This window comes from Scomber scombrus, chromosome 7 (assembly GCF_963691925.1).
Source record: "Scomber scombrus chromosome 7, fScoSco1.1, whole genome shotgun sequence".
NCBI classification, from domain to species: Eukaryota; Metazoa; Chordata; class Actinopteri; order Scombriformes; family Scombridae; genus Scomber; species Scomber scombrus.
In genome coordinates, this window is record NC_084976.1 from 4,622,055 (window position 1) to 4,766,233 (window position 144,179).

The following is a 144,179-nucleotide window of genomic DNA, read 5'->3' on the forward strand; positions in this document are numbered from 1 at the left end:
CAGATTTTAAACTACAAATGAAACACAAAAGCTGGTATCCTTTAAATAGAAGAAAACGAGTGAAGAACAGACCAACTGAATCTGCGAGTGTTTCAATTTTACTATCAAGCAACCCCTGAAAAATAACAAGTGATGCAATGATGAATGATTAAACATTTAAGAAACTGACACAGATAAACATATAATATAGACAGGAAGATCACTCAACATTCATTTGCAGTAAAAATGAGGATCAATGTTTAGACGTACACAGTGCAGTGACACTGTTCAAGTCTTTATTCTCTCTTTGTTGATTCTTCTCGAGAGGGTTGCCTCTGTTCTGCATAGAGGTGAACCTCATTACAGTCTCCAAACATCTCTTTTTGTTCAGAAAGCCGCCCCTTTGCTTCAGCAGATACTTGATGAATTATCAAGCCCTGGAGCTCCTCCCTGAGCAACACAGCTCTTTCATCTCAGAACTATCTCTCTCCTCTTTTCTTTTTGTTAGGATGGGTTTTAACAGAACCTCTCTATCTGACTACTTGCATCCAAGAGACATAGATCTAATAGTCTCAGATTCCCCAAACTGCTGGAGGATTTCAGCTTTGTTTCACGGGCCAATCTGTTAGATCTGTTGGCTCTTTGCACACTGGTTGTTTCAGTGCATCCCAGTGATAGAAGAGAATAGAACAGAAATGTATTTAAAATGTTAATATATTAGTAAAGTCACGTGATAATAGTCATTAGAAGGGGCGGCTGTAGCTCAGGAGGTCGCCACTAATCGGAAGATTGGCAGTTTGATTCCCGGCTCCTCCAGTCTGCATGTCGATGTGTCCTTGGGCAAGATACATAACCCCAAGTTGCTCCCGATGGGTGAACCAACAGTGTATGAATGTGTGAGTAAATGTGACATGTAGTGTAAAAGCACTTTGAGTGGTCAAAGAGACAAGAGAAGCGCTCTATAAATACAGTCTATTTACCATTTAGAAGAGAATAATAAACATCAGGCCTGCAGCAACCTATGTTAACAAATTATTAATAAAGGGGAATAAATATCATGTCTGCAATTAATTAAGGGTCAAGAGTTTCCCACTCTCTAATGGTGCTTTTCCACTACATAGTTCCAGCACGACTCGACTCGACTCGACTCAACTTGGTACGGTTCCAGAACAGAACCTTTTCCATTACAAAAAAGTACCTACTCAACGTGGGCGGGGTCGTCATAGCACGGCTCCGTGAAACTGCCGTAACTTCGTTTTATACGCGACACAAAACACATAAACAATGGAGGACATTGAGGCAGTGGTGTACTTGCTGCTGTATGAGGCTTTTTGTCACACACAAAGCAAGAAAATTGAGCCGTATGGCTGTAACGCTGTTGCCGGTATTTAAAAATACATTCTTCTGACCAATCAGTGGCCGGCAGTCTGTTGACGTCACATTTGGTATCGGCTCGGCTCGCTTGGAACCTCACCAGAGCAGGTATTAAAAAAGTACCAGGTACCAGGTACTTTCCCTAGTGGAAACGCAAAAAAAACCGAGTCGAGTCGAGTCGGGCTGGAACTGTGTAGTGGAAAAGCGCCATAATACTCCAGTGGTAAAAATGTTTTTTATTACTTAATGATCTGTAATAGTAATTGTTAATAAGTAATTATTAAAGCATTCAAGTAATATTGGTTGAAAACCATCCCAGTATGCACCGGAGGTCAAGGTTGCTCTTAAAGTTGTTCTTAAAGTTGTTCTTCTTGTTCTTAAAATGGCACTCCACCATTTTACACATGCAGTTCAGTAAATTGCATAATTTCTTCTGCAGTTGAAGGACAATTTCTAAAGTTAGATTTTTTTTAAAACCTGATGATATCTGATGAAAGATTCAATTGTTGCATTGTGGGAAATGTAGGCGTTTCTGTAAGTGTTTTCTGAGCTTGCTTGTGCAGACTATAGACTATAATTCATAAAAATCTTGCTCTTTTGTTTTACTTTTGATCCCCCTTTTAAAAAACCTGCTTCTAAAAACATATCACTTGTGAGTTCCCTGACTTTGTCAAATTGAACAGAAATTGCAGATTGCCCCTTTAATACCCTCCTGTCACACTGGCTCCACTTTTGCTAATATGTGCAATATTTTCTACGAAATTCATTTATTTCATTGGCTCATGTGACCGTCTGTCATCACGTCTCCTCTTCTCTCACGCTAGCGCATCTTCAACGGTCATACTGCTCTTGTTATCATTGGTCGCTTCGACTGTCTGTCAAGTAGCGCTCTGCCTTGGGATTGGGCTTCTCCTGGAGCCGTGTCCCTCATGGCTGTACCTGTCTCACTGTGAGAGGCTGACAGCTCTTCCTGCTCCACTCGCCGTTCCCGCCCCCTTCACCCAGCTCCAAGGAAGCGAGGAGGAGCAGCAGCCCGAGCCGCATGTGTCACTTCCAGTATGCTGCTAACCCGAGCTGCTATGTGACTCTTTGGGAACATTTAGCTGCTTTAGCCGTCGGTGGGAAGAAAGGTTAGAAAGTTTGGAGCTACAAACCGGTGTTTTGGGGGGGCGCGGGGCGCATAGGGAAGTGGTTTCGGAAGTGGAGCGTGGCAGAGAAGGTTTGAGGGGGGGGGCTTTACTTTCCTGTGTGATACCAGATAGCTCGCTTTTGCTTGCCACGACGGGACTGACGTAGAATATGGCGGAGCATCACCCGGTTCCCGACAAACACAAATCCTCACTCAACTCCGGAGCGTCGTATTCGGGGAACGGGAGGAGCAGCACGGCGGTGGCAGAGAGAGGTAGCACCGCCGGCGTAGGAGGTGGAGTAGGAGGAGGAGGAGGAGGAGGTCTGTCCGGCGGCCTGTCGCAGCCGGCCGGATGGCAGTCCCTGCTGTCTTTCACCATCCTGTTCCTGGCCTGGCTGGCCGGTTTCAGCTCCAGGCTCTTCGCTGTCATTCGCTTCGAGAGCATCATCCACGAGTTTGACCCCTGGTGAGTCCCCAACACAATGAGCTGAGCCTGAGCTGAGCAGACAGGCTAACAGAGGGAACCTGAGCCCTGTGAATACACTGTGAGCAAGTTTCAGTTCAAACATGAGCTGCTTTTCATATAAAGGCTTTCAGTGAGCAGGTGCCTCAAAATCACATTGTAGCCACAAAGGAACCAAACTTGCAAGCTTTTGTTTGCTTAATGTTTTTTTTTTTAAGAATCCAAATAATGATGAGAATAATAACTGTATTTGTATAGCACCTTTCATACAATAAATGCAGCCCAAAGTGCTTTAAAACAGCAAGAAATGACATACACCAAGTGCTTCACATGAAAAGGAGCATAAAAGGAGTATGAAGTGTTGTTAAAAATAGTGGAGAGAAATAAAAATGTAATGTAAAAAAATCATCACGTCGAAGCCATTGATACCAAACTCATTATGCTGATTAAAAATAGCCCAGTTCATTCACCTTTTCAGTAGCAAGGGGGGAAGCCCTATGTGTCTACTGCAATTCATAATGAAGACAACGTTGTAACAGCTAGTGGAGGAGGGGTAGGAGGAGAAGGGGAGGGGGGAGGGGGATGGGGGGGTGTCACAGTCACAGCAGAGTAAACGAGGACAATGGTGACAGCTTCATGTGACGCGGCCGGGGCTGTGAACCCGGAAAGACGCTCGGGCTCGTGGAGGAGGTTGAATGGGGGCTGAAAAGTCACAGAGACCGACACAGATTTCACCTTCTGTTTACCTGCCCGTCACCTCTTGCACTGATTTGTTACCTCGCAGCCACACACCGGCAATCATTCTGGGGTCAGTGTGCAACTATAGCGCTTTAAAGGAGCACATCAGCACAGCTTTTCATTCACTATATACTCATTCATTCTAGGAACTTGTAGCTCTGGGGTGACATTTGCATAATTTCCCTGTGAAGTGCTTTAAACTTGTTTGTCTTTTAGATTGAAATGCAGCTCTTAAAAGTTAAACTTAACATATGCGATAATAGGAGTGTTTCCATCCAGACCTTCCCTCGAAATGCTCGTGCGAGCGCTGATGTTTCAGCGTGCAAAGTGCAAAAAGGTTTTTTCTCACACCGTCTTGACATGAGTGAAGCCAGGCAGCTGCTGACAGTTGGACAGCAAAGGTTGGCAGATTTTGCTGCAAGATAAGGCGTAAAGAGGAACCAGCCAAACAGTCACAAAGAAGAGCATGGTATCTTTTTTTTTTGTTCTCTACCTCCTCTTTCCTGTTTGTATTCACCTCCAATACACCTGATTTCCTAAAGCTTGCTGTTGAGATGTGATGCTTTCCAATTGTTTTATGTTCCAGTTCAAAACCTCTACCGGCATGCCAGAAATCACCCCAGCTTTTTTTTTTTTTTTTGTGTGTAATATTTGTACTCCAAATGACCAAGCTTGTGAGTGACCCCTTTTTCCCCCTCCCCCTCCTCTTCCGAATAATCATTAAACGTTGAAAAGCATTTTAATGATAATTCTGAGACTGGCCGGCAGCGCATGGATTAAAGTGCCAGCTTCATGTCTGTCTCCTGAATAAAAAAAAATAAAGAGGATGCTTGAAAGCTTCGGCTGTGGCGAGAGAATTCTTCAGTTTTAGCGCGTTGCCGTCTGAAAAGCCTAACATGGCACGACACAGAGTGAAATTTATTCATAAGCCGCTTCATTGTTCTATCGTTCTCCCCCCTTTTTTTTTTTGCTATCAGAGTGGCAGCATTATGTAAACTGTGTGTGTGTGTGTGTGTGTGTGTGTGTGTGTGTGTGTGTGTGTGTGTGTGTGTGTGTGTGTGTGTGTGTGTGTGTGTGTGTCAGTGGTTTCCCCGCTCCAGCAGGATGTGATCAGGTGATGCAATATGCTGAATATCAGGTAATGTTTGCCTTAAAGCAGTTGTGGGTCACATCTTGGGAGCCAATTGCGCAGCTACATTTCTTATAGATTTGTGTATCAAATATAACACATCAGCATTTTAACTGTGGTAAAAGTCTGCTAGGTTTGTGTGTGTGCATGCATGCATGCTGTAGTAAAAGGGAAGTTACTCATATTTGCCCAACTGCTGTAAATGAACAACAGGCTCCAGTTTGAATATGAAGTTTTACAGTGTAACAGATAGAAGGAAGGAGTCTGAGGTCACACTGAAGAAACTTTCAGGCTTGTCAAGCGATCAGCGTGATAAAAGGCAGCGGGACTCGCAGCCTCATCTGATCATTGTTTGATAGCGGCTCCCTCGCGTACAACCCGGCGACCTCACTGCAAGGTCGCTGTCATTCTGCGACTCCTCTTTAAAAGAAGAGAGCTAACAGTGGGATCGCCCCTCCGCAACCCTGCTTATTCTCTTCCCCCCTCTCTCTCTCTCTTTCTCTCTTACTCACACAATGTCTGATGTGTCGTTTTGATGTGGCTAGTTAATAGTCTTTTTCCTTCAGAAGCGCTTACATGGAGCTATTAGATGTGACAGCAAAGCGTCAGGCAGCCGGCCCGTACACGGTTAGCCATGCTTTCGAGTTGCGGGTTGTGTTAATCATGCACAGAACAGCATCACAAAAACCCCCCCAGCTTCATTAGTACTTATGTCTCTGTCTGATGCACTAAAGGTTGCTGGCGAGCGAGTCGGACCTCCCTCAGAGCAAGGTCTGGTCAAAAGTAGATGGCGGCCGATCCACCTGTCATCTGGCGCTCAAAGCTCCAGCACGATGAATAACGACCCAGAGGAAAGATTTGAGCGCAATTAGTGTCACTCGGGGGGTCAGCTCTCCTTTAGATAGAAATGACACGGCTGCTATCAGCGTAGACATGAAACCGTTACACTGTTCAAATAGAGGCGTTTCAATTAAAAGCTAAGCTGTCTTGGGCTGGACGCTGAACCCTTCAACATGTTATTCTGTCATATTCTGGGTCATTTACTCTTTGATCAGATAGTTCTTAGTTAGTAGTTAAATCATCAGAAGACCTTTTTACATAGAGCGCCACAAATACATGTCATGAAAAAGATGCTAAAGATTGCAGCAGATATATTAACCTCAATTGTCGCTCGAATTTAAGACACTAACCCCCCTCTAATTAGGTTCAGCACCATGAAAGGACAACATGATGACAGGAAGCCACAGTTTAAATTGCCCCGCTACAGTTTGACGTCAGCATCTCCCTACGTATAACCAGCATCAGTGATAATGACACACACACGCACACACACACGTTCACCACCTAAGTCACTTTTGGATCATTTACATAGACTTTCATTAGTTTCCTTGAGGCTTCCCCTAACCATAACCATAACCACTGCTCGCATAATTGTAACCTTAACCTTATACTGCTGACTTAAAAGTCACTGGCAACACGTCTATTGTCCCTAATTGATCTAAAGTCTGGTATTGTCCCCGAAAGTAAGCAAAGTCACACACACACACTCTCACTCTCACACAGCTCAATGTATAGCATAACTGAAACTTGAGTGTACCGACACATATACTCTCTTTCTCTAAACACATTCTGTGGAAGACGTGCTGCAGAACTGACCAATCATACCACAAATTAACCGTACTAGCGTTGTTTGTAACCAGAACCACCTCAGTCTGGTTGTCTTGGTCCGTACCAGAGTGCAATCACTTCGTTCACACCTGCCCAAATTGATCGCACCACTGAGGAGAATGAACCAGGGTTCGATTCAACTGAGCTAAGAAGGGCAGGTGTGAAGACGCTCTAAGTGGTTCTGAATTACCTCTATCTGAGTGCAGTTTTACATTCACCAAAGGCTCACACAAACTGCTGTTATTCATACAACGGTCTATACAATCTGCCGTCGCTGTTAGAATACGCTTCCTTGTAGCCGTTGCTATGTGTGATGTTGCTTGTTGTGATAGCTGATCGCTGGAGGAAACTAAGCAAATCAGCACGGGAGGAAATAGAATAAACGTAGCATTTCAGGCATGAAACGTTGTGAGAAGTAAGGGTACCTTCTGGAGCTTTTGAGCAGGAGTAAGGTTAGGAATAGGGGTGCACCGGAATGAAAATTCTTGGCCGAAACCGAAAACCGAAAATGAGGAAACCAAGGCCGAAAACCGAAACACCGAAAGAAATTATTATGCCAATTATAAGTACCATTGCATTTATGGCTATGACTGTGTACTAACTGCACTAAAATCAAGGCATTGCAATTCAAAGAATAAATCAATTACAAAAGTATGAACATATTTATTTAGCACTGACATTACAACAATACACAATATAAAATAAAATATAATAAAATTCAAAATAAAATGTTAAACTTGACCCCACTCTGTACATTAAATAATAATGTAAAGTGCATTTAAGTCAAGTGCATTTTAAAATTTTCTCTGTAGGACTACTACAACAAAGTGCATTCAGAACAAGTGCAACTGCTGAAAGATATAACAGTATTTTCTCTGTAGGCCTACAACATAACAGTGTATCAAAAGATCTCATCTGGTGCAGAGAGACGAGTCCTTTTTTCTACGCTCTGCTCTCCTTCTCCTTTGCTGGGCGCTTCTCCGTGTCCAAGCGGGTTCTCCGCATCCATCGCGGCATCCATCGCATCCATCGCGGCCAAAATTTGCATCCCTAGTTAGAATACGTTTCCTTGTAGCCGTAGCCATGTGTGATGTTGCTTGTTGTGATTGGTTGGACGTAGTTTAATCGCTGGAGGAAACTAAGCAAATCAGCATGATAAAATGTAGCATTTCAGGCATGAAACGTTGTGAGTAAGGGTACCTTCTGGAGCTTTTGACCAGGAGTAGGTTTAACAAGCTGTTTTTATGAATGACAGCCCTGCCAAAGATTTCACACTACACCTTTAATTATTATAAACATAAAGCCCTATATAAAGTTGCTGTTATATTGTATATTTTTTTAGAGACTTTTCCCATAGGACTACTTGTGTTAACACAGCATTTAGCCTCAGAAAAGGTACAACTGTACTGTATCTGCTCTAGTACTGAACATTGTCATATCATACTCAGCCTGAATGATATCATTGTTTGAGTTTGTTACTGATTTTCCTTGATATTAATATCCATGTTTGCCTGCAGAGTAAATACGACAGAGCTATGAGCTACATGCATATAGAATAATAAAAGCAAACAGAGTTAGCGTGGATTACCATCTACCCCCACTGTCTAATACGAAGATACCGTCCCCTTTGTTTTCACACGCACTAATGGAATATAACAGGAAATGACCCGATGTTTATTGAGGATGGAGTTGATGATGTGTATGCTTTTATTGCGCCCGGGCTAGAAAATGGGTTATCAGTCGTGCCACATTACAAGGCACTCAGAGAACAAGAGCAAGAGGAAGGTTTTTTTTTTTTGTGTTGTGTAATGAAGAGGTGTCAGACCTGCACTGTGCTGCTGTTGCACATCTGTCTGGAAAATATCTTTTCTTGAGAGGGGGGAAAAGGGTGTTTGAAAAATGAAAAGGGAGGCAGGCTCAGGAGGAGAAATTAAACGCGCCTGCTTGAAATGGAATAGGGAAGCAGATCCTACATTTAGCCCCATTGGATTCATTTACACTGGCTGCCTCTTCAGATCAGTCTTTTTTTTCTCTATCCTCGCTCATTTCTGCTTCATTTGAGGTCAAAATATGAAAGGTAAAGATTCCTTTGTGTTCCTTCTTTTTAATTTTCAGACGTAGTTGATAGTTAAAAGCTGTAGTCGTCACCTCCGAATATTAGGATACAAGTCAGCAGCGCACTGTGAGGCCACGTCTGGGTTTTGGCCGATGATTCACGAGAGCGAGCATAGTTCCGCTGTCTCCTGTTTTGGCGCCTTCAGCGGTGTGCTCTACACGGTCACAGGAGGTCATGACAGTTTGTGCCTCTGGTCCGCTCTGCTGACAGCCTGCACCGGTCCACCTGAAACCTGATCTTTGAGAGGCAGAGACTCCTCCAAACAGCAGCGCTCTGTTCTCACTGACTGTCTCTCCTGCTGGCTGCTAGTAACGGGCAGAAAGATGAAGAGCTATATAGCTGCCTGGCTGCCTGGCTCTATCACACACACACACACACACACACACACACACACACACACACACACACACACACACACACACACTGGCAGGCTGAAGTGCTGACAGACCTGCTGGGCAGCACTGACCTTGTGCAGGTTGGACTTTGCTTCACACAGCGTGCAGATATTTCTCCATGCTGCCAGTTTGATGCATTTTTTAGCTTTCATGGTGAGTTTTTTTGTTTTTCGCTCTGACACACATTGACCTGAGAAACATATACAACACCCTGCGATAAATCAGAGCTCTGTGACACTTACAGTGTGCAGTTGTTGACACTGGGGCCGAGCCTGTTGCTGCATTACTGCAGTAATATGATGCCTACCACAGAGCTGAGCCCATTACTGTTATCACTGCTCATACTTTCAGTCATTGTTCTCTTAAGTGTATAACAAGGAAATAATACTGCCTGCTTGGAAACATGAATATCGAAAATAATTTGATAGAATAATTTTAAATATTGCACTTTGTGGGACTATTTGAACATTTTTTACATGATTTATTAGTGACTGAAGTGCACTTCTCTATCACCTCTGTGAGTACACAATCTATTTAACCTTGACCTGTACTGATACTGTGTCAGAGAGTAGTCGACTCCACTCTATGGTATATTTGCAGCTAGAATAAGTAATGCTGTTGGATCGGATTGCATTATATTGAAAGGTGATGATATATATATAACACAATCTAATTCACCACAACAACCAGAGGCAACAAGATTTACCCCAAAACCAAACATTTGGGGATAATATATCTATTGGAAATCAGTTAGAAATACAGTTTGTTATGCATTTGCACTCTTTGCAACACTGGAACATGAGCTGTGTTTGGTGTAAACTGCAGGGTAGAATGTCACCCTGCAGCAGCAGATACAGACAACAGTTGGAGCCATTTGCTGCAGGAAATACACAGTTAAAATATGTATTATGTTATGGGATTTCATTTATATGTATGTGTATAGCTAGAGCAGGCATGTCCTAACTATTCCGTAAAGGGTCGTGTGTCTGCAGGTCTTTGTTCCAACCAATCAAGAGCACATAATTAAACCAATCAGCTGTCTGAAGACTGAGATCAGCTGATTAAATGAGCCTGGTGTGCTCCTGCTTGGTTGGAATGAAAACATGAACCTTTATGAAATAGTTTGGAATAGGGGTCATTTATACTAAACCGTAAGTGTACAACATGTTATTTCTATTGACAGTTCAGCACTAATACAAGTATCTGTTGCACAGGATCAGTGATGGCAAATTGTTTGGTATCACAGTACTAACTAACATTAAGTGTGTTGCAATACAGTGTAGCAATGAGCAGGCAGATGCTGGTTAGTGAATAACAAGAATTTAGAACTCAGCTACTCTTTACCTACAGATACAAAACACAATTTCATCAGAGCTTGTCTAGTTGAAGATTACTTCATGTTTGTACCCATTTGTACCTTTAAACTCAACGTAAGTGGACGTTGATCCCCTCTGATCCCTTCAGGGAGTTGACAGGCATATGAGCCCTCTCTTTCAACATCTCCACCTCTTTTGCATAATGAAACAACTGCCACCGTATCATATTTCAGCCGTTGTGTCACAGCACCATCATGGGTGTCGCCCCGAGCTGGCAATGTGCACCGGGGAGGCCCGAACATTTCAGAAATTGTTTGGGTTAAGCATATTTTTGAGGCTTTGAGGGCCCACTTCTGTGACAGTATTTTTCTTTTTCAGCAGGAAATCCTCCCCTCTGTGTCCGTGTGTATGTGGAAGATCCCCTTTTTATTCAGCTTACATAATAGGAATTTTGGCGTTTCATTATGCAACATGCAGGATAGGGGATGAGTCATTTTAAGCTGTCATTCAGAGGGGGAGGGTGGAATAACCTGGCAGGAGAAGAAACTTTAACTATTTGACCATACCTGAGAATTTATGACAAAGATAAAAAAAAACAGGGTTTACCCAGACCTGGACTGGCCATCTGAAGCAGTGGGACAGTTCCTATTGGCCTGCCTGATTTGTCTGCTGATTGGCCAAAGCTGTCAGACCAGTGTCAAAATACTAAATTATTAAGGTACATCAGAGCAAAGACAACCCTTCCCTTTCATTGCTTTTGACCTGATGGTAAGATCCATACCTATTGTGACCCTGATTTGTCCAACATAGGAAGCCTCCTGCATCCACACACATCATCGCCTGGCAACTTTCTAGTCAGTGCACAAAACACAGTGATGCAGGGTTTTGCCTCTGGTTTTGTGCGAGCTGATGTTATCGAATATGTCCATGCAGTCACTACGGCTTGCCAAAATCAACTGTTCTACAAGCCATCAAAGTGACATGTTACTTTGCATTGATGGTTTGTAGATTAGTTGTTTATCAGTTCTCAGCTAGATCAATTGTAGGCTTTACTGTGGATGTGCATTTTTGACCATGCTGCATGTTGGCAAACTAGCGTAGGAAAGACAAACTATATATTCATTGTATTAAAACGTGCTATATTGGGATATATGTTGTTATCAGGATATGTATCGTTATCGGGATATGTACTGTTATCGGAGTGTGTTGTTATCGGAATATGTATCAGGATATGCATCGTTATAGGAATATGTATTGGGATATGTATTGTTATCGGAATATCTATCGGGATATGTATTGTTATCGGAATATCTATCGGGATATGTATTGTTATCGGGATATGTTTTGTTATCTGAATATGTGTTAGTGAATGTATTGTTATCGGGATAGGTATCGGAATATGAATGACCTATTTCATATCGCCCAGCCATAGGCTCATAGTAAATAGTTATGAACAAGCTAAAACAAAAGCTGTTTGTATGCAGCGTTATATTAACATTTGGCTGAGATGCTGATAAACCAGCCCCTCCTCTCTGCTAGCGTCTCCTGCAGCAGTGAATAACATCAGCAGCAGAGGAGGAATGACTGACACTGACTGATGTCTGTGTTCCTCACTCAGTATTTTCATGTCAGGAATATCATTTATATTACTGACATGTTATTTTTGTTTCCGGTCAGATATTATTGATTTCATATAGTGACTTTTCTGGTGCTGCTCTAGAAACAATATTGATATTTTCACTTGTCATCATGTTCTGAATTAATTAAATGTTTTAATAAAATGATAATAAAAAAACCCAAAATTCTTTAGTAACAAATAAACGTATTGATTAAGAGTTATCATATGATAAAGATATAATTCTAACCATATTAATCCCAGCAGCTGGTTAGGCTTCACACCGACTATACGTTTCAGGCTCACAGTGTGCCATAATGTATATTTTATTCTTTTTTTTACATGTATATAAATATTGTAATAATACTCAGAAATGATGTGTAAATGCATAGTTTGTAGTCAAATAACTTCCTGTTTGTTCTGACGGCTCCAGCTGTGTTGCTGACTCAGCTGTTATTCTGCTTGTAGCTAAATATGAGGATTTCAGTCAGTTTCATTTTGTTCCACTTTGAAGATTTGGCCGTGTTGAAACTTCACTGTGTGCACTTATTTAAAAAGTAGCCTAGTCTAGTCTATTAGGTGGCCTGAATATTTGTCCCAGTCTGGCTCTGGTATATCCATTTGTTTATCCAAGTCAGAGAAAGCAGGTGCAGTTATGACAGTTCATCAGGTTACATATCTCTGTGTGTGTGTGTGTGTGTGTGTGTGTGTGTGTGTGTGTGTGTGTGTGTGTGTGTGTGTGTGTGTGTGTGTGTGTGTGTGTGTGTGTGTGTGTGTGTGTGTGTGTGTGTGTGTGTGTGTGTGTGTGTGTGTGTGTGTGTGTGTGTGTGTGTGTGTGTGTGTGTGTGAGAGAGAGTGTGAGAGAACATTGAACTATGTGTGCTGTGGTTTTGACTGCTGCTATTATCACTCTGTCCCACTTCCACTACAACTTTTTGATCTGCGACTTCCTCTACAGCTTATTCCTTTTTTCTCTGTGAAATGTGTGTGTGGGGGTTGGCGGCATGTGTACATCAACAAGTGTGTGTGACTGGCTCTTCTGTGCATCATATACACCCCAGAGCAAGATCCCTTTGTCTTAACTTACCAATACTGTATAACTGTACAAGCACACTGACAGATAGCGATGATGAAACAGCCATGCAATAAACCGTCATGTTCTTGTCGGACGTCTCTTGATCACATCTTCTTGTTTTTGTTAGTTTTTTGTTTGTCTTTCGATTTTCTTTTTTTGTTTTGTGCGCGGTCAGCCTGGTTTTTATTTGACAGCCTGTGTGCAGCTGTACTCAGTTTGCTACAGTTCAAAGTGTGTTCACTTAAACATCAGTGTGGTATAGATTCAGATCCTTTGTCAGAAGAGCTTATCTTGTAAGATAAGACAGTTAGTGGATTATTTAACTGCTTTACAGAATTTGGAATTTGGACTCTGCATTTGACATTATTTTTTATGATATTAGAAGTTAGGGATTTAACTGACAATTATTTGTATTAATGATGGATCTTTTGGTTATTGTTTTTTTAATGTATTTATTTATTTTTAATGTATTAATACTTTAAAATATGTTTTAACATTATTGTTTTTCATTTATTTAAAAGAATATGTATTAAATTATTATTACATTTTTTATTTAGTAGTATTGTAAAATATTTTTTAGATTACATTTTTTTAGCTAATAGTTTTGTTTACATTATTTATTTATTTATTTTTTATTTTTTTTTTAAATTGTATTTTACATTATTATTTATTATTATTTAAAAATAAATTAAAATTATTTGCGGCTTTATTATTTTAACAATAAAATATTTTGTTTTGTTTTTATTAAATGTATTAAATATTTTATTTTGTCTGACCAACGGTTCAAACCCTAAAGATGCTGAGTTTACAATATAAAAAAGAGAAAATACTGCAAATCCTAACATTTGGCACATCATTTGAATTAAAAAAAAATAGTTTGGGGTGTTCTGATTTCCTCTAGTCTGTCTGTTTGCTCACTGTCAATCTCTGCAGCCTAAAGGCAAAAAAACCCAACCTAATTAATGAATGATGAAAAGAAATGCTAATTGTAGCTGTCGCTGCAGTTCCAGCTCAAGAGGCTGGATTGATATGACAGTGATTTAGGAAATAACTCAATGTTAAAGGAAGGAAAAATACAGCTCACATTTACTGCAGACTTTACACAGTAGTTTTATTTGATAGGTTGAAGCTGGTGTGACTTTCATTTGTGCTCAAGATACCTTCTCTACACTTCAACAGGCCTCTACTGTACACAGCCAGTTGTTCACTGACCTCCAGCTCTATAACTGAGGGCATGTGACTGAGTGTAAGGAGTTGTAGATTTGTGACTGAGACACACAGATACACACGGACACACACAAACACACACAGAGAGAGAGAGAGAGAGCTGAATGTCGGTTTACTTGTTTTCCATTCACCCCACCACCCTGCTCTGACTCTGCTGTGTTTCTCTCCCTGTCTGCAGCTAATTGGCTTCTCTTTACTCCTCTGTGGGACTTGTCTGAGTGTGTGGAGATATGTGGGTCTGACCCCGCTGGCCTCAAACAGATTTAAGGGCGTTTTAACTCCTATGCTTTGTTGGCTTTGGTCTGAATCAGCGGATGAGTTGCTACTTTGTTGTGTTTTTCCATCGGTTTCAGTTCGGTTTCACACGCCAAAATTTCAAACGAACCAAAATGTATCAATGAAAGGCACGCGGGTGCTGTCACCCCGTTCACTGGTCAGAAACTATGCGGGGATGGTGGGTGGAGAAAGGAGGTTGTTTTTCAGAAACTGCAGATCGACTACTACAACATTTAAAAAAAAAAAAATTTTCATTCTTGCCATTTGTAAAGAAAAAAGTAAAGCTACGTATGAATCGTAGCACTCAGGGATACAAAGGTATTGTTCCACGCAGGAAGGTCGATCAGTAACATGGTCTTTTATCAGTTATAAAGTGTACTACTGTAATTACTGAAATAAGCAGCTTCTCTCTCCACGCCTCTGCGATGCTGAGAGACGCACACCAGCAGCTACTTTTCAATTGTTCACTTATTCTCTATTTTAACTAAAAGCTAAATCCAGAGCTTTATGAATGGTGCATCTGCCCTTTCTGAATATAAAAGCTATCGATGTTTTCTTTTTTTCACACTGGTGCCGCCCCGTCCCAACATGACAGATTGGCTGCTGCCTCCAGGCACCATCTGATGTGATGTATGGATAATCCAGCCGAGTCGTTCGGGCCGTATATCAACCCTAAATATGCAAGCGGCAATTTGAACACACTTCAAGGCAACGTCTAGAGAACAGTATGTTGGGTTAAGTGAAGAAGACTTGCTGCCTTCAGTTGGCTGAAGAGGAGACAGGATCATAATGTACAGTGCAGCAGCCTACAGGAGAGGGTTTAATCCAAAGAGTGCACCTTCCTGCAGTTGTGTTGGCTCACATTCATACTACAGACGAACCGTACCAGAGTTCACTTGTAACCAGACTGAGAATAGGTGACAAACTCTCCAGGTTATTGGCCCTGTGGATATAGCTTGAGAAAAACGTATGATGTTGTGTACATGTATGATGTATGATTATGACGTTTTCCAAGGTTTGATAAAGTGTCCTTTTCTCTTTAGGACTCCCACAGTTTGCAGTAACAGTGAAATTGCAGTTCTTCACATACCTCACTGTATGAGTCGGTCTATTAAAATCGTGGTGACAGTCTGCGCAGGGTTTCCCCTCGTATGTTTTAAACAGAAGTGCAGCATCACGGCTCTAATTGATGACCGCCACTGCTGAAATATCACGTTTTACAGAATAATCATGATGAACCCTAACCACACATACACGCTTTCTAGGCTTCAGGCAGCTGACTGGAGGAAGTGGTAAGCAGCCTGCAGCCCCTGTTCTGTCCTCTCCTCTGCTCTCTGTGTCCTCTCCTCTGCTCTCTGTGTCACTGTTTGACTGAACTTTAATTTATAAATATTTTAAGCTATAAAATGATGTGAAAATGCAGTTTTTAGTCAAATAATGTAATAATAAAGTTTTCATTACAATGGAAAAATGCCATAATGTTAGCGTAGCAGAGCAGTGAACTGGGGCACTGTGTGTGGAGCAAAAGACCATGTGGGATCTGTCACAAGCTGATGTCAGCTCTGGCTGAAAGAAAAAAAACTGTTGTAAGCTGAGCGTTGTAGCATTAAAAACTACTAAAAACAAGAAAAAGCATGGTAGTTCCCCTTTAAAATTTGGTATGGCCATTTTAACAAATGTGTCTTTTTGAGTAATTGCTCTGTATTTTAACATGTTAGTTTATACAGTCTGTTCTAATCACGTAATAGAGACATTCTGACTAGATGCAGCGCTTTTCTTGCAAATTCTCCCTTGAAGGAAACATCACAGACACATTTAAAATGCAGAGCGCCATATGCTGAATTTTTATGTCGGCCCATGGTACTTACACTGCTGCAGACTGCTCTTTATACTCCCCATGCTTGCGACTCCTGCTGTGATTTTGAACTAGTTTTGTGGAAGCACACTGTGAATGCTCTGAGAGGGAATTTCTTCAAATGTGGCACAGACATGTATTTGGAATCAGGGATGAACTGATTAGATGTTAGTGATCAAAGGTCACTGTGACCTCACAACATATATTTGGCCATAACTCAAGAATGTATGCCCTAATTATGACAACATTGCGCACAAATGTATAATAAGATAAAATGGTGAAGTGATGACATTTTATATAGAAAAAGGTCAGATACTATCCCACCTGGAGACTGTGGTGATTCTAGAGATCTTCTGTGCTGTTGGGTTGAATGTGAATGTGTGTGAAGCTTTCACAATTTAGAATTTGTAGTGTCTGTGTAGCAACATTCATATCTGAAGTCTACTGTCATGGCTACAACTTTGTGTTCTATCAGCATCAGCATCAAAGGAAATTAGATTGAATGCCTTTTTATTAAATTCCTTCAAAGTCTTCACTCCAAAATGATATGAGGCTGGATAGACATGGATTTAAACTGCAACTTGTCTGGTTGTCAGAGACAGCTGCAGGGTTCCCTTTGCTTGACTTCATTCCTGAAAGATTCATAATTAAATAGCAGATTTTAGATAATTATGAAAAACATCACTCTTCTCTGACATCCATTTGTCTTCTTTTTTTGTCCATTTTGGCCATGTCATCCTTTCTGCTGAAAGCACTATCACCCCTTTCCATTTTCTCCTGTTGTACACTATCATCACTCTTACACTCCTTGTTCAGTGGAGAGGGGCTGACAAGCTCGCTGACGGCTCCACACAGACAGACAGACAGGCAGCCAATCAGGCCGCACATCTGACTGATTTAAGCTCCCAGAGTATTTCCAAATGCATCAGTTTTAGGGTGAATGTGCTGGGCTTGCAGATTATCCCATTAGGTTGAAAGTCATCTGTAACCATTTCAGTCCATTTGTTATCTGTTTTGGGATCAGATGAGTGTTGTTGGTCCTTGTGTGTGTGTGTGTGCAGAAGTAGCTCGCTGTGCATAACCAGTGAGGATTTGTCATGGTTCATTTAATGAGTAAACAGATGCAGGCTGGCTGCAGGCTCCTGCTCCGGCTCACTCACTTCCACCTCATCGTGCTCTAGGAATCCCCACTCTATCTCTTCACCTGTTCCTTCAGTCAGATTTCCCCAGTAAACTTCTTAAAAGTCATGTAAATGAGACCCTGGTTACCATAATATGGGTTGGGATTAGAGGAACTTGATTTCCTTGATAGATTTTGTCAGTTTCTTGGCTATGTAAACAGGTAATGCGTGTGCATGACAAAAGACTTAAAGCAGGGAAGTATCACAGCAAAACTGAACATAAGGCACCATCTAAAAGTCTAAACAAGTCTGCTTCCACCACTGGACATTTGTACTATTATTATCATAGTTAAAGGCAACACATGGGTTACCTACACTCAGTACTGGGCCTGAACACATCCTGTGTAGACAATGATGGACATGCTGCTTACCTTTCATCCTGCTGCCCTGCTCTCATAGCAATACTTTCTCTAGCTGATGTAAACATGTGTCCAAGCCCAAAGCAGTAACCCAAAATCAAAGTATCCAGGAGAAATATAGCTGAGAAGATATGATTTCCTAAACCCTAAACTTACCCGAAATCAGGTTTATTGATCACATGAACATCTGGTTACAGGTTAAATTTGATGTGAAGTACATGTGAATACACTTATTTATGTTCAACAGGACACACGCTCATCCAAATATGAATGTACACAGTAGAAAAGTAGATAATAAATTCCAAAGTTCAAATATTTCTCTGCCTTTAGTGTTTGTGGTTACTGCAAGATGAGTCCTCACTGTGTTTGGGGGAAATCCACGCTGGTGTTTTTTTTACTTACCATCATCTTATATCTCACTATTCCACGTTAAGCATTTTCTAATGAAGCCTTGTGTTTGTTGCAGTGATCATGACAGTCAATTTTCCCAGCATCGACTCAGCAGGACTTTCCAGGGTGATAATGAAAATGTTGTTGACAGAATGCTTATAAAAAGGCAGTTAAGTCAACTGAAACATAACCCTGACAGTAAAAGCACAGTAGACACGGTGAGAAAGTGGAGAAAACCCACGGCAGTCCCCGAAGAGGTAATTTCCACCCTAGAATCCTCCGCCGTTTCCTTGATGTCCCTCCTCCCCACTGTTCTTCCGCTAAGATCCCGCATATTAAAGGAAGCGACTTCCTCCGCAAACGTCCCATCAAAGAAACGTCGTTATCCTGATTAAACGTACAAACAAAGCTAGAAATGATCATAATGGCCTCGCTTTCTTTCTTTTCCCCTCGCGGTTTATTAATCTTTTAATGTGACAACAAACAGAGTCTCTGTGGCTGTCACTGATAAATATTTATCAGGATTACTCTTTCTTTGTCCCAGTTTGATAAACCGACAAAATAAGACAAAAGGAGCTTGTTTTCCTTTGTGTTACATAACTTTAGAATTTGCTGCACAACTCTGTAATAAAATTGGAGAATTTAACTGAAAAAAGAAAAAGGTCCAGTTTCTTCACTTGACTCCCTGCTAGGCTTCACTGATATCTCCTCCTTTCTCACTTCTCTATCTTTCCCTCCTACCTTCCTCTCCCTGGATTTGGTCAATTATATTTGTGTCTTCTTAGGCATTAGGTTGCTGCTGGTTGCCAGTCAGCCCAGAGTTATTCTAGCACAAAATTCCTCTTCAATATAACCCGACCAGCCCATGCTCTCTTTTCTTTTTACTCTCTGGTTGTTGCTTCTTTCCCTTTTGTCTCTCATCATTCTGTGACATGATCTATGTTTCTTTGTGTGCTCCCTCGTGTTTTTGTTTTTCTTGTTTTTCCTGTCATGTGGCTCGACTCCCAGCGGAGCTACAGGCCCCTGCATGTTTGCCCGGCAGTGTCATGAAGTGAACATATGGGGATTTTGGTGAAGGAGATAATGGCGGTGTGGTTGCATTTTCTTTAGATAAAGAGATTAGAGGGGTCTGAATAAGGAGATTGATCTGTGTTGCTGATTGGATGCTGCTGAGTCCTGGCTGGTGACCTGGATCAGCACAGGAGAGTGAGGTGTAATATCTCAGGTCAACAAAGTAATAGTAAATTCAGCTAAATATACTGTAGGGCCAAACAGTGTATTGATATTATATCAATATCATGATATTGATACTTCTGTAAAAACACAGACTGTCATTATGGTTGGGAACAGAGTTATTTACCTTTAATTCTTCTTAAATGAGGGTTTTGTGTCTTAATGGAGAGTTTGGACGAGCATGTAATCAGGTTCTAGTGGAAGAGGTTAACTAATATATTGAGTTATAACAAAAACAAGTATTACCAGAAAAACCGACATATGGGAGAGTATTTGTGACGAAGTCAATGCTGTTAGTAAAACCACAAATATTCCACTCCAAAAATATTAACACAGGTGGAAAAACTCCGTCCTGTGTGTATTCTGTCATTGTGCCTCCGTCTCCTCCTCTCCACAGTGACAAAAGTCATCTGTGTGCAGTGCGCAGCCGGTTAATACCTGTCCTTCAAAGGTATTATTTATAGACGTTAGTGTCAGATATAATACCTTCAGGTTTGGTAAATCACAATGCGTGTGCTAAATAACATATTTACATTTTCTCCTCCCTGTATTTTGCACGCTGGGGTTAAAACGTCTCATATTACATATTCATTATGGCAAACGTACTAAATGGACAGCGCGTACCAGTTGAAAGACGCAAACCTCAGTGCGCTGCGTTAGTAGATCAAAAATCTCATATCCCAATATAAGGTCATTAATATCCCGATATAATACACTTTAATACAATAAAAAAAATAGTTGGTCCTTGGCTGTTTTTGATAGTTTTTTGCAAAGTGAGGAACATAATCGATAACGTCAGCTTGCACATTGTTAAAACAACAATTGAAACATAATTGTACACAATAGATATCATACACACCTAGGCGGGACAGCTAAACATGGCTTAGAAGTACAGGAACAGTCCCACAAAACTACGAGGTTATCCATGGTTTCTGATTGGCTGAGAGACCTGTTTGTATAATAGAGCACCTTTTTAAATAAAATCTGGTCAAAATTTTTGCCACCATTCTAAATCAGCTCAAAAGATATATTAAAATGCAGGTAACCATGGCAACAATATTTCAGCTTTATCCTTGTGTTACTGAATCATGCAGTGTTCCCCTTTTTTAAATGGGTGTAAAAGAATTCCTGCCATGACAATCGTTACAGATGTCACTCAGCTCAGTTTTTGGCTCCAGTAGACTCGCTTTTTGCACTTGAAGGTAATTCAGTTTTTTTTTTTTGTTAATCGACAGAACTCCCGATCCACCAGCAGTTTACCAGCTGCTCGTTCAAAAAGCCAAGTTAAAAAGTGATCGCTGAGCCCCTAGTCGAGGGAGAAGCTTTGTGAATTTTCCCTCTCAGCCTGAGAGCTAAATGACAAATAGGACAGTCCTGCCCTAGAAGCCAGACTCATTGAAACATATTGCCTACTTCATCATGTGGGCAGCCTCCCTACATAGATAGGCCTGTGACCTCTAATTTAAGAAACAAAGCTTCAGGCCTCTCAGTGACAAACTGCAAATGCTCTAGTTATTCTTTATGCATCCCCTCCCCTCCACCCTCTCTCTCTGTTTCTGCACAGTTAGAACCGGTGTGACCACATTGACCTACATGTTCCACTGCGTCCATAATGGAAACGTCATGCTTTTACTTTGCACTCTGATGACGGCGACCGCAAGTCATTCACACGGCAACCTTGTCTCAGTATCAATGACCGGCTCTGAATATGAGATACATACAGTGGCAGCCATTTCCGCCACTATAGCTATGTCATTTATTATTAGAAGTTGACCTCAGCCTGAATGGAGATAGAGTGGAGGAGAGACACCAAGAGAAGCTGAGTGGATGAGCCTCGGCCCTGCTTATGCTGGGAGATTTTTTATTTTTTTTTCGTCTCTGCAGAAGTTTTAAAGAGAAAGCATTTTATTCTCAGAGGAATGATCAGTGCCTTCAGCGATACAGTAAACAACCAAAACCAAGGCCAGGCCAGCCACCGCCTCTGTCTATAATCTCTAATAGCTCTAATACATTTTGTCATATAGTCTGGAGCCTGTAGGGCGAGCGTCGCGTTCACGTGGATGACTCCTGCTTCCAGCGAGCCAGCTAGATTTCACGGTCTGCATTATACAGCCCAGTACACCCAGACGGACCGCGGCATCCTCTGTATTCCTAATAAACCCGCATGATTTTTACGCCGGCGTAGCGGGGGTGGGGGGGGGGGCTGCAGTGATAGGAAAGGAAATGGAGTCAGTGGAAAATATTAAAGACCAAAGCAAAACAGTTCAGATAGTTCAAAGCTTGTCTGTTACCAGAGCAGTAAATGTGACAATCATAGTCCGAACACGTATCAGGGGTGTGTGTGTGTGTGTGTGCGTGTGTGTGTGTAAAGATATAGAAATCATCAGTGCTAAGAGTAGGGCTTTATCACTAGATTTCCTTGAAGTGAACTTTAAGGTTTCTTTAAAGTTTCCTCTCAAGTGTAAAAAAATAAAAGATTAAAGTAAACACTCAGGAAATAAAATTCAACTAAATTGAATTTTTTTTAAAGTAAGCTAACTCTGTACCCAACTTTTTTTTCCCACAGAGGCTTTTCTAGCAGCGCGACCATATCACTTGTGTAGCCATGCTGCGTACTGAGCACTTAATAACTTAGTCTGACATGCAGAGTAATGGCACCAGGCCATCAGCTAAATGGAGGTCAATTTCTTGCCGTGGCCGGTCAGCTTGTATCATCCGTCAGCCGTGGTGGCAATTCACAGTAATCAGCCATCAGCTGGAAAGTTTTATTCAGTGCCCGAGACATTGTTTTGACTCGTACATAAAGGAGAGGGAAAATGGCCAGCGAGCTCTGAGAAGTGCCAGACACTGTGGGTAATACATACAGAAATCAGCTCTCTGCTCCTGAGCTCCAGCAGTGACAGAATGAGGTGATAATGGTTAGTTTGTGTGTAAGCAGTGTGTTTCCTTAAAAGGCAATAATGAGATATCCCATGTGTTTGCATCTGTTTCTACTGTATGCATGTATTGTGTATGCAGGGTTATCAGTGTGAAGACCAGGATAAGTAGCAGTTACTACCTTTTCTTCAAATAAAGTCATCTTAGACTCCATATAACATTTTTAATTAAGGTTAAATGATAGGGCTGGGTATTGTTAAGAATCGGATAGCCGATATGATATTGCCCTATCACAGATATATCAGTATCAGCGAATTAGTTGTCCGATATGTGCCGATATTTTAAAATAAAATTTAGTCATATTATATTTATAATTGTTGTCTGCGTTTTTTCATAGCTAATTATAATTCCCAGCGGTGTTTACAGTTTCAGTGCACTGATGTCATTTTATACAATAAAGTTGATTATTAAACTGTAATATATCAATATCCATTACATATTGATTAATAACCACATTTGAGGGATATCTGAGAAAAAGTGTGTTTATGTGTATGTTCTGTACATATAACGTTATTGGCCAATATATATTGATATCAGACTTTTTTTGCTTCATTGTGTCTGTATTGGCATCAGCCCCTAAAATCCAGTATCGGTCGGGCTAGACACATGACATTTGACATATTAACTAATATGAAGATGAAGTAGAATAAGACTGGGTTAATCTCTGTCTAATAAGGAAGTCAGCTAACACATGACATATGAAATGATATCTAATAATACCAAAAAGAAAGTAAACTGTTTCAGTTTGCTGTCTGGATTTCCAGATTGACATTTAACTTAAACTAAACCATCAATAGAAAATGAGAAAAGTAAGCATTTCCTTTTTTTCCTTTTCAGAAACAAAAGCTAACATTTTGGGGTTTTCAGTAACAAAAACAAAGATGCATGCATGAAATTGATTTGTGTTTTTAATTTACCTCTCTGTGGCTTAAACTATTCAATTAACTTGTTTTGACTAGAGAGCAGTGCTTTGTCTCTAGATGGTTCTGGAGCTCACTTGGCACCTTTTGCAGCGTGACATAGTTTTCCCTGCAGATAAAGTGTCACAGTGCGGGGATAACGAGCGGGATTCCTCTTTCCACAGAAGCCTGTGAACGCTTCCTGTTGTTGTGCACAGGTTTGTCTCAGGATGTGCTGAGGGCTGATAAGTATCAGTGTTTTTCTTCTAGCTTTATTTACAGAAAGAGATCTGCTCATCTCTTCCCCTCATAGTCATAAGCTCTGACTCCTGTGCACCTGAAAAAACCTCGAGCACTCACAGAGCACATTGTGTTACTATGACAACTGACAACCGTGTGCTGTCAGTACAACATAATTGCATATCTAACTAATGCAGTGATTTCCATGTTTGCTCATTTCTCCCGTCGCTATGTGTTTGAAAACGTAATGTAAAAATGTATTTAAAGTAAACATCTGGTAGTTTCTGAGTGATTAAGTGTACGCCTGCAGTGAACGGGCTGTAAAGACAAAAATTGTAAATGGGTGTCGCGGCGCCCTCAGCCTGTCCTTCAGGCACCCTGGAATGCTGTGGCACCCACTTAGGGAAGCACTGTTGTAGAGTAGCTGTAAGCTGCTTTGAACTGCACCGTGGGCTGCTCAAGAGATGTGGCACAAACCCCCTTTTCCTAGTTGAAATAAGCCGGTCTGTCCGCTGTAAGCTGCGTGCTTTACAGCCTGGAAGAGCCAGCAGCTCTACTGGAGCGCAAGCATCATTGCCTCAGTAGCTCAAGAGCTGCATTGCTAATATGCTTGTGTGTGGTTAGACATTTCAAGACACAGCAAAAACGATTAGATCAACCTATGTGATTACAGACACTTGTTCTATTGAGTCAGAAATTGAAGTGAGCTGATAGACCTTTACATGCTGTGGTCAATAGGCTTTCATCAAAAGAAAACTTTTTTGTCTTTTTCCAGAGGCTTTGTGAATAGCCTATGCTTCACTGTTGTTGTGTATGTGCAGTAAATGATAGTTTGCAGAGCTGGTCCGTCTCATCTCCTAATCTGCTCCTGAGGCACTCAGATGTGTCGAGCAGCTGGTTGGAGAAGCAAAGCAACTCCTCATTAAATAATCATCATGACTGCAATGGGCTGAGACAGTGTTGTTGTTAGGCTGTTAGTGCTTCTGACCGACCAACCACCAGCTCCGCTTTAAAAAAAAAGAAGAGCCCGAACCAACCCTGTGAACTCGCCTTTTATTAAGGAACAGCAATTAGATCAATTCTGTAGTGCTCAACAAAGTGATCACTTTGTGGTGGTTGGATTAAACTCAGCATATGTGACCACAAGTGTTAATATAATGTTCCAGAAAAAGTTTTATGAGTTCAGCACTGTAGACATCCCTTGACTTTGAAGTGTCAAAGGTCAAAAAAAGTTTAGAATCAATACGGTGCAGAATTTCAGCTCCTCCGAGCCCTCACTTCATCCTCACACACTCAAACACACACACACATACGCTCTTCTTCCTCACACTCACTCGCTCCAAAAATCCAAGAAGGCACATTTCCTTTATGTATATTTAATGGCGCCTACTGTCCAGAAGGAAGGCTTTTTCAGTGTGTCAGGTATAAAAAATTTAAAAAAAAGTCAGCAAGGTAAGCTCTTCCAGGAGGCTGATGTGAATCCCTCCTCCTCTTTTCTTTATCTCATCAGCTGATATAAACTTTATAGAAAAGATTTGAGGTGTAATTTTTCTAGATAGACATCGAGCTGTACTGGTTTTACCTCTCCGTCTTATAGATTTTTCTCTAATGTATTCCTCCTCGGCTCCGTGCAGCATCAAGCAGCAAAATGTATCAGTTAGAACAGTAGCAGTCCCACACACTGGGACCTAAGTGAGCAGATGAGGCCGGTGAGAGAGAGAGAAGAGTGAAGGAGGAGAGCAGTTAGAAGCAGCAGGGATTGTATTCTGCTCCGTCAGGCTGCTAATCAGTCGTGTGTCAAGTTCGCCATGAAAGTTTTCCTCCATTCGGTAGCTTTTAGGATACTTTACCAAAATCAGTAAGAAGCACCTGCTCATGTCATGTGACTGGTTGTGCTCCACTGTGCACTCTGGCTTCCCTAAAAACTCACACACACTGCACCAGCACACACCTCCCTCCCACCTGCTCTATGTGTGTGAATGTTATGAATCCTTTTTCTTTAAAAAAAAAAAGTCTGACCTTTTATTCAGCAGTTGCCGCAGGTGTTCGAGAATGTACTTAGTGTGAAATGAATGTAAAGTTCAGATAAGGGACAGATTTTTATCAGGTAGTAATTTCCAAGTACAAGGTGGAGTCAGCATTGATTTCCTTTAATCAAATGTCTCCTGAAAGCTGCGTTAATCAATATATTTTATATTAAAATTGACTAAAATGTCTGTGTCATAATGAAGAGAATTTTAATCTAACTGTACAGCTTAGCAACATCTTCTGACTTGCTGGTTTTTTCTTGAATTAACCCTTTATACACCAGCAGAAGCAGTCTGATAAACCAACTACCTGTCCAGCACCAAGCTACACAGAGACTGGAATATACTCATAGTGGTAAAGAAGGTCACACATATTGCTGGATGTTTTTCTCAGGAGTAAACGGAGACCAAAACTGAGCTAAAAGAAGAGTGAGCATTAGACTGCATCAGATGACATGATGTGCACCGTACTCTTTGTGCTTTTTTTTACAAGTACGTTACAACACCAATACTAAAAAAACTTGAATAAAAGGCACTCGGGCCGCACCGGTGAACAGTACAGATTGATGTAAGGAATCACACCAACATGATGAGATGAGGGGAACAGTGACCACACTGGTACACTCCTCTTTAAAGGCTTTCTTCTCTTTCTCATCAGTTTCTGAAATGGACTTGAAATGCAGAGAATCAGAGCATGAAATAGCCTACTAACTCAAATGACTTTTCTTGAATAGGATTTTTTATTTTTATTTGAGGTGCGGTTTCAGTCAAAAAAGGACTATTTTAAACATGCGTCATGGTCCCAAAAAAAAACATTAGTCACCGTCACTGTTTTTTTTTTTTTTTTTGGAGCTAGAGTTGAACCTGTAACCTGCCAATAATAGGCTTAATCCTGCAAGCTTATATATAGAGCTACACGGACAGTTTTGATGTTGCTTTGAGTGCTCTTCCCCAGAGAAGAACACGTATGTTTTTTTTTCTTTTAGAAGATAATTAATACGTCTCTTTAGCTGCTGCTATGACACCGGTCTGAGCCTCGGTTCACTGATGGGGTCTATTTTCCCTTCTCCCTAGATAACTAAAGCAAATGTTCACTACAGCTGCCCCAGGGTACCAAAAACCCCTCTAATTTGCTTGTTACTGGCCAAGTGTAAGACCACATGTGGTTATCCTTTCTGACGCTTTACTCCCCCTGTTGCTATCTTGTAGGTGATTTAAAAAATGAATGAATAAATGAAGGTCACCACTTCCTCTATAATATTCCAAATTATGATCCCCCTTATTTTGTCAACAGCCTCCGAGTTGCAAACGGAGCAGGAGGATTAAGGTTAATTTAGTTTGGAAATGGTCCTATCTGATTTATTTGGCTTATGCAGAGATAGGTGGGGGAAAAGTTATGCAATTGTTGCTTCTCACCAAGCCCCTGGGTGCTGTTTTTTAATCAGCCAGTCATACTCAGGTGCAGCCATTCTCATTGTGTCTCCTGCCTGCCTGCCTCCGCTTAGTGCAATATAGGATTCGCAGGAATTTGATGAGACATCATCAGATTTTAATAAATGCTTTTGTGTGAGGTCCTCCTCCTCTCCCTAGGCTTTAAACCGGCTTAATTTTCACTCAGTGGCTCTGACTTCCACACGCCGAACCTCCCCGACTCTTTACCTAACCAAACAGAATGGGATGTGGGAGGTCAATCTTGTACACTTTTCTCTCTGGTGTCAGCATATCACTCCCCCCCCCCCACCTTGTTCATGTTTAAACTTCCCTGGGCGCTAATTTCGATCAAGCCTCTTCATATTTTCCATTTAGTCAATTCACAGTTACGCATTAAAGGTGTAACATTAAAATGCTAATGAGAACCAAATGTGTTTGACTTGAATCGACAGCTATCCAAAATTGAGCGCTTGTCTGTTCAGTCATGTCGGTTTTTTTTATTATCATATTTTACACGTGATACGTTGTCAAATGTTCTGTGGAGCTACTCTGAAGCTCTGCATTGAGAAGCCGTCACGTCAAAGTAAGACAAGCCTCTGTTCACTCGCCTCCACACTCTTCTTTTTCTTCTGCTGTTTCATCCTCCTCCTGTGCCTTCTCTCTTTCTTCCTCTAAAGCCCTCCAATAATTTGTATAACTGGCTTTAATTTGGAATCTGAGAACCAGCTTGGCTCCTGGGTCCATGTCAAGATCAGTTCCGCTTCGATGTAGGCCTGTCAAGATAAACTACTGTTGTTGGATATATTACTATATGTCCCAGACATAATTGTGATGAATAGTATAAGATAAGATATTCCTTTATAAGTCCCACAGTGGGGAAATTTACAGTATTGCAGCAAGTGGATAGCAAAAAAACAGAAAGAGCATCAATAAAAAGAATAAAGAACAATACATAATAAGTAAGTACACAGCAATAAAAACAATAGTAGTAAAAATACTGTTAAAAACCCACTATGAACAACAGTAATATTGGATGTTGTCAATATTGGTGGTGTTAGTCATTTCAAGACCATATAATGCCGTAGTTACAGTTAAAGGTAAAGTGTGTAGGATTTAGAGACATCTAGTGTTGAGGTTGTAGATTGCATCCACTAAATTCTACACACTGCTCCTTTTAACATCGTAGCACCAGTTCAAATACATACTTAGCTACTTAGGAAGTGTCAGGACCCCCATCTTTACTTTATTCACTCACATCATAGCTGCAGCCACATACTTAGCCCACATAACCCCACAATATGTTTACTAGAGGGGGTGAAGAGGTTTGGGAGAATTTTGGGTGTCTAGAAATGTCATTTTTAGTTGGCGGAGCGAGATCCTATGAGTTAAATATTTCATATACACATAAGTCCTTTTTATCTTTGTCTTACAGAAGAAAACTAAACACATTTGATATTTTTTAATGACACATTTTTTAATTGAATTGTTATTTTTCTTGCTGTGACCTCAGCTCACAAGCTCTGTAATGTGAATGTTACAAACATGCTCTCTGAGCCTTTTTCAATTAATCACTGTAATTAGCTATGACCTCACTCTATTACCAGGACTGAAACACTTCATGATGTGTTTTTTAAACTTAAAGTCGCTGTGTTCCTTTCAGTGTACGGACAAATGATAGAAACTCAACTTTAGTTATATAAAAAATGAATTGAGTTTATCCAACTGCTTTATAGCTCATTGAAAACAGACCAGAAGAACGGAATCCAAAAGTAAAGACATCATAGAAATCACATGGTAACACAATGCAAATAGAGACAACAAATCTTCTATTGACCGATTTTAAAAAATCATCTTCTAGATCTATCAGCTTCATCCAAGGAGAGGCGATTCTTCCCTGGTTTTTGGGGCTGAACACTAAAGCAGCTTCTTGAAAAGTTCACATTTTGCTGTAAATACAAATTACACTATTGAATCAGAGTGTTTAGATATGAGTCTGGATGTTCATTCCTTCAAGACCTTTGTGAACAGTATGAGGAGTTGAGCCCCCTCCGTCTTCTATCTTCGCGGACTGTGAAATTAGGTTTTACATAAAATTGGGCCAGTGGAGTTTAGAGATGATAAGAGCAATTTTTAGGGGGATTGTTTGCGGTTGCAGACAGATGGAGAAGCAGGAAAAGAGAGCCTCGTTTCTTTCATGTCGGCTGCCCCCGTCTCATCAAGCATTCAGAGAGCCCTGCCCATCCTCTCTACACTCCTCTCTGCCTCCCTCCGCTGACCAGTTACACAACGTGGCTGCTGTCACAGCAGCACAGGCCACGCAGGTGACCAGAAAATGCTATTATAGCTATAACTATTTTAACCCAGGGCCTCTGACCCCCGCCCACTCATCTGTGCGGCTAGCACTTTCCAGCACGGCACCAATCTCAATATATTTTAGACATTTCCAGTTCTGTGATGCTGTGAAACTAGGGCTGCCTGTGCCGGCTCAGTCTCCTTCTCAGAGATAATAAAGACAAATCCTGACCTCCATGCTGCGACGGTTAGCTGAATGCTTCTCATCAGACACATTATATCAACACCGTGTTCAGTTCGATCACACATGAAACAGGCATGTCCGAACTATTCCATAAAGGGTAGGGTGCCTGCAGGTTTTTGTTCCAACCAATCAAGAGCACACGATTCGACCAATCACCTTTACGGAATAGTTTGAACACCTCTGACATAAGAGAAGTAAATTAGGAAGTTCTACATGTAGAATGTTTAAATATATGAAATGGTTCCTTTGCCATACAGGCAGCCAGTTGTCAAGTCCTACATTTAAAGGAGCAGGGTGCAGGATTTTTTCTAATGCGAATTGTAACCAACAGAATACCCCCTCCCCCACCCACCCCACTCCACTTCCCCTTCGAAGTGTGTAGTAGAACCTATGGTGGCCATGAAACTCGGAAAAAACCCTCAAAAGGCCCTCTCTAGAGCCAGTGTTTGGTTTGTCCTTTCTTGGCTATTGTAGGAACATGGTAGTGCGACATGGCGGGCTCCATAGAAAAGGACCCACTCCCCTAGATATAAAGGGCTCATTCTACAGTAACAGAAACACAATGATTCCTATTCCCTTAACTTAAACATACTTTACATATATATTATCATCCATTTCTTCCAAGTTCGCTCCACTAGATACCACTAAATTCTACACACTGCACCTTTAATAATACGTTGGCCAGTATGTGGACTCTGTTTTCACTCTTTGTTGCGGCTTCCATCGGTGGGTGTTTTACTCGTTAATACTCAACTAAATCAGAACAAGCACACACAAACGGGGTGAGCAACAGGCTGTACATTAACATAGTCTAACTAGTTCAGCAGTATGTTTATATAGAGGTTGCTGCTGTCAGATCCAGTAAAGCTCTCCTCTTTAGGTTACCCACAGGTTTCTTTATTCCAGGGTAACAATCAACTCAATTAATAGCTGATTGTGAATGAACTTGCAGAGTTTTTCAAAGAAGACTAAAATCAAGATAGCAAAACTTAACAGAACAATATATTACAACAGTACAGTGACTAGTTGAGAATATGTCACATGAGCCCGGGTGAAGTCAGGGCCATGTGTGTTCCCCTCTGTGTGTGTGGCCATGTTTGTCACGGTGTATTTCACTTTATAGTCATACGTCAGTGAGTTTACATGCCCTTAACTAGCCTGGTTGCTGGTTGCTGCAACCTCTCTTCAGTAAACTAATCTCTTTAAAAAACCATATAAACAAGAAATGTGATCCCTATTTGGAGTTTGGGACAAGAGACTTCTGTAGATGTAGGTAGTATTCTGCTGGATAAAACCTGATTTCCTGGCTTTATTTATACGGGTTTTCTTTTCTATAGCAACACGTGCATCATAAATAAAGACTTCAGACTTTGTTTTTCTTGTCCAGTATTTGACTCTTAAAAAAGCACAGTGAGCTTTTAAGTTTGGTCTGTCTCGCTCTCATGAGACTCTATGGGAGTCTTGACTTAACAGTCTGGTAATGAAAAGGCTGCAATTCATACAGCCTAAGCCAGAGATATACTCTAACATCTCAAGCTTTAAACAAATTGTCAGACAGTCTGTGTTTGTGTAAAGAAAGTGTTTGAATAGTTTTAGGTGGATTTACTGTTCTCGTTGCGGTTTCCCTCAAGAACGCCCCGCTTTAAAACAGAACGCGCCACATACACATCCTACAGAATCTGTAGATCACAAGGATATTCCCCTGCTCCCATCTTTCCCAGAATGACTTTCATATGCGGTGTTATTGCAGAAAACGTATATGAAACGAACCACTTCAGTCGTGCTGGTTTTGCATGCAAGTGAGGCAGCTGTTAGAGGACTGAATACAGTAAAAAACATCTGTTTGGGAATGCAGGTGAGGCAGTGGAGGTGTGTGTAGCTGCAGCTTTGTTCTGGCTCTGTGCTACCTTAAGCAAATAGTCGCTCTATGCCTATTACTCACCACAATGAAATTAAGGGTTTGAAGGATGGAATAGGGTTAGAGGAAGGAAGCTGCAGGAAATGATGCATCCCTGCTATTGAAATGCAGCGTGTACATAAAATAAGTCTTAAGCCATACACAAAACATGCACAACACTGTTTCTTTGTGGAATTATTTGTAGAAATATAATCTCATGCTTTATTTTATTTGTGTGCGTATCAGCCTCGTGTGTTCATACTGTTTGGCTGCATGTGTGATTGAAGCGTGCAGCTGTGCGTTCGTCTCTTTGATGCCACCTCCTGTCATCTCTTCCGAGCTATGTGTCTTTTTTTCCCCAGTCCTCCTGCGTCGGGGCTCAAACACACACACACGCACAACATCTGAAAGCAGCAGGTAGCACGATCGCCCCTGCAGAGGCCCTGCCCATCTTTGGAAAGAGATAGAGCGGGTCATTAAAAGGTGACGCCGCCCTCGGTTCGGATGCTCTTTTGGCCATCTGCCATGCTTAAAGATACAGCAGAGCGATTGTCGGCGTGCACCCAGGGAGGAGGAAGCGCTTATTTCAGAGATGATAAAGCAGGGTGTTAACTCCCATGTGTGTCCAGGAAAAGATGACACAGCAAAGAGATGAGAATATCTAAAGGGAGATAAAGATATTAAATGATCTAACTCCATCTTTACCAATAAATAAACACACCTGTTAGATTTCTTTTACACACAACTGATGAAATTGATTGAAGGAAAATTGTAAATCAGCTTTATTTTATTTATTGTCTTGGGTGATTAAAAGCAGGATTATGGATCGGTGTCAATCATCAATCACATACGAGACTTTAGCATCAAGATTTAAACGTGCGACCTTACCGCTGCACTGCACCACTTCAAAAACCACCAGAGGCTGATTGCCAAAGGAGACACTACAATCGCTTTCAAAATAAAACGACACGTTGGCCCAGAGGAATTTCTGCACACATCTACAAAAGAAACCGAGTTTGTTTGCTTGCGTTTATGAAAGCGTTTAAGTTCACCTCAGAGATACGCTTTAAACTATTTTCAATTTGCAGTGACAGGCTGCTATACAACTGTTGCCATGGCAATTAGTGCAAATGATGCTGGCACTTTTTGTTCTCATTCAGTGCTTCAGTGTCTCCTTGGCGGGGGGCAGAGAAGGTGCTATAGCTTTATAGTAAAGCTTTCAGCTGTGAGTCTGAATTATTTACAGACTTTAATTTGTCGAGCTTATTTACCTAATGACAATTGACTGACAATGACTGCTGTACCCAAAATGTATGTATTCGGTGCTGGATTTTGCAGCTGGGAACAATTAAAAAAAACAAAAAAAACAAAAAAAACTCCTTCAGCAATATATTTAAGTGAAAAACCGAGAAGAAAACACACATTTGTTACTCTCCGTGGATTTAAACAAATTGACATCTGAATATATTTTCTCCTCTGCACACTAAAGCTATTAGCCAAGAGTGAATAATGCACAGAGTTCATCCAGCCAGTAGCAGTGTCATACATCTTGTATTTGTTTTATTAGTTTATCTTCCAGGGACAAGGATGTGTGTGACATAAGTAGGCCGCTGTGTGCCTGACAATTATATTACACTGTGAACTCATCACTTGGTTTCAGACCCACAAGGGATGCTTTGATCAGGCTTTTTTAGGGCCCCGGTGCTGATCACTGAGTTAATGTAATTAGAAAAGGCCCAATCTAATACTGATTGATTGTTTTCTGGTACACAAACCAGCCTAAATAGGTAAAGTCATATTTTTGAAGTTGCAAACCACAGTTAGGGGCCATGGAGCAAGAAATTGAAGCTCTAATTTGTTGGATTACACTTTAAATATATTACATTTTGATACACACACAAGAATGAATTATCCAAAAGCTCAATTTCATCTGGAAAATAACTGAAAATAAATGAAGGTCTGTCAGTTTGAGCCTTTGGACAATAGGAGCTCAATGGTGGTGTAATGGAACATAATTGATCTGTGATTCATACTGATTGCCCCCCACTGTTCAAGCATGCATGTGAACTCTGGATTAATCACAAAATTGAATCTCTGATTGGAGACAAAGTAAATAAACTGCTGTAGCTACAAGTCATAGACAGGCAGTGTGTCATTAACAGAGATTTTGAATAGTTAGAACCAGACCAGCATCTAAAGGGTCTGAAGTGACATTTGCAGGTATGTTTACATGCTGTTTAATGTGCTGCAGCTGAGCAGCTAATTATCCAACTGATGGTAGCAGTGCACTTTGCTCCAGTTGAATGTTTGTTTGGAGGCTCGTTCAACAAGCTCAGCTGCAAAAACAGGACATGTGTTCATATTTGTGAGTTATCATCCAGTTTTGATGATGTGGACACAGGCGATGTTTTCATTTACTGGCATGTTTAAAGGAAGAGGGTATCATGCCTCACATTGCACATTAATTTAACAATTATTACAGAATATTTAGTGTATTTTATTTTAACATTGGACATCTTGTTTGTTGTTTTCGTTTCGTTCTTGGGCAAAAGTTCCTTGCTTTCAATTGATTCAGTTTCCAAATAAATGGAAAACAAAGTTATATTTTCTTCCTTTTTTTTGCTGGTCTGATAAAATGATCTTATCTGTGATTCTAAATCGTGATACAATCCAAATTGAATTTTTGTGATCTGTTGCACCCCTAGAGTCCAAACATACCGACGGCCTGCTTTAGTGATTGCATCAAGTCAAGTCAATTTTATTTGTGTGGCCCAATATCACAAATCACAAATTTGCTCCTGGAGGCTTTACAGTACAGCAAATACACCAAATCCTCTGTTCTTAGACCCTTGATTAGAATAAGAAAAACCTCTTTTTAATGGCGTAAAAATGGAAAAAACCTCAGGAAGATCAACAGACGAGGATGCCTAACCCAAAAGGGACAGATGTGCAACAGATGTTTGGACTGAATAGAACACAAATGACAGAATTCAGCATTGAACAGGATAACAAAATGATATTGGATTTATGATATGTATGACTAATACAATGAAGAGTACACCATGCAGCTTCCAGGTGCCACCAGAACAGAACAGGACCTGAACCATGTGACCTCCATCACCATGGAGACCTGGCAGGAGGACAGACTACACAGACTCACATCACAACATTCACATACACAGAGGAGAAGAGACAAGAAAAGACATTATTCACACAGGAGAGAGAAAGAGAGACAGACATGAGGTGAAGCTGAACTCCTGCAGGATGGAAAACCAGATCCAAAACCTCAGGGAAGTGGCACCGACAGCCAGGGAAGCAGAGCAGAGATGAGAAAGGACAGGAGGAAAGAGAGAGAGAGAGAGATGTGCACACAGCTCAGATGCTCATGTGCTTGTGGAACAAATAAACATAAGGTTAGAGAGATGCAGTGGTTATCAGAACAGTCACAATAATCAATAATCAATAATTTCCATGTTTGGACAGCGCTTAGTTAATTCATTGAGACTGAAATCGACACATCATGTAGGCCATGATTTGCTCAAGTATCGATTTAAAGGACTCAATGGACTCAAATTGTCTAACATCAGTATGGAAGTTGTTCCATAAAGAGTCCCACAGTGGTTACCAGCATGAACCAGTCTGTGTTGGCCTACACACCACACATCAACTGCCTCATACACCTGCATGGTGGATAAGGCAGTGAAAGTTCTGTTTGATGGACATCTGATGGATGATCTGAACCTGGCCTAATAAAGTTTTCGAGAAGAAAAAAGAATATGAAATAGAGACTAGTCGAATCTGTCATTTCTCTGATGGTTTGAAATATTTTCATGTCCTCATCTGGCTCAAGAAAGATCAGTTTTGCTTATTTCTGGCGAGCCTGCACATGAAAAGAGCTTTTCTACATTTTAATGAGAGCGAGACAAAATTTCGGTTTGCCCGAGACCCAGGATGGAAGGGGTTTAAGAGCCCATCATCCAGAGAATCGAGCGTCGATGGTAAGTGTTTTTCTTCTGTGCACTGGCTGGCTGACTGAACGTTTTGGGATTTCGACTGGCTTTAAGGGACTGTGATTATAAGAGGAAAATGAAAGGAACCAGAGCACCAAAGACACGATGGATTCTGTGTACATGCTGGCGCTTTTTTCTCTCGCCTTATTTCTTTTTCAATCAAATGGCTGAGCGCCGAGAGCGAGCATAAACACCCGCACATGGACCCTCAATCTACCACTCAATCCGAAGGGGGCTGGGCGAGCCATATGCTGCAATCCCTCCATCAAATTCCTGTTTTTCATGGAGGGACAGTTTGTATTGAGCTCTTTAATACTTGTGGAAAGGCTCAGGGGACAAGCAGACTAACTGCTGTGTATGGGCACAGTCTCTGTCTGAAAGCCAGGGGCTGGATGCAGCATTCGTACAATAGCAGCAGTCTAGCAGACCCGCCTAATTATAGACAAGGCTCTAGTTGGATTGTTCTTACTAAAAGTATCGCTGGCTGTAAACAACTTGAGAAGTAGAAGGCTGACAAAAGACTGAGGAGGAACAAGAAGGAAGAAGAAAAAGGAAGGTAAAAAGAAGTGTGAGAAAACGAATCACAAATGGAGACACTCAAGTTGTAATTTTCTCAGTTTCTCTTTGTGTTTCTAAGAGGAAATGGCAGTAAAGTCTAGTTTCTACCATGTTGTTAGCTGAGATTGTAGTGGTGGAAAAGACAAGTTTGTGCCAGTTTTCCTTTCAATTAACAGCAACTGTTTTTTTAGCAGATAACTGCGTTTCTGTGTGTGCTGTTACCCTGGACACACCTGTCCTGACATGAACTGACTTAAGTGGAAACGTCACCCACCCCATTGTAGATCTTTCAGTCAGGTGCACTGCAAACCTTTCTGTAAGGATGCTCTGTACTGATGGTATCTCAACAGCCAGATAGAATTGTGTAGTTTGAACACTGAGCTACAGCTTGCATTGTAGCACCTGTGCATGTATGTATTATAAGAACTTGATACTGGACCAACAATGGCAACCATTCAATCCTATGACAGTTGCTTGGCTGGCGCATACACCAAAAAATGTCCCTAGCTTATAGTTTCTAGTGCGTGTCTCCGCACGGCCCAGAGACTTTACATTGTAATGATTTTGAAATTGCGTTTCTCGGCTGCGTCAACAGTTTTACAGACGTCTCTTTTGCAGTTGTGGTCTATGGGGATTTTTCGTTGCAATACTGTGAAAGAACAGCTTTAATATGTCCTTTTTACTACATTTAAGGCCTGAAATACACTTGAACAATATATCACATCACTACTTGTGAATAAGATGAGAAGGTTTGGATTCCTGACCCTGATGAAGACTTGATTGACCAATGCTCGAAGAATAAATTCACTATATTATTTCACCTTAAGACTAAGTGCCTTAGTTTTTTTTTTTTAATCATGTTTGTCGGCACCTCTTAAGGACAAAACATCTAGCAAGACTTCCTGGATTCTATTTTTTCCTGATTGTAAAGATTAGACACTGTGGATAGAGGAAGTTCCCACATGCAGGGAGAAACATCCCAATACGATCACAGTTTTCAATTTGAAATCTCTCTGCTTGTCACATCTGTAGAGTTTACAGCTGGAGGGGACTGGCTGGCTGTGGTACTGATGTTTGTAGTGATGTTCAGGTTCACATGTGAATCTATTCTCATGCTTGTCAGTTTTGTAGTATCCTGGTTGAAGTGTGCAATACTATCAGTTTTTCATATTGATGTTATTTCATCAGTTTACTTGATGAAATATTTTCCAATACTGAGACACAATCATAACTTCCAAACTTGTTCATAGCAGGAACTTTGAAGATTCTTAAGTTTACTTAATAAGAAGTTGTTTGTTCTCTTTTTTATATACATACCATTTTATATCACATAACCATACATGGGTTTGTTTATACTGTACAATAAATAACTTACACTCTCAAAGTAGGTGATGGTAACATGGGTATATTAATGTTAACTGGATATACAGCATTGTAAGATTACACCCCATTCATTCCTATCAAAGTTGCTCACTTGCCAGATCATTGAAGCAACATTAAGCCCTAGTTTTAACATCCAGCTCTTTTTAGTCAGACTTCTTTGATATTATCTGAGGTCACTGCCACCAATCTTAAACCAAATCCTTCGCTTATCATCCCTGGCTCAGCTGAATCAACAATGAATCTGACTTAAACCCAGAAGCTTTTTCTTTCTTAGGTCCTAATTACAGCAACAACAAAAAGAACCCTCACACACTATAATACAACTAGTGTTCCAAGTACTAAGATGAGGCTGGATGAGTTAATTAACATCTAACATTTAGAGAAGATTGGATATGCTTTAAAAAAACAAAAAAAAACTCTTTCACTTTGATAGAATTTGGTAACCCCTCATTAAGTACCTTACAGCTTAAAATTAGAAGACAAGCTATAGTTTCTATCCATAACATCTTACATTATCATACAAATATGAAAGAAAGTGATGAATAAAATGACACAGGGACTTTCAGTGGGACTGCTGTTCCTTCTTTTTTTTCTCCTCATATTGTTACTTCTCAGTTTAATTGATGTTCTCGTTTCCCTTGTTCTTTTCTATCGTCATTTTTACACTGTGCTGAGTCAATGTCAAGTTGATACATATAAAGCATCCTTTGGCTCTATAATTGATTAACTGAGCAGTAACTGATTCATTGTCATCTGTACATGAACTGAAATGTCAGTAAAGTTGCTCAGAGGCACATATGTCAGAGTCCTCCTCCAGCAGATCAAATGATTGGATTCTACAGCTCGTCCAGACTTTCTAAATGTTATCGAACCAGGACAGTGCTTTTTGGGCCAGAGTGTGTCAGGTGATGAACATAGAAGTTGTAATTACCACTACACCAAAATCACCTCAAAGCACAGCTTTCCTGCCACCAGACCGCCCAAATCCATGGAGCAGCTGTACAACAACACGCTTGTATTTTAAACATTTTCACTATCTGATGCATCAGAGGAAAATACTTACACTGAAATGCTTAAGAGTGTGTATCCACCACACGAATAGAGCTGTAGGTGGATCTGTTTTGTTGAATCTGATCGTTCTGGTGTAAAGTAAAACTAGACCTGAGCATTAGTCCCTTCATTGAGACCCAGATGTCTTGTGTATGCTTTTGTTAGTTTGGTGTTTGTTCTCGTTTGTCTTGTGTATCTGTTCTTGTTTGTTTGGTGTAGCTGTTCTTATTAGTTGTTGGTGATGTGTCTAACAGTCCTCTCTCTCTCCCTCTGCTCTAATCCTTCAGGTTCAACTACAGGTCAACTCACCACCTCACCACCAATGGCTTCTATGAGTTCCTCAACTGGTTTGACGAAAGAGCCTGGTACCCTCTGGGTAGGATAGTAGGGGGCACTGTAAGTTTTTCTTCTACTGTGTGTGTGTGTGTGTGGGGGCGGGGGGGGGTAGTGCAAATGTGTGCACTTTCTATCTCAACCCCGCCCCTTTCTTTGTCCTTATTCCTCAAGAGTCACTTTACTGCGATGAATCTTCAATCATCCTATTAAACTCTCGTTTGACTACACACACACACACACACTGACAGTCAGTAGCCATGGCTGTATGGTTTAACAGCTCCTGGGGGAGACAGCGAGCAGCAGGGAGCACTCACACCACACACAGAGTACATCTATCTTCATAACGGCTAAAGGACAGACAGACCAGGGTCACTTTTAACACATCGTTACACTACTGCTCATCTCTTACTTCCTCCACTGTATATTTAAACCTCTCTCTCTCTCTCTCTCTCTCTCTCTATCAAGCTGACTTTCCCCATCTTCCTCCCTTGCCTCCCCCCACACTGTTCTGTTTTTTCCCTCCACCGCCTCTCTCTCTCCCCCCCCCCTTCCTAATTTGTCTGACAAAACCACAGCTTTAAATACGTGTCACTTTGAAGCAGGATGTTTGCATCATAAGAACAGAGCAGATCTGCTTAACACACACTGCTCAGTCTCTCCTTTTATTGTAGTGGATATTTGAATTTGTTTGCATTTACAGTACTGCATTCAGATACAGACTATATTTGGTTAAGAGGCAAAGCATTGGGAGGTGTGTAAATTCTCACAGCTGCCTGGAATCATCACATTCAAAGACTGTTCATTCCGACAGTTTATTTAGCATTGAAAGCGATAATCGACACACGTCATTTGATGCTCCTGCAGGTATCAGATTTGAAATCCCGACACCACAGAACCGAGGCAGATTTGTGCCGCTCTTTGTATTTACTGCTGCATCAGTCAGATGTAATGAACGAATGAATGAGAAGGAGAAATGCAGAGGAGGGAAAATGAAACCGAGAGCGTCTGTTTCCACAATAAATCATCTGAGCGGTTTTGATGGTGATTTATTTGTGCATTAGAGCGTAACCGCCACGAAACAATCAGAAAATAACATTTTATTTTCTCTCATTCACTCTATCACTGCTCGCACTAAAACCACTGTGCTGTCTCTCTCTCTTTCTCCCAATGGCACTCTCAGCTCTCTCTCTCTCTTTTTTTTTTCACCAAGAAAAAAAACAGCTGTGGTCGCTGGATCCTCAGTAGAAGCTCTAAAATCAAAACAAGGTCAGAGTAGGGACATCAAGGCAGTTTGATGCACCTCGTAACATTTTTGGTGCACATTCAGCGATTTAAAACAGTAAGATAATCTTTTATTTGTCCCATGATGGGGAAATTTACAGCGTTAAAGCATCAGTAAAAGACTAAAGAACAATAAATGATAGCAGGTAAACAAGCAACAGTAAGAACAACTGGTAATAAAAAATAGTATCAATATGTACAATGTGTACATCACTTTCAGTGCGTTTGAGCCTTTACAGTTGGTTTGGAAACAGGAAATACAGTAACATTTGCTTTCATGGGAAACTTGTTGTCAAGGTGATGATATAGGCTTTCTGTGAGCTAGCTACAGTATTGTAATGTGTGTGTGTGTGTGTGTGTGTGTATTTTTTCCCTGCTCTTTAATTACTCATTTGAAACAGTTAATGATGACATTTTGCAGTCACAGCAGTGAAAAGATGCATGAAGCAGCATTTTGCCAGCTTGTCAATATCAGTGCTCTTCTCATCACATTAAATACATATTATATGAAGAAGAGCTGATTTCCTTTCTGCCTATTCAGAATGAGTCAATAACAGTCGACTCTTATAAATTATATACAGAAAATTTGGATTTTGAGAGATCCGAAATCATCTTTCCCCTCCCTCCTCCAGGTGTACCCAGGTTTAATGGTCACAGCGGGCCTCATCCACTATGTGCTCAACCTTCTGCACATCACCGTCCACATCCGGGACGTGTGCGTGTTCCTGGCGCCGGTGTTCAGCGGCCTGACCTCCATCTCCACCTTTCTGCTGACGAAAGAGCTGTGGAACCAGGGGGCGGGACTGCTGGCGGCCTGCTTCATCGCCATCGTCCCAGGCTACATCTCCCGCTCTGTGGCGGGCTCCTTCGACAATGAAGGCATCGCCATCTTTGCCCTGCAGTTCACCTATTATCTATGGGTACGCCATTACATGCTGTGTTAGTCTTCCTGTTGTATGCAGCTCTTTAAACTGGTGCTTATTCATGTTTCAGTTGGCTGCTCTTTGTTAGAAGTTGTGAAATAAAGTGTAAAGGATGATTTCATCATTTTTCAAGTCTGGCTTAAAAAAAGTCAAGAATGAAGTAGATTTTTCTTGCTGTAATCATTCCTCTAGTTCATACTGACCATTAGAAGATCCCTTCATTATGCATTTACAATGTAAGTGATGGAGGACTAAATCCTCCTTCTGTGTAAAAATGTGTTTAAAAGTTGATCTGAAACTAATATGAAGCTTCAGTCGTCCAAATGAGTCAAATCTACCTAACAGTAGACTTAAAGCTGCTCTAATCAATATATTTTTTCTCATAGTGATGAGCCCACAGACAGAGTTTTAATTGACTTCATAATTCTGAAATCTGGTTCATGTTGGCAGGTTTATGTTAGAGAATTGTTATTTTGTGGAACCACTCAGTAGCAGTAGTAGTGATCTATGCTGCCAGTGTCATTTCCAATTAAAACAGAAGCTGTGGTAATAGTTTTTAAAGGCAGTTAACCTTTCCCTAGTTCATCAAACAAATATGTCAGTTTAAGAGTCATTATTTCAATTAATTCTGCTTTAAAATAGCACAATTCATTTCTACTTTCTAATAATACAGTGATTGTGTGGAAAGCGTGCAATCGCAAATGAATGTGTGAAACTCTATAAAGGGAATTTTGAGAAGAATTAAAGCCTTTTTGAGAGTCACTTCACATGTGACCTTCTTATGATCCTGTAAAGCTAAGTGCTCATTTATGTTGTCCTCTAATGCTGAAAACAGGAATCCCAAGTGTCTTTTAAACAGGGTAGTTTTTTGAGTTCCACTGTGTCTAATATGTTGGATGGTTATAATGTGAGGATATACGTATCCCTTTAATCACTAATCTAAGCAGTCAATCTGCTTTAACAGACTTATTCATCACAGCTATCCTCTGTGGTTTCTGCATGTGATTATATGGGCCAAAGTTATTCTTAGTGAATTTGATCAACTATGACATTTAATGTGCACCACTTATATTTAAACTCTGAAGTCAGTTGATTGGTGGTATTTCTAGGCTCTTACCAGGTGTGAGATATACCTGGATAGAAATCCAGAATAACTTCATTCCGTCCCTGTCTTCCGTCCGACACATCCCATTGGCTCGCCTCTAGCATTCACCCAGCCAATGGTGCTGCCTCCCGCCCGTGCCTTCGTTAAGTCAGGGCTCGTTAGCCTCGTTAAGCCCCTGTTAGCCCCAGCGTGCCGCGCCGGGGAAGGTAAAGATGTGTAGGACACGGCGCGCTGCTTTGTGCAGGTCATTAAATAGAGAAACATGATGAATAATTCAGACAGTCGTGTTGAGTAAGCAGCAGCGGGGGAAATCCTCAAGGTAAAAAAAAAAAAGAAGATGTGAACAACAGCTTAGTGGAAGCATCTGATTTAGATTGAACTTTATGTGTGTGTATGTAATTGGTTAACTCTGTTCTGTGTACACTGCAGGTGAAATCAGTAAAGACGGGGTCGGTGTTCTGGGCCATCGGATGCTGCCTCTCCTATTTCTACATGGTGAGAACACACACACACACACAGACACACCCCTACACCTACACACACCTCTACACCCAAACCTACACACACATATCTACACACACCTCTACACCCAAACCTACACACACATATCTACACACACCTCTACACCCAAACATACACACACCTATCCATACAAACCTATACACACAACATATACGCACACACACACCTGAACCGTAAACTTCAAACATACAAACAGAAGCAGCAGGTAAAGTCTCACCATGTCCACACACACAGACTTTTTTACCATCCAGCATTTTTTGGACGTCAATCTAATTTCGTTGCTCCCACATCAACGGAAGCCATTTCCATCAGACAATGACAGACCTTTCGGAGAACCTTTTCCCCCCTTATCCCACCCTCACCCGTCATTCCTTCGAGACTGTGACGGGCCCGTAATGAATCGTTTGAACGCCCCACTCTGTAAGCTGTGACGCCTCTTCTCTGGCTGCCACTCACAGCCTGGCAGTTACATGACACTCGCAGACAATAAGCACAAAGCTTGAAAAGAGGTAGATGTGTGTGTGTGCGTGTGCGCGCCTGTTGTTCCGAAACACGTGTTAGACCCTTGTGTGTGTTTTTGTGCGTGTGTTTTTGTGTACGCCTTTGAGGGTTTTGGGACCGACAACATAATCTGAATGGAAGCTTTAATGCTGTAGCTCATAATGATTTCACAGCTCTCAGGTGGGCTGTTCAGCTCCGCTACCCGTCTCATTATGGACGTGTGTGTACGTGTTGTGAATAAGAGAAAGAGAAAAATACAGCCACCCTTCACTTCCCAGCCTGCAGGGACTTGTAAGATGTTACAATGCTGATTATCTGCTGCAGCTGAAAGCACCGATTCAGCAGGGATCACAATCACATCACAACCACAAGCAGTAAACCAACTTTCTTATGCGACTGTGCGCAGGTGCATCTGTGCTCCAAATTATTACAAACCACCTCCATTAAAGACTCGCTTTAATTAACAAGAAAATGCTCTGATAAAAAAATCTGCTCTGTGTTTCTCAGGTTTCAGCTTGGGGCGGTTACGTCTTCATCATCAACCTCATCCCTCTTCACGTGTTCGTCCTGTTGCTCATGCAGCGCTTCAGCAGGAGAGTCTACATAGGTGAGAAGCTACAGTCACACACACACACTTGTACACATGAATACTTCATTTATCTTCACATTAATTCAAAGGAAGTAAACAGATGAGTTGGAGGGGGGTTTACAGTGATGCTTGTTTCATATGCAGCGTAGCACATCTGGGATAAGCAGACAACAAGTCAGACGAGTTGTAGCTGCACACACACACAAGCTGCACACTCTCTGATGTTGCGGTATCACACAGAGAAGCTTGTTATTCTTTGTCACATAGGCGCCGTTTAAACACCGTTACCGATAATTAATGTCATCCATTAGCAGCCGATGTTGTGTCTGTAATGAGACAGATATCAGGTTTACACAAATCCCTCGGAGAAAGGGCAGTAGGGGATTCGGGATAAAAGTAAGAGATCGAAAAGTGGAAATGCAGTCAGGGAAAAAGAAGATAGAGAGAAGGGGAAGGAGAGGGAGATGAAAGCCGTCTTCCCTTCAAAGAGCCCGCCTTGTCGCACACTCTGAACTCACCTCACTGATCATGAATGGAGTCCTGACCCCCAGGCTCACAGCTCTATAACCATTGTTTCAGATTCCAAATCAATAGCTAATACACACTGAAGCAGTTTGGGATCCTGTGGAAATAATGATGTATATATGTATATATACATCATATACATATATATATATATATATATATATATATATATATATATATATATATATATATATATATATATATTTATGACAAAAGAAGAGAGAGTGCACAACTGGGATAAGTTAACTTGGCAACAATAGCAGATGAAAGCTGTGAAGTATGGAATCAAAGGGAACCCATAGTGAGAGGAATGAAGACAAGTGCAGAGAAGGGAAGAGTGAAAAGAGAGAGAGAGTGGAGAGAGGTTAGGAATGAGACAGGGGTGACGGGTGGGTTCTGCATCCTCCAATAGGATTATTGGTAAAATGAATAATTTAGCATCAAGCTGACTTTCCCCATCTTCCTCCCTTGCCTCCCCCCACACTGTTCTGTTTTTCCCTCCACCGCCTCTATGCCTCTCTCTCACTCACTCACTCACTCACTCACTCACTCACTCACTCACTCTCTGAAGACGAGCCTCGCACATTCCGCCCGCAGCAACACAGTAATTGCATTAGTTCAAAGTTGTAATAGCTCAGCACGTTCTGTGCTGCGTACGTCGTACCACGATTGGGAGTCCAGTTGGTGACCTGTCGTCACACAGCTACCCCACCTCCTCTCTCTCTTTCTCTCCTTCTCCCTCTCTTTCTCTCTGTTATGAAGATTTAAGCTGTTTTTTAGTCCACAAACACATCTGTCTGTAAAATAAGAGTCCTTTAACAGAGCTGTGATGTCATCATATGAACAAGCCAATCAGCTGTCTAATAAAGCAGAAAAACCATAATGAAATCCAACCAGAATTTTATTATCTCATGAGCAGCGTCTCATCTACAGCAAGAAGACCCCCCCCCCCCCATCTCTTGATGGATGCCTCCACTCTCTTAACGGGAATCATCTTGGCTGCTGGTTTTCCCGGCACCGGTCCGAGCCATTATACCGCTCAGCTTCTAAGAGAGCAGGTGCCATGTGCCGCCTACTGGGACACTTTAACACGGCGGCGCCTGGCTCATCTGTTACAGAAGTGATGTTGCTTGGCTGCCTGAAACAGGAGCAAATGATAAGATTAGTCTTGATGGCAGGGTTTGGGAGACATATGAGGCCACATTTATTCGTCATCTTCAAATTTGGATGCAGTTCCAACAGTAAATGCTGCCAAAGTTTCGGAAATGGCCACATATAGCGTGTGCCCGATTTTTAAACAGCTTGCACTTTTTTTTTTAGTAGCAAATAAAATTGAAGCGGGCAGAAGGCAGCATTTGTTATGGTCAAAAAAATACATACACACCCAAACAAGCAGCACATTAATTTCAAAGAGTGAGTCTGGCAGTATTCTATATATTCCTTTTCCCAGCTCCATGAAAAGACTATAACCAACAATGAACTGTGTGTATATCAAGCCTGATATATCTTATTCCTCTCTGCCAGAGAGCATTGTTGTCTAAAAACTATGAATGCATCAGTGAGTCACATTGTTGTCTTGTTCCTTCTTTATCACGAACACACACAGACACACACACACACGCACACACACACGCACACGCACACACACGCACACACACACGCACACACACACACACTAGTTTCTTTTGACTCAATCCCGTACACACCGTCCTGCTGCTGGAAATTCAAGAGAATCAAATGTGTATCAATCCACAGCTGAAAATAGCTGCACCATTAACTTCAGTCTGGGCAAAGTTTTCTACAGTAACCAGCTATTTAAGAAATTACCTTTTAAAAAAGGAACTATGTATTTTTGACAAGTTGTAAAAGATTTACGAATCATTGGGCTCGGGGCTCCACAGACAAGGTAGGAAAAGTAGAGATTAAAGAATTATGAACGCATCGTTGATTTCTTTTCATGGGATTGTTGAATAGAAAAAACACAGTTGAGCAACTCTACTGAACTCTTCTTTAAACTCACAAATTCAAAGTTCAGTCTCAGCCCTGGAAATAGTAGTTTGACCATTTTTAAACGTATGGTCCATCTACTAGCTTCTATTTATGGCTTTGAACAGCATCTCACAGTCTTTTCAGCAGATGCTTAGTTGTCATGGAGATCGCTGAGTAGTAAGTGGACCTTGAGATGAAATGATTTTTTATTATTTATTAACTGTCAAAAAACAAGATTCCATCCATGTTTTCAGACTCTTAAAGGTCAAGTCTTTTACAGTGTTAGTTCGCTGCACTGACAAAAGCTTCAGAGCTGAAATGTGTTGCAGCTGTTCGATTGTTGAACCTCAGAATTTCACTCCAAGTTTGCAGTTGAAATCATCACCTCCAGCTGCTACATGTGGACACAGTTTGACTGCTAAGTGATCTCTGAGAGGTGTAGTGCAGAAACACATCTGCAGCAGCAGCACTCAACAATCAAAGCACTGACCATTATTACTCTAACTTCTAAATGCAACAGATGTAATATACATGGTGAAACACATATTGGATTATTACTATTGTTTTGATATACAAAGTAACCCTACCAATAAGGCAGAAAAGATGCATTTAATGACAATGGTCTAAATATCAACATTAAAACTACAGTGATAGAACATTATTAAATACATTTACTCAAGAGCTGTACAATTTTGAAACACTGACTACAAAGCAGAGGGAAATATGGTGCTTTTATTGCACAGCATATTTATTCCACAGCTGTAGTTGCTTGTTACTCTTAAATATAAGACAATCCAATACATATCTAGATACATGGGGTACGGTATTAATTAGGGATGATACATATACATGGGGTACGGTATTATTTAGGGATGATACATTTTAATATTGAACGATTCGATGCGATTTGATTATATGCAATATGATGCAAACTGAAAGTTAAGTAGACATTCATTTTACATTATAAATGAACATAAGTCAATCCTATAAATGTGGCATTGCTTACCTTCAAATATATATATATTTTATAAAAGAGCAGGGATTTTTGTTATTTTTGACATATCATTGAACCATGTCATTGTGTTTATTACTATTACTATTACATTACACTTTGGGAACTTTGCAAAGCCCCTCTGACAATAAAAACAAACTGCATATTCAATCTTCACTATTGGCACAAATTAGAGCCAAAGAAACCAGTAAATGAGGTGAAAGAATTAAAACATTTGGAGTTCTGTGTAAGCTCAGATAAAAGAACAATGAGCTACTGAAGTAGAAAATTATAATAAAACAATTTCAAAAGACATCCCTTGCCTCATTTTGTAATTTCATAAGTGCTTGAGCCAACACAAGAGAGTTAATGCTATAGTAACAGTAAGCCTGTTTCCCCATGTCTTCTCACTAAGTGAGTGTTGAGATTAGTCGTACTACTGCTGTCCTTTAGTGCTATTTACACTCCTTACATACTGCAACGGTTTTATCCAGTGTTCCGTTCTTCTTGTAAAATCCAAATCTCTTCCAACACAGTTGACGGTGCGTTATAAATCGTGTCGATTTTGATCGATCTAGGGGTTCGTGTATCGATGCACTCACATCTTTTAAATTGAAACCAATTACCGATTAATATCTGTTATTTATTACACCCCTACTAGTTACTTTATAGATGAGAGATTTTACATCCAGATATATTGGGAGCTTATAAAATGTAAATTGGAATTGTTAACTGTCCAACAATACAGTATGAAACTAAGTCTCAAACCACATACGTCTGTTAGTACACTTCTGTGTAGTACACTGTGTACACTCTGTCCTTACTTGTGCAGTACACTAATTTCGACAAGTTAGTGTTTTCTCAAATCAAACACAGCTGTTGCGCACTTACCAGAAATGACGATTAGCTATATAGTATGGCTCTCACACAGACTACTTCTTTCCTCCCATTGGCTTTACAGAGCTTTATCACAAGTTTCAACTCATTGTTTAACTGTTTGTCTGCACTTTACTGTCTTACTTCACTCTCAGCACCCTCATAGCATCGTTCTCAACTGTAGCATGAGGCTGTTTTCAGAGACAAAGCTCTAAAAAGCCACTGTACACTACCTGCTCAGCACCAAACACACATAGTTAGCAATCACTCCTATTCTATCTGTCATAATACCAACAACAGTTGAATATTTAAAGTCTCACAAAGGTGGGGTTTATTGCAGGGTAATTTTATTTGATCACACTTGACTGTACAGCAGTGAATTGTTAACGCAGTGCGCTGGGGATGCATTAAAAGTTATTTGCTTGCATTAGGTTTCAAAGCTGTTCTTTACACAGCAGTTTGTAAAACAGGTTTGTGTGCAGAGGGTCAGCAGCAGTCTGTATTTTCATTTTCATTGTTCTGACATCTCCTGTATTGTTGTCATCATCAAAAAAGACAGCAGTAGAGGAAGGAAGTAATTGAGTCAGAGTAACCTTGGATCTGCTGCTTTTATATCAAGTAAATAAAACAGGTTAGTGTGTGAGGTTTAAGGTTTAATGAACATCATCCCCAGAGACAGACTGCAGGTGAAAGAGTCTCAATTCCATGGAGTCTGATTGGATAGTGGACCATTTGAACTTTCATTTGTATTATCACTTTGTTCCCAGCAGTCTTATCGAGGCAATGAGATAAATAATTATGATTCCTGATTGAAACTGTATGTTCATCCAAAAGAACAGCAGGGTATTATCGCAGCAAGGCACACATCTTTTTGGTGTAATAGCGCTAATAATCATCTCTTGTTGTGAAGACAGCAGTGGAGAAGAGGTGGAGGTTTGATTCTGTGCCCAGGCAAAAATTGGCATGGACAACACACACACACACACACACACACACACACACACACACACACACACACACACACACACACACACACACACACACACACACACACACACACACACACACACACACACACACACACACACACACACACACACACACACACACAGAGAATTCCCTTTAGTGTGATTTGCTTTCTAAATGTATTTTTGGAAAAGCCATATTGCAGAGTGACAACCACATCAACGTCCATCCCTTTTTCTTTTAATGTTGAATACAAACAACATTCAGTGATCTGCTTTAATACATACCGTGATCTGATTCATAACAAGAATATCCATAACGAATAATTGAATGAATGTAGTTGGGAGAGATGTTCATTGCATCTCAGCTACTGAATACTAAAGAGACTCCATGCTTCTGGGAACACAGACCTCCGCTCACTTCTTGTTTTTCATCTCATCTTTTCCCGCCAATTTCTCAGAATGTTCAGAAGCCCTCAAAAGAGCTGTGATATCCTGTCAGTCATGATTCCACTTGTCTAAATGACTGCTGAAAGCTCTTACAGTCTACAGACACACATGTGCTAAAAGAGAGTAAACTTCTCCCACTAATGAACTGATTTCTAACCCCGAGGTATCATTTCTCAGCCGGTGTTCAGACCGTGCTGCTCGTTCAGGAGAACCTCCACATTCATTTCGTCGGCTGCGCTGTGGCAACATTGTACCAGAAAAGTGCGAGTTTGGAGGCTTTTGTTATCGAAGCTTTGTTTCAGTGTTTTTTCGACCCTTGAGGGTTCGTTTGAAACGCTTTTCAGGGTTAGTCGGAGCGTTCACAGTGAGCCTTTTGTCTGGTTTATGCCGCTGACTCCCAAGTGTGTAAATCGTTTGAACGCCGAAGCTTAATCGCACTTAGACTGTCAGTCATGATTTAGGCTCAAAAGGTATTTTTGTTCTTGTGTACGACGTCAAGGACTTTGCAAGGCTGCGATTGAAAGTCAAGAAAGAGATGGAGGGTGGAGGGTGTCCTAGAATTACCTGCACCGAGTCTTTGTGTGCGCCATCTTTCATTATTTATTTTATTAAAAGTTGTTCTATTGTGTATTTCTCTTTGTGTGTATGTGTGTGGTCTTTTTCTCTCATCTCTTTACTTTTTTATAAAACTGAGATCAACTTTTCTCTTCTACAGCGTGCTGGTTTTACAGCAGGATTCCCTTCTGGGTTTAGCAGTGAGATCAGGTTTAAGGGTGGAGGTTAAACATGTAGTAATGAGTCAGTTGAATGTGCTCACATGTGCTATGAGAGTGTGACTGCTCTTAACTGCCTGATTTCTCCCTCCAGCCTACAGCACCTTCTACATCATCGGCCTGGTCCTGTCCATGCAGATCCCCTTCGTGGGCTTTCAGCCAATCAGGACCAGTGAGCACATGGCTGCAGCAGGTTAGTAACCAATCATTTGGGGTTAGGGCGAAAAGTGACGAATAGCATTAGAAGCACACATTCTCCTCTATACTTCAAACATGTAACTTGTATAACTCATACTCATACACATATAAATCATATGTAAGTATTAATGTAGCATTTCAAACTGTTTTAATCAGGACTGCATATATTAGATCTTCTAGATAATTAAATTGAATCATGCAGCTGAAGTGCAGGTAAGGTGCATGTAATGTCTTTAATTATTTCTTTTAATGAAAATAATTAAATGTCTTAAAGAGCAGGCTAAAAATAATCTTTTAAATATGGTTTAATAACTGATTTACTGAAGATTTTAGGTTGTAGAAACTAGATCTGTAATGATCAGTCAGATAATCAATTAGCTGTCAACTGTTAAATTCATCTCCAACTATTTTTAATATCAATTAACAGTTATGAACGATTTCTTAATAAGAAAATATCTAGATTCCCTGATTTCAGCTTCTGAAAAAATGATATTTTGCTGGTTTATTTAGTCTTCTCTATAATGAACTGAAGATCTTTGAATTGTGGACAAAACAAAAAAATTGTGGATGTTATCTTGGGCTTTGTGAAAGAATGATTGACATTTCTTTTACCATTTTCTGACATTTTATAGACCAAACAACAAATATATTAAGAAACAATTTAAGATACAAACAGCATTAAAATCATAATAAAGTCATACAAACGCCGTCTTTACACCGTATAATTATTTAGTTCTAACCCTAACCCTTCACTCTGTTTACTAGTTAAATAAAGATCTTGTTTGTGTGTTTTCTCTGCAGGTGTGTTTGTGCTGCTTCAGGTTTACGCCTTCCTGCAGTACCTGAAGGACAGACTGACCAGGCAGGAGTTCCAGACTCTGTTCTTCCTGGGAGTCTCTCTGGCTGCTGGAGTTGTTTTTCTCTCTGTTATCTATCTCACATACACAGGTTAGTCCATATTGGAAGGTTGGTCTTCTGAATAGCTGTGAAATGCTTTTTTATTTAAACTTCACAATGAAGCTACTACTTTCTTTGTTGTTGTTCGTTTGTGGCGAGATATCTCAATTACACTTGTGATGTTTAAACTGGATACACACACCGCAGCGTTACTGTAAGCACAGGCCACAGTAGAGCTGACTAGTCACTTGGTTCGATATTCAATCAGCTGGAGAATTAGCTGTGTAAACATATTGGATTACTAATATAGATTTGCATTTAGAGATTGGTGTCAAAGGAGAAATGAAACATTCATACAAAGCTGAGTACACAGCAGCTTTACCCTGGTAAAGATTTCCAGTTTCCACCATGTTTTCTGTCTGATTCACACATTTCTCCATAGTGAAGTCTTAAAGGAATAGTGAAACAGACTTAGTAGATGTTATGTTATGGTACAATTATGACACAAAGCTTTATTTTAACCAGATGATGAAACATTCGCAATCCTCGATAATAGCAGAGCTTTTATTCTGTCAGAGATAATAGACCTGCTTTTCACACATGAGCTGTAATGAACAGTGGAATTAAAGCCAACAGGTGGCGAACACACACACACACACACACAGTCAGTCAAGTAAAATGTATCAAACAACACAGCTGAAGTTTGAGAAATGACTGTATTTATACCCATCATTGGGAAGGAATGTTATCTTACTTTTGTGTGTTTTTTAAAGGATGAGGCTTGTATTATTGAATATTTTTTCTAAAGCAACAATGTGTTAGTTTCCTACTCTGTCTGTGACGCTCATCCCAAACCAGCTAGTTCTAATAGAAGACATCATGAATATATAGTTTATAGCTCAGTAATTTCCCAGAAGAGCTGGCCACAGTAGTTTATTTTTTTTACCAAACACCCTAATCAGGAGCAAATGCATTTTTAGGGACTATTTTCAGCAGTGGATTAATACATATTTGGTGCTCATGTGAGTATTTCTGGGGTGTTTTTAGTGTATTTTTTTCCCTCAGTATCTTTTGGACCACAATGGAGCTCTACAGCACAGAGTAATAAACTATATCAGGCAATAATTGTTGGTACAATCAATTCAATGCCAGCCTCATGCTTTTAGCCCTCTTGTTGTCTTCCTAGGATTATAGGCGTTAACTCAAAAATGAGGTATAATTTCATTGAAATGAGGCCTATTTCCCAAAATATGTATAATAACTGTGGTAATAAGTTGGAATGGAGTTGGCTAAAATGGTCTAACACAGAATTGGGCGATAATTCATACCTTATGCTTTATAAACACTCAATTTTGACCGGGGAGGACAAAAGTTCCACGGTTGACAGGAAGATAACAGCAGGGATAAAGAACTGAAGCAGCATTTTAATATCTTGTCTATTTACACGCTTTGTTACTTTGAACCCCAAAATAGCTTGAAGCTGTAATATTGTCGTGATTCTGCCAGACAAGAGACATTTGGACCCTTTTGATGAGAGTGGTCACAGTCATTAAAAGCCTTATCTAAACCAAACAGCCACATAAACGCTACATGTAAAGCAATAACCGGTTATGATGAGAGCCATCAGCCATCCACTGACATCACACATGTATTATCTATATGATAGGACCACCTGCTGTCTCCTGTTTTGCCGTGTAACAGCTGCGATTAGTTATACGTGCTCTCATTTATCACAGCAGAGCCGGCCGGAGAGAGCTCATTACAGCCACTCATGACGTCCGCAACACACACAAACACGCTTATTAGAGAGTAATTATATGATCAATACATGCAGGCGGAATGTTGCAAAGCTTTTACGCCTTCCACTGATGTTTGATAGCATTCACAGACAGTCCACAGCGGTGTGTGTGCAGGTCAGGTTGTGTGGGCTGCTGTTTGTTTTAAACACACTCACATTCTAACAGAGTCCATATGGTGTGTCTGTGTGTGTGTGTGTGTGTGTGTGTGTGTGTGTGTGTGTGTGTGTGTGTGTGTGTGTGTGTGTGTGTGTGTGTGTGTGTGTGTGTGTGTGTGTGTGTGTGTGTGTGTGTGTGTGTGTGTGTGTGTGTGTGTGTGTGTGTGTGTGTGTGTGTGTGTGTGTGTGTGTGTCTTTCACCTTCAGGGTACATCGCTCCATGGAGTGGGCGCTTCTACTCCCTCTGGGACACCGGGTAAGTCATCAGAATGAATGTTTTGTACTTTTCTACCAGATTTAAAGCACCTCACCACAGCGCCGATAATGAATTAGGTTGAAAATTATATACAGCGGCACATTTACCTATAAATCTGTTGAAACTGTAGGAGGTAGAAAAGTGGTGGGGTGGGGAAAAATAGTCACTTTCATCCAAGATTAATTCCACCTTGTCTACTGGTTGATTTACTTAGTTTTAATTTATTCAGCTTTAGTCCATCTCGGAGCATGTGGTTAATAAAAGATCAAAGGGATAATGATTCTTCCTTGAGCAGAGGGGAGGAATGGTTTTTAACTTTTCTAACAAATGGAGATTTCTTATCTCTCAAATACTATAATCGATATTCTCATGTTTTTGTTCAGATTTGACAGATAAATCAAACTGTACTCTGCAAAAAAAATGTTGTTATTGTGAAGGAGTGAGTCACTCAGCTTCATCATAACATCCTAAGCAGATAATGCCCCTCCTCCCCCCTCCCTCCTCCCAGATCTGGCTTTGCAGAGAAGTGGCAGAATGAAGCATCAGCTGTAAAACTCTGAAACTCTCATTTTGTCTATGTGAAGAGTGTGTGTGTGTTGCAATGCAGTGAAAGTAATGGGGGTCCTCCTCCTTGGACCCTGAGATGACTGACCTCATCTAACAGAAAAGTGTTGTTTTATAATGACAATACTTTCACTATGTTTACCATCACTATGAAGAACTCCTCCTCTACCTTTACCAGAATGTACTCCTCTGTTATGTCTCACTTCTGTGCGTCTCCCGTGTCGTCCACAGCTACGCTAAGATCCACATCCCCATTATAGCATCGGTGTCTGAGCACCAGCCCACCACTTGGGTGTCCTTCTTCTTTGATCTTCACATCCTGGTCTGCACCTTCCCAGCAGGCCTCTGGTTCTGCATAAAGAACATCAATGATGAGCGTGTCTTTGGTAAGAGTCATAGCACACAGGAAGTTCTTTTTTTTAATATCATTTTTCTATACTTTTTTTAATCATGTGAACACTGTTATTGACAAACATCCTGAAACATGTCACCACTGGCCTTTGAACACAGTCAGAGTGTGACTCAGTGTTGATGATTAACGACCAAGCCAGCAGTTTTGGATTTGGAAGCGAGGTGCATTAGAGTAGCAACACTATCAATAATGCTGGTAATTTCACTGGTGTTAATGGCTTTTACACAGTTGTCATGAGTTATTTCTTTTCCTGTCATTCTGCACTTAAACTGTGATACAGCCTGACATAAGCCTTTAATCCAAACAACATCAGTGGTTGTGTGAATTTTACATTTTTTATTGAACCTTCAATGGTAACAGTAAATTCCATGGATGCAGGTGATACAGGTCATGGCTCGGGTCTAGATATTGTGAGACATGGTGTATGTTAAAGAGGAATATTAAATAATCAGGAATAAAGATAAGTCTGACTCACATATATGACAGGGAGAAGTTCAGTTCATAATAGAGAAGGAGGGAGTGTACTATAATCAGTCACTGCTGCTCTCAACCAAGTTTTCATCAGTCCTTCCAAATAAGCAGTGCGGTTTTCCAATGTCTTAAGATAAATAACCAAACTTTACATAATAGAAGAAAATATTCCTTTTGATACATTTGGTATTTGAGATCTATTCCCTAGTAAACATAGTCAGGGGGGTTGTGTGAATATTGTAATCTTAGCACGGTGTTGCAATGTGTACTATAATTTAGCATAAAAATACTACAGTAGTAAGAATTAAAAAAGGTCTCCTGAGAAACGCATTCAGATTAAAGTTTTTTGATTTGATAGTAGTCATTATGCAGAAGCATTATAAAGCACATCTTCATGTAGATGTGTTTGAAGTAGAGATATATTTGTTATTTAAAATCCAGCTTGCCCACACAGCACACTACTACATATAGTGTCATTACAGCTTTGCATAATGTAGCGTAGTTACGTTTTTTTGAAGTTGTATTGGCTGAATTTTGTATGCATTTTTTTTGTTAGTGTTTGAAATGATTTATCAATTTTGGTGTAACCCTCTAAAATTCAGTTGGACAGTACTACATACCCAAAGTTTTCAGTACCTGGATAAAGCAGAAAGTGGTGATGTGTGGGCATTTGTCAGTAAGACATTGATCAGTGTGATGGAGACACACTGCAGAGAATCAAACACTTTCATGTGTGTCCCTCTGTTTCTTCTGATGCTCAGTGTATACTTCCACTTTTTTCCGTCTATCCTGTTTTCCGCTGCCTCATTATCACTGACTTTGTCACTTTAGTTCGCCAATGCTACTTTAGTTTCTCTCTCTCTCTCTCTCTCTCTCTCTCTCTCTCTCTCTCTCTCTCTCTCTCTCTCTTTTTCTTTCCTTGTTTGCTGCCTTACTCTCATCTTTTTTTTCTGCTCATCTCTTTCTTGCTCTCTACTTGTTGCATCCTAATCATAAGCATGTTAATACAGACACACAAACATTTTATAAGCGTATGCGTGTGTAGTGTACATTTTTCTCCTCTTCTAATATAACTTAACAGCATTAAATAGTAAACAGGATCAATTATTAAATAAAATCAAACCTTTTAATATTGGATCATAACTTCCTGTTCACCTGTAACCTCTTCATCTCTCTCTCTCTCTCTCTCTCTCTCTCTCTCTCTCTCTCTCTCTCTCTCTCTCTCTCTCTCTCTCTCTCTCTCTCTCTCTCTCTGCTCTCCCAACACCAGTGGCTCTGTACGCCATCAGCGCTGTGTATTTTGCCGGCGTGATGGTGCGTTTGATGTTGACTCTGACTCCGGTGGTGTGCATGCTGTCGGCCGTGGCGTTCTCCAGCGTCTTCGAACACTACCTGGGTGACGACATGAAGAGGCAGAGCCCGCCCGCAGAGGACAGCAGCGACGAGGACGACAGGAAGAACGCCGGCAACCTCTACGACAAGGTCAGGGGTCAACAGCATGGGTTTGTGTGGGTGTGTGTGTGTAAAATGTGTCACCTATTTGCTTATCTTTTCATTAATGATAAATCATGTTTGATAAAGTGGAAGACAGAAAACTAAACGAGCTGCTCATTGCTTATTTGAAAAGTAATGCAATGACCTGAATAATGTGTGTTACAATGCACAAACCTTTACTGTGTCACATTTGTTTAACAGTCTCATAACAGCACAAGCATCATTTAGTTTCACCTTTAAAAGTCACAATATCCCTGTGGCTGTTTTTTTTATATTGAATCCTTTAACTACACACACAGAATACACCTTGAATAATTGAGAGCCTGCTCACCTAATACCAAATCATTAACATAAAAAACTATTTACAACATTTAAAGCTGCACTAATCATTATTTTTACATTATCCAAAGGTTAAATGACTGTGTGTAATGTGGAAGGCGTCACGCAGAGTGATGAACCTACAGAGCATTATTCACCGACTCTGCAGTTCAGATTTATGGAGCATTTTACCGTCTTTCAGCTTTCTTCTTTTTATGACCTAAAGCTTCACTGTTCTGGTTCCCTCTCGCTGCTCTCATCTTCTTTGTTTACAGCAGCAGCAGCAAACAGCAGGCAGAGTTAGTGATCAGCTAGGGAACATAGTGGAGAATTTTGGAGCTTTCAGATCAAAATAAAGCTAAAGTTACATTACAAGTGGCTAGAAACACAACTTCAAATGAATCCTGAAGTTGCTCTCAGCTGAAATAGGCAACTATTTGCTAACACACACACATTAGCCACAAAAATCAATTCATGCTGCTTTCAGTTAAATAAACTTGTGTACTTACATTTGTCAGACCTGGCTTTAATATACAATGTTTCCCCTTGGAAACATTTAGCTTCCTTCATGTGTTTTGTCTTCTCAGTCAAAATGATTCTTGACAAACTAATGAAAAGCCATTCTTGGCTGAAATGATGTAATATCATCTTGTGACCCCAAGCACCCAAAGTGTAGATGTGAGTGGTGAGCAGCTCAGCCAAAGAGAATTAGCATTTTACAGGCCTGCAGAGGAGGAATATGTATTCATAAGAGTATTTTACAAAAAAGAATAACGAGAAATCAGAAAAAATAAACACAATTTCATCTAAGAGAAATATTGTTCCTTTCTCGAATCAGCTTGTGACCCTTCAGATTTATCCGGTGACCCTTTTGGGTGTCCCAACCCCCAAGGGTGCAAAACATTGAATGTGAACAGCACACATGTAGGTAGTTAAACATCCAATAATATCCAAGAACTGCATCCTTTCCAGACTCATCTGAAAAGTATTTGTCTTGTTGGCAGGAATTTATAATAAATATTATTATTGAAAATATTGTGTGCTGGTATCCCTGGCAACATAAAAAATCAGCCTCCACCTTCCTTCCTCAGGGAATCTTAATAACACTGATGGTCAATGTTTTTCTCATCCTTTTAATGCTTTTCTTCTGAATCGATACACTGGGAACAATACTAAACTAACCTCTCACAGCTCTCCTCTAAGAAACACCATAAAAGAGCTGATTGTCTGTGTGACAATTCTCTTAATGTCTTTTAGTACATGAACAGCTAATTTGTACCGCTTACCTGTCTTGTAAGAGTTTCAATAACCTTTACAAACGGCCTCCTGTCTGCTCGTGTTCTCCCCCTGCAGGCCGGCAAGGTGCGTAAACATGTGTCGGAACAGGAGAAGGCAGAGGAGGGCCTGGGCCCCAACATCAAGTCTATCGTCACCATGCTGATGTTGATGTTACTCATGATGTTCGCTGTCCACTGCACCTGGGTCACCAGCAACGCTTACTCCAGCCCCAGTGTGGTGCTGGCATCTTACAACCACGACGGGTGAGTAATGATGATCACGTGCATTTCTCATATGTCATATTAGTAAGATATTACCCGGTATGGAGTGTGATTGATGCCAAACAATACAGTAACAGTATGTTTGGATGATGGTAGAAGCTTTTCACTGTCTTTAACTGTAGTGACTGTAGTGGATTCATGTTTACCTCAGTTGAATTGCAGCACTTTTTCTCACTTACCCCTCAGCCAGACATATAGTTTTTATTTTCCAGTTTCCTGGTTTTGAGATATCTGCTGCTTCCCGATCTTTGCCACCACACTCAAAGCAATGAAAAATGACTTTTTAAAATTTCATCAGAGGTTTCTCTCCAGGAACAGTGTTCCCATTACTCACAGACCTCACTTTTTATCAGAACTACTTTCTACCACAGAAATAGTCCCCATAAAAAGCTTTTTTGTGTTATAGTCCATCTATACTAGTGTTGAACTCTTTCAAGTATCATTTTTCAATTCTGTGAACTTGAACAGATAAAAAGACATTGGGTCTCTTGGTACAGATAACACAATAAAAATGTAATAAAAGTAATAATCAGACTTTTGTCAGTGGATACTTATTCTGACTGAGCCCTGACAAGAAATCATTTAAACAGTTTGCTCTAATACACTGTTGTTAGTAGACCACAGCTCATTCATCTCCATTGTAGTGATGGCAGAAATCTATTACCAGATCAGATAAAACAGAAACAATCTGCATGATTAGATATCAAAGCAGTAACTGAGGAAAAGGTTTTGGTCTAATATAAGCAGTTTATACTTCCACTGTGTCGTCGCCTCACCCACCTGTAACTCTCTCCTCCAGCTCCCGGAACATCCTGGATGACTTCAGAGAGGCCTACTATTGGCTGAGGCAGAACACAGACGAGCACGCCAGAGTGATGTCATGGTGGGACTACGGCTACCAGATAGCAGGCATGGCTAACAGGACCACGCTGGTGGACAACAACACGTGGAACAACAGTCATATAGCACTGGTGAGAGAATGAATACTGTTGATGACATCTGACCTTTATCCTAGATTTTCTAAATGCAACCTTTGATTGAAGGGGCAGTCCACCAACTTTTAAACATCACAGGCATATCTACTCTTATCATCTTGTGGCTGTTTAGGAGTTTTGTCAGTTCTGAGAAAATAACCCTGATGATGTCATAAGTGATGTCTCTGATTGGGCCTGGAGAATACAAACGTATTTAAATCTTCTTTTAAGAAGTGGCCAAAACAGACCTGGATTAAAATATACTGGAACTTGTTAAATATACAGATGAGTGTGTCTTTTGATTTTACTTTACGATTTACTTATATAGTTTAACAGCTCCTACTTGAGTTTTTGTCAGCCAGTATGTGGGACTGTTACTGTCTTGCTTTGGTCTATTGCACCACCAAGTGGACACGTGTTTAATATGTAGGCCTACTCTGCACTGTAACTGAGAAATCGTTAGATCTCAAATTGTCACATTCATCAAGTTGGGACTCACAAGAGACAAGATTTTAAAAAGTATCATCAAAGCAGTACAGATATCCTGACTATTAGTCCCTAATACGAGTCCAGCCTACACTTCCCATAATGCAATGTGATGGCTTGTTTTTGCCTGGTCTTTAAACCTCCATGACTCCTTTTTTATGATTAATCTTTTATTCTATATTTAAACAAGCACACAGAAAAAGTGACCTTGATCATTTTTTTAGGTCAGTATTACCACACTTCACATTAGCAGCTAAAAGGCTATTCATGTCACATTGACTAAACAAGTAGTGTCCTCCATTCCTCACTGTGTACGTCCTGGAATATTATATAATCATTATATCAGTGGTATAAAATGATCTTAAAATGACAATAATATCATTTATCGAGATTATTTTTGAGACAATAATATCGTCCAACAGAAGTAGTTATCATGAAAGGTGTAGTTTCTCTCCCAGCTCCCCCTCCATCCTTACTGCAACTCTTTATTCCAGTTTGTCAAGTTATTTCTTTCTACTTATCTTTGTGTATTCATATATAAATGGTATTTTTTCAGAAGTAATTAATTGTTGACTCAGATTTGACAAAGGTTGACTGGCACAGTGCTGGTGTGGGTATACTTTCTATTCCATTTCAATTTGGCACACAAAACAGCAGACAGCTCCGTGCAGCATATAAACAAATGAGCACATTTACTAACAGCTCTGTGAACAATACACACTCATTTATCGCTGTCCTGGCTCTGCTTAACAGCTGCAATAAAATTAACTGATGAACTACGCTCGGTGTTTAAAATCGATGGACTATCACGTCATTCTCAAGCTCAACTGGACTGATGCCTTATGTCTGCGTTCCCTCAGGTGGGTAAAGCCATGTCATCGAACGAGACGGCAGCCTATGAGATCATGAGGTCGCTGGATGTCGATTACGTCCTGATCATCTTCGGCGGGGTGATTGGCTACTCAGGAGATGACATCAACAAGTTCCTCTGGATGGTGCGCATTGCAGAGGGAGAGCACCCCAGAGACATCAGGGTGAGACACGTCACACACACACACACACACACACACACACACACACACACACACACACACACACACACACACACACACACACACATACACACACACATACACACACACACACACACATACACACACTGTCACTTAATTAAGGAACTCCTTCTACGATAGACCACAAAGAGGCTGATAATCGAGTGTGTTTTAAGAAGTTTTAGCTGCAAAATAGCATGAAATTGTGGCTCAGAGTGTGTTTTAGTTAATTTATCGCTCCAACCATCTGTCCTCCCTGTCATCCACCCAGGAAAGTGACTACTTCACCCCGCAGGGAGAGTTCAGAGTGGACAAAGATGGCTCCCCCACCCTCCTCAACTGCCTTATGTACAAAATGTCTTACTACCGCTTTGGAGAGATGCAGGTACGTCCTCATGATTAATCCTTCTAACTGGCAAAATGTTTGATTTTTTTAAAGAACGCCGTCACGTCATTAATGGATAAATATGATTAACGTCTCCATCTGTTTTTTTAACTTCCGTCAAGTTGGACTTCCGGACGCCGCCAGGCTTCGACCGGACGCGTAACGCCGAGATCGGTAACAAGGACATAAAGCTGAAGCACCTGGAGGAAGCGTTCACCTCAGAGCACTGGCTGGTCAGGATTTATAAGGTGAAAAAGCTGGAGAACCGGGACCGTGTGGAGCATAAGCTGCGAAGCTCCGACACCGCCAAGCAGAAGTACACGTCCAAAAAGGTAAGATGGGAGAGAAGGCACAGTAAAGAAACAAGCCAGTGTGTGGGAGTGTGTTTGTTTTAGAGCCACTCTGAGGTTTCTAAGTAACAGAAAGTGTAGCCTGAGTCCAGCTCCATGACATTATTGATCAGCTGCTGGTGCATTTAGGGGGTTGAATGAAAAATCTTTACAAGCCAGCTCTGTGATGATCAAAAACTAAACATGGAGCTTCTTTGGAGCCTTTGCAGCCATAACCTGCCTCAGCTTAATACATGAGAACACACTGAGTTAGATTTCATTAGAAGTGTGCTGCCAGGAGGAAAATGATCCCCAGGTTAACAGTAATATTACCCACTAGCCTCCCAAACAGCTGCTGATGTCATGTTTTAACTTTAACAGATGTTATTTTTACCTCATCATGGCTCATTGTAAGACATGACAGCAGACAGAAAAGTAACACATTTAAGTTAGGGACCGTCATAAAAGTGCCAGAAGACACACACAGACACATTTTATTTTCTCATAGTACAAGCTCCTGTTTTAAAGGGAAATCAGGGAATGCTGGAATGCAGGGAATTTCCCCAACGTTAGGCAAGGCAGCTTTATTTGTATAGCACATTTCATACAATGTGCTTTACAAAAAACAAAATATCACATGATTTAACAGCAAGATTTGGAAGCACAACTGACATGCAGTAAAGCAGGGATGCTGTGATGATGCAGCATGTGCTTGGCTACCAAAGTGCTCCTCAGATGTTTTATTAGTTCATTCATTTAGATGCTTTAGATATTTTATCTTTATAAAACTATGATAATGTAGCAGTGTAGATGAGGGTGTAGTCCACTCCTGATGCATATTTTTGAGATATAAACAGCTAGAGGTACAGGTGGAAACTTTAGATAGAAATCTTAGTTCATATGTAAAAAAGTGTGAATTAGTGTTTTTCTATCAAACTTTATTTTTATAGCAGCTTTCATACAGGTTAAAGTAGTTCAAAGTGTTTTACAGTTGATTGACAAGCTGATAATAAGAATGATAAAAATGTAAAAGAAAGAAATGTAATAGAGTTTTTGGTCATGTGTCCCTCTGCAGACTGCCAAGAGGAAGCGTGGATACATCAGGAACAAGCTTTCCCTCAAGAAGGGCAAGAAACTGACCAAGAAATCTTTATAGAGCGTCCACCACCGACAGAGGCACACTGGAGAACAAGAGAGAAGAGAGAGAGAGAGAGAGAGAGAGAGAGAGAGAGAGAGAGAGAGAGGGAGGAATAAATCTTACGTTAAAAAAAGAAAAAAAGAAAGAAAAAAAACAACCAGTAAAAAAGTTCACCAATTAAAACGAATAAGGAAGAAGCAGAGGTTCTCCAGACTCCCCTCACCCCGCTCCCACTCCCTCCCACCCTCCTTCACGTCATCCCCGTGTGTCCTCACCTGGAGGTCCAGGCTTGGAAACGTTACATCATCACAAAGCGGAGATCACGTCGACCTGATTTAAAAAAGCAGAGGGGTCAAAGGAGGCGAAGAATGGGAGACGCCAGCTAGCCCGAGCCCCACCCCTAACCCCCACCCCCAAACCCCCCCACGCTGGTTTTAACCTGAGGAACTGTGACCTTTAACTCGCGTTTCTTTTTCTTTTCTTTTCCTTTTTTTTTTTTTGTACTTGAATGTGCCGGTGAGTGATAGGAGAGGCAGGGAGAGCTAGAGATGAGTCGTCTTCTAGTTTAAGGACTGCTCTATGCATTACATCATTTCTTCTCCACACACCCACTCACAATGAAAACAGGTAAAGCATGACTTCAGGATGATTGTTACGGTGTTTCCTTCCTTGTTGGAGTTCATTCAATTCAAATTCTCACTCCTGATACATGATGAGAATATTCCAAACATTGCAAGTCCTGATTTACTCTGATCAGTGTTAACACATGCTGGTTTTAACTGTGTTTCATCAATACACACACACACACACACACACACACACACACACACACACACACACACACACACACACACACACACACACACACACACACGTGCCAACAAGGAGAAGCCATCGCTCTTCATCCAAGCCTCATTCTGCTGCACTGACAGGACATTTTTAATGATAGAACCAGATATGTACAGACAACTTAAAGAAGCATTCTTGTTTATTACAACTTATTTTTCAAGTTCATTTCTGATATCTAACAACAGCGTCATCTCTGGAAAGAAGTCACGTGGTAAAGAAACCCGAGCAGGCGGCTTTTAAACAAGCCTCCGAGAGAGAAAAAAAAAGAATTTCCTTTTTAATTATAGCCTTCAAAATAAAGTTAGCATAAATCTGGTTAAATCCTCAGTTTGTTTACAACCCCATCTGATGTAAAGCTACACAAAAAATAAGAGCTGAGAATGATCCGTCCATCAGTGTCCAGCTGCAGTGGGTTTAAATATGAACATATCTTTTTAAATCCAAGACAAGAACCCAAGTCTCCTCTTTTTCTTCTTCTTTTTTTTTTGTCGTTAATGATTAGTAAAGAGCAGCATTGTGCAGGCAGGTCTCTGAGCTTTAGGGGGTCAGTGATTTTGTGTTCTCAGTGTAGTTTTTAATGATCACTCTGCTGCACGCTGCAGGTTCAAACTCCACTGAATGTAAAATGGACTGATTAAGACGGAGCGCCGCCGGATGTGAAGCGGGGCCTCCGCACTCTCTGGCTCTCGTCTGCTAGTCGCTAACAGAGGACATCTGTCTCGTCCTGCCGGGGTGATTATTAAAGACACATTTGAAGTGTAGCTGCTCATTAGCTTTAAAAATTAATAACGCTTTCAGCTGTTAGCGCCGAGGGTGCCGAGCCTTTTTTTCTTTTTCCTCCCTAAAACTCTTCCAATTGAAAAACGATGAGAACGGGAAGCAGCGCCTACTTTTGAACACACAGCTGTAGTGTTCTGTAGTGTTCCTACACACAAAGTCTGTCACGCATCCACCAGCTTCTTTTTGAGTCAAATGTGAAGACCCCCACCCTCTCTCTCTTTGATCTCCTGTCAAATGTTCCACTGCGCTCTGTAGATAGCAGACTTGCTTCTCCCCTCACAGGTACAGTAACAGGATCAAACGCTCTCTGCTCACATTGCTTTATTCCCTCGTGAATTTAGAAAAATATGAAGTCTTCTTGAGCTGCCAGCAGGAGCAGGAGGAGGTGGCTCTCCACCAGAGGGGGGAGGGGGGCTTTCAGACGGTTAAAACATTACACTCAAATCACTGTTTGTCAGATGTTTTGCCTCCAGATGTTCTCCTCCAATTGGCTAAATTCCCACTTTGTTCCAGTTGTAACTCCGTCACACAAACCAGTGGCTTAAACATGAGGATTTATTCCTACATATGTGATATAGTATGGTTTGAAAGTGTAATGCCCCCCCCCCTCCGTTTTTCTGTAAATCCTCCTTTATAATTTAATCCGCCTTATTCTCGTTTCTTGAAGATAGTCCAAGAAACATAATCCACGCTGCGTGACCTCCACTTTGATTCTGTTGTGAGGTTGTTTGTTTTTGTCAGAAGAGCAGCGACATCGTTATAACCCAGGAGGAGAATGAAGATGATAGAAGAAGATAGCATCAGCCTTAAAGAGGGAGAGAGAAAAAAAATGAAATCATATCCAGAGCTCAGCTTAGAGACAGTCATTGAGTGTATTTATTTACATGGACGATGAAGGCTGCGCTGGTGACTAAAAAAAAAAAAGAAAGAAAAAAAGCGAGTGTAGCGTCTTATCACGAAATGCAAGGATTTTATGTTGTTGTTTATTTGATTTTCTAAGTCAAGGTTTCTTCCATCGAATTGTAATGATCTGGATGCAGGTGTGAGAATGAAACATGCCTTTTTGAATAAAGAGGTTGAAATAATAACACGCGTTTGTTTTTTTTATTGTTCAGCTCGTGCAGAATGTGTGGATTTAACGTGTATATTAAACATGCATCTTTCTGAATAACACTACAATTAGTTTAATGTTAATATAACTTCAACACCTCCACCACCTTATCGTTTGCATTCATTTCTTGATGTTTAATTATTTCCTTGTCTACAAAGTGTTCAACTTTTGTGTAGTTTAAAATATCTCTTGATATTAAATGATGTAGTCTGTCTTAAAAAATGAACATTGAAACACAGTGGTCACCAATGCTGCTCCTGGAGAGCTACTGCCCTGCATGTGTTAGGTATCTCCCCACTCTAACACACCTGATTCTAATTATTAGCTCGTTATCAAGGCCTTGACAAGCTTCAGCTGCTTCATAATGAGTTATTAGAATCAGGTGTGTTAGAGTGGGGGAGATATCTAACACATGTAGGGCAGTAGCTCTCCAGCAGCTGGGTTGGAGAACACTGTGGAAACCTGTTTTTCTTGCTGTAATGATTCCTCCTGTTCATACTGACCATTAGAAGATCTCTTCATAATGATGGAGGACTAAATCCACAGTCATCATTTTAAGATTTCATCAGTCTGAATTGATCAAATACAAAGGATATCTTCCAGTAAAAAGACTAACAATTAAAGATAATGACTCATGATTTGACTCATTTGGAAGACTGAAGTGAAAAATATGTCAGTGTTCCTTTGGGTACCTGACTAGTTTTAGTTTTAGGGTACTTCACAAACTGATCCCATCCTTTTAAAGGACCAGTCGTCCTGTTTGTTCAATCAATCACACTTTACTTGTATAGCACTTTTCCTACATAGTAACGTAACACAAAGGGCTTTATATAGAAAAAATAAATAAATAATGACTCAATAAAAACAGGAAATGAAGAAATGCTATCATAACTCTCATGAATGTGTAATGAGGAAACACCAGAGGGTAGGATAGGTAGGACTTCATATGCAGTAGTTAGTGTAGCATGAGAAATGTGAAGGCTTCCCTACATTTGCCTCTCAGGACATAAATAATGAACTGTGTCTTCATCTCTTTCAGTTGATGTTGAACCCTCCCTCCCTCCTTTGAGCTACAGCTTGATGCAACTGACACATAAACACAAGCTTACAATACACAGTTGTTTTAATGTTTCATATTTCAAATGATACAGCCATAACCATTCTCTAAAAATGCACACAATAAAAACAAACATCACATTTTGTCATAAAAAAAAAATCATACAACTGCATTAACAAGAATGCATTGTTCCTACATAAACTGTTACAGCTCCGTTGTCGAAGCTAGAATATATTTATACATTCAGTCAAATCGCTGAATGTATTCAAAAATTCCACAATGAGCACTTTCACACTACGTGACAGTTGTGATGACATCACAGATGCAAAACTAACAAACAGGAGATGAAGATTCAGACTCAACAAAAGGATGTTACTATATAAAAGGCAGGAGCGCCACCTTTAAATGACGAGCCTGTTTAAACATCTGAATCCATTTATGAGGAGTCAGTAGTGCTGTCAGGGCTACATCATGACAGCAGGAGGTGGGAATGACCTGCGGAAGTCTGTTTCACTCACTAAATACTGCTTGCCATGTGTTTAATGTAAAAAAGAAATGCTACATATAGAATGAATGAAGGACGACACTTAAAGTTTTCCTCTTTTTTTTAGCCCATTAAGTACTAATGACCTGAATTTTAATATTTTTTTTAATATTGACCATAGGTTTTTTTTTTATGCGTTCATTCTTTTCAGTACTGAGTGAAAACTTTAAATAAAAAAAAATGTCCATAAAAAAGACAGTGATGTCTTGTCTGCATAAACAATATGATGGTCTCATGATAATGTTAGCTTCTCAGAGCTAAATCATCAGATGTGGTTGTTGTCATTATTACCAACTATGCAGCTGTTATGATAACAATAATCTTGAGTGTACAACTAATCTTACTAAATGCAAAAAGTTACTTTACTTATGAGAATCTGTTGATATGGAAACAAGACATGTGACTGGTTGGCACTTTCATTTAGTTTCATATTAAGTTCAACGCAAATACAGACTAGCCTGCAGGTCTGTATCTTATGAAAATAATCACTATTTTAATCAAATGAAAATCACAATTACAACTTTTTTGGATTGTTTGTGAATGTCCTTGAATGCACCATGTTGAAGTGAAACTGTTGCTGCACAACTATAATCAAGTTTTGATGATAATAATGAAAATAATGCAAGTTGGTTTTCAGTGTACTCAGATGAAAGGAGCAGTTCTCGGTAATAATCAAATATAGGCTACTTGTAGTTATTGGGCTTCAACATGCAAAAAATAGTGGCACTGTCCTTTAAAAGAACTGAGAATAGACAGACTGCACACTGTGGATGAACTCCATACAATGTCTCTTAATTTTACCTCCATCCCTGTTTGTCAAATTATGAAAAATTCAAGCATCACTTTGATTCACGTCATCTGTCACAGGAGTCGCAGTAACATTTAGTCCTCCTCATCCTCTTCGTCATCATCCCCTCCGAATGACAGAAGGCTGTTATTTTTTACTTTCTTTCCAGACTTTCCAGAAGACTCCTTCTTCTCCTCCTTCTTCTCCCCCTCCTCCTCCTCCTTCTTCTCTCCTCCATCGCTCTTCTTCTTCTTTTTGCTGGAGCTGGCGGTGATGCCCTGGAATTTGTCTGAGGAGGAACGCTTGGCTGGTTTCTTGAAAACGATTTTACCATCAGCGGGAGGTTCATCGTCTGCAGAGGAGATGGATGTGAATGACTCATCAAAACACGTTGAGAATTGTAGGAGAAGTGATCATGTGATAAGGTGGTTAATGCTCATTCAGTCTCACCTTTCTCCGAACCACGTGTGTCTTCCTTGATCTTTTTCACTTCTTCTGTAGTCAGGTCTCCATCTTTTAGGACCACAATTTGAGGTAATTCATCATCTCGATCACTCCCGCTGTCATCATCCAATGTTGGCATCTCCTGACGCTGAGAGGAAAATATGAAAGTTAGCATTAAATACTCAGCCTACAGTGGTGGAAAAAGTATTCAGATCCTTTACATAAGTAAAAGTAAAAAGATCGCCATGTTCAAATGAACTGTTATAAGTAAAAGTACCTAAGTATTAAGAGTGATGTAGTATGCAGTATTACAGTAAAAGTACTGCAGTATTATGAGTGATGTAGTATGCAGTATTACAGTAAAAGTACTGCAGTATTATGAGATGTAGTATGCAGTATTACAGTAAAAGTACTGCAGTATTATGAGTGATGTAGTATGCAGTATTACAGTAAAAGTACTGCAGTATTATGAGTGATGTAGTATGCAGTATTACAGTAAAAGTACTGCAGTATTATGAGTGATGTAGTATACAGTATTACAGTAAAAGTACTGCAGTATTATGAGTGATGTAGTATGCAGTATTACAGTAAAAGTACTGCAGTATTATGAGCGATGTAGTATGCAGTATTACAGTAAAAGTACTGCAGTATTATGAGTGATGTAGTATGCAGTATTACAGTAAAAGTACTGCAGTATTATGAGTGATGTACTATTCAGTATTACAGTAAAAGTAGTGGTTTGGTCCCTCTGACTGATATATTATTATATATGACATCATTAGATTATTAATAGTGAAGCATCAGTGTTAGAGCAGCATGTTACTGTTGTAGCTGCTGGAGGTGGAGCTAGTTTACACTACTTTATATACAGTTAGCTAGTTTAGTCCAGTGGTTCCCAACCTAGGGGTGGGGCCCCTCCAAAGGGTCAGCAGATAAATGTGAGGGGTGGTGAGATGATTAATGGGAGAGGAAAGAAGAAAAAACTAAGTTCTGATACACAAATGTGTTTTCAGTTTTGGACTTTTTCTCTCATCTTTGATTTTTGCTGAAATATTGGATCATTTGAACATTTATTGAAATGAAAGCATGTGAGAAGTTTAGAGGGAAAAATCACTATTTGGTGGAGCTGTTAACAACTCATAGACATCTGAAATGTGAGCCCGACTACACACTGCTTTTTGGTTTCATCTTTAACAATGTGTTGTATTTTAAAAGCTTGTTATATTATCCATTGTGTCAAATCTTCATCTGAAAAGTAACTAAAGCTGTCAAATAAATGTAGCGGAGTAGAAGTATAGAGTAGCATCAAATGAAAATACTCAATTAAAGTACAAGTACCTCAAGATTGTACCCAAGTACATTGCTGGGTAAATGAAGTGAGAGAAATAAGCCGCGTGGAGCTGTGTTGAAGGGGGTTTGTGGTTTGAATGAGCGCGTCAGGATACAAAGGGGAGGTGGTGTCTTGTTTCAATAGTATTAAATGATGTAATCAGTATATTGTTACTAAAACACAATATAACATAACATGAAGTTGGTCAAATACAAAGCTAAAGTGTAAGTTTCATACACTCAAATCATCTAATATTAACCTGATCCCAGCTTCAGTTTACACGACTAGCTAAATGAGCCAAACCACCACAGTATACATACCTTAGTATCAACATTGGGTCCTTCTTTGTAACCGACGTCATTTTTAAACTTCTTGAGAAAGGACGGCTCTGCTGGTTTGACCCAGGACACTCCACTGACCTTCTTATTCATTGCAAAGCACCTAAAAACAAACACGCTAATGAACTGGGCCTAAAAACACGTTAATGTTAGCGTAGCTTCCGCCAAAACAAAACATACGTCACTATGATTTACCGAGGTGCGTTACGTGACTTCAGGAGCTACTACAATTGGTGGAAAGGAGAAACCATCGTAAAGACGTCGAAGATGTGACCGGTGACGCGTACTTTGACTTCAAAATAAAATAGAGACATTTAACGAAGGCGAAACGAGCATCTTATGGCAGTTTTGTCATCTGCCAAGAGACACCACAAAGATGGCAGTTAGACCAAAATAATTCAGTCTAAATAATATCATATATAACTTTGAGATAAGCTGATCGTCTACACAGGCTGTAAGGCAGTTTGAATATGGATATTAATTAGCTTCACATAGAGAGACATGCCTGCAAAACATTGAACAAGTAAATCCCAATTTTCTGCTTGGAATGTCTTATCTACAGGCCTGTTATTAGTGGCTATAGCCGATATCGGGCCCTATTTAAATCATTCATCTGCTAAACAGAGTTTTATTTTGAAAAGTTAACACCGCTCCACATCCGGTGTTTGGGACTGGAACATGCTGCTTGTTGTGATTCATTTACTGCTATGGGCTCCTGTCAGGAAGACTGGTTTCACCCTATCCAAACATGATCTCTGGGTCTTTTTACGCGTTGTTAGCGGGCTGTTTAGCCGCTGCTAGCTCTCTGTGTGCTAAGCTAACAGTGGGAGCAGACTACCTGAAGGAGATGTGTGAAGTTGGCCTCAAACAAGACGCAGACTACTGTGACTGGGTGAGACTAACTTCTGTCTGTGTGTCACAATGTCTCTTTCTCAGGACAGTGTGCTTTACTTCTGCTGCTGCTCGAAGAATGTTTTAACAGCCAGGGTCAATGTGTGTTCATGTATACTGTCTGTATAATAGAGGCAGAAGCTACTGTTTGGTGAATGTATTACTGTGCAACACGACGCTGAAGTCAGCTTCAGATTCGTAATAAGGAACCAAACATAAGTACTTGGGTAAAGTTAGAAAGAGATTGGCAGATTCGAACTTCAGCGATCAATAGCTCATAAACGAAACATTGTTAAAACATAAAAAAGGACTCTTTCCTATCGTAGTAAGGTAGACTATTGACTACAAACTCATTTTCGCCAAAACGAGTCGTCCTCCAGGCTGCAGGAAATACATTGCTCTCTATGCGCTGCGGGCGGAGAGGCGAGCGCTTAGGGACCGTCAACTAAGTGCAGTACCAAAGCAAAAAATATTCAATATCTCCACTTTTATTCAATGTAGTCTCCCCAAATTCACTCCACACACCAACGGTCACCTGATAATCACACTACAACAGTTATTTCATAAAAATGTGTTTATTTTTTATTTTTGGGAAATTCTATTTTGAAAAATCATCAATAGCGTTAATACTATACAGTGTAGGATGATCAAAATCATGATACACAACAAGGGTCACCTGATAATCGTACTACAACAGTTATTTCACAAAAATGTGTTTATTTTTTATTTTTGGGGAATTTTATTGTGAAAAATCGTCAATAGCGTTAATACTATACACTGTATACTCACCAAAATCATGCTACACAACAAAGGGTCACCTAATAATCATACTACAACAGTTATTTTAGAACAAAATCTTTTTGCATATTTTTGGGGAATTTTATTGTGAAAATCGTCAATAGCGTTAATACTATACAGTGTAGGATGACCAAAATCATGATACACAACAAGGGTCACCTGATAATCGTACTACAACAGTTATTTCACAAAAATGTGTTTATTTTTTATTTTTGGGGAATTTTATTGTGAAAAATCGTCAATAGCGTTAATACTATACACTGTATACTCACCAAAATCATGCTACACAACAAGGGTCACCTAATAATCATACTACAACAGTTATTTTAGAACAAAATCTTTTTGCATATTTTTGGGGAATTTTATTGTGAAAATCGTCAATAGCGTTAATACTATACACTGTATACTCACCAAAATCATGCTACACAACAAGGGTCACCTAATAGTCATACTACAACAGTTATTTTAGAACAAAATCTTTTTGCATATTTTTGGGGAATTTTATTGTGAAAATCGTCAATGGCGTTAATACTATACAGTGTAGGATGACCAAAATCATGATACACAACAAGGGTCACCTGATAATCGTACTACAACAGTTATTTTAGAACAAAATCTTTTTGCATATTTTTGGGGAATTTTATTGTGAAAATCGTCAATAGCGTTAATACTATACAGTGTAGGATGACCAAAATCATGATACACAACAAGGGTCACCTGATAATCGTACTACAACAGTTATTTCACAAAAATGTGTTTATTTTTTATTTTTGGGGAATTTTATTGTGAAAAATCGTCAATAGCGTTAATACTATACACTGTATACTCACCAAAATCATGCTACATAACAAGGGTCACCTAATACTCATACTACAACAGTTATTTTAGAACAAAATCTTTTTGCATATTTTTGGGAAGTTTTATTGTGAAATATCGTCAATAGCGTTAATATTATACACTGTATACTCACCAAAATCATACAACACAACAAGGGTCACCTGATAATCATACTACAACAGTTATTTCAGAAAAATGTGTTTTGTTGTTTTTGGATGACCAAAATCATGCTACACAACAAGGGTCACCTGATAATCATACTACAACATTTATTTTAGAAAAAAATATTTTATTTTTATTTTTGGGGAATTTTATTTTGAAAAATCATCAATAGCGTTAATATTATACACTGTATACTCACCAAAATCATGCTACACAACAAGGGTCACCTGATAATCATACTACAACAGTTATTTCAGAAAAATGTGTTTTTGCATATTTTTGGGGAATTTTATTTTGAAAAATCATCAATAGCGTTAATATTATACACTGTATACCCACCAAAATCATACAACACAACAAGGGTCACCTGATAATCATACTACAACAGTTATTTCAGGGGGGAAAAAAATTGCATATTTTTGCGGAATTTTATTTTGAAAAATCGTCAATAGCGTTAATACTATACAGTGTAGGATGACCAAAATCATTATACAACACAAAGGTCACCTGATAATCGTACTACAACAGTTATTTCACAAAAATGTGTTTATTTTTTATTTTTGGGAATTTTATTGTGAAAAATCGTCAATAGCGTTAATACTATACACTGTATACTCACCAAAATCATGCTACACAACAAGGGTCACCTGATAATCATACTACAACAGTTATTTCAGAAAAATGTGTTTTTGCATATTTTTGGAGAATTTTATTTTGAAAAATCGTCAATAGCGTTAATATAATACAGTGTAGGATGACCAAAATCATGATACACAACAAGGTTAACCTGATAATCATACTACAACATTTATTTTAGAAAAAAATCTTTTATTTTTATTTTTGGGGATTTTTATTTTGAAAAATCATCAATAGCGTTAATATTATACACTGTATACTCACCAAAATCATGCTACACAACAAGGGTCACCTGATAATCATACTACAACAGTTATTTCACGAAAAAAAAATTGCATATTTTTGGGGAATTTTATTTGGAAATATCGTCAATAGCGTTAATACTATACAGTGTAGGATGACCAAAATCATGATACACAACAAGGGTCACCTGATAATCATACTACAACAGTTATTTCACAAAAATGTGTTTATTTTTTATTTTTGGGGAATTTTATTGTGAAAAATCGTCAATAGCGTTAATAATATACAGTGTAGTATGACCAAAATCATGATACACAACAAGGGTCAACTGATAATCGTACTACAACAGTTATTTCACAAAAATGTGTTTATTTTTTATTTTTGGGGAATTTTATTGTGAAAAATCATCAATAGCGTTAATACTATACACTGTATACTCACCAAAATCATGCTACACAACAAGGGTCACCTGATAATCATACTACAACAGTTATTTTAGAACAAAATCTTTTTGTATATTTTTGGGGAATTTTATTGTGAAATATCGTCAATAGCGTTAATACTATACAGTGTAGGATGACCAAAATCATGATACACAACAAGGGTCACCTGATAATCATACTACAACAGTTATTTCACAAAAATGTGTTTATTTTTTATTTTTGGGGAATTTTATTGTGAAAAATCGTCAATAGCGTTAATACTATACAGTGTAGTATGACCAAAATCATGATACACAACAAGGGTCACCTGATAATCGTACTACAACAGTCATTTTCACAAAAATGTGTTTATTTTTTATTTTTGGGGAATTTTATTGTGAAAAATCGTCAATAGCGTTAATACTATACACTGTATACTCACCAAAATCATGATACACAACAAGGGTCACCTGATAATCATACTACAACAGTTATTTTAGAACAAAATCTTTTTGCATATTTTTGGGGAATTTTATTGTGAAATATCGTCAATAGCGTTAATACTATACAGTGTATACTCACCAAAATCATGATACACAACAAGGGTCACCTGATAATCGTACTACAACAGTTATTTCACAAAAATGTGTTTATTTTTTATTTTTGGGGAATTTTATTGTGAAAAATCATCAATAGCGTTAATACTATACAGTGTAGGATGACCAAAATCATGATACACAACAAGGGTCACCTGATAATCGTACTACAAGAGTTATTTCACAAAAATGTGTTTTTGCATATTTTTGGGGAATTTTATTCTGAAAAATCGTCAATAGCGTTAATATTATACAGTGTAGGATGACCAAAATCATGCTACACAACAAGGGTCACCTGATAATCATACTACAACAGTTATTTTAGAACAAAATCTTTTTGCATATTTTTGGGGAATTTTATTGTGAAATATCGTCAATAGTGTTAATACTATACAGTGTAGGATGACCAAAATCATGATACACAACAAGGGTCACCTAATAATCATACTACAACAGTTATTTTAGAACAAAATCTTTTTACATATTTTTGGGGAATTTTATTGTGAAATATCGTCAATAGCGTTAATACTATACAGTGTAGAATGACCAAAATCATGATACACAACAAGGGTCACCTGATAATAATACTACAACAGTTATTTCACAAAAATGTGTTTATTTTTTATTTTTGGGAATTTTATTGTGAAAAATCATCAATAGCGTTAATACTATACAGTGTGGTATGACCAAAATCATGATACACAACAAGGGTCACCTGATAATCGTACTACAACAGTCATTTCACAAAAATGTGTTTATTTTTTATTTTTGGGGAATTTTATTGTGAAAAATCGTCAATAGCGTTAATACTATACACTGTATACTCACCAAAATCATGCTACACAACAAGGGTCACCTAATAATCATACTACAACAGTTATTTTCGAACAAAATCTTTTTGCATATTTTTGGGGAATTTTATTGTGAAATATCGTCAATAGCGTTAATACTATACAGTGTAGGATGACCAAAATCATGATACACAACAAGGGTCACCTAATAATCATACTACAACAGTTATTTTAGAACAAAATCTTTTTGCATATTTTTGGGGAATTTTATTGTGAAATATCGTCAATAGCGTTAATACTATACACTGTATACTCACCAAAATCATGCTACACAACAAGGGTCACCTAATAATCATACTACAACAGTTATTTCCCAAAAATGTGTTTATTTTTTATTTTTGGGGAATTTTATTGTGAAAAATCGTCAATAGCGTTAATACTATACAGTGTAGTATGACCAAAATCATGATACACAACAAGGGTCACCTAATAATCGTACTACAACAGTTATTTCACAAAAATGTGTTTATTTTTTATTTTTGGGGAATTTTATTGTGAAAAATCGTCAATAGCGTTAATACTATACACTGTATACTCACCAAAATCATGATACACAACAAGGGTCACCTGATAATCATACTACAACATTTATTTTAGAACAAAATCTTTTTGCATATTTTTGGGGAATTTTATTGTGAAATATCGTCAATAGCGTTAATACTATACAGTGTAGGATGACCAAAATCATGATACACAACAAGGGTCACCTAATAATCATACTACAACAGTTATTTTGGAAAAAAATCTTTTTGCATATTTTTGGGGAATTTTCTTGTGAAATATCGTCAATAGCGTTAATATAATACACTGTATACTCACCAAAATCATACAACACAAGAAGGGTCACCTGATAATCGTACTACAACAGTTATTTCACAAAAATGTGTTAATTTTTTATTTTTGGGGAATTTTATTGTGAAAAATCGTCAATAGCGTTAATACTATACACTGTATACTCACCAAAATCATGCTACACAACAAGGGTCACCTAATAATCATACTACAACAGTTATTTTAGAACAAAATCTTTTTGCATATTTTTGGGGAATTTTATTGTGAAATATCGTCAATAGCGTTAATATTATACACTGTATACTCACCAAAATCATACAACACAACAAGGGTCACCTGATAAATGTACTACAACAGTTATTTCAGAAAAAATGTGTTTTTGCATATTTTTGGGGAATTTTACTGTGAAAAATCGTCAATAGCGTTAATATTACACACTGTATAATCACCAAAATCATACAACACAACAAGGGTCACCTGATAATCATACTACAACAGTTATTTCAGAAAAATGTTTTTTTGTATATTTTTGGGGAATTATATTGTGAAAAATCATCAAAAGCGTTAATATTACACACTGTATACTCACCAAAATCATACAACACAACAAGGGTCACCTGATAATCATACTACAACATTTATTTTAGAACAAAATCTTTTATTTTTATTTTTGGGGAATTTTATTTTGAAAAATCATCAATAGCGTTAATATTATACACTGTATACTCACCAAAATCATGCTACACAACAAGGGTCACCTAATAATCATACTACAACAGTTATTTTAGAACAAAATCTTTTTGCATATTTTTGGGGAATTTTATTGTGAAATATCGTCAATAGCGTTAATATTATTCACTGTATACTAACCAAAATCATACAACACAACAAGGGTCACCTGATAATCGTACTACAACAGTTATTTCAGAAAATTGTGTTTTTGCATATTTTTGGGGAATTATATTGTGAAAAATCGTCAAAAGCGTTAATATTACACATTGTATACTCACCAAAATCATACAACACAACAAGGGTCACCTGATAATCATACTACAACAGTTATTTCAGAAAAATGTGTTTTTGCATATTTTTGGGGAATTTTATTTTGAGAAATCGTCAATAGCGTTAATACTATACAGTGTAGGATGACCAAAATCATGATATACAACAAGGGTCACCTGATAATCGTACTACAACAGTTATTTCACAAAAATGTGTTTATTTTTTATTTTTGGGGAATTTTATTGTGAAAAATCGTCAATAGCGTTAATACTATACACTGTTTACTCACCAAAATCATGCTACACAATAAGGGTCACCTAATAATCATACTACAACAGTTATTTTAGAACAAAATCTTTTTGCATATTTTTGGGGAATTTTATTGTGAAATATCGTCAATAGCGTTAATATTATACACTGTATACTCACCAAAATCATGCAACACAACAAGGGTCACCTGATAATCATACTACAACAGTTATTTCACAAAAATGTGTTTTTGCATATTTTTGGGGAATTTTATTTTGAAAAATCGTCAATAGCGTTAATATTATACAGTGTCGGATGACCAAAATCATGCTACACAACAAGGGTCACCTGATAATCATACTACAACAGTTATTTTAGAACAAAATGTTTTTGCATATTTTTGGGGAATTTTATTGTGAAATATCGTCAATAGCGTTAATATTATACACTGTATACTCACCAAAATCATACAACACAACAAGGGTCACCTGATAATCGTACTACAACAGTTATTTTAGAAAAATGTGTTTTTGCATATTTTTGGGGAATTTTATTGTGAAAAATCGTCAATAGCGTTAATATTACACACTGTATACTCACCAAAATCATGCTACACAACAAGGGTCACCTGATAATCATACTACAACAGTTATTTCAGGAAAAAAAAATTGCATATTTTTGGGGATTTTTGTTGTGAAAATCGTCAATAGCGTTAATACTATACAGTGTAGGATGACCAAAATCATTATACACAACAAGGGTCACCTGATAATCGTACTACAACAGTTATTTCACAAAAATGTGTTTTTGCATATTTTTGGGGAATTTTATTTTGAAAAATCGTCAATAGCGTTAATACTATACAGTGTAGGATGACCAAAATCATGATACACAACAAGGGTCACCTAATAATCGTACTACAACAGTTATTTCAGGAAACAAAAAATTGCATATTTTTGGGGAATTTTATTTTGAAATATCGTCAATAGCGTTAATATTATACAGTGTAGGATGATCAAAATCATGCTACACAACAAGGGTCACCTAATAATCATCCTACAACAGTTATTTTAGAACAAAATCTTTTTGCATATTTTTGGGGAATTTTCTTGTGAAATATCGTCAATAGCGTTAATATTATACACTGTATACTCACCAAAATCATACAACACAACAAGGGTCACCTGATAATCGTACTACAACAGTTATTTCAGAAAAATGTGTTTTTGCATATTTTTGGGGAATTTTACTGTGAAAAATCGTCAATAGCGTTAATATTACACACTGTATAATCACCAAAATCATACAACACAACAAGGGTCACCTGATAATCATACTACAACAGTTATTTCAGGAAAAAAAAAATTGCATATTTTTGGGGAATTTTATTTTGAAAAATCGTCAATAGCGTTAATATTATACAGTGTAGGATGATCAAAATCATGATACACAACAAGGTTAACTTGATAATCATACTACAACATTTATTTTGGAAAAAAATCTTTTATTTTTATTTTTGGGGAATTTTATTTTGAAAAATCATCAATAACGTTAATATTATACACTGTATACTCACCAAAATCATGCTACACAACAAGGGTCAGCTGATAATCATACTACAACGGTTATTTCAGGAAAAAAAAAATTGCATATTTTTGGGGAATTTTATTGTGAAAATCGTTGATAGCGTTAATACTATACAGTGTAGGATGACCAAAATCATGATACACAACAAGGGTCACCTGATAATCGTACTACAACAGTTATTTCACAAAAATGTGTTTATTTTTTATTTTTGGGGAATTTTATTGTGAAAAATTGTCAATAGCGTTAATACTATACACTGTATACTCACGAAAATCATACAACACAACAAGGGTCACCTGATAATCGTACTACAACAGTTATTTCACAAAAATGTGTTTTTGCATATTTTTGGGGAATTATATTGTGAAAAATCGTCAAAAGCGTTACTATTACACACTGTATACTCACCAAAATCATACAACACAACAAGGGTCACCTGATAATCATACTACAACAGTTATTTCAGAAAAATGTTTTTTTGCATATTTTTGGGGAATTTTATTTTGAAAAATCGTCAATAGCGTTAATATTATACAGTGTAGGATGACCAAAATCATGATACACAACAAGGTTAACCTGATAATCATACTACAACATTTATTTTAGAAAAAAATCTTTTATTTTTATTTTTGGGGAATTTCATTTTGAAAAATCATCAATAGCGTTAATATTATACACTGTATACTCACCAAAATCATGCTACACAACAAGGGTCACCTGATAATCATACTACAACAGTTATTTCAGGAGAAAAAAAAAATTGCACATTTTTGGGGAATTTTATTTTGAAATATCGTCAATAGCGTTAATACTATACAGTGTAGGATGACCAAAATCATGATACACAACAAGGGTCACCTGATAATCATACTACAACAGTTATTTCACAAAAATGTGTTTATTTTTTATTTTTGGGGAATTTTATTGTGAAAAATCGTCAATAGCGTTAATAATATACAGTGTAGTATGACCAAAATCATGATACACAACAACGGTCAACTGATAATCGTACTACAACAGTTATTTCACAAAAATGTGTTTATCTTTTATTTTTGTGGAATTTTATTGTGAAAAATCGTCAATAGCGTTAATACTATACACTGTATACTCACCAAAATCATGCTACACAACAAGGGTCACCTGATAATCATACTACAACAGTTATTTTAGAACAAAATCTTTTTGCATATTTTTGGGGAATTTTATTGTGAAATATCGTCAATAGCGTTAATACTATACAGTGTAGGATGACCAAAATCATGATACACAACAAGGGTCACCTGATAATCATACTACAACAGTTATTTCACAAAAATGTGTTTATTTTTTATTTTTGGGGAATTTTATTGTGAAAAATCGTCAATAGCGTTAATACTATACAGTGTAGTATGACCAAAATCATGATACACAACAAGGGTCACCTGATAATCGTACTACAACAGTCATTTTCACAAAAATGTGTTTATTTTTTATTTTTGGGGAATTTTATTGTGAAAAATCGTCAATAGCGTTAATACTATACACTGTATACTCACCAAAATCATGCTACACAACATGGGTCACCTGATAATCATACTACAACAGTTATTTTAGAACAAAATCTTTTTGCATATTTTTGGGGAATTTTATTGTGAAAAATCGTCAATAGCGTTAATACTATACAGTGTAGGATGACCAAAATCATGATACACAACAAGGGTCACCTAATAATCATACTACAACAGTTATTTTAGAACAAAATCTTTTTGCATATTTTTGGGGAATTTTATTGTGAAATATCGTCAATAGCGTTAATACTATACAGTGTAGGATGACCAAAATCATGATACACAACAAGGGTCACCTGATAATCATACTACAACAGTTATTTCACAAAAATGTGTTTATTTTTTATTTTTGGGGAATTTTATTGTGAAAAATCGTCAATAGCGTTAATAATATACAGTGTAGTATGACCAAAATCATGATACACAACAACGGTCAACTGATAATCGTACTACAACAGTTATTTCACAAAAATGTGTTTATCTTTTATTTTTGTGGAATTTTATTGTGAAAAATCGTCAATAGCGTTAATACTATACACTGTATACTCACCAAAATCATGCTACACAACAAGGGTCACCTGATAATCATACTACAACAGTTATTTTAGAACAAAATCTTTTTGCATATTTTTGGGGAATTTTATTGTGAAATATCGTCAATAGCGTTAATACTATACAGTGTAGGATGACCAAAATCATGATACACAACAAGGGTCACCTGATAATCATACTACAACAGTTATTTCACAAAAATGTGTTTATTTTTTATTTTTGGGGAATTTTATTGTGAAAAATCGTCAATAGCGTTAATACTATACAGTGTAGTATGACCAAAATCATGATACACAACAAGGGTCACCTGATAATCGTACTACAACAGTCATTTTCACAAAAATGTGTTTATTTTTTATTTTTGGGGAATTTTATTGTGAAAAATCGTCAATAGCGTTTATACTATACACTGTATACTCACCAAAATCATGCTACACAACATGGGTCACCTGATAATCATACTACAACAGTTATTTTAGAACAAAATCTTTTTGCATATTTTTGTGGAATTTTATTGTGAAAAATCGTCAATAGCGTTAATACTATACAGTGTAGGATGACCAAAATCATGATACACAACAAGGGTCACCTAATAATCATACTACAACAGTTATTTTAGAACAAAATCTTTTTGCATATTTTTGGGGAATTTTATTGTGAAATATCGTCAATAGCGTTAATACTATACAGTGTAGGATGACCAAAATCATGATACACAACAAGGGTCACATGTTAATCATACTACAACAGTTATTTCACAAAAATGTGTTTATTTTTCATTTTTGGGGAATTTTATTGTGAAAAATCGTCAATAGCGTTAATACTATACAGTGTAGTATGACCAAAATCATGATACACAACAAGGGTCACCTAATAATCGTACTACAACAGTTATTTCACAAAAATGTGTTTATTTTTTATTTTTGGGGAATTTTATTGTGAAAAATCGTCAATAGCGTTAATACTATACACTGTATACTCACCAAAATCATGCTACACAACAAGGGTCACCTGATAATCATACTACAACAGTTATTTTAGAACAAAATCTTTTTGCATATTTTTGGGGAATTTTATTGTGAAATATCGTCAATAGCGTTAATACTATACAGTGTAGGATGACCAAAATCATGATACACAACAAGGGTCACCTAATAATCATACTACAACAGTTATTTTGGAAAAAAATCTTTTTGCATATTTTTGGGGAATTTTCTTGTGAAATATCGTCAATAGCGTTAATATTATACACTGTATACTCACCAAAATCATACAACACAAGAAGGGTCACCTGATAATCGTACTAAAACAGTTATTTCACAAAAATGTGTTTATTTTTTATTTTTGGGGAATTTTATTGTGAAAAATGGTCAATAGCGTTAATACTATACACTGTATACTCACCAAAATCATGCTACACAACAAGGGTCACCTAATAATCATACTACAACAGTTATTTTAGAACAAAATCTTTTTGCATATTTTTGGGGAATTTTATTGTGAAATATCGTCAATAGCGTTAATACTATACAGTGTAGGATGACCAAAATCATGATACACAACAAGGGTCACCTGATAATCATACTACAACAGTTATTTCACAAAAATGTGTTTATTTTTTATTTTTGGGGAATTTTCTTGTGAAAAATCGTCAATAGCGTTAATACTATAGACTGTATACTCACCAAAATCATGCTACACAACAAGGGTCACCTAATAGTCATACTACAACAGTTATTTTAGAACAAAATCTTTTTGCATATTTTTGGGGAATTTTATTGTGAAAATCGTCAATAGCGTTAATACTATACAGTGTAGGATGACCAAAATCATGATACACAACAAGGGTCACCTAATAATCATACTACAACAGTTATTTTGGAAAAAAACCTTTTTGCATATTTTTGGGGAATTTTATTTTGAAAAATCGTCAATAGCGTTAATATTATACAGTGTAGGATGACCAAAATCATGATACACAACAAGGTTAACCTGATAATCATACTAAAACATTTATTTTAGAAAAAAATCTTTTATTTTTATTTTTGTGGGAATTTTATTTTGAAAATCGTCAATAGCGTTAATACTATACAGTGTAGGATGATCAAAATCATGATACACAACAAGGGTCACCTGATAATCGTACTACAACAGTTATTTCCCAAAAATGTGTTTATTTTTTATCTTTGGGGAATTTTATTGTGAAAAATCGTCAATAGCGTTAATACTATACACTGTATACTCACCAAAATCATGCTACACAACAAGGGTCACCTAATAATCATACTACAACAGTTATTTTAGAACAAAATCTTTTTGCATATTTTTGGGGAATTTTATTGTGAAATATCGTCAATAGCGTTAATACTATACAGTGTAGGATGACCAAAATCATGATACACAACAAGGGTCACCTGATAATCATACTACAACAGTTATTTCACAAAAATGTGTTTATTTTTTATTTTTGGGGAATTTTCTTGTGAAAAATCGTCAATAGCGTTAATACTATACACTGTATACTCACCAAAATCATGCTACACAACAAGGGTCACCTAATAGTCATACTACAACAGTTATTTTAGAACAAAATCTTTTTGCATATTTTTGGGGAATTTTATTGTGAAAATCGTCAATAGCGTTAATACTATACATGTAGGATGACCAAAATCATGCTACACAACAAGGGTCACCTGATAATCATACTACAACATTTATTTTAGAAAAAAATCTTTTTTTTTTTTTTTTTTTGGGGAATTTTATTTTGAAAAATCGTCAATAGCGTTAATATTATACAGTGTAGGATGACCAAAATCATGATACACAACAAGGTTAACCTGATAATCATACTACAACATTTATTTTAGAAAAAAATCTTTTATTTTTATTTTTGTGGGAATTTTATTTTGAAAATCGTCAATAGCGTTAATACTATACAGTGTAGGATGATCAAAATCATGATACACAACAAGGGTCACCTAATAATCATACTACAACAGTTATTTTGGAAAAAAATCTTTTTGCATATTTTTGGGGAATTTTCTTGTGAAATATCGTCAATAGCGTTAATATTATACACTGTATACTCACCAAAATCATACAACACAAGAAGGGTCACCTGATAATCGTACTACAACAGTTATTTCACAAAAATGTGTTTATTTTTTATTTTTGGGGAATTTTATTGTGAAAAATGGTCAATAGCGTTAATACTATACACTGTATACTCACCAAAATCATGCTACACAACAAGGGTCACCTGATAATCATACTACAACAGTTATTTTAGAACAAAATCTTTTTGCATATTTTTGGGGAATTTTATTTTGAAATATCGTCAATAGCGTTAATACTATACAGTGTAGGATGACCAAAATCATGATACACAACAAGGGTCACCTGATAATCATACTACAACAGTTATTTCACAAAAATGTGTTTATTTTTTATTTTTGGGGAATTTTATTGTGAAAAATCGTCAATAGCGTTAATAATATACAGTGTAGTATGACCAAAATCATGATACACAACAAGGGTCAACTGATAATCGTACTACAACAGTTATTTCACAAAAATGTGTTTATTTTTTATTTTTGGGGAATTTTATTGTGAAAAATCGTCAATAGCGTTAATACTATACACTGTATACTCACCAAAATCATGCTACACAACAAGGGTCACCTGATAATCATACTACAACAGTTATTTTAGAACAAAATCTTTTTGTATATTTTTGGGGAATTTTATTGTGAAATATCGTCAATAGCGTTAATACTATACAGTGTAGGATGACCAAAATCATGATACACAACAAGGGTCACCTGATAATCATACTACAACAGTTATTTCACAAAAATGTGTTTATTTTTTTATTTTTGGGGAATTTTATTGTGAAAAATCGTCAATAGCGTTAATACTATACAGTGTAGGATGACCAAAATCATGATACACAAAAAGGGTCACCTGATAATCATACTACAACAGTTATTTCACAAAAATGTGTTTATTTTTTATTTTTGGGGAATTTTCTTGTGAAAAATCGTCAATAGCGTTAATACTATACACTGTATACTCACCAAAATCATGCTACACAACAAGGGTCACCTAATAGTCATACTACAACAGTTATTTTAGAACAAAATCTTTTTGCATATTTTTGGGGAATTTTATTGTGAAAATCGTCAATAGCGTTAATACTATACATGTAGGATGACCAAAATCATGATACACAACAAGGGTCACCTGATAATCGTACTACAACAGTTATTTCACAAAAATGTGTTTATTTTTTATTTTTGGGGAATTTTCTTGTGAAAAATCGTCAATAGCGTTAATACTATACACTGTATACTCACCAAAATCATGCTACACAACAAGGGTCACCTAATAGTCATACTACAACAGTTATTTTAGAACAAAATCTTTTTGCATATTTTTGGGGAATTTTATTGTGAAAATCATCAATAGCGTTAATACTATACATGTAGGATGACCAAAATCATGCTACACAACAAGGGTCACCTGATAATCATACTACAACATTTATTTTAGAAAAAAATCTTTTTTTTTTATTTTTGGGGAATTTTATTTTGAAAAATCGTCAATAGCGTTAATACTATACACTGTATACTCACCAAAATCATGCTACACAACATGGGTCACCTGATAATCATACTACAACAGTTATTTTAGAACAAAATCTTTTTGCATATTTTTGGGGAATTTTATTGTGAAATATCGTCAATAGCGTTAATACTATACAGTGTAGGATGACCAAAATCATGATACACAACAAGGGTCACCTAATAATCATACTACAACAGTTATTTTAGAACAAAATCTTTTTGCATATTTTTGGGGAATTTTATTGTGAAATATCGTCAATAGCGTTAATACTATACAGTGTAGGATGACCAAAATCATGATACACAACAAGGGTCACATGTTAATCATACTACAACAGTTATTTCACAAAAATGTGTTTATTTTTCATTTTTGGGGAATTTTATTGTGAAAAATCTTCAATAGCGTTAATACTATACAGTGTAGTATGACCAAAATCATGATACACAACAAGGGTCACCTAATAATCGTACTACAACAGTTATTTCACAAAAATGTGTTTATTTTTTATTTTTGGGGAATTTTATTGTGAAAAATCGTCAATAGCGTTAATACTATACACTGTATACTCACCAAAATCATGATACACAACAAGGGTCACCTGATAATCATACTACAACAGTTATTTTAGAACAAAATCTTTTTGTATATTTTTGGGGAATTTTATTGTGAAATATCGTCAATAGCGTTAATACTATACAGTGTAGGATGACCAAAATCATGATACACAACAAGGGTCACCTAATAATCATACTACAACAGTTATTTTGGAAAAAAATCTTTTTGCATATTTTTGGGGAATTTTCTTGTGAAATATCGTCAATAGCGTTAATATTATACACTGTATACTCACCAAAATCATACAACACAACAAGGGTCACCTGATAATCGTACTAAAACAGTTATTTCACAAAAATGTGTTTATTTTTTATTTTTGGGGAATTTTATTGTGAAAAATGGTCAATAGCGTTAATACTATACACTGTATACTCACCAAAATCATGCTACACAACAAGGGTCACCTAATAATCATACTACACCAGTTATTTTAGAACAAAATCTTTTTGCATATTTTTGGGGAATTTTATTGTGAAATATCGTCAATAGCGTTAATACTATACAGTGTAGGATGACCAAAATCATGATACACAACAAGGGTCACCTGATAATCATACTACAACAGTTATTTCACAAAAATGTGTTTATTTTTTATTTTTGGGGAATTTTCTTGTGAAAAATCGTCAATAGCGTTAATACTATACACTGTATACTCACCAAAATCATGCTACACAACAAGGGTCACCTAATAGTCATACTACAACAGTTATTTTAGAACAAAATCTTTTTGCATATTTTTGGGGAATTTTATTGTGAAAATCGTCAATAGCGTTAATACTATACAGTGTAGGATGACCAAAATCATGATACACAACAAGGGTCACCTAATAATCATACTACAACAGTTATTTTGGAAAAAAACCTTTTTGCATATTTTTGGGGAATTTTATTTTGAAAAATCGTCAATAGCGTTAATATTATACAGTGTAGGATGACCAAAATCATGATACACAACAAGGTTAACCTGATAATCATACTAAAACATTTATTTTAGAAAAAAATCTTTTATTTTTGTGGGAATTTTATTTTGAAAATCGTCAATAGCGTTAATACTATACAGTGTAGGATGATCAAAATCATGATACACAACAAGGGTCACCTGATAATCGTACTACAACAGTTATTTCCCAAAAATGTGTTTATTTTTTATCTTTGGGGAATTTTATTGTGAAAAATCGTCAATAGCGTTAATACTATACACTGTATACTCACCAAAATCATGCTACACAACAAGGGTCACCTAATAATCATACTACAACAGTTATTTTAGAACAAAATCTTTTTGCATATTTTTGGGGAATTTTATTGTGAAATATCGTCAATAGCGTTAATACTATACAGTGTAGGATGACCAAAATCATGCTACACAACAAGGGTCACCTGATAATCATACTACAACATTTATTTTAGAAAAAAATCTTTTTTTTTTATTTTTGGGGAATTTTATTTTGAAAAATCGTCAATAGCGTTAATATTATACAGTGTAGGATGACCAAAATCATGATACACAACAAGGTTAACCTGATAATCATACTACAACATTTATTTTAGAAAAAAATCTTTTATTTTTATTTTTGTGGGAATTTTATTTTGAAAATCGTCAATAGCGTTAATACTATACAGTGTAGGATGATCAAAATCATGATACACAACAAGGGTCACCTAATAATCATACTACAACAGTTATTTTGGAAAAAAATCTTTTTGCATATTTTTGGGGAATTTTCTTTATGAAATATCGTCAATAGCGTTAATATTATACACTGTATACTCACCAAAATCATACAACACAAGAAGGGTCACCTGATAATCGTACTACAACATTTATTTCACAAAAATGTGTTTATTTTTTATTTTTGGGGAATTTTATTGTGAAAAATGGTCAATAGCGTTAATACTATACACTGTATATTCACCAAAATCATGCTACACAACAAGGGTCACCTGATAATCATACTACAACAGTTATTTTAGAACAAAATCTTTTTGCATATTTTTGGGGAATTTTATTTTGAAATATCGTCAATAGCGTTAATACTATACAGTGTAGGATGACCAAAATCATGATACACAACAAGGGTCACCTGATAATCATACTACAACAGTTATTTCACAAAAATGTGTTTATTTTTTATTTTTGGGGAATTTTATTGTGAAAAATCGTCAATAGCGTTAATAATATACAGTGTAGTATGACCAAAATCATGATACACAACAAGGGTCAACTGATAATCGTACTACAACAGTTATTTCACAAAAATGTGTTTATTTTTTATTTTTGGGGAATTTTATTGTGAAAAATCATCAATAGCGTTAATACTATACACTGTATACTCACCAAAATCATGCTACACAACAAGGGTCACCTGATAATCATACTACAACAGTTATTTTAGAACAAAATCTTTTTGTATATTTTTGGGGAATTTTATTGTGAAATATCGTCAATAGCGTTAATACTATACAGTGTAGGATGACCAAAATCATGATACACAACAAGGGTCACCTGATAATCATACTACAACAGTTATTTCACAAAAATGTGTTTATTTTTTATTTTTGGGGAATTTTATTGTGAAAAATCGTCAATAGCGTTAATACTATACAGTGTAGTATGACCAAAATCATGATACACAACAAGGGTCACCTGATAATCGTACTACAACAGTCATTTTCACAAAAATGTGTTTATTTTTTATTTTTGGGGAATTTTATTGTGAAAAATCGTCAATAGCGTTAATACTATACACTGTATACTCACCAAAATCATGATACACAACAAGGGTCACCTGATAATCATACTACAACAGTTATTTTAGAACAAAATCTTTTTGCATATTTTTGGGGAATTTTATTGTGAAATATCGTCAATAGCGTTAATACTATACAGTGTAGGATGACCAAAATCATGATACACAACAAGGGTCACCTAATAATCATACTACAACAGTTATTTTGGAAAAAAACCTTTTTGCATATTTTTGGGGAAATTTCTTGTGAAATATCGTCAATAGCGTTAATATTATACACTGTATACTCACCAAAATCATACAACACAAGAAGGGTCACCTGATAATCGTACTACAACAGTTATTTCACAAAAATGTGTTTATTTTTTATTTTTGGGGAATTTTATTGTGAAAAATCGTCAATAGCGTTAATACTATACAGTGTAGTATGACCAAAATCATGATACACAACAAGGGTCACCTAATAATCGTACTACAACAGTTATTTCACAAAAATGTGTTTATTTTTTATTTTTGGGGAATTTTATTGTGAAAAATCGTCAATAGCGTTAATACTATACACTGTATACTCACCAACATCATGATACACAACAAGGGTCACCTGATAATCATACTACAACAGTTATTTTAGAACAAAATCTTTTTGCATATTTTTGGGGAATTTTATTGTGAAATATCGTCAATAGCGTTAATACTATACAGTGTAGGATGACCAAAATCATGATACACAACAAGGGTCACCTAATAATCATACTACAACAGTTATTTTGGAAAAAAATCTTTTTGCATATTTTTGGGGAATTTTCTTGTGAAATATCGTCAATAGCGTTAATATTATACACTGTATACTCACCAAAATCATACAACACAAGAAGGGTCACCTGATAATCGTACTACAACAGTTATTTCACAAAAATGTGTTTATTTTTTATTTTTGGGGAATTTTATTGTGAAAAATGGTCAATAGCGTTAATACTATACACTGTATACTCACCAAAATCATGCTACACAACAAGGGTCACCTAATAATCATACTACAACAGTCATTTTAGAACAAAATCTTTTTGCATATTTTTGGGGAATTTTATTGTGAAATATCGTCAATAGCGTTAATACTATACAGTGTAGGATGACCAAAATCATGATACACAAAAAGGGTCACCTGATAATCATACTACAACAGTTATTTCACAAAAATGTGTTTATTTTTTATTTTTGGGGAATTTTCTTGTGAAAAATCGTCAATAGCGTTAATACTATACACTGCATACTCACCAAAATCATGCTACACAACAAGGGTCACCTAATAGTCATACTACAACAGTTATTTTAGAACAAAATCTTTTTGCATATTTTTGGGGAATTTTATTGTGAAATATCGTCAATAGCGTTAATACTATACAGTGTAGGATGACCAAAATCATGATACACAACAAGGGTCACCTAATAATCATACTACAACAGTTATTTTGGAAAAAAACCTTTTTGCATATTTTTGGGGAAATTTCTTGTGAAATATCGTCAATAGCGTTAATATTATACACTGTATACTCACCAAAATCATACAACACAAGAAGGGTCACCTGATAATCGTACTACAACAGTTATTTCACAAAAATGTGTTTATTTTTTATTTTTGGGGAATTTTATTGTGAAAAATCGTCAATAGCGTTAATACTATACAGTGTAGTATGACCAAAATCATGATACACAACAAGGGTCACCTAATAATCGTACTACAACAGTTATTTCACAAAAATGTGTTTATTTTTTATTTTTGGGGAATTTTATTGTGAAAAATCGTCAATAGCGTTAATACTATACACTGTATACTCACCAAAATCATGATACACAACAAGGGTCACCTGATAATCATACTACAACAGTTATTTTAGAACAAAATCTTTTTGCATATTTTTGGGGAATTTTATTGTGAAATATCGTCAATAGCGTTAATACTATACAGTGTAGGATGACCAAAATCATGATACACAACAAGGGTCACCTAATAATCATACTACAACAGTTATTTTGGAAAAAAATCTTTTTGCATATTTTTGGGGAAATTTCTTGTGAAATATCGTCAATAGCGTTAATATTATACACTGTATACTCACCAAAATCATACAACACAAGAAGGGTCACCTGATAATCGTACTACAACAGTTATTTCACAAAAATGTGTTTATTTTTTATTTTTGGGGAATTTTATTGTGAAAAATCGTCAATAGCGTTAATACTATACAGTGTAGTATGACCAAAATCATGATACACAACAAGGGTCACCTAATAATCGTACTACAACAGTTATTTCACAAAAATGTGTTTATTTTTTATTTTTGGGGAATTTTATTGTGAAAAATCGTCAATAGCGTTAATACTATACACTGTATACTCACCAAAATCATGATACACAACAAGGGTCACCTGATAATCATACTACAACAGTTATTTTAGAACAAAATCTTTTTGCATATTTTTGGGGAATTTTATTGTGAAATATCGTCAATAGCGTTAATACTATACAGTGTAGGATGACCAAAATCATGATACACAACAAGGGTCACCTAATAATCATACTACAACAGTTATTTTGGAAAAAAAATCTTTTTGCATATTTTTGGGGAATTTTCTTGTGAAAAATCGTCAATAGCGTTAATACTATACACTGTATACTCACCAAAATCATGCTACACAACAAGGGTCACCTAATAGTCATACTACAACAGTTATTTTAGAACAAAATCTTTTTGCATATTTTTGGGGAATTTTATTGTGAAAATCGTCAATAGCGTTAATACTATACATGTAGGATGACCAAAATCATGCTACAAAACAAGGGTCACCTGATAATCATACTACGACATTTATTTTAGAAAAAAATCTTTTTTTTTTTTTTTTGGGGAATTTTATTTTGAAAAATCGTCAATAGCGTTAATATTATACAGTGTAGGATGACCAAAATCATGATACACAACAAGGTTAACCTGATAATCATACTACAACATTTATTTTAGAAAAAAATCTTTTATTTTTATTTTTGGGGAATTTTATTTTGAAAATCGTCAATAGCGTTAATACTATACAGTGTAGGATGATCAAAATCATGATACACAACAAGGGTCACCTGATAATCGTACTACAACAGTTATTTCCCAAAAATGTGTTTATTTTTTATTTTTGGGGAATTTTTTTGTGAAAAATCGTCAATAGCGTTAATACTATACACTGTATACTCACCAAAATCATGCTACACAACAAGGGTCACCTAATAGTCATACTACAACAGTTATTTTAGAACAAAATCTTTTTGCATATTTTTGGGGAATTTTATTGTGAAATATCGTCAATAGCGTTAATACTATACAGTGTAGGATGACCAAAATCATGCTACACAACAAGGGTCACCTAATAATCATACTACAACAGTTATTTTAGAAAAAATAACTGTTGTATATTTTTGGGGAATTTTCTTGTGAAATATCGTCAATAGCGTTAATATTATACACTGTATACTCACCAAAATCATGATACACAACAAGGGTCACCTGATAACCGTACTACAACAGTTATTTCACAAAAATGTTTTTATTTTTTATTTTTGGGGAATTTTATTGTGAAAAATCGTCAATAGCGTTAATACTATACACTCTATACTCACCAAAATCATGCTACACAACAAGGGTCACCTAAAAATCATACTACAACAGTTATTTTAGAACTAAATCTTTTTGCATATTTTTGGGGAATTTTATTGTGAAAATCGTCAATAGCGTTAATATTATACACTGTATACTCACCAAAATCATACAACACAACAAGGGTCACCTGATAATCGTACTTCAACAGTTATTTCAGAAAAATGTGTTTTTGCATATTTTTGGGGAATTTTATTTTGAACAATCGTCAATAGCGTTAATATTATACAGTGTATGATGACCAAAATCATGCTACACAACAAGGTTAACCTGATAATCATACTACAACATTTATTTTAGAAAAAAATCTTTTATTTTTATTTTTGGGGAATTTTATTTTGAAAAATCATCAATAGCGTTAATATTATACACTGTATACCCACCAAAATCATACAACACAACAAGGGTCACCTGATAATCATACTACAACAGTTATTTCAGGTGAAAAAAAATTGCATATTTTTGGGGAATTTTATTTAGAAATATCGTCAATAGCGTTAATACTATACAGTGTAGGATGACCAAAATCATGATACACAACAAGGGTCACCTGATAATCGTACTACAACAGTTATTTCCCAAAAATGTGTTTATTTTTTATTTTTGGGGAATTTTATTGTGAACAATCGTCAATAGCGTTAATACTATACCCCCATACTCACCAAAATCATGCTACACAACAAAGGTCACCTAAAAATCATACTACAACAGTTATTTTAGAACAAAATCTTTTTGCATATTTTTGGGGAATTTTATTGTGAAAAATCGTCAATAGCGTTAATACTATACACTTTATACTCACCAAAATCATGCTACACAACAAGGGTCACCTGATAATCATACTACAACAGTTATTTCAGGAAAAAAAAAATTGCATTTTTTTTTGGGGAATTTTATTTTGAAATATCGTCAATAGCGTTAAAACTATACAGTGTAGGATGACCAAAATCATGATACACAACAAGGGTCACCTGATAATCGTACTACAACAGTTATTTCCCAAAAATGTGTTAATTTTTATTTTTGGGGAATTTTATTGTGAAAAATCGTCAATAGCGTTAATACTATACACTCTATACTCACCAAAATCATGCTACACAACAAGGGTCACCTGATAATCATACTACAACAGTTATTTTAGAACAAAATCTTTTTGCATATTTTTGGGGAATTTTATTGTGATATATCGTCAATAGCGTTAATATTATACACTGTATACTCACCAAAATCATACAACACAACAAGGGTCACCTGATAATCATACTACAACAGTTATTTCAGGAAACATTTCTTTTTTTGGGGGGGGGGGATTTTATTTTTAAATATTGTCAATAGCGTTAATATTATACACTGTATACTCACCAAGATCTTACAACACAACAAGGGTCACCTGATAATCGTACTACAACAGTTATTTCACAAAAATGTGTTTATTTTTTATTTTTGGGGAATTTTATTTTGAAAAATCATCAATAGCGTTAATACTATACACTGTATACTCACCAAAATCATGCTACACAACAAGGGTCACCTAATAATCATACTACAACAGTCATTTCAGGAAGAAAAAAAAAGTGCATATTTTTGGGGAATTTTATTGTGAAATATCGTCAATAGCGTTAATATTATACACTGTATACTCACCAAAATCATACAACACAACAAGGGTCACCTTATAATCATACTACAACAGTTATTTCAGGAAACATTTCTTTTTTTGGGGGGGGGGGATTTTATTTTTAAATATCGTCAATAGCGTTAATATTATACACTGTATACTCACCAAGATCTTACAACACAACAAGGGTCACCTGATAATCGTACTACAACAGTTATTTCACAAAAATGTGTTTATTTTTTATTTTTGGGGAATTTTATTTTGAAAAATCATCAATAGCGTTAATACTATACACTGTATACTCACCAAAATCATGCTACACAACAAGGGTCACCTAATAATCATACTACAACAGTCATTTCAGGAAGAAAAAAAAAGTGCATATTTTTGGGGAATTTTATTGTGAAATATCGTCAATAGCGTTAATATTATACACTGTATACTCACCAAAATCATACAACACAACAAGGGTCACCTAATAATCATACTACAACAGTTATTTCAGGAAACATTTCTTTTTTTTGGGGGGGGGGGGGGGTTATTTTTAAATATCGTCAATAGCGTTAATATTATACACTGTATACTCACCAAGATCTTACAACACAACAAGGGTCACCTGATAATCGTACTACAACAGTTATTTCACAAAAATGTGTTTATTTTTTATTTTTGGGGAATTTTATTTTGAAAAATCATCAATAGCGTTAATACTATACACTGTATACTCACCAAAATCATGCTACACAACAAGGGTCACCTAATAATCATACTACAACAGTCATTTCAGGAAGAAAAAAAAAGTGCATATTTTTGGGGAATTTTATTGTGAAATATCGTCAATAGCGTTAATATTATACACTGTATACTCACCAAAATCATACAACACAACAAGGGTCACCTTATAATCATACTACAACAGTTATTTCAGGAAACATTTCTTTTTTTTTGGGGGGGGGGGGGATTTTATTTTTAAATATCGTCAATAGCGTTAATATTATACACTGTATACTCACCAAGATCTTACAATACAACAAGGGTCACCTGATAATCTTACTACAACAGTTATTTCACAAAAATGTGTTTATTTTTTATTTTTGGGGAATTTTATTGTGAAAAATCATCAATAGCGTTAATACTATACACTGTATACTCACCAAAATCATGCTACACAACAAGGGTCACCTAATAATCATACTACAACAATTATTTTAGGAAAATTAGTTTTGATATAATTTTGGGGATTTTTTATATTCAAAAATCTTAAATATCGTCAATATTATACACTGTATACTCACCAAAATCATGCTACACAACAAGGGTCCCCTAATAATCATACTACAACAGTCATTTCAGGAAGAAAAAAAAAGTGCATATTTTTGGGGAATTTTATTTTGAAAAATCATCAATAGCGTTAATATTATACACTGTATACTCACCAAAATCATACTACACAACAAGGGTCACCTGATAATCATACTACAACAGTTATTTCACAAAAATGTGTTTATTTTTTATTTTTGGGGAATTTTATTGTGAAAAATCGTCAATAGCGTTAATACTATACAGTGTAGGATGACCAAAATCATGATACACAACAAGGGTCACCTGATAATCGTACTACAACAGTAATTTCACAAAAATGTGTTTATTTTTTATTTTTGGGGAATTTTATTGTGAAAAATCGTCAATAGCGTTAATACTATACAGTGTAGGATGACCAAAATCATGATAGTAGTATGATTATTAGGTGACCCTTGTTGTGTAGCGTGATTTTGGTCATCCTACACTGTATAATATTAACGCTATTGACGATTTTTCAAAATAAAATGAAATAACTGGTGTAGTGTGATAATCAGGTGACCGTTGGTGTGTGGAGTGAATTTGGTGAGACTACAGTGAATAAAAGTGGAGATATTGAATATTTTTTTCTTTGGTACTGCACTTTGTAGACGGTCCCTAAGCGCTCGCCTCTCTGCCCGCAGCGCATAGAGAGCAATGTATTTCCTGCTGCCTGGAGGACGACTCGTTTTGGCGAAAATTAGTTTTTAGTCAATAGTCTACCTTACTACGATAGGAAAGAGTCCTTTTTTTTATGTTTTAACAATGTTTCGTGTATGAGCTATTGATCGCTGAAGTTCGAATCTGCCAATCTCTTTCTAACTTTACCCAAGTAACATAAGTATCAGCTTTTGATCACATACACTTATTACAAGTGTAAAAACACTGATAGAACCTACTTGAAAAATGAAAAAAGGCGTTTTTTCTTATGTTTCTCCATCCAGACCACATTAGACCAGGTCTAGACCTGTATAATCTTTTGTGGCTCCAGAGGAATCTGCACTAAATCTGATACATTGCTTCAAGTGATGTCACTCATCAAGGCATTACAAACACTTCTGTACAATCCAGTAAAGCAAGTCAAGATGGCTTGTGGGTAATGTAGGCGCCAGGTTTTAAAAGGAAGAAGAAAACATGGAATGAAAAGAATAAATTGGTGGAATTCTTTTTTTACACACATTCTGAATAAAAAAGTGGAAAATGATGAGAAACATATTGCTAATGGCCTTCACAGTCACATACCTCACACATGTGACAGATTTCGGAACGAGGTGTTAGGCCGCGTTCTCCACCTCCATCATAAAATCACCAAATGAGAGAATATCCTTTGAAAGAAAGCTGTTCAGTCCTCCACTTCAACACAAAGTCTTTGAGAAGAAGCACTGAAGCTGTTTTGAACACCTCACTACAATTTGTTACCCAGCTGTTGCCACTAACTCACAGCTGCTTTCCTGTTTCACCTGTTTGCAGCTCCACATCCCCCTGCGGCTGGCGTGCGGAGGTCTGCTGTTGACCTGCAATACTGTCATGTGGACCTTCTTCTCCAAAGCTCTCCGGCACTGCTCCTCTTCAGCCACGGCCACCGTGACTACCACTGCATCCAACTTCGTCTGCTCTGTAAGCTCTCTGAAATGTCCTGTTTTGAACAATACTGTTTGTGTTAATGAACGAGTGCATCTTCATTTTACTCTCTTTTTTTTTGTCCAGGCTGTACTTGGGAGGGTGATTTTTGGAGAGACCCATGCAGTTCTATGGTGGGTGGGTATCTCTGTCACTCTGTGTGGGCTGCTGGTGCTTCATGGATCCACATCTCAGACCCTGCCACAGGACAAAAAGGACAAGTAATGCAGCTTTGGATCATCATAAGCGTGCAGACACTGCTCTTCCTCTGGGCTTCTTCTCAGGCACTGAAAAGGAAGAAAGGTTGTTGATAAAAGGAGGTGAATCAGTGTAAGTGCAATTGAAACAGTGGACTGTGTTGCACAAACCTCTACCTGTTGAACAATTTCCTCCTGAATCCTTTGAGTAATGATGAGCTTTATTAATATAGTACAGTCGGTGTTGCGCAATAGGTTGGTGAAATAAAACGAGTCTTTGAGTCAGTTAACTAGACTAGAAGACTTCATTTTTCTCTTTGAACTATTTTACGGGAATTAGGAAACATCAACTACAGGTCTTTATTCTAGATATTCATGAAACCTTTCTCCTTCTTTCATACCAAACACATCATGAACTTGACTTTATTTATTTTATACTGCCCAAACACAATAACCCAACATAGTTTATTGTCTGGCAAGTGAAACAGCACCTACTTTGCCAAAATCAAGCAGATGGATAGGAAAACGTTGCAATGTGAAGATTTAACATTTGGTGCCATCTGGTGGCAGTAATATGACACTGTGGTAAATAATAGAAGGTTCTGTATATTAGTGTCTAACTTAAGTATTTAATGACAAAGCCAAGCTTTGTGTCAGTCAACTAGGGCTGGGTATCGTTTAAAAAATGACGATACCAGTACCAAGTACCCTTAAAGTGATACCGATACCAACTGAGTACTTCATTTTCATATCTATCCACATTTAGTGCTCTTGCTTTTATCTGATGTAACAGGAGTGTATTGTAGCCACACTTTAGAGCGTTTAGGTGGCATCTTGGCTGCTGAACTGATAAGCGCGCTAATTCAAATTCACCACGACCTGACCACCACAGACGGGTTGTAGCTGCTGAAGCAGTGGACCAATCACATGACACATTAAATCCATGAACACTTGCATTGATTGGCTGTGAGCAAGTCCATACAAATAGTCACATTTTCTAGCTCTGGGTGCAAAAAGGATCGATTGCAGGCATCATTTGACGGGAGATGTTTCGATACTACTTGGTATCGATTTATTTCAGTTGATACTTAAAGATATCAAGTACTGATACCAAGAACTACCGTCAACCTTCATCTGGGCAAACAAGGTAAACGAAAGTTTGATTACTTCATTAAATTTGGAGCTAATTGTACAGAGCTGTCTTTTGCCCAATGAGAGAAGACTTTAAATATTCCTGCTGTTCTGTCAGATTACTTAGATCATTATTGCAGATTATTTGCTGCAAGTGGAGACAAACACACAAAGTGAAACATCTCATATTATTTCCAGTTATCCAATTTCTAAGTACACAGGTTTCTTATTGTGCCTGTGTGCCATGAATCCTGCTTTATGTCCTCTTACTTGAATGCTCTGAATTACTTTTTGCAGCTTTATTCATGTGTTCTGACCACACTGTCCTCCAAAGAAACAGGAATGTTGTGATTTACAAATGTTATGATTGATATGTATATTAAGTGTATGAATTTGATGTGGCTCAAACTGTTTTTTTTAGCAGTTTTCTATGTATGAAAAGATACACAGAGTATTTTTTAAAGTATTGTTGGTATTGTTTTCTTACCAGCCAGGAATGTCAGATTGAAAGGATAGGTTCACATGTTGTCAAGTTTGTCTTGAAACAGTAATCATATGACTCCATGTAGAGATCCCTCCCTGACATGATAAGTTTAAGTGATGGGGACAAAGTCTACTCCTTCATTCTGTGGAAAACTCATTCTAAATACATACAAAGGTTGGATTTAGTCCCATATACCTAGTACTTTATTAGGACAGACTTGAAAAAATGTGGGCTTACCCTTTAATTTGTATAAAGTCAGCATTTGAAAGCATCTTTCTGAACTATAACTGTGCAGATAAGTTTGTTCAAAAAATAAATAACCACTTATTCAATGTTGTTTTTTCAATGATTAATGACAAAACACTTAACATAATGTACAGTTATGATATGAAACATTTCCATTTTATTGAGAATTCTTAAACAAAACCCACAACATGATTGAACAGTTTGCTAAAATGATGTAAACATAAAACATGAGTGGTCCCATGAAATCCAGCACCCATTTATAATAGCAGTAAAAAGCCCTTATCCAACAGCCTTTTCATGCTTACTCCATTTACTCAGTCTGCTCCACACACAAAGACATTGTTCATTTTCCATATATGTGCAACAGAGTGACAAAGATGAAACTTCAGACACAGATACCAGAAATGGAAAGATGAGTAGTTGAAGAATATAATCTCACAAAGTTTGTTTTTTCCCCCTACCTACTGTGCGTCACATTGAAACATTTGCTCGTTGGGACAGATAAGGCACAAAGTGAATTTAAATCTTCATGACAAAGGAAGATGAGACGGCAAAGAAGTTCAAAGTAACTTGCTCATGCTTCAGTGATTACTGCTACGGTTAGTGTTGTTCTCCTGAGGCACCTCCATGACATGCTTCTCATCTACTTACTAGAAAACACTTTGGTTCGTGCAGCAGAGGATTCTGAATCCTTCCAGCTCCTTTTGCTCCAGTTTTATTAGACTACTGAAGCTTCAGCAGCATCGGTTAAGTAGATTTGAGATCATTTCCACATTGTATTATATCCCCTTTTATTGTTACATTTATTGCATTTAAAAGGAGAAGTTTATAAGATTTAGGGCGACCGATTGGCAGAAATGGAATATAATATTTATATACAAAATATATTTTTTATTAGTGTATAATCTCCTGAAAATAAGTATGACTGTGTTTTCATTACCTTAGAATGAACCCTTTACATCTACATAGGGAGCGGGTCCTCTTTTATGTGGCACATCATGTTTCTACAGTAGCCCAGAATGGACAAACTGGCTCTAGAGAGTCTTTCATGTTTTGCTTTTGTTTTTTAAAGTTTCGTAGCCACCTACACACTTGGAAGGAATAGGTTTGGGGTATTCAGCTACTTGCAATCTGCAACCTCACCATTAGATGTCACTAAATCAGTGGTCACCAACCCTGCTCCTGTAGAGCTACTGCACTGCATGTTTTAGGTATCTCTCTAACACACCTGATTTTAAGTATTGCTCATTATCAAACAGCTGAAGCTCGTCAAGGGGCTTGATGACAAGTTAGTTATTAAAATCAGGTGTGTTAGAGTGGGGAAAGACCTAAAACATGCAGGGCAGTAGCTCTCCAGGAGAAGGGGTTGGAGACCACTGCACTAAATGATTTGAAATTAAATGTTCCATCAACCTGCCCAGGGACTACGGGTGGAAAATAGCAACTTGCTAAAACCCGGTGCAATGCATCTCTCCTTGTTTTATACAGGGTTGATGTTTTATTGCGCACTGTCCCTGTTCAAATAAAAATGAAAAATGAAATCCCTACAGACTAGTCCTTTAAAGAGAGCTGAGATGTTTTAAGTATTCACAAAAGGTTTGCTACCCTTTCCACCTTACACATGACACTGCATTGACACTGGGAGATATAGTGGTTATGTCCAATGTGATTTTATTTTTCTTGTATAGATTTATTAAAAATCAGATAAAAATATAAATAAAAATCCAATTCTGGGTGTTTTTTTGCTATTTAGAAAACCCTGAAAAAGTCTGGCATGCTCGCCCAGCCGTAGTGAAGCGCTGCCAGACTAATAAAATGTCTCCTTGACAGCAGGCAGTACTAGTTGAGTGGTATCTCAATGATGTCCTGCTCAATGATCTCCCCCTGTGGGATGGCAATGAGTTCCTGAGAGCTCTTCTTGCAGCTCAGCCCTGTGAAGGGGCTGCACCAGGACAGGGAGAACGACCCACCAAACGCCACCTCCATGGCTTCTCGACATGGCACCTTCGCCCATCTCCCAGTCTCTCCCTTCAGACGCTCGATCCCCTGCGCAAGACGGAACAGTGAGGTTATGAGGTGAAAGCAGTCGAACTATCTGTCATCTGCATGCAGCATCATTCATAACTATGAGACAAAGGTGACAACGGTACGAAAACTGCAAAAACACACTATGGTTTGCTCTAAGACATGGTACAAGTCTATTTTAATACAATACTCATTTGCTATATGTATGTCGAAAGACTTGGTTGCTGTAATCATTCCTCCTGTTCATAATAGCCATGAAGCAATCTGTCATTGTTATGTGCAACAGAAATTAAGAGTCTGCAACCATTCAAGCATTTGCTAATTATCACTAAACACAAAGACTGAGATTGAGGAATAGATCATTGTAAGAAGTAAACTAATTAGTAATTAAGCTTTTTTGTGGAAATACCATTTCAGACACATTAACAATCAAAGCTGAGTATTCTTAATGTCTTATAAGATGTGTGGAGTGGCTCTTTAAGTTCATTAAAGTTAATGGAAGGATATGGTTTGGCGTCACATATGACTGACTAAGAGTTTGAGCTATGGCTGGGTTCAGGAGAAAGTGAGGGGAAGGAGACCAGCACGAAACCTACATGGCTTGCCACAGCTTAACAAGGAAACCCAAAGAGGGAATTTTACACTAAAAAGACTGAAATTTTAGAAGATACTATGGCTGTCACTTTTTATGTACACTTTGAACAACCATGTACCATATTTTACAGGCGTGGTTGTCATTCTAATAAATGTCCTGTTGGCCTCAGTAAGTTAGACAATTGTAGAATTGTCTAACTTACTAGATTCAAAGCTTCTTATTCATTTGAACTTCATTTTTTAAGTGATAGCTTTAGAAGAGTCCCACATAATTTGACAGACTCGACATTCATAATTGCTTCATCTGAACTTTGGATTAGTTTTTAGAAAAAAAGGACAGTGGATTTAGTCTGCTGTGTAGCTGTGAAGGATCTCTTTACATGCAGTAAACAGGAGGAACAGTTCCAGCAACCAATAACTATCATCATACATATGAAATGTGAGTATTGTGTTAAGATAGTTTTGTATTTTTTCAATTATCATTTAAATATGTTGATTCATTTGCTTTTTAAAAAACATACACAAGATTTAATAAATACTGAACAAAACATGCATCTTACAAAAAAAAGAAAAGTCTAAGGAAGAAGCAGATGGTGAAAAACAGTGCATGCATCGTATCACACACATAAAAGCTCACTCATTCATTCATAACGTTTGGTTGAATCTGAAACAGCCAAAAATAAATGAAAGGGAAGAAGAGTTGTTGCCCTTCCGATTAGAAATCTGCATGCGTGTGATGTTTTAAGCTTGGATGGGGACAGCTAAGTGTGACCTCTGTTGCGAGCTTACCTCTGTCAAGATTATTAAGAGTTGTCTGCTTCAGAAAGCTTTTTGGCAAGAGCAAGTTATCAACCAAAGCAAATGCAATGAGTGGAAAGGGGAAAAAGGCAGATTACAGATGCTGAAGAGGGAGCAGAATGAAAGTATGAACGCGGGGAAGTGAGAGACAAGTGAGAGAGGGACTGTGCAGCGGAAGAGTGGAAACCTTTAACATTACTTGAACATAAATACCATTGACATAAGAAGCCCTCCACATTCAAAGGAAAATAAATACATCCCCAAAAATAAGCAAGCAAACACGTTTCTTTTTGCATTGCAACTGAGAAGTATTTATTCTCTGCGCATGTGCTGAAATCTCTTCAGAATATTTAAGAAAGAATTAAAATTTCTGTAAAAAACAAATCACCTCCAGCGTCACTCTCACCTGCAAGACTTGGCACCATCATACCAGCAGTCACATACGATACTAAACTATCCTTCACCTTTACCATGCATTCAGATAACAAAAAAAAAAGATACATACAATATCATGTAAACAAAGAAGAGAAGAAGAAAATGCACAGGTTCAAATCATGAATAATATAAATAGACTTTTTTTTAGTATTTGTGTAAATGTGAATGGTTGAAGTTAATACTTTGTTAAATGCTTTTAAGAGTTAATGTTTTATAGGCTGTTTCCCTTTGACTCCAGCAAATTTTCTCCAGCGAGGGAAAATTTGAACTTAAGACCTAGCGAGTGTCCCTTTTTTTGACGAATTTCACGTCGAAGCTTTCCCGGACAATCGTGATTAAATTTGGCAACATTAAAAACACGGTCAAGTGTTCATGCACACGCACACACACACAGGTAGCATTGGTGTAACTGTGGGTGGGGCGGGTATTCTGTCTTTGCAACAAGGAACGATTGGTTGATTCATTGATGGACAGAAAATTACTTACGTTTTTTTTAATCGTTGATTAATTGATTTGAGTTGTATTTTTTAAGCAAAAATGCAGATTTTCTTGTAGTAGTGTGTGATCTTGTCAATCGAGCTGCCTCGCAAGGTAAGATGATGATAGACAGATGGTTCATCCAATCACCTGCCGAGTATTTTTTTTAAAGCGCCTGCCCTTTTCCAAAAGTTTCCAATGACGACTTCCGAGATGGTTCTGTGTAACGAATAGGGCTGGGTATCGTTTGAAAAATTACGATACCAGTACTAATCCAAGAGTGCATTTAGTGCTCTTGCTTTTTCCCCAGTGTAACAGGTGTGTAGTGTAGACACACTTTAGAGCATTTAGGTGGCATCTCGGCTGCTGAACTGCTAAGCACGTGGACTAAAATTCACTGCGACTTCACCACCACAGACGGGTTGTAGCTGCTGTGGTAGTGGACCAATCACATGTCACATTAAATCAAAGAACGCTTGCATTGACAAGTCTATACTAATAGTCACACTTTCTAGCTCTGGGTGCAGAAAGGATGGATTGCAGGTATCGTTTGACAAGAGACGTTTCCATACTACTTGGTACCAATTTATTTCAGTCAATACCTCAAAGGCATTGCGTACCGATACCCAGCCTTAGTAACAAACCATCTGGAGCGTCAGGTTAATTTTCTGGTATTTTATAGATGAAAAGATGACTCAATTTATCAAGGAAATAATCAGCGAATAAATCGATGATGAAAATAATAGTTAGATGCAGCCCTGAAACTATGTTACAACATGTTTTCCGTTTGAAAAAGACGAGTGGAGGTGGATAATTTTATTAACTGTAACCATTTCACTTGCTAGGATGATTCAGTAACACCTACCAAGGCTAAACAAGCTGGCACATTCAAGGACTGATTCTGCTTCCTGGTTTGATTTGGCAATAAAAATTAAATAAATTAAATACATTTCCGCTTTGTTCATGTCAAGCATGTATCAGAGAGGAATCAGGGAGAATGTTCCACACTTAGGCAACATGAAGGTATTTCAATCATTTAAAAAAATGACAAAACAAACTGCCTTTTTGGGACTTGCATGTACAGTAACAGTGTCAAAGGGAAACCTGTTGTGAGGCTCACATGCAACACTTATAAATAAAAAAAAAAGGAACACTTGACTGTAAGCAGCATTACCTTTTTTTGGCAACTTGTGCATATTATATTATAATATTACGTATAATATTTTCACAATCTTAATGGACCAAATGTCCACAATAATGATGGCAAACTGTTCCTTCATGTGCTGCATTTGGCACCATTTAAAAGGGATCTGTTTGCAGAATGGCTTCTACATTGTTTTTCCTGAATCTCACCGTTCTTGTTGGTACCCATTTAAAAAAGGTTTATTTTGTCCATGTCTGGAACACACACTACTGACTACTGTCTGACAAGTGGAAGATTTAAAGGGTCAATTCACCCAAATTACAAAAAAGACCTCTAGTGGTTTCTGGCCAAGCAGATAATTTTGGTTTTACACGCCCTGGTTCTGAAACATGAGTCTCTAACATTACTGCCACCACGGTACAATAGAGGTGAATCATGGATGTATTATAAGTGCTGGATACTGGATCAAAAGTGGCACCCGTTCAGTCCTATAAGAATTGCTCGGGTAGAGCATAAAAACATTCTAGCTTCCGGGCTTACTTCCATGTTATGCAGCCCACTATACAGTAGTAATGCCCCTCTCGGCCCACACACTTCACATTGTGAGGATGTCACAGATTTTTAAATCACTTTTTCTTGGCTCAAGGAAAGTTTTAAAACCTCCATGGATAAAACTTCATTATAGATACAGTTATAATTCATCTTGTTTGCAGTTTGAGGTGACCTGTCAACAGTTTTACAGGCATATCTTTTACAATGGTGGTCTATGGGGAAAATGATGTTTGGGCCGCTGAAATACTACAAGTGACCACTGGGAAAATCGTCTGATGGCTGAGAGGCAGCTCATAGACTGTATATAATAAATGGACGCAACATCCGTGACGTCACCCATTGGTTTGTGGACTGCTGCTCGGAGGCCAATAGTTTCCGATCTGAGCAGCGCCATCTTGAAAATTTCAGGTGCATGCCGGGAAAAATAAAAACACGGATTCTACTTATATGGACGGGGCGGGGGAGGTTGCGAGGGCTGGATCTACCACAGTCTACACCGGCAACCTGGTGATGCTAACCAAGTTAGCTGTTACGACTAACTATAACCACAAAACTCCGGAAAAAACTGTCGGAAAAGTCCTTTTGACACCAAAACGGTCGCCCCCTGGTGGTCTTTTGATAGAATGCAGTTTTAAGTTACTTCCGCGTTGGCCTCATTTCAGAGGACCGGCTGGATCAGGCGGGTAGTTACCCGCCTGATCCAGCTCTTATAATACATCCATGAGGTGAATGGAATCAAGTTTGTGGAACTGGAAATTACATTTAACATTTGACTGGTCTAAAACAACATGACTCTATAGGCATCCTTAAATACATTTGTTTCTGCTGTATATGTGCAAGTATATATTTGGTTGTATTCATTTTTTCACACGCATCTTATTTAAATGTTCTTTGTATTGACGAAGGCCACAAACCCAAACACTTCATTACATTACTTTTGGTTACAGAGGGTATCTACTGTATTGAGTGGAAGCAGAAGGTTCAGGGGTGGATATCGAAAATCTGGACACCAAAAAACTGTAACTACCTGCATGACCAGACACCACCGCAAATAAGTGAGAAAATAAGTGTGAATAAGTAGGGGTTTTTTTGTAATTCATCTGCCCTTAACCCTTTAAGAAAAGCAACAGTAAACACAGAGCAAGAAAAGAGGTTCCTGATACAAAGACAAATAGAAGAAATAGGCCAGAAAGAAAAACAGATTGATCACAGTGTTTGCAAACAGGAACACAAACCCAAAATGTTTCTTTTTCTCTGCAACTCGACTTACTGAAGGCAACACATAAAATAAACGTCTAGCGCACTTAGTCGGTGACACAAAACAAAAAAAGCAGATGGGAAAAGCTGTCCATGGCTAGTGTGGGAGATGCAAAGTAAATTTTCGGCACTGGGAGCGACAGGCCGCCATAGCTGAGCTCAGTGTAGGTAAGGGGGGGCTGTGCTGGGCGTCCCACTTTGGTTCTGACCCCCCTGGCCGCCTTGTTCCCCGCGCGAGCTCTCACACCACATACTGGTAGGTCTCAGCCTTCCCGTGGTCGGGGGTGGAGAACGGGCTAAACCACAATATGGAGAAAGGGTGTCCGAATACCGCCCTCATGTTCATCCACTTAGTTTTTTTAGACCATCTTCTCTCTTCCTTTTTCAATTGCTCTATGCCCTGAAAACGAGAGACAACCACACTTCAGTTGGTGTGTGCTTTGGTGACCCAGTCAATCATCACAAACCAAATTCCAAATACCAAATTCTCTGTTTCAACTAGCTAAATATGAAAAAATAAAACCCCAAATCTTCTTTCTTGAGGATTCCTGAGAATCACTTGGGCCATGGAGTGATTTCTCTTCCAAAATAATGTTTCCCTGTGTGTTGTACGGCCCTCAATTTATTTATATATATGTATGTATATATATCAAACCCCACTCTCTTTAATTAAATGGTAAATTGCCTCCCATGTCTCTGACCTGGAGTTGCAGACAAAAAGAAGCTCGGAGCAGGGAAAGGAGTTTGGTTTGGTGAGCTACGATACACTGGCACACCAAGCTGACACCAAACTTCAGAGAGGATACTGATTCCTTGATACTGATACATGATACAAATGTCAGGTGATTATAAAAATACATTTCTGTCTTTTAAGTGCAGCATATAGTGATTATACCACTTTAACCACTATGTTTGTGGCTTCAGCAAATAGTGAAACCTCTGAGTGATTTCATGGGCACATCCTGCAGCTTAAATAATGAAACCTGCACATAAAATGACATCAGACAATTCAGTATTTTGTTTGGCCCAATCGAGATGTTCTCCTCTTATAAATTATAGGAGTGTTCATTATATGTAGTTATTTTTGTCTAGAGTCAATTTTGTTTTAAGACCAGTAAATCTACTTGGGTGTGTTTTAAATTCTGTTTATGGGGCAACTTTTGTAATTCCATTCAGATGACGGATTGTGCTCTTTAAGGTAACTGCCAAAATAAAGAAAGCAGCTGAGAGCCAAATTCAAATCTGGTTTAGGAGAATATTAGCTGACTGCTTTTTGTTGTTTCCAGCAGACTCATTTGCTTCTGATTGCTGATATGACGTCATCACACAGCAAAGGCAGTGTATCTAATAAATGATGAGATGCGTCAGTCTCTGATTCAGCTCAGCAGGTCAATGATTGATCACATGAATCGCAGCCTTGCAGGGATGAATCAGAGCAGCACGTCGCAATTTCGGGATAAACCCTCCTGAGTTTTTACTGGCAGGGCTCTCAAAAATCACCTGTGCTACACATAAGACACTTAGTAAATAAGAATGTCACAGTGAGCATTGTGAAAGCTGCACAGTGACAACAATTCATTTGCTTTTAAAAGGCTCTGAGTATTGAACTTTCTGTCTTTTTGGCAGTTACTTGCATTTCAGACATTTAGCCTCATGCAAGAACAGATTTGTATGAAAAGATTTCTTAAATTACACATTACTGAATTAAGAAATTTGGTGGCATTCACCAACAACGCTAAATGTGTGATTTTAGACAGCAACACTTGCAGCACAGTGGTGAGAAGTTCTTCTTTTATTTTAGGTTTATTAACTATTTTTACTCCTGTTAAACAGTGAAAGTTTACACTAGTTTAAGAGAATTTATTGAATCTAACTTATCACAGAAATATCAGCAAACCTCACAGAAAACTAATAAGAGGGATTCAGGCTAAAAATACATAAATGTTCTTGCATGAGACCCGTTGTTTTCAATAAAAGCAAAGACTTGCAGGGAATTCATTGCACCTTATTCTACCTCATGCTGAAGGGGGCGAGAGATGTCACGAAGCTGTTAACCGTCAAAGATGTTCACGTTAATGTTAAAAAAAGCAAAGGGTGGCAGCAGCAGCGGGGAGGTTTGACGAGCAGAAGGAATTAGGGAGTTAAAGAGGAGGGGGAGGAAGAGAGGGAGGAGGATTTGTCGGACACTGAACGGGTCACTTACGGTCTCGTCGGTACAGATGGAGTGGACTTGGGTGCCGAACATCACAGAGGTGAAGATTAGGAAGAGGAGCGCCTCAAAGCACAGGAGTATGAGGAGTATGACTGTTGCTGGAGGAGAGAAGGAACTGCACTCTGGGGGGGGGGGGGGGGCACGGAGGAAGAGAAGTGAAAGGGCAAAAGAAAGGATCGTATGAAGAGCTGCTACACACTACAATCAAACAAACTACTGCACTCTATCATGACTATATATTGCTTCATCTGCAGCACTACAGTAAGGAGACTACTGTGTGTCTGGGATCAGGAGAGGGTTGAATTGTTATGGAGGTAAGGAAACTTCTAACTATAGTTTTAGCACAAATACAAAGGGAAATTTATGGAAAAACAGTATTTAGGACAGCTTATAAATTCCTTGCCTGTGCTGTGCCACCCATTCTCCAAAATCTGGGAACAACCAAGGTAGGTTTTAGTGTAAGTAGGAATCTTAAACTTTAAAATGACCCTCGATTTTTGAATGTACAGCTTAAAGTTAGGGGAATGGATAACATAATACATTGCAATGGAAATGGAATGAAAGTCTGGGGGCATAAAGTAGGTTTGTTAATGATAGGGTTCCTTTTCATCTTCAACCACAATGTCAACTGGTTTTCTCCACACATTATTTGAGTGCCCAAGAGTCTGAAGATTTACTGACTGTAGCCGTACTGCTGTAATGCAAAGTCTTAATCAATCACACACTGTAGCTACCGATTAGTAAAACAGTCTCCTTTGCCTGCTAATAACATCTCTTGTTCAAAGGTTGGTTTAGCTGCTTGACTTGTTGCAAAACATGCTAAAACTAGCATAACATAGTAACGTAGTCTGCTATCGTTTCTATTAGAAGGAAAGAGTGGTGTTCATGAATTAATGTCGCTCAACCATCCAAATCTTCCTGTAAATGTTCGCTGAAGAAATGTGACTATGCTATTCGGCATATCTTAGTAACGCTTATTTTAGCTGAGCAGGAATGTTGTGTTTAAACCTGCATGGTTTCCTGAGGAGAGTCAGTGTGTTGTGTAACTGCAGAGCACAGTCACATGGACAGTGTGTGTGAATAACAACTTCTTGCAAAAGAAACCAGTAACCATGGTAACTGAACCCAACAAAGATGAAGACAACTGTATCCTCAAAATGCCTTGTAAACTTTCGTGATGAAAAATTCGTGATGAAAACTAGACTATGATCCCTTCAGTTTTTGTTCACTAAAACTAACAAGAATCAAGTGAGTAAAACTTTATACTTTCAATAAAAGAGTAAGACCGTATCAAAATCGGGCACCAAAATTAATACTCTGATGCTCCCTTCAACACACACCTGTGTCTCAGCTTTAACAGAACAAGAACTAAACATGTCTAAGATGATGACAAAAAGGCTGAACACTGAAATTGAGCTGTACGGTATGTCACGTTGCAACTGGGCTGACAAACAGAACAGGTTTAGGAAGTGTGAAGGCCTCTGGGTGTCACTGACAACTCATTTGACACAAAAATCAAAATGGCTCACGGTGCACAGCTCAGTCTGCAGACGTGCCGTCCACATGCAACTCACGAGGATTCCCAGTGTGTTACGCAACACAGTTCCTTTGAAACACAGCAGCAAATGCAAACAAAAGTAGATTCCAGCAGGGCTGCCATTTCATTCTTAGTGGTAAATATGTTTTGGTACCTGTGGAGAGGGGCTATGGAGTATTATTTTAATATTCCTACAGCACTGTGAGATCTGAGGAGAAATTACTGTATAATTCATTTAATATTCATATTTTTTATCCCTAGGCACCATACATGAAAGGATAACTTTATCTTTGTATCATCAACAAACACCCTGAAGAGCTCAAATATGGATATGAATGTATCTAACACGCATAAATCTGTTATCAAAAGAACCAATAAAAAGCCTTACTGTTTCATTAGATGGCATATTCCTTTATAACAACATATGATCTAGTCTAATTCTGCTGACTGTGTATTTTTTTGTTTGATTTTTACATATAAAACAAAGCAATTACAATATGATTTCATGACTTTAGTTTTGTGGACCTGAATAAAGTGTGGGGGGAGGTTTAAATAAATGAATAAGACTCACTTGTCCAATCATCTTCAAAACAGTAGAGGAAATGGAAGACCACCATGACCATAGAGTGGAGAGAGATGAGTGCAATGTACATCTGAAAGAGACAAAAAAAAACAATAGAAGGGATAAGTTTCCACATACACTGACTGCAAAAATCCCCTTCCCCTGTAGAAAACCCTGTCACGTCTACATTTGTCCTCATTTAATGCACTGCAATGAATTTTCCCCATCTAACTCGTCCTCAGGGATGTGAAGAAGTAATGTCACCCACACATGCATAAAGACCTCTACATTTGCGTTATCTGTATTCACCTTCCCCCTGATGACAAAAAACATACAAACACTGGCCTGTAGCAACGTTCTTGGTTTGTTTTCAAACATCCCACATAATCCAGTGACTGACTGTGTTACTCTGTGTCTGTGTATGGGTGTCTGCTCGTGAACTTACTGTGAATAGCACAAAGTACTTTTGGTTGTTCTCCCCGACGCAGTTGTTAACCCAGGGGCAGTGGTGGTCCATCTTACGTATGCAGCGTTTGCAAACACTGTGAGAGTTACAGTAAAGTGAAATGAGGGAGAGGTGGAGGAGGAGATTAAGGCAAAAACACTGCTGGAGTGAAAGAACAGTTTCTATTTTACAAATGAACCAAATCAAAACACATCCCAGCAGTCTTCGGTGCGTCAAACCATTGCAGCTGTGAGCGTGGGATATTGGGTTTGTGAGTGGCTAATGCAGCAGCGAGACTCTTCTGTCCCTTTTCGCCCTACCTGCAGTGGTGCGCTCGGTCAGGCTTGATGCTGCAGCACTTGGGACATTTGTAGACCACCTGCCCCGGTTTCAGCTGAAGGCTTTCTATGTATTCCTTAGTGGCGTTCCCTTTTGGCACCGCCCCCTAGCAGGAAACAGACCGTACAGTACATGACTCCAGCACAATTTACAGCTCATTAAACATCATAATGAAATAAGTGTTCAGTGGCTAAATGCAGTATAGTTTTATCAAAGTTCAGCACAGTTATTCATCACTAATAACCCTGCAAAAAGCCGCACTTACAGGGTCAGTGCACATGGCCCTGAGGTGCGAGGCAAGGGCGAGGAAGGCCAGAATATTGAACAGAGTCCCGTTCACAATGTTATACGTCAGATTCTTGGAGGGCAGCAGCATTACGAACAGCACCACGAACTCGGCATACAACACCAGTATCCAGGTGATGACGGCGCACACGATGCCGCAAGCGTCCCTGATGAACCACATGGCGGAGGCAGAGGAGGAAGTGATGACGTCTTTGGAGATGGGGATGCGCTGCTCGTTCTGTAGGCAGTTGCCTCCCGCCAAGGTTGCGGCCTGCGCGCGGTTGTGCTCCACATCCCTGCATCTGTGCACTGGGCTCTTCATCCTTCATCTAAGCTTGATGGCTGCTGCTGCTGCCGGACCCGCTGTGCCTTCAGGCTTCAGTCTCAGTCACCACATGCTGGGGAGAGGAGCAGGAAGGTTGCAGGTCAGAGGCAGGTCAAAGATCAAAAGTGCTTTATTAAAGATATTAATGACTCTCAATCATCCTCTTAATAGTCCCCTGGATAATCTGTCATTGCACTTAGTTTTTTAAGTTTCCCTACAGTGCATATAAACAAACTGGCATGCATGGAAGAATATGCAGGTAGGTTTAGTTAGCCGGCAAGTTGCCCCTGATATAGATCTCTATGCAGTTAGCCATCATGTGGCTACAAGCAGATAGTTTCTGTGTTTACTTTAGTTTGGACTCAGAAACAAACCATTCATGTAAAAATTACATTTGGAAGGATGTAGGACAGTCAGCAGCTTGTCCCAATGTTTGCATAACACATAGAGACACAGTGGCCACATTTACATGAAATACAGCAGGCTTCATATATACCATGTACAGCAGACATGCCTGCAGTTCTGTTTAGAGATGAAATGACTAGCTGACCAGGTTCTCCACTGTGAGGACTTTCAGCTTTACTCTTTCTGATGTGACTGTAAACTGAATATATTTAGGTTTTAGGTAACAGTTGGATGAACCAGTAATTTGAGAGGTCACTAAGAGCTTTAAGTGTTAGAGTTTAATTACATTAATCTGAATTGTGATTAAGTTTTGCTTTTCTCTGCCATTTTGTAGACCAAACATTTAACAGACAAAAAAGAAACTAATTGGCAGATTATTTGATCCCATCAATCTGAGATAATTTATATTTTTTGAAATTTATCAAGCAAAAAGTAAAAAATGTGTTTGTTCCAACCTCAAACGTAGCATTTTCTTTGTTCTGTTATCGTTGTAAAATGAATATCTTTGGGTTATAGACAAAGCCAGAAATCACAACTTCCATGAACCCATGATTACTTCTCCAAATGTCCTGATTTGTCTAACCAACAGTCCCAACTCAAAGATATTCTATTTATCATCAGCAAATATTCATATTTAAGAAGCTGGAAGCACAGAAGTGGTTTGGTATCTTTGCTTAAAATATTAATGACTATCAAACATTATTTTCTAGATTGACTAATCAAATACTTGTGTCAACTCTACAAACCTGGCTTTGACAACTCTGTTTTCTACCACAACCAGGAGCAATGAACTTTGATTAACTGTGAACTTTGTACATGAAAAGTCCTGCCTAAAATGAAGTAAATGACACAGCAAAATCATGTATGATGACATAACTGTTTGATACAAGAATGTTGACTGAAACTGAACCTTCCTGTTCTGCAGAACACCTCTGTGTCTAGGTCTCTCATTATTATGGCCCTGAGTTAAAAAATATATATACAATAAGTGCCAGTAATATTTCACTGAAAACATTTCTCAATATTGTAGTGAATGTAAATATATTCTTTAAAATGAAAATACCCACAGACAGGAGATGGTGATCAAAATCAGTTGCCAAACATTTCATGGGTTGAGAAGAACTAAGAGTCCTATACAGACTGGAACCAACTAATAAAGAAATCTTATGACAATAAGCAAGTGAAACCTCATCAGTGGTGTTGGCCTGTCAATGCTGTGTCACTGTGGAGGTCAAAGGAAACAGTGTGCAGCACAGTGCAGCTACCTCTACATCACTACCAGCAGCTGGATGAAGGATCACTGACTGGATGAAGGATCACTGACTGGATGAAGGATCACTGACTGGATGAAGGATCACTGAGTGGATGAAGGATCACTGACTGGATGAAGGAATCACTGAATGGATGTAGAGGTCACTGACAGGATGGAGAGGTCATTGAAAGTTGTTGAACAGTAACCTGGAATCTGTGCTCATCATTGTACATAAAGCCACTAAATAACATTTTATTCACCCTCCTAGATTATATACATATAAAGTTACATTTTCACAAGATTGACTGTGACATATAATAGAATTAAAACACTATTATTGATCACATTTAAAAAATCTGAAAATGCGCATAGAATGTGGGTCATTGGTTCCAAATCCTAGAGCAGTTTCTCTGTCGCTAAGTAACCAAACTAGTAGCTTTATCTTTAGCCAGGTAAGGTAGTTATAAAACGGTTAGAAATGCTAAACCTGAACAATTACAGTAAATGCAGCCATTACACCGCTTTACTGTTAAGTTAGAGGTAATAACAGTTTATAGGCCTGTATGGAGCTGAAACCTGACTAACTGACTCCAAACACCAGTCAGACCACCGTAGCTTAGCCGTTGAGCTAACATGTTACATGAAGCATTTACTGACCTGTTTGAGAATATCTGTCAGGGCAGTGTCCTTCACTTCAGCTGTAAAGCGATACAATCCCCAGAACGTCTGTCTACTTTCATATCACATTTACTAACGTTTTATTTCCTCTGAATCTCACCTGAAATGATGAGCATCCTTCGGTCGCTTTCGTCGTTGCTAGATAGCTTCCCTTCTTCTCTCCCTCCGCCCCTTCACCAACAACAAGACGTCTTGACGTACGGGGAGGACGTACCTGAAGCGAGCCAATGGGGCCGTGAGAAAGGTTTCGAGCCTTCCTACGTCAGATGGACATGTCCAGACACACCTATTTCCCATACATGTTCCACAAATGTAGATTCTTGAAAGTAACCCATAATTTCATCAGATATTAATTGGAATTTGTTGAATATATTAAAATGCTAGATTTTATTAATACAACAAAAAGTAACAAAACGGTCAATATATATATATAGAGAGAGAACTCTTTGAAGAAGAGTAATGTAAACCTTTTCCCTTTGCAATGCTGAATTTTTGTTTTCAATGCACTTTATGAATCCCACTTTTTATTTATTTATTTATTTTCTTCAATTCTATGTTTTTATTAACGTATTTGATTTTGAATTAATTTCTAGTACCCCTTGATTGAATTGCTTGTTGAGCACTTGTCTGCTTGCTTTTGTACATGCTGTTTTCTGAAATAAGGTTTGTAATAAAAATAAATTAATTAAAGCACACACACAAAAAATAAATATATATATATATATATATATATATATATATATATTTCCCATACATGTTTAAAATAACAACAATAATAATAATACCAAGAGGTGAAGGTTGCATGATGGAAATGATAGCAAGCATAACTTACTGTAATTTTGTTGGAACTTAAAAGAGTAGAAGTATGTCTAGATAAAGGTTTCCAGTTGGAATCTCAGATAAAATAATTCAAAACTCCTTGACTTATGTTAATTATTATATGAAACTAGACAATTGATTTATGGTTCACTTATTTATTTATTTATTCATTCATTCCTTCATTCTTCCTTTCTCTTTCACTCCAATTGAAATAATGTGACAGGGAAAAGGAGGTGGATGATGGCTAAAATATATATAATATAAATAAAATGAAATATAATGGAGATACAATATATCAGTGTGAGTGTGGGCTGGGCTATGACTATACTATACTGTATTGTCATTTGTCTGTTTAATTTAACCTACGTCTGAAGGTATTCTGATTAAACGCAACTAAATGTGTGTGTGGTATGTTGATGTGTGTACGTCTAGAATGGCAGCCAGGGAGAGCTTTGCTTATATTATGTGACCTCCAGATATATGAGTTTACATGTATGTCTGCTATATATTGTATTTACTGTATTATATCACCAACAAAGTTATGTTACCTCCACTGAAGTAGAGGATGGTTTCACTGTTTACACATACAAATTTGATGTGTAAACAGTGGATAGGTTCCAGGCCTTGGGGACTCAAAATAGTCATACCATAAATATTGTAACATCAAACAGAAATAAAACATGTGGAAGATTGAGATCTATCAGACCTACCTCTACACCTGGATAGATACCAGACAGCTGGGTTTAGAGATTTTAACTGTGTGTAGAAACTTGCACTGAGTCCAAATTGGGTACTACTATTAAAGGATGGGTTCACATTTTTCCTAGTCTGTCTTAAAACAATACTTACATGCCCATATGTACATTGAAACTGTTTTTGGTCGCTGTAATTGTTCCTCCTTTCTATATTGGCTGTGGAGAGACTTCCTAAAGTGATTCAAGTGTAAGAGATGGGGAACAAAACCCACATTCATGTACTATTAATGCATTCAATAACCTAAACTTCTTCCCCGGAGTTGTCTGTGCTTTCTCGTCTCACAGGTAATCTGGGCCTGTAGACGTCCGGATGACAGATTCCAGTTCCCGGACCTTCTAGCTTCAATGTTTATTTTCTATGTGCTTCTCTCTCTCTCCTATTCTTGCTCTCTCTCCTCTCTACCCCAACCGGCCGAGGCAGATGGCCGCCCACTTTGAGCCTGGTTCTGCCTGAGGTTTCTTCCTGTTTTTTCTTGCCATTGTCGCTAAGTGCTTGCTCATGTGGGAATGTTGGGTCTCTTTAAAATTAAAACCTGAAGAGTACGGTTTAGAACCTGCTCTATGTGTAAAGTGCCTTGAGATAACTTTGTTGTGATTTGGCGCTATACAAATAAAGATTGATTGAGATTGATTGATTGACATTGCTCATTCTGTGCAGAAACTGCAATCTAAATGTAATGATATCACCTGATATTAGTCTATTGCAGATAGAGTGGCATCTGTGTATGGTTGATAAGTAACAAGAAACTGCTGTACAGAAAAGCCAAACTAGGTTAGTGTCACTGTTACATAATTTGCACTACTTTATTTTTCAACAGTGCATCTATTTTTTAAGATCGTTAAAACTTTGAATATTAATACAGCCTGCCTTTACTTTAACGGCACAATTTCGTTAAACTATTGTAATTTATTTTTGCTTTGATATGCTTATATTTACTCCTAGTTTTCTTTTAAACAATTATTTTGTTCTATTCATACATGTGCTAGGGATTTGTCCTGTCACAGTTATGCTGCTTTATGGTTTGTATATTACATCATTGTTTTATAACGCATTAAGAAAATAAAGTGTGAAAAGTAAGAGACGCTCTTTTACTCCACAGATCTAAAGCTTCATATTCATCACTAGAGGGCAGTGCTATACAAACAACATGCTTTTGTAACAGTGGATACAATACACTGTATTTAGTTTGTGGCTCCACAGCACATAATCTGAACTGAAAACCATTAAGTCAGAGAGTACTCCAGCTGTCAGCCTTCATATCTTCATATATTGGACTGAACAACATACTTTACAAGCAGTAAAGATCACAGAGTCTTCCACCGCCTTCACAGCACACATGCAGCAGGACCTCAGTATGAGTTCTTTCAACATGGAGTATCATGTAGTTGTGAAACTTTGAGGAGAGTGGATTCTTGCGTAAGCAGCCTCATATGGATTCTTCCATCTTCCATGAGGAAAACTGAAAATATCCTCCTGAGCCAAAAGAAACAACCAGAAGTTTATAAAAAATATTATGTCATTCATCATATAAAGTAAATGTAGTTGCAGTATGGTTACAAAAACATATGGGGGGGGGAAATTTAATCTGTTTTTCACCTTTGTCCACATAGCAGTGTTTTCCATGTATGGCACATATAAAAATGAAATGTTAACCCAAGTTAGTGTGAATGCTTAACAAGATTACAGACTGTGATATTTTTTGCTGTAAGGTCTGAGGTTTCAAAGAAAATATAATGGTGTATTCATCATGACCATGAAGCTGTGCAGCTATGCCTGCACTCCAGGGTCCAGGTCAGAAATATTCCAATTTAACTGGACCCATGCTAGCCACCCCCTAACCACCCACCAACCACCTCCCTCCACCTTTACACAACAGCAACACACATACACACACACACACACACACACACACACACAGGTAGATGTTGTTCTCAGTGTCTGGTCCCTAATGATGTGCTGTAACAGATATATCTCTCTTCACAACAAATGGAAACAGCTGCAAATTTCCATTAAAAATAGTACAACTTTATAATCTCCTGAGACAAAGTCAGTCTCAGGAGAGACATTTCACAAAATCTCTCAACAACCAGAACAACTTCCTCTATTTTATAGCTTTGACAGAGCACCACAAGAATGAAGAACCTACTGTTTTCTTTCATTTTATTGATCAGTTTCATTGCAGCGTGCCCAATGTGAATTATGCATGGTATTTTAAAATGAAAAGACATGATCTTCTAATCATCTCTAGGGAAGCTCACCTGCATCAAACTCATACAAGTTAAGATGAGTCCAACTTCGGTTGAATCAACAGGAAATGAGAAAGCTTAGTGCCTGAAATCAGATTCTTCTTAAGTTCAACAGGTCAGTCACCTGAAGCATCCTTTCATTTGCCATTACAGTCCAGTTCTCTTCTGCCTATTTCCTCTTGTCAAGGGAGTTTTCCTTTAGGATTTGCTACTGACCCATTAAGAGCAAAGGCTTTAGCGGAAGAAGAAGTGCTCTTACACTAATATGTTTCTTTTGAGGACGCATTAGGAAGGCCTTATAGAATCTCTCTAGGGAAATTCCTAAAAATTCTCTTAAAAATTGTTATGTCCCCTCCAAGCTACTTCGGATTTCCTACTAAATGACCTGTGTGGTTACAAGGCTATAAAGTAACCATAAAAAATATATTCTTTCTTTCGATTTTTGCAGAGTTAAAAGTCCCACTGTGGCCTGAAAGCTGTTCCAGAGGCTTTTCCATCTGATGAAAATGGCAAATTCCCTCTAAACTATGGTGCTAAAAAAACACTATAACAATAAAACCCGAATGTCATATCACTACTTTATCCTGAAGAAAAATGTCACTGTGCCTCTTCCCATATTTCTAACCTTAGATGTTTCACTGCGTGTCACATTGCATGTAATGTCAGCTCCACCAGCAGCCTGATGATGAATGCACATACATTTATATTCACTGCACTCTTTAAATGACTCATTTATCATTTAGCTCATTTGTCTTTGTTTTCTCACGGATGACACTTTGACATGTCACACGAGGACAAGCACAGGTGTAAATAATAAAGTAATGAGGGGCTGAATTCAATTAAGCCGTGTTAGTTTGAGAGTCCTGGCTCACTGTCATCGTCATCGTTTATGTCATTAGTAACACCTGTCAAAAAGTCCTTAGAGGATCATGAAAAGCTACTTGTGAACACATTTAACCATAGTTAATGTTAATAATGTTAATAATGTAATGATGAGTTTCTATATTAGTGAATCTACATACTCTCTAAATAAGACATTCCCTTAATGTGTGTGAAGTAATGAAGGACTTCTAACCTGTTACTTCTCAGTACAATGCACCAGCTCTTTATTTGAAGGACAATGAAACAGTGACTAGTTTAAAAAAACAAAAAAACAAAAAAAAACAGAAATGAATAAGTAGTTGTTTTATGAATATCTCACACTGCACTGTAACTTTGTATTCTGCTGTTTTTATCTCTTATTCTATTTTAGCTTAATTTAATTTCCAATTTCGTCTTATTTTGCCATGTGTTGCTTTTATATTCTGTCCTGATACATTTTATGTTTTATGTAAAGCACTTTGTCTTGTTGTTGAAATGTGCTACACAAATAAATTGGCCTTGCCTTATGCAGCTCAGCAGCTGTTTGAGTTAAGTTAATCAGGAACTATTCATTAACCCTCCTGTTGTCCTCGAGTCAAGGAAGGAAGGATGGAAGGGAGGAAGAAGGAAGGAAAGGAAGGAAGGGAGGAAAAAGGAAGGAAAGGAAGGAAGGAAGGAAGGGAGGAAAGGAGGAAGAAGGAAGGAAAGGAGGGAGGTAGGAAGGGAGGGAGGAAGAAGGAGGGAAGGAAAGAAGGAAGGAAAGGAAGGACGGAGAAAAGAAGGAAGGAAGGAGGGTAGGAGGGAGAAAAGAAGGAAGGAGGAGGAAGGGAGGACAGAATGAAGGAAGAAAGGGGGATGGAGGAAAGAAAGAAAGAGAAAAGGAGGGAAGAAGGACAGAAGGAAGGGAGGAAGGAAGGAACCGTCAAAACAAACGGGGTCAATTTGACACGAACACGACGACACGAAGGTTAAATGATACCTGTAGTGATATTTCATATTTTTCATATTTTCAACAAATCCAATACAAAACATTAGTGTGTGTGTGTGTGTGTGTGTGTGTGTGCATGTAAATGGTAAATGGACTGTACTTATATAGCGCTATTCTAGTGTTTTTGACCACTCAAGGCACTTTTACACTACATGTCACATTCTCCTATTCACACACATTCATACACAGATGACAGGGGCTACCACACAGCAACCTGCTCATCAGGAGAACCTAACATTTATTCACACATTCATACACTGTTGATGCAGCCATCGGGAGCAATTCGGGGTTAAGTATCTTGCCCAAGGACACATCAACATGTAGACTGGAGGAGCCGGGAATCAAACCACCAATCATCCGATTGATGGATGACCGCTCAACCTCCTGTGCCACAACAGTGTGTTTGTGTTTGTGTATCAAAGCCTGTTATATCTAATTTCTCTGTGCCAAAGAGCTCCATTATATTTTCGTTCTTGTTGACATGTTCCTTCATTACTATTGACACACACAATCTCAATCCCACATAGGCCTACTCCATCCTGCTGACAGAAATAGAGCAAAGCTGTGGTTGGCGTTATATCCTGGCAGGTATGAATGAGTGCCAAGAATTCTGTGTTTCTGTATTCTGTCAGGTTCCTGAATGAAAACAACCAGTATAGACATATGTGTGAGTGTCTATCTGTTTATCTATGTAAGCATGCTTTTTTTGGATACACACCAGCACCCAGCTATCTGCTGTACCATCTATACACCTCTCACATTAGACATTAGATGTTTTGTGAGCTCTTATAAACTTTTCTTTTCATACAAAGTGTTAATATGCACCTGCACCGCCCTACCCAAGAGAGATTTTTGTACCCTGTGGCAATAGGAAAATAAAGTATCTCAGTTCTGGCTCCCGTACCTCAAAGTGAGTGAGGTACGCCAGTCTCGATTTCTGTTCTCTAAATGAAAATTAAGAGATACATTTTTTTTGTTATGGCCCCCAAGAGGAAAGCCTTTAAAACACCCACACAGAGCTCGCTCTCTTTCTGACAAATTCAAATTCATGCAAATTCATGATATTGGGTAATTTCCATGCACCTCTCTGTGGGTGGTCTCCCACAGGGTACACCCAAACAAGAAGGGGGCTGGGATGTTCAGGGTTTTTTGTACCTTACCTGTGATATAACATATGTCTGCCTAACTGCGCAGAGGATAATGAAAGCTGTGTGATTTCTAGCCATGCGCTGAACCAAGGTGAGGCAGGCATGGGAACGGAGTGTACATGCCAATCGAGACACTGGTGACTCACCGATGCTCGTTCTCAACTTCAACTGTCCTCCTTCCAGCTCCTCACACATGCCTCCATTATGTCTGTCATTTTCTATCTGCTGCTATCTCTACCTGTCTGCCTGTCTGCCTCCACCTTTTTTTTATTTGTCTCTCAGGCTGTCTATCCCTCCTGTTAAACAAGGTTAGATTCTCCTCGCATTTTTCTCTCCCACTACAATCTTTGTAATGCCTTTCCATCAGTGCTAGTTGAAGAAGGTCAGATCATTACCCATCAATGCCATTTTAAGAAGGTCAGAGAGCTTTTATCACAAAGACTTGGAAGGTTGGGGGTGACAATGTGGCTTAATCAATGATTGCAAAATGAACGTGGACAGAAAAAGAAAATCTATAACGGGGGTCTGTTTGGTGTTCATAAGTCAGACTTATGCTCTGATGTATTATGTAAGTTTTTCAGATGTAAAAGTTACTGTCACTACTTTTCTCTTCAAGAGTGTGCAATTTTTTATTTATAAACTGATTTCACAATCTCCAAGAACAGTCCTGCAATTATGGAAAGTAATGATGGAGCAGAAAATGTTTCTTCCCAACTGCTAAATGACTTTATTCTAATCTTTATTGCTTTCGACTGGTAATTGACTGTTCTAAGCCGTGCCCCCTTAGATACTGTTGCTATGTCTGTCAAGCCTTTCACAGGAAGGCACATGTGCAGTTTATAATAAGAGCGGCGCATTTACCATCTAAAGTCTTTTTTGTTTTTCTTTTTTTTATAGTGGGCAACAGTAGAATGATGTCAGGAAAAGACATTGAACAGGACTAAAAACCCAGCTTTTCTCAGCCATAAATGGAAAATGGACAGTTGTTATTAATGGCTTTGTTTTTCTATTCAGCTCCAGACTGCTCCAACTTAGACAAATCACCCTCCACTCACACTATCTCTATCTAAATCGTACATTTTGGAAGAAGTACTTAAGATAGTCAAAATGCTACTAATATGTTAAATTTAGCCTTTATCATGATCAGAACAACGTAATGTAGACATTTTTGGATGTTTAATATTTAAGCACTCGTTAATTGGGGCACCACCTCCTTAAGAAGGAAAATTAATTAATTAGGAATAATCAATTAATTTTAATAAATCAGTCAAATTTCTGATAAATCAGTCAAATATCTAGAATAGACACACAACAATTGAGTACATTTTAAGGATTTTATTAACTGACAAAACTACTAATACATGTAATGATGAACTTGAAACACAATTCAACAGATTGTTACTCAATATAGCGGCATGAATGAAAGATGATGGTGAATTATTAATTTAACGATAGATCTATAATTATGTGGCAAGTAAGAAAGTTTGAAGTTATACTGTTTTACTAAAATTTGAATTACCCGATCTGACATCAGCCCTTGATTAATGCAATATTTTGATCCTACTTTCGTGGATGGTCGAAGTGCCTCAGTTGTCCTTCAGAACCACACGTACACACACCAGAGTGGAAGTTCTCATGGAGCGTCACCAAGGACGGTCCGGTTCGCTGGTCATCTTGTCAGACTGCCTTCTCAACGATGATGAGGATAGCTGGCTCTATTTTAAAAGATTATTCCCACCCTCTTAATGGTGAGTTTCAGCTGCTCCCATCAGGCTGGGGGTTTATGGTACTTGCTTAGAAAACCAAACGATACAAAAACAGCTTCGTACCAGCAGCCATCAGTGCTATTAACAAGTGAAAGAAACTGCAAAATTTAACATTATTTATTTATTCATGTTTTGTATTGGTTCTTTTATCTTGTTTTTACTAATGGAACATATTTTATCTCTTAACTTGGTTTTACATATCTTATGTCTTTTATCAACTTTTTTATTTTATTTTACTATTTATTTTATTTTTTTCATTCTTGTATCTTGTTTACTTGGGGCCCTTCTTCTTCTTTTGTCCTTTTAGTCTGAGCCCTGTCGTCACTTTGTCTAACATGTTCTTGTCCTGTACTGTCTGTCTGTCTTTGGGCGTAACAACATGAGATGACTCACTGTAAACCAAATGTACCTAAGGGTACAATAAATGATCTGAATCTGAATCTGAATCTGAATCTGAATCTGAATCTGAATCTGAGTCTACCTGCAGGCTTCATGCCTCTCAGTTATGATGAGTCATAGTGTTGACGGATGTTTATCTGCCAAAAAGCTCTCATAGGTTGATGAAAAACTCAAATTGAACTCGTCACTGTTTAATAACTTTTCAGAGAACTCGTCATTGGCCACATGCCAAATCTTCGAAAAATGTCAAAAATAGGCTGAATGAAAACTTCATGTGACTTGTTTACTTTCAAAATACAAGATACCAAAAAGTAAGTATTACATTTGCTGTAGACACAATGTATACATACCACATTGCAATTTATTGCCGCTATCCATGTAAAGGAATAATCACAGTTAATCATTCTGTTGCAACAGTGAATTTACTGCGTGTGCCTCGTAGTTTCCACATTCCAATCAATAAACCTCATATCACCAGATGTGGTTTCATGGAAATAATAAAAATGTGACAAAATGGAAATATAAATCTAGACAGACTGAGAGTTAACAAAAGATGGCAAAGAAGGGAGAGTGTTCAGTACACTGACCGCCCTTGTGCTGATACCATAAATGGACAAACAAGCATGAAATAACATGTCTTTGCAGCCTTGGTGAGGCAGTCTTTCAAGGCTACAACAACAGTGTCCCCTGTTTATCACTTAATACCAATCCACTGCATGAAACCCTGTTGTTCACTTCAGCTGCACCGCTCCTTTTCTGGAGACGCCCTGCAAAATGATGACAAAATAAGATGACAAATCATTTCCTACAAGGCCCTTAAACAACGAGGTTGTGTCATCGACTGGCAGTGGGGTGTGAAACAAGTAAGATTTTTCTTTTCATTCAAGCTTTTACTCACAATGTCTTGTCGAGGATTCGGCGGGAGCACTCAAACTAAATCCATGTTTTATCTATAACTGCAGAATATACAAGTGCATTACTTTAAGTGTAAAGTAAACACCAAAGCCTAATGTACCTACATAATAAAAAGTGTTCAGATGAGTATGGCTGACTGTGGCTGACCTAGAAGAAGAGACTAAACCAATCGTGGTTACATTAGGAGACTCTATTGCTGAAAAAACCTTTCAACCTTACAATGTGAGCAGGAAATAAAGGCTTTGGCTACTTTGTAATGAAAGGATGGCAAGCAGAGGTACATAGGGCTGAGATTCTGTCTTGATTAAACTAAAGCTCCATCCATTACCATTCCTGCTATTACTTTGTGTTGTTCCGGCTGATTCACATGGTTTTGATCATCCTTCAATGGCAGTTCATTGTTGAAGCACTGCCTTCACCATGGATCACTTAAGCAACTAATAGAAATCAGGAGTGAATTTCAAGGAAAAAGGAACAAAATAGACATGGCCTTTTATGTAATGTCATATTATGTAACAGTGTTTCTTTTCCGGTTCATGACATTCAGCGTTCTAATTGAACCTGATGTTGAGCCCAAAAGATATCAGTTTATTCATTCTGCTTGCATGCTAAAACTGCAGATGTTGTTGTCCCTCATTATACAGCATGGGAGGATTGATCATATGACACATATCCAATATCATGACGGCATGTCAGTCTCTGTTAATCCAACTGTTTGATCTTCACATCACATGAAGATAGACGCAGAGGAGACACAAGGGAATCGCACAAATATTTAATAAGAGAGAGCCCAGCTCAGATAAGGTGTGTGTGTGGGCTTTAGTGATGGGGAGAGAAAGAGCTGGAGTGGAAAGTAGATGTCAGTGATGTCTTTGAGTTGATCACGTTTCATTTCATGTTTATTTCTGATTAAACCAAGCTGTGACCCAGTAGACCTATGCTATAACTTAGGGAGACATATGTGCAATATGGATAAAAGTATGTAGATACACTTACTTTTGTATACTTTTGGTCTGGTGGTTGTTCAAGGATTTGGATTAGGCCCCTTTAGAAAATAAAGCTGGTGGTTTTCTATATTTTTCTTACTGTCTCATGAGCAGACTCAAACCAACAGCGAACTCATCCTTCTTACAAGTATCATATGTGTTCACAGCCTTATTCCTCTGTGTCACAGGGCTCCCTTGCTGTCCAAAAGCTATTAAAAACATGTGAACACCCAGTGTAGTGCAGTGCAGTGGTGTGGCTCATTGATGTGTTTTTAATAGTTTTTTTGATATCAGTGGAGCTCTATGGCACAGAGGAATAAGATATAAGCTTTGATACACACAATACCACACAATAAGATTAATTCATTGTTGGTTTGGCTCTGAACACGGGATTTGTTGACAGAAGGAAACAATATAGAGAATTGCCAGACATATACTACACTTTTGGTGTACAAGTTCAATCCTGATTTATCACCCAACATCAGTGTCCAGATTAACTTAAGATCGCAGTATGCTGCAAATGCTTGTCTGAGAGCAGCATCTGAGGGTGTTTCAGAGTGTTTTTGGAGCGGTTGGTTTGTGGTGGGAAAATGATTTGACCTCAATCTGGCCCAACTACTAGGCATACTCTGTAAGTTTGAGCTAAACAGGTCCTGTTGCCAAGTGCACTTTGCATGATGTGATGCAGGTGAATGAAATCAACAGTTGCAGCTTGAGAATGAACTGAGGACTGACCTGAACTAACACAACGAATTATTAGTATGTAAAAGAACTTCCTCAGGACTTTCCTCCTGTTTTATCGTTATGCTATGTGATGTTTACATTACATTTAAAGACACATCTAACCAATGCATCATCTGAAAAAAAAACCTAAAGCAGTATTGGTAACTTTCTGAAACAGACAATTTAACAATCACTTCCACTTCACTTGATTAATCAATAAAAATGACATTAATATTTTATATCAATGACATTTTTGGAGTGGATTCAGGGAAAAAAAGAATGATTAAGTACATTTAAATATTGTCAGAGGCTGCTGCACCTGTTGCATCATGACCCTTATGTCAAATTCACAGTACTTATTTATGTGTATACTTTGTTTCAGTGTCCACATACTAAAGTGTAGTGTCCTTCAGATCTAGGAGTGTGTTCAGTGGACAATTGAAAGAACAGAGTTCTGTTCATTTTATATATAATTACTAATAGCAGCCTAAAACCTTATAAAATATTGAGTGTAATCACTACTTTTTTTTTTAGGCAATTTGTAGCTTTTCTGCTTGAGATAAAACTTTAGAGAAAACTTAGAGTTGAGTTTTAAATAACACAGACAATAAGTCAACAAGTTAAGTTGTTAAGATGAAATTTTAATGATCCCTGAGACTACATTTACTGAGCAAAAGCAGCATATAAACTTAATATATAAATACTATATATACTATAAGCATATAAATTTGATTGTAGCACAAAAACACATGGGTTAGAAGTGGATGTGCAATAATGAATTGTAAGCAGTTTAGTTTAATGGGTACGTTAAAGTGTGCAGTGGTACAGTACCAGTCAAAAGTTACAACTGGTACTGTATATGTAGAGAAATGTGTGCAGATTTAAACTGCCAGGAATTGAAGGACTGACGTCACGAGGACTCTTTATTTTATCTTTATTGGAAGAGAAAATCTGCAGCTGGTCTCTGTTAAATAAATTCCCTTTTGTCATTTAATCAATAATGTGGTGGGCCCCTGCAAATTTTACCCCAAAGGATTATTTGACCTTAAGTTTGATGACATTTGAATATTGACCATGTGCCGGACACACACACACACACACACACACACACACACACACACACACACACACACACACACACACACACACACACACACACACACACAGAGGTCTGTATTACTATTTCTTATTCACCAGTACAGAAGCACATACATACACGTGCGAATCCACACACACACACACACACACACACACACACACACACACACACACACACACACACACACACACACACACACACACACACACACACACACACTAAACACTAAACACAATGAAATCGAAACATCCTGAACGGTTTGTACCACCAGTGGAGATAAATCCCAGTCATTATATTGTCAATAAATCCTCATGGGACTGTGAACAATACAGATGACAGTCCTTTTCACAGCTCTGTCTGTTAGGGCTGCTCTTATTATTTGTTATTTTTTATGTTGTGCACATGAAAAGCTGAGAAGTGGGTTGGTCTCCTGCTGGTTTTCTTTACTAAAAGTGTAGTTAAACCTATGAAAGATGCTTTAGTGCATTTGTGTGCTCCTGTGATGAAGCGGCTAAAATTGATATTCTTATAATAACAATGTATCACATTACAATGACAACAATCAGGGTCATTCTTAGAGAATGATTATTTGACTCACCCCCAAGTGGCCAAAAAATCTATCATTGTAGGTTTAACTTTCATTAAAGATAGCTGCGGGGCCCTAAGGACGGATGGCGGTTGGTTACCACGTCAGCATGTGACTCAGAGCAGTGTCTCCCTAAACACAGCTTAGCCTAAACTCTAAAGTGTTGGTTCCCAACCTGGGGGTCAGGACCCCCACAAAGGGTTGTTGGATTAATATAAGGGGTTACAAAATGATTGGACAGGATAGGCTAAAAATCTGTTTTTTTACAAGTGTTACTCAATTTTTTTTTGCTTTATTTATTGTAAACTGTGTGTGTGTACTTGTGTGTACATGTGTGTGTGTGTGTGTGTGTGTTTTGTGTGTTTGAGTTCTAGTTGCAGCTGTGCTCACTGATTGATTTGTAGCATATGTGTAAAGTGGTGGGCTGGCCTATATAGGTGGCTCATTTTTCTACTCTCTCTCTCTCTCTCTCTCTCTCTCTCTCTCTCTCTCTCTCTCTCTCTCTCTCTCTCTCTCTCTCTCTCTCTCTCTCTCTCTCTCTCTCTCTCTCTCTCTCTCTCTCTCTCTCTCTCTCTCTCTCTCTCTTTCTTAAGTCCCTGGTCCTAGACCCAGCTTTTTCTTTTTCTGTTTTGTTTTGTCTTTTGTCAATAAATTCTTTCACCTTTTGGCATCGTAACCCTGTCCAATGCCCCTCATTGTTTTGCGGCTCTCGAGCCAGTCATAGCGATGTTTTGTTTTCCTGGTAGACGGTGTAACAAGGGGTCCTGGGTAGACTTTATTTTAAGGGGCCCCAAGCCAAATAGGTTGGGAACCACTGCTCTAAAGAGCAACATAGAATATGTTTGTTATAGCATAACAATATAGCATATGATTGTTTTTCACTGTAAGCCCAGAATCTTGGCATGTGTTCACCCGCGATGCCACTGGTCAGGATAAGCCACACAGCTCCATATAAACAGCAGTTTTATCATCTCCAATCCCTGAATTAGCACTCCTGTGTGTTTTACTTGAGTCTTGTTTTAAGTTTGAACTCAATTCTAGAGAATCAGAAACACTTGACCTTAGAGGGAAACTTAATATTTAGCGCTGACTTTGAAAATCATTTAGATAACGGTAAGCTACGCTTTCTGTACTCCGATCAAGCAGGTACCTGCTTGACCATTCTTCCTAATGGTCAGCAGGGGGCGACTCCCCTGGTTCCAAAAAGAAGTCCAGTTGGATGGATGTCTCTAAGAAAATGACCCCACTTCTCAGTTGATTTATTTCCTCAGTTAACATTTCCCTAATGGCTTTGCATTGGTTTCAGCCTCAAGCCATGGTAGTTGCTGTGACCAAACCTTTATTGTTCACTCTGTCCAATTTAGACCAAAATCTCTGATAGAAATAAGGAGGCAATAAGCTGCTATTGGAATTCATACATTGACATGACTGAAATCTGAGAAACAAACAAAATAGAAAAAACAATGGATGGCCATTTCACTCTTAGATTCCTGAGATCCTGGTTTTGTACTGTTTGTTTGTACTGTCAATAAAGTAATTTAAATGTTTATTGTATTGGATTGAATGCAGAGCCTTTCATTATTCTGAAAACATTTACACTTCTTTGTTGTTGACAGGGCAAAGAGACATCATAAAGTGTTAGGTAAGAGCTTGGCATAATTATTAAAATCATCTTACGTCTGCAGCCTGCAAGGAATTCTGACTCATAGCCAGGATCACAGAGTATTTATTTCATTTTAATTATGCTTATCATAATCAGGAAATGATCCTTTCAAAATGTGTTTCATAACCAATTACACAGGTGGAACTACACATTTTGAACATTCAGGGCAGAATACTCTTTTTAGATGAGCTGTTGGACCTTGGATACAGGGCCACTATACTTATCAAAGAGAAAATACAGATGTAATGGAAATTATGGAAAGTGTGGCATGATTCACCCTGAATTCAGAATATGAAAAAGGGTGGTTATTGAATAGAGGTTTATATTCACCAGTGGCAGGAGAAATATATCTGTGAACTTGAATAACACACTTTGTTTTTGTCTTCCTCAGGTGAATCATCAAGCAACCTTTTTTAGAGAGAGCAGACAGGATTGGAGTGACACAGTTCAATATAGCCATCATTCTAAACAACTGCACTGGAACTGCATGGAAGCCATTCTGTAATAACAGAAGGCCTGCGAGTCCTGAACAAACTCTCAATGTGTGACACAAACATCCAAAGGAAAAGAAAAAAACTATCACGTGCCCTTGTGTAAACAGCAAAGGAGAGGCAGTTGCACACACATGGCTGGAGATCATGACTAAGCTATGCCAACTTCCCCACCTCCCAGATGAAAAAAGTAAGTGAAAAAGACATTTTGTGACATAGCAGTTGCAGAGAACAGCCTGTTGCTGGAACTCTGTGTGGACTTCCTGAAATTTGACTTTGGCTTGAGTGATCATTAACCAGAGGAGGAAGAATCACAACACCACCACCAACACCATTGTAGGTCAGGCTGAATTCTTGGTCATTCCCATTCATTACATTAAACCTTTCGGAGTGCACAGTAGCAGATTAAGGCAAAATTAAAAGCTGAGACACTCAGATAACCTAACTCAGGCTGAACCTTTGTGAAACCGTAGATGTAGGTTCAGCTACAGTTTAGTGTAATCTAACACTGAAGATCCAATATAAATCCTCTTCCTCAAGTGGTTCTCAATATCTCTTCATAGGACAATATCAATATCTTGGTAGTTATAATCTCCATGTTAAACAGCTTTATAATTAGAACCCTGTTTCAGCTGACCATGAATGCTACCGCAGTAAACCCGTCTGACTGTCCAGAGGTGAAGGTCCCCTTCTTTGTCTTCTTCATCATTGGAGTAGTGAGCCTAGCGGAGAACCTCTTGGTTGTGGTGGCCGTCATATGCAACAGGAACCTGCACTCGCCCATGTACTGCTTCATTTGTAGCTTGGCAGCCTTCAACACCATCGCCAGCCTCACCAAAACCTGGGAGAACCTGATGATTGTGTTTGCCGATGTGGGGCAGCTGGAGAAGAAGGGTTCCTCTGAGACAAAACTGGATGATGTGATGGACTCACTTCTCTGTATGTCTTTTGTTGGCTCTATTTTCAGCTTCCTGGCCATCGCTGTAGACCGGTATGTATGTAAGTCCTGGATTTGCACACAGAAATGCAAGCCTACAGTGTATTTGACATTGTGGGAGGATGATAGAGATGAATCTGAATCTGTCTTGGCATGTACCTAATGTGACTGTTATCACGCTATTAAATAGGTGTTATCATCACACATCTGTCCCAAATATTTGGGCTAGTAGCATACTAAACCTGCTAGAGGGTTCAAGAGGCTGTTAACAACCTTAATTGATATTTAAAACAAAAAGGATGGCCCACATTCCTTTTGTTCTCAATGGAAAATGCAATAGTTTAAGATAGTTTCAGCATTAAAATGCATTTGATAACATTTCTAGTGAGAAATATGAATTTTATTTCCATAATCATCATTCAGTGAATGTGTATGATGTTTAGTTTTTTAGTTATCAAAATCCTTTCAGGAGCTCTTTAAGATATGATGGCGCCTGATTGTTAAGGGCTTTATAGATGAGGAGAAGGATTTTAAATTCTATTCTGGATTAGACAGTAGAGAAGCTCAAATGGGAGAAATATGATATCTTTCCTTGGTTTTGGTCAGTACATTTGCAGCTGGAGAGACTTGAATTGCAATTATCCAGCCAAGAAGTAACAAATGTGTGATTTTTCTGCATAATTTTGAGACAAAATGTAACTGAGTTTTGCAATATTACGTAGGTGAAAAAAGGACATTTGTTTTGATGTGAGAGTTGTACATATCCTGGACATATCCTGATCAGAAAAAACTCCCACACTCCTTACGGTGTTGCTGGAGGTAAACGTTATTCCATTCAGAGTAGCTACATCATTAGATAACGTGTTTCTAAGGTGTTTAGGACCAAGCAAGTTTAGTAGCAGAACATTGCAGGTCATCTAGGTATGCTTGGAGTTTAATTAACTGCTTGGTTTCATCTGGTTCCATTGATAGATATAACTGGGTATCATCAACTTAACAATTAGCATTTATGGAGTGTTTGTTAATAATGTTAACTAATAAGTAAGCATATATAAAGTGAATAGTATTGCACTGAACTTTGAGGAACTCTGTGTCTAACTTTTGTTTGCATGGATTCATTGTTAACATGTACAAACTGAAATCGATCTGATAGGACTTAAACCAACTAAATGAGGTTCCTTTAATGCCAATTAAATGTTCCAGTCTAGGAACATAGGGTGTGATTGTCAATGATGTCAAATGTGGCATGAAGATTTAACAAGACAAGTACAGATAAGTCCTTTGTCTGATGCAATTAGGTCATATGTAACTTTCATCAGTGCTGTCTCTGTGCTATGATGCGTTCTAAATCCAGACTGAAAATCCTAAAATAAACTATTGGTACTGTATGTAGAAAGTCACACAACTAATGCAACAATCTAAGGGTTGTGGGGAGGGGGGCATATATGATGTCACTCGGTAGAGATTCAGCAGCCTGACATTTCTCCATACTCTATTTAGAAGTGGCTGATACTAACACTAATGGCGCTTTTCCACTACACAGTTTTAGCACGACTCGACTCGGCTAGACTCGACTCGGTTTTTTTTGCGTTTCCACTAGGGATAGTACCTGGTACCTGGTACTTTTTTAGTACCTGCTCTGGTGGGGTTCCAAGCGAGCTCAACCGATACTAAATGTGACGTCAACAGACTGCCGGCCACTGATTGGTCAGAAGAGTTGTCGCTGGAAAAGTCATGAGCCGTCCGACACAAGAATCAAACCCGGCATCATTTGTGTGTGACAAAAAGCCACAAACAGCAGCAAGTACACCACTGCCTCAATGTCCTCCATTGTTTATGTGTTTGTGTCGCTTATAAAACGAAGTCACGGCAGTTTCGCGGAGCCGTGCTATGACGACCCCGCCCACGTTGAGTAGGTACTTTTTTGTAATGGAAAAGGTCGTTCCTGGTACCGTACCGAGTAGAGTCGAGCCGAGTAGTGCTAGAACTGTATAGTGGAAAAGCGCCATAATATGTGAATGGCTATTCCATCTTAAGTGAACCTGGTCAGGTTAGGCTAACCTATTGTCGCTAACTTCAGGGCTAACTCCCTTCACTTTTCCAGCAATTGGGGAAAAAAGGCAAAACTTTTCTTTGTCTTGAGAAGCTGCTGCAATTTTTGACACACTGCAGTCTGTACTGTACATTTACTGCCAGATTGACAACTCACTGCTAACCTTTTCCTCTGCTCGCATTCACTGTCACTCTTCTGCCACTCACTGTCTCCGCTCGCTGAACCACACACTCGCTCTGCACACACATTACACACTGCACTATCCCTGCATCTCCCCATTAAGAGAGACAGTGGGCACATTTATGCATAAGGCACATTAGCATAAAATCATTGATTATTTAAATCTCCAGACGTGGTAATTGATGTTCTGTGTTTTTCCACTCATCCAAAAGATCAGCTGTTACACACACACACACAGTTCAGGTTCATACAGTGCTAAAAGTTTGATTCTGTTTCCCCTGGAGAGTTTCCTCTTTCCTGTCAAGTTTAGAACAGCTGCTTTTAGTTTTGTTGCTTAAATGTCCCACGATATTTGCTGCAGTGACATTACCACAGGCATGGAAACGTTTAGGTTACAATTACTGAATGTAGTATGTCTAAAGTAAATTGTTAAAGAAATCACTTCATTACTACATCAATACAACACACATTAAGGAAAGCACCTGGAAAGCTTGCACTGCTTGACATCATTTAAAAAGCAATATAGCCAACAGGGACTGGTAAAAGTGGAGGACAACATCCACAGTAAGTGGCTGCTTTGCATTCAGCTCTGTCGGGGCTGCTGGAGACAATTCTAACCGGCACGTGCTAAGTGGGTCTGGATGCGGGGGTGCTGCATCTTGGGGAGGGATGCTGCTGCAGCCACAGCACCTTTACGTCCCACAGCCATGATGTACATGTCCTCTGAAGTATGAGGAGGAAAGATTCTGGGATTTGATGCGCTAGTCGATAACGCTAAACAATTCCATAATAACGTAGGGTGATATCGTGCTCACAAACTATGCAAGTGAAAATCATAAGAAGCCCATTGATATTAATGATTTTGTGAAATTTTAGCAGTGGTGCCCATTCTACTCCAGCAGAGCACTACCTCTGCAGAGTGAATATAGGCAAACCACTGCACTATTTCCACAAAAACAGAATAAATAAATAATAAAATAAAATATGTAGCCTATTGAACTTTGAAAGGGTTCTGTGAAGCTGTGCCAAGGAATAGCCATGTCCAAGAATTGTGATGGCTCCTGTTTAAAATATTGACCTTTAAACCTTGAATGCAGAGCATGCTTGAATCCTTATCTTTCAGCAACAAGAGGGGCTACAGACATAGGACCATCTGTTATAGAAAGCTCTTAACCTCAGCTGTCATATGGGTATAGTCACTGCTGGGCATCAAGTGGGGAAACACACATTCATTATACATGAAAAAAATTAACAAGGATGTCAGTTCACCTGGGATAGTTAAGTTGGTATTGTAAACATTACTTGTTTCGAATTGTGGTCACTGTTGGGAAGACTAATACAACCCTTGAAAGTACTATTCAGAATCATTCTTTGTGTTGAAATAATTCCAGTTCAGTGAAAAAGTCTAGACTGTGTACATGAAAACACATTTTTCTTTCTTTTTTTATGCTTATGCAGAAACTTGACTTCTGTGCCAACACCAACACTGCCTCACTGAAATAAATGGGTGATAACAGCCTTGTGAACCTTCTACTGCGTTTAATATGCCCCTACCAGCCCATATATTTGGGACTGATGTGTGATTAGAATGCCTATTCAGTAGGCTGACAACAGTCAAATTAGGAGCAGTATGAATGTATTCCACACAAGTCCACTAATCCATCCTATTTTTTAAAGGCATCATGATAAGCAATTTTGTTATATTTTAAATTAAAGGAAGAAACTGGCTTTAGGGTTGAGTGATTCAATTGATCTGTTTGCTGCTCAGCTGGCAGCTTTGAACTGTTGCTATGAATATTTTGGGCACTAAAGCCAATTACCCGTTGCTTATTTATGGCTATTTTTTTATCTTACACTGACCCTTTATGCAGCCCCCAAGTTCAGCCTCTTTCTAAAACAGACTGTTTTAGCTCCTGTCTCTTAATCCTAAGGATAACCCTCTGCTCTGATTGGCCAACTCTTGGAATGTTCCCCTCAGGCATATGTAGCTGCAGAAGCTACATCAATAAATTGTGCAACAGGGATTTCACTATACTTGTTCTTGTACTATACTCAAAATGTAAACTTCTGAGTGGAAAAACCTTAGTGACCAACTGAACTTATCAGCATGATAGAAAAAAATGTTGCAAACAGAGCTTTAGAGCAGGTTGACTTGCAAGACATAATTTCTACATATATGTTAGCCTCAAGTTTTGCAACTTTGGCCATGTTTAACATAGAAACTATGGAAGAAAATCAACAAAAACCTGTGGTGTGTTTTGAAAAATGGGCTGTACTAGCAATGTGATTCAGATAACATTAGCAGTGAATTCTTTTTTCTGGCCACCTGATGATTTCAAGTCCAATATTCACTCTTGTTTTAGCTCTCTTTGGTCTCCTCCAACTTTTTTGATGATTGCCTTTTTTACCTGCTAAATACTTAACTTTTTTCACCATCTACATGCTGACTTTGTCAGACATTTGGGTTTGTGGAATCTGCTATCTGATCTTAACCGACCAAGTATAGGTTTCGAGTGAGATTCTGGCTGTGGTTATTATCAAATTTATTAAGACATTTCTCCGTCTGTTGGGAAAAGCGACAGATAATGTAACCAATGTGTTTGAAGCTAACAAGCTGAAATTAATTGAATAAAGCAACAATGTAGCTTGGGAAGAGTTGTTGGTCATAAAAAACAAAACAATGAGCTAAAAGGAATTTTAAAAACCTGGTAGTGCTGAGCGGAACTGTAATCTAGTTCATCACGTAACATGTGCAAATTGAATCCAGTGTTGATATAAGAATATTGAGTAGTACAGCATTCAAACAGAACTCAATAGACCAAAGACAATTTCAGCATATGACAACAATCTTTCTTTTCACTTGCAGTTACATCACCATCTTCCATGCGCTTAGATACCACAACATCATGACTATGCGGCGCACAGGGGTCATCTTAGGTGTCATCTGGACAACATGCGGGGTGTCGGCCGTGCTCATGGTGAGGTTCTTCGAGTCCAAGATCATCATGATCTGCTTCGTTGTCTTCTTTGTCGTCTCCTTGGTGATCATATGCTTCCTCTACGTCTACATGTTCATGCTAGCACTTATCCATGCCAGAAAGATCGCAGCTCTTCCCACTTATGGAGGCAGGAAGTGTCGGCGCCAGAGACGGTGGGGCGGAAACATGAGAGGAGCCCTGACTCTAACCATCCTTTTTGGGGCATTTGTTGTGTGTTGGGCGCCATTTTTCCTCCACCTCATTATCATCATGGTGTGCCCCATGAACCCATATTGCGAGTGTTACCGATCACTGTTCCAGCTGCATGTGGTGTTACTGATGAGCCACGCCCTCATCGACCCGGCAATCTACGCCTTCCGCAGCGCTGAGCTCAGACACACCTTCAAGAAGATACTTCTTTGTTCAGACTGGATGTGGTGTTTATAGAGACCTTCTACTTACACCTTTTATTTTAGCCTTTATTAACAAAGGAATGCGATCAAAGACTCTACCTACAGACTGCTTTACACTCATTGGATTTTAGACATCCACACCTGGGAAGTGGATACACCACATAAAGGACTGTAGACCTGCATTGCCACTGAGCAGCTGGGGGTTCTCAAGGGCATTTCTGCAGTAATTGTTAAAGGACCAGTGTGTAGGATTTAGTGGCATCTAGTGGTGAGGTTGCAGATTGCAACCAAACAAATACTTGCCATCTCACCCTCCACTTTCAGGCATATAGTAGAACTAATGGTGGTTGTGAAAAACATGAAAGGCCCTCTTTACAGTCAGTGCTTAGTGTGTCTACTTGTGAAACATGGTCGTACCCCCTATGTAGACATAAAGGGCTCACTCTAAAGCAACAAAAACATAATGATTCTTATTTTCATGTGATTATACACTATTTAAAACGTACTTATGAATATTATATTATATTTCTGCAACGATTTCTGCCAGTAGACCCCCCTAAATCCCACACACTGGTCCTCTAATTGCAAATTATTTACATTCTTTTTTCAAATTTTCATTCCTGGTATTTGAACCAGACTTTATCAAGTCTAGTTTATTTTCCATTGTGTTTGAATGAAGGTGTGCACCTGTGACTGTTCATGTGAGTGTTTGCACACCTCTGCAAGTGTTTCTGGGATAATTTTTTCAGAAAATAATCGCCATGTGCTCATTGCCAGCATGCCTTGCCGGCTGGCTGTCTATCCGATCATCTGTCGTCCTTCGTCTTTTCCTCCCAGGATTTGGATGTGATCCCACTTCACCCCGTATGTCAATCCCTTCAAATCCTGCTTGAAATTACCTATTTGCATTACATTCACATGGGACACATATTTTCCAGAGGCCATTTTTACATGAATCGTGATGTTGTAATTTCCAACATTCACAGGGCCAAAGTGTATCATAGCTATAATGAACAATAATACAGGAACAGCTCCACATTTAATCTTTTGCTTTTATTCAAACACATATAAATAAAATTAATCATTTTAAGCAACATGGCCAACACAAACATCAGTGGTTTCAGTTGAAGCTCACCTTTATACTTTTGCATGCCACCACTTACTAATAATAACACTTACAATATAAAATACTGCATGTCCCCACAGCTGTTCATCACTCACTGTACATAAAAGTAGGACTTTTAGCATGCAATTAGCAATCAAGATGGGGACTTCAACTTTATCCAGTGTCACATCACATTGATTTTGCTGCTGTTACTGTGGTAACGAGAATGTCACAATCAACAATAACAATGAATCATCTTGCATAATTGCCCAGTCATGTCGGAGGTGAGTTTGTAGGGAGCAGGCTGGGACTATCACTGTTTTTCCACATTAAATGAACCCTTTTAGAGAAGAAAAAAAGGATGTGTACATTTTTCTGCATATTCATATGCTCTTCTTTTGATCTCACAATTGCAAAGCAGGCTACAATAAGGCAATTATACACATAAAACCGAAAAATATACAGGTTTTTTTTACTGTTTTCTTTCATGTCGATGTCTATATGCATAAAAATGTCCTTGATCACTCTGGGGACTCAAATGATACAAATGGCTTGTTTTTCTTTGCAATAAATATTAACATGTAACTATGGAAACAGTTTGTAATTTATACCCACGAGAAGTGATGCATTAAATGAATAGCAGTATCGGCTAATGGTTGCATGTTGTGAGAAAGTGCTATCAAGCTTCTCAGCTTGGAGGTAGGAGCCATAGACACACACATATAGAGAGAGCACTGTGAAGCTATTTGTACATTCATTTTTACATTTCAAGTGTAACCTTATGACATTTTTACATAGTTTAATGCAGACAGCATGTAGGCAGTATGAAGAGATCATGAGGTGCACACTGACAGAGCAGAGAAACAGCAATTAATATGGAGAGACAATCATAAAGACAGAGACAGGAGAGTGACTCTGCATTCAAATCACTGGCAGATCCCGCTGTGCTACTCAGCGTTGGCAGATGTGAGGATCCTGCTTGTTAACTGTGGCACTAATGCGGTAGCAGGGGTAGACAGGGCATACAGCGGTGCCAGAAGATTGGCTGTTGACAGTCAATATCATCCAAAAGTTCAGCGACAACCCATTTTCCCCACTTACAGATAACGAACAAGATAGCACATGTCTGAGGCCACAAACAAGTAACGTGACCGTTTTCGCAAGTTGTCTGAGGTGTAAACATATAATCACCAGTCTGTTAGGTACATCCCGACAAAAATGATCTGCTCAACAGTGAAACTTGAGAATTGTGTGTAGCTGGATTGAATATTAGTTTGAAAAGATTTGGGAGCTTGGTGTTGTTCCCCTTTTCCCCTGTATTCATTCCAAACACAATTTTCTTGTTTGTATTCAAGTGCTTATATACTTTCTTTTTAACAAAACATTCACGGATACAAGCAGCTGATACACAAGCAGCAAAGAAATCATTTATCACTGCCTTCCAAAACAGCACATAATGACAATTTTCTTATCTTTTGTCTCTATCTGTCTGGACAAACTCATTTGTCAAATGTCAATTATTCTTCTAAAAACACAATTAACAAAATGAGTCGTTTGCAATCACATGCTTAACTAAACCCCCTGCACCCTGACCTCTACTTAAAGAGCCTTTGTTCATGACGGACAAGTCAGAAGTCAAATGACCACAGGAGGTTTTTTGTGAGGTAAATATAGGTCATTTTAGGCACTTGCAGATGCCTAATGACTTATTTGTTTTTGTAACAAAAGTCTACAGTGTTCACATGCTTTCCTGTGTACCAATCTATGACCCAGGTTTGGGTTGCACCCACTATTCATAAATACATAACCATTCCTTCCTTAAGTTCTTAGTAACTACAAGCAAGTTTCAATCTGGCAGAGCCTCCAAGTCTCACACTTTGACTGTGAGACTCACTCAATTGACACAGATCTTGCAATCTCATGCCACTTATGTCTTTTCACAACACTAACTTTCCATCTTCGCTACCTCCAATGTATAATTTGTCATTTCTAAGCCAAAGAACAGCAGTTTTTTTTTCTTTTCTTTTTTTTCTTCAAATTTAGACAGACTGAGAGACAAAGTGTAAAAACGTTAAGGCATTACTTTTCAGTTTCATCGTGAAAGCATCTGTTTGATCATCATCTGTTTGAACCAACATGTGCAACATCAAATCATTGGGATGCATGTTCCGGTGAGGCTGACAATTCATTCACATATTAAATCTATTTGGATAGACAAGAGAGAGATTAAAGTGAGGATTGTCAAATGATGGGAGTGCTTATTGCATTAGCAAACTTTCATTCCTCAATTGTTCCTTTTGGGAGAAATTATGTGTTTTTAATTGAATTGCAAGGACGTGCATGACCAACGCTCCAATGAAACACTGCATGGTAGCCATCCTGTGCACACCAATGTTGCAGTTAAAAGCAAGTATATAAGCACTCTTATACAACAGCCTTAACGGCTTACAAATGATAGAGTTGAGGAGGAAAATATCTCATCTGCAGGGATCAAAAAGGTAATAAAAGCTCACTGATAAGAAAAGGGCCAAAGCAGAGGGGTAGAAGAAGTGTAAGCTATAATAAAAGGCCGAACCCCAGCAGTGTTCTGTGATACACTTCCACATGAAAATCACTTAAAATGGTCCCAGCTGGATGTGGGAATAAAGTACCTAATATCCAGCCACTCTGTGAACATGACAGATATATTAGGAGATTGTCGTTTAACCTACTGTGAGTTCCCCCTCTTCCAGTTCATGCTGTTTTAATAGATGGACAGAGGAAAAAATGTGCTTGACTTTACACCGTGTCGCCTGAAAAGTGCATTGAACCAGTTCTCAGTGTATTTTGATAGAATTTCCCCTAGTTACGCTCTAGTGTCAGCTTCAGACAGTTCATCCAACCTATTCTCATATTTGTCTTCTCAGTCTGTGTTTCTTAGTACTTACCTGTCAGAGCACAGATGTTGGTGCAGGCATTCCTCAGGCTGTAACAACAGATGATCTCCTTAAAAGTCTTTCTCATCTCCTGACTCCTGAAGGCATAGATCAGCGGGTCAATCACAGAGTTGCACATGATGAGGATGAGGTACATGTTGAAGTGGGACATGAAGCACACGCAGTAGAGGTTCCGCGGACAGGAGATCATCAGGATCAGGTGTAGAAAGAAGGGAGCCCAGCAGACGATGAAGATCCCAAGGAGAATGGTCAGCGTGATGGCCCCCTTCATGCTGGCCCGCTGGTGGATGGAGTTGTAGCCGGGCAGAGCGGCGATGCGCTTGACGTGCGAACGCGCCAGCATGAACATGTGGCTGTAAAGAGAAGCCATGATGAGCAGCATGGCGAAGAACATGGAGACCAGGCAGATGATGACGGGGGTGGTGTCTGAGTAGACGATGAAGATGATCCCGCAGCCCGTGCAGAAGGTCCAGATTCCGCCGATGATGCAGCCAGCTCTCCTCACTGTCATAATGTTGTGGTACCTCAGTGCGTAGAAGATAGTGACATACCTGTAAATAATAACATATATTAATTTCTCAAATCAACCTTAAATAATTTGCACCTGGACCTTTATCAAAAGTGATTGTCATTTGTACATTGTCATAATATCAGTTCTGTTCATGTTCATGTTATTAAGGAACTGTGGGACCTGAAAAATAAAGCACCAAAAGTATGTTGCATGTAAGCTGAGCACATTGCACAAAATGTATTGTTAGATATTGTTTTAATGTTACAATTAGCTCAACAGAAAGAATGACACAGCAATGTAATCATTGGAAAACAGTATGCACATGACATTTAAAATTCCTTGAAAGGGATTTATCGGGATCAATAATGAGAAATAAGTACAAAAATGTGACATGGTCTGTCTACCACATGGGCTTTAGGATGAAGAATTTATCATTACCTGTCAACAGCAATTGCCAGGAGGCTACACATCGATGCGACAACAGAGATGCAGATCATGGAGTCAAACACATTGTCCATCTGCCGGATGAAGTGGTCCTCCACCACCAGCTGTCTGTTGTTGAGGAGGTAAATGATGATGGTCTCCCAAGCATTGGAAACACTCACCAGCATGTCAGCTACTGCCAAGCTGCAACAAAAAAATTTCAAGGAAAAGCATTTTCACAACTTTTTTGCGTCTGACTGAATAATGGGGACAGCAGTTTTGGAAATTGGTACATTGGTAAATTGAGCGAGTCTGAGAAACAGGCTTCATGTAGTCCTTTAGGGCAATTGCACGCCATCAAAGTACATCCTCTAAAGTGCTTATCTTTGCCACTGACAGGTTCAGGTTGTTATTGTAAGTGTTTGACATTATGGAAAGAATCATATAGAGAAATAAAATGATTTTCTTTCGCTTGATCCAGGCTGTTTGTTTTTGTGTCTAGTCTGACTCAGGGAGAAGTCTTATTCTGAAATCTTGTGAGTTGAATTGTTTTCAAAATTAGCTAAATATTCAGCCAAGGCCGAGTTAAAGAGGAATGCCGGGAAGAGTTTGTTGTGTCGGAGTACAGAAAGCATATCTGAATGATTTTTTAAGCAGATGAAGAAGACAGATGAAAAGTAAATGTCTGTCCAAAATTTCATGGACATTCATCCAATAGCTTTTGAAATATTCTCAACAGCTACCTTAATGGTGGAGCTGCATGAAATGTCAGAAAATCACTAAAGTCAGTGGCGTACATCGTCTTGGGACTATGAACATCTGCATAAAACTTCATTCAAATTCATCTGATACTTGTTGACATATTTTACGTGGCACCAAAGTAACAGTCGGACTGACAGACCAATGATGTCATACCTATAGAGACACTGTCAGCTTGCGTGAGTTTATCTGTTTCCCATTAAATAACATGCATTTTCAAATAAAAGACAGTAATTGTCTCATACCATGATAATGCTCTCTGTCACGCTCTGTAAGGATGCTCTTTAAAGACCTAAAATAAATCAATTAAAAACACATCGAAGCAGTGTGCCAGTCACATAAGTCAGTAATTTGATCAGTGACCTGAATGTGTGCTCTTTGTGAATATGCTGCTGCTGTCAACTGAGACTTGTTTGCTTTGGTCTTGGGATGGGAATGGGATTAAGTATTTTAAGTCATAAGGCTCAGGTCCAAACAAAGTAACAAGTAATTAGGGTCAATATCAAAATTGAGTTGCAAGTGTATTTTGTCAAGCTGAGTCATCAAATTTGCGACTTGACTCTGACACCAATTTGATCTGTGTTGTGAGTGACACAAGACCACATGTGGAATTGAAATCACATGTAGAGAGGGGACAGGGCAATCAAAGTGTCTTTCAATAAACTACAATTATGTAATTACTCTGTAGATATTACAGTATCAAATGAAAGTTAAAGACTCTTTGATTTCAATCTTTGATTTATTCATTCCCCTTCATATGTCCCTATCATAAATTAATCTGTTTTTTCTGGCATCACATCCAACTTGCAGGCAAAAAGAAGACTGAGTGAAGACAGGTCCAACATTATAATTCATCTGAAAAAGTCTGCTACTGTCAAGCTCAAGATGTGTAAATCACTTCTGTTTTATAAATAAACCAACTCTGACACCTCAGAGTGCAAAAGGGTATCTGCATAAATGACATTTTTATTGTAATGTGGGATTTTTTCAGGTGTTCTGAGGTTATTAAACAACAAAAGGGCACGACAGTGTTTCTTGTTTCTTTCTTTTGAGAAATTTTACCAAGTAATAAAAGATGTCAAACTCATGGTAGAGCCAGAGGAAAAGTCAGGGAATAGCAAAGTATGCGTTATTCTTCGTGGACCGTGATTTTTCTGTACAAAGCGTCATGGAAATCACAGAAATAGTTGTAGAGATATTTACGTCTAGACCAAAGTGGTGAACTGATACTGCCAGCCACAGAGTCATGAGCTTTACCATGTCTATTTTATGTTCAAAAGTTGAACCATTCACCTGCAGACGAAGAAGTACATGGGTGAGTGGAGGTTCTTGTTCTTTACTATGGCTGTGATGACCAGGATGTTCTCCAGCAGGGAGATGATACCCAGGATCAGAAAGACCTGAGGAGAAGAGAGTAACATGGAATGTAACACATAAAAACACACATACGGTACAAAATGGTAGAAGAGTCATTCCTAACCTGGGGGTCTGCACTCATAAGGTACATTTAAGGGGTCACTAAACAATCACCATATAAAATTGACATGGCAAAAGTCAGCAAACAATCGAGTTTCAAGGCAATGAATGCA

The 144,179-nt window shown here is 38.2% G+C and overlaps 6 protein-coding genes across 9 annotated transcripts in view; 3 read left to right on the forward strand and 3 right to left on the reverse strand.

Moving 5' to 3' along the window:
- Window positions 1-2,366: 2,366 nt before the first annotated feature.
- Window positions 2,367-65,516, forward strand: LOC133983164 (dolichyl-diphosphooligosaccharide--protein glycosyltransferase subunit STT3B-like). Its single transcript, XM_062422131.1, has 16 exons — window positions 2,367-2,948; window positions 38,774-38,882; window positions 40,736-41,023; window positions 42,561-42,626; window positions 43,662-43,761; window positions 50,407-50,505; window positions 51,312-51,458; window positions 53,569-53,617; window positions 54,413-54,567; window positions 56,335-56,546; window positions 58,230-58,417; window positions 59,235-59,406; window positions 60,756-60,929; window positions 61,219-61,332; window positions 61,455-61,664; window positions 62,737-65,516. Exons 1-16 carry the CDS (start codon window positions 2,653-2,655, stop codon window positions 62,815-62,817), a joined length of 2,460 nt encoding a protein of 819 aa, XP_062278115.1. The 5' UTR covers window positions 2,367-2,652; the 3' UTR covers window positions 62,818-65,516.
- A 1,139-nt stretch (window positions 65,517-66,655) lies between these two features.
- Window positions 66,656-70,193, reverse strand: kiaa1143 (KIAA1143 ortholog). Its single transcript, XM_062422598.1, has 3 exons — window positions 70,022-70,193; window positions 68,378-68,519; window positions 66,656-68,279 (listed from the first exon to the last, which is right to left on the reverse strand). The coding sequence occupies exons 1-3, from the start codon at window positions 70,130-70,132 to the stop codon at window positions 68,023-68,025; spliced, it is 510 nt and encodes a 169-aa protein (XP_062278582.1). The 5' UTR covers window positions 70,133-70,193; the 3' UTR covers window positions 66,656-68,022.
- A 558-nt stretch (window positions 70,194-70,751) lies between these two features.
- Window positions 70,752-99,605, forward strand: LOC133983185 (transmembrane protein 42-like). Its single transcript, XM_062422170.1, has 3 exons — window positions 70,752-70,931; window positions 97,320-97,466; window positions 97,557-99,605. The coding sequence occupies exons 1-3, from the start codon at window positions 70,788-70,790 to the stop codon at window positions 97,692-97,694; spliced, it is 429 nt and encodes a 142-aa protein (XP_062278154.1). The 5' UTR covers window positions 70,752-70,787; the 3' UTR covers window positions 97,695-99,605.
- Window positions 99,606-100,584: 979 nt separating this feature from the next.
- On the reverse strand, window positions 100,585-115,012 carry LOC133983184 (palmitoyltransferase ZDHHC3-A-like). Of its 2 annotated transcripts, none has more exons than XM_062422167.1 (8): window positions 114,950-115,012; window positions 112,170-112,587; window positions 111,886-112,010; window positions 111,566-111,662; window positions 111,130-111,211; window positions 109,013-109,143; window positions 103,351-103,408; window positions 100,585-101,573 (listed from the first exon to the last, which is right to left on the reverse strand). In XM_062422167.1, exons 2-8 carry the CDS (start codon window positions 112,509-112,511, stop codon window positions 101,398-101,400), a joined length of 1,011 nt encoding a protein of 336 aa, XP_062278151.1. In that variant the 5' UTR covers window positions 112,512-112,587; window positions 114,950-115,012; the 3' UTR covers window positions 100,585-101,397. The 2 variants fall into 2 exon arrangements, with proteins under 2 accessions (XP_062278151.1, XP_062278152.1); XM_062422168.1 differs by lacking the exon at window positions 103,351-103,408 and adding an exon at window positions 114,829-114,897 and having other exon boundaries at window positions 114,950-114,987.
- A 15,356-nt stretch (window positions 115,013-130,368) lies between these two features.
- mc2r (melanocortin 2 receptor) lies at window positions 130,369-138,541 on the forward strand. Of its 3 annotated transcripts, none has more exons than XM_062422315.1 (3): window positions 130,369-130,485; window positions 130,928-131,286; window positions 136,332-138,541. In XM_062422315.1, exons 1-3 carry the CDS (start codon window positions 130,477-130,479, stop codon window positions 136,888-136,890), a joined length of 927 nt encoding a protein of 308 aa, XP_062278299.1. In that variant the 5' UTR covers window positions 130,369-130,476; the 3' UTR covers window positions 136,891-138,541. The 3 variants fall into 3 exon arrangements, with proteins under 3 accessions (XP_062278299.1, XP_062278300.1, XP_062278298.1); XM_062422316.1 differs by lacking the exon at window positions 130,369-130,485 and adding an exon at window positions 130,528-130,635; XM_062422314.1 differs by lacking the exon at window positions 130,369-130,485 and having other exon boundaries at window positions 130,791-131,286.
- A 2,336-nt stretch (window positions 138,542-140,877) lies between these two features.
- Window positions 140,878-144,179, reverse strand: part of LOC133983244 (melanocortin receptor 5-like) — a 3,928-nt gene continuing 626 nt past the window's right edge. Inside the window, exons 2-4 of the mRNA XM_062422254.1 lie at window positions 143,884-143,990; window positions 141,847-142,035; window positions 140,878-141,448 (exon numbers count right to left, since the gene is read on the reverse strand). Of these exons, the coding sequence (XP_062278238.1) occupies window positions 140,878-141,448; window positions 141,847-142,035; window positions 143,884-143,990 (867 nt within the window). The remainder of the gene's footprint in view (window positions 141,449-141,846; window positions 142,036-143,883; window positions 143,991-144,179) is intronic.

What these genes read in the sequence shown, in the direction of transcription:
- LOC133983164 (XM_062422131.1), top strand. Translation starts at nt 2,653, where the DNA reads ATGGCGGAGCATCACCCGGTTCCCGACAAACACAAATCCTCACTCAAC. An exon ending in ATCCACGAGTTTGACCCCTG is followed by an intron (nt 2,949 to 38,773) that starts GTGAGTCCCCAA and finishes CTAATCCTTCAG; the next exon opens with GTTCAACTACAGGTCAACTC. An exon ending in CAGCAGGAGAGTCTACATAG is followed by an intron (nt 43,762 to 50,406) that starts GTGAGAAGCTAC and finishes TTCTCCCTCCAG; the next exon opens with CCTACAGCACCTTCTACATC.
- kiaa1143 (XM_062422598.1), bottom strand. Translation starts at nt 70,132, where the DNA reads ATGAATAAGAAGGTCAGTGGAGTGTCCTGGGTCAAACCAGCAGAGCCG. An exon ending in GACCCAATGTTGATACTAAG is followed by an intron (nt 68,520 to 70,021) that starts GTATGTATACTG and finishes TTTTCCTCTCAG; the next exon opens with CGTCAGGAGATGCCAACATT. An exon ending in CACACGTGGTTCGGAGAAAG is followed by an intron (nt 68,280 to 68,377) that starts GTGAGACTGAAT and finishes TCTCCTCTGCAG; the next exon opens with ACGATGAACCTCCCGCTGAT.
- LOC133983185 (XM_062422170.1), top strand. Translation starts at nt 70,788, where the DNA reads ATGATCTCTGGGTCTTTTTACGCGTTGTTAGCGGGCTGTTTAGCCGCT. An exon ending in ACGCAGACTACTGTGACTGG is followed by an intron (nt 70,932 to 97,319) that starts GTGAGACTAACT and finishes ACCTGTTTGCAG; the next exon opens with CTCCACATCCCCCTGCGGCT. An exon ending in CATCCAACTTCGTCTGCTCT is followed by an intron (nt 97,467 to 97,556) that starts GTAAGCTCTCTG and finishes TTTTTTGTCCAG; the next exon opens with GCTGTACTTGGGAGGGTGAT.
- LOC133983184 (XM_062422167.1), bottom strand. Translation starts at nt 112,511, where the DNA reads ATGAAGAGCCCAGTGCACAGATGCAGGGATGTGGAGCACAACCGCGCG. An exon ending in TTTTGAAGATGATTGGACAA is followed by an intron (nt 109,144 to 111,129) that starts GTGAGTCTTATT and finishes CCCCCCCCCCAG; the next exon opens with AGTGCAGTTCCTTCTCTCCT. An exon ending in GATGGTGCCAAGTCTTGCAG is followed by an intron (nt 101,574 to 103,350) that starts GTGAGAGTGACG and finishes CGTCTTGCGCAG; the next exon opens with GGGATCGAGCGTCTGAAGGG.
- mc2r (XM_062422314.1), top strand. Translation starts at nt 130,892, where the DNA reads ATGTTAAACAGCTTTATAATTAGAACCCTGTTTCAGCTGACCATGAAT. An exon ending in CTGGCCATCGCTGTAGACCG is followed by an intron (nt 131,287 to 136,331) that starts GTATGTATGTAA and finishes TTTCACTTGCAG; the next exon opens with TTACATCACCATCTTCCATG.